Raw genomic sequence first — 144,179 nt, forward strand, 5'->3', positions numbered from 1 at the left:
TTATGTAGATGCACTGTGCAAAGCCTGTCTTGTCATATCCAGTGTGTGTGTTGCACAGCTGCAGCGCTTGATAGGTTAACGTTAATAAAATCATTGCCTGCATGTAGATGTATCAGTGTGTCATGTCATGTGGTGTGAGTGAAGGTATAAATAGGAGTGTTTTAGAGTGGGAAAAAGGTCTTCAATCTGTATTCAGTTGTTGTTCTATCTTTAGAGAGTTCTAACACAGAGCCACATGGAAGCACCTTCAGCTTCCTTGTGGTGAAGATGGAGGAGAAGGAGAGATATCCCATAGTGATTGAAATCTGAATGTGAGTGGAGTGGGCGCAAAATACAATAGAGAGAGCAGTCATAAGTAAATCTGTATAGAGACCCAGTGGAGAGGTACTAATTCAGACTAAAAGTTGTTCCTATATGGCCGTCCCATGCCAGGATCACCCTATAGAAGTACTCTACTAAGTCATACTTATGCATCTCCCATGTGGGGTGTTAATCCTTAAAGTGAATAATTGCTGCCAGAGTGTCTGTAGAGTGACCCTACCCCCTTTCCTCTCCGGAGTGCTCCCAGTCCAGAAGTGGTGCCTTACAGATAACGCAGACTGTAGGACCGGTTTCATCCTGTGTATCCTCCCTGACCTTTGATCTTCTTTTTACCTACACTGTGAAGAATTATACCTAAATCATTGTAAATAATTGTTTTTGCCAAAGCTATAATGAAGTAAAGTTTATACCGGGCCCTAACCGTTCCTGGGGACCTGAGGTACTACACACAAGTCTCAGTGTTTATTCTCCGACGTGTAGCATACCAGCGTGTGGTAATGGTGGCATCACAAGTGATAAGTACTACCCCCATCATCCCGTTTATTGGCATTCCCTATTCTAGGGGTGTCGAAGGTGGCCTGCAATCCAGCTCTGGCCTTGGCTGCGTGTCATCCCTCTGGGAAGAGAGCCTTGTAAGTGCCGCTGTGACAAGCCAACACTTAACCCTACTAGCTCTCCACAGTGGTCAAGTGTACAGGGTAACCCCTCTGGGGTGTTGCAGGACTATCCTTTTTCTTGCGTCACTTGGCACAGGATTGGAACTGCTGCGCCATTTTTGTGTAATGGACTGCCACTTAAGTTTTATTGGGGCCACCCAAGATGGCACCCAATTCACAATGCTCTTCTCTATAGCTCACTTCTACCAAGAAGCTCCCGCCAAAGCTGCTTGGTGCCAAAAAGACTACGCCCTGACCTGACGCAAAGTGGGGAGGGGGAACTACCCCTGCTGTTTGGACTTGTTGGAGCCCAAAATGGGAGGAGTTACCTGCAACAGCAGACTTCTGGGCTCAGAAGGTTTTTGGCCAGGCAGAATCTAGGCTGTCTCCAACAGCCAGAGCGAGCAGCCAAGTGGTCTGTGGGGTGTCGGCGGGCTACCCAGCACCTGAGCCTCAGTTCTTATTGGGGCGGAAAGCCAAAGCTTCTGGAGGAAATTACTCCAGTGCATTACTCCAGTGCTGCCACCAAAGAAAAGGCTGATCCATCTTGGAGTGCGTCAACCGGCTAGACCTCGGACACTGCCCAAACCTGTTGAAGAGGTTATGCTACTGCCAGCGATTCCTTCCGTGGACATACGGCGACCCAAGCGGGTACCGCGAGTGTGGCCACAGGGGAGGGAAGAGTCGCTATCCCCCTGGATAGTGGTCCACCGAGACAACCGGCTAGCCCAAGCACTTACACTTTCCGTGTTGCATTCCTTCTTGCGGAATTTTGAAGACCTGGGGGTAAAAGTGCATTTTAGTGCTCGGGAACACTTGCTGCTGTGGAGGGAGCTGAGGCCTCTGCTTACCGGCCCTTCAAAAATCAAAGAACTCAGCCTGCTGGCCACGCCGCTTAAGAGGATGGAAAGACGGCTCCAGAACCCGGACAGTCCTTCGTCTGTGGCATCACTGGGGATCTCCTCGTGGGAGAGTATGCTGTCCCAGTCGGGCTGGTCTATGGAGTCTGAGGAAGGAGAAATTTATGTTTCTTATTCTTTCAAAAAACAGAAGGAACAGTTCATCTTCTGAAAGACTCTTTGTGTAAGAGACAGTGTTTTTGTTCTTTAAGCTCCGTTATGCCCAAATCAGGATTTTAAAGTCATTTCCAGTTACTACTGTGTTTTTCATGTTGAAAAGTTTCATAACAAAGTTAATGCAACGTTCGTAACGTTTAAGTATGTGCTGGAGGAAGAACGCAAAGGTGTGTTTAAGTTCATATTTCACTCGCTCATGCTCTCTAAAGTAATTTTTTGCTTAAAGTCAGTCATTATCTAAATGTATATTCAAGTCTAGTTAAATGCAATCAATTAATGCTAATATGCTAATTCAGTACTAGTCTAGTAAAGTCACCCTGTGCTTGAAACTGTGTGCATGGTATGATTGTATATGTATTTGATTGGAGGTCTCTTGTGTACCCCCAAGTCCAGTCTGAGTGTTCAGCAGCTCATTCCAGCCTGTCACAGGGGGCGGGGCCTTTCATTCAAATCTTCTAAAATTACGGACAGTGGTATTGACTTAAGCTACTGACTGCTCTGATGATAATTTTTGCTCTTTTTCCAGCTAGTCACCCTTTCATATTTTTGTTTAGGGTGCAGCGTGTTTCCTTCTCTGTAAGAAATAGCGATGTTCATTCCACTGATCTTAAACTACTAGCCTTTGGAGTGAAGTAATGAAAGAAGCTCCATAGCAATACCTGTGCTCTTGGATTCTGTCCAGCCAAGTAGTTTTTCCTCAAATGTACTTGCAAGTCACAGTCCTTTACACACTGCCATAAATTAAATGCCACACATAGAAATGACACTTCTTTTAGTCACAGTACACTGGGAGTGGGTATATCCTCATATAGGTGACCTGGGGTAAGGGTAGAAGTTGTGTTTACAGGTTTTGCCCTGCACACTCCATGACAGCGCTGTGTTGTTCTTAAAGGGGATAAAAGTAAGAAACTCAAGATTGCCCGACTCCAGATGTATACACTCTGTTTTAGAGGCACCGGGGGCGGCTTATTCTTAAGTAGGGGGGAAACTGTAGTGGCCCAGTACACCATCCTGGTCCCCTCCATAAATGTCATTCATGTTTGTCTTATGTAGATGCATTGTGCAAAGCCAGTCTTGTCATATCCAGTGTGTGTGTTGTACAGCTGCGGCGCTTGATAGGTTAACGTTTATAAAATCATTGCCTGCATGTAAATGTATCAGTCTGTCATGTTATGTGGTTTGAGTGAAGGTATAAATAGGAGTACTTAAGAGAGGGGAAAAGGTCTTCAATCTGTGTTCAGTGGTTGTTCCATCTTTAGAGAGTTCTAACACAGAGCCACATGGAAGCACTTTCAGCTTCCTTGTGGTGAAGATGGAGGAGAAGGAGAGATATCCCATAGTGATTGGAATCTGAATGTGAGTGGAGTGGGCGCAAAATACAATAGAGAGAGCAGTCGTAAGTAAATCTGTATAGAGACCCAGTGGAGAGGTACTAATTCAGACTAAAAGTTGTTCCTATGTGGCCATCCCAAGCCAGGATCACCATATAGAAGTAATCTACTAAGTCACACCCAGGTGGGGTGTTAATTCTTAAAGTGAATAATTGCTGCCAGAGTGTCTGTAGAGTGACCCCTTCCTCCTCCGGAGCGCTCCCAGTCCAGGAGTGGTGCCTTACAGATAACGCAGACTGTAGGACCGGTTTCATCCTGTGTATCCTCCCTGACCTTTGATCTTCTTTTTACCTACACTGTGAAGAATTGTACCTGAATTACTGTAAATAATTGTTTTTGCCAAAGCTATAACGAAGTAAAGTTTATACCGGGCCCTAACCATTCCTGACCCGAGGTACTACACACAAGTCTCAGTGTTTATTCCCCACTGTGTAGAATACCAGTGTGTGGGAACGGTGGCGTCACGCGCGATAATTACTACCCCCATCATTCCGTTTATTGGCATTCCCTATCCTAGGAGTGTCGAAGCTGGCCTGCAATCCTGCTCTGGCCTTGGCTGCGTGTCATCCATCTGGGAAGAGAGCCTGGTAAGTGCCGCCGTGACAAGACAGCACTTATCCCTCCCAGCTCTTCACGTTAGTCAAGTGTACAGGGTAACCCCTCTGGGGTGTTGCACCAGCTAATCTCCATGATGACTTCTCCTCATGGCTGCAGAGTTTGCTGCTCAAATATCTTTGGCCTCTGGCTACTGCAGCCATCCCCTACCTGGATGGCAACACAAATTTAGACCACAGGCCAAACCCTAAAATTAATTTAGACCCTAGACCAGACCCCTGCCCCCACACCAATATTGGGTAGATATACGATCTCTGCTGTAAGTAATGAACAGCGACCATCATCTGCTCTGCCCTTCTTTCTTCCTGCAGAAAAGACAGTCATGGATACAGATGCAGCTTTGTAATACAATTGGGGATTCTAAGATTATAATGTACATTGTTATATAATGGAGGAATGCAGTATAATACGCTGGATTAGTATAAGACAAGAATGTACCATCATGTTGGACCTTACAGTGTTTTTTTTTATTTTTCTACACTAAAACCCCAATTTTTTAGATATGCTTTTGTATCTCTGCATTCCAGGAGCGATTTTTATTTTTCTATTGACTGAAGTCTACGTGGGCTTGTTTTTTGTGGGATGAGTTCTGGTCTTCATTTATGGCAGTTTTGGGAACATATAACATATTAATCAATTTTTTTATTACATTTTTTTCTCTTTAGAGGTAAAAAAAATCCTTTCAGAATTGCAGGTTGTTTATTTTTTGTTTCTAGTGTACTCTGTGTGGTATAAATAATATGTTCATTTAATTCTGTGAGTCAGTATGATTAGGTCTATACTGAATTTATATAGCTTTTCTTGTAATCGTTTCACAATTTTTTCTATCTCCGCATTCATAGACCCCTAACATTTTTCTTTTTTTATTAATGGTGCTATGTGAGGGGTTTTGTTTTTACGGGACAAGCTGTACTTTTTAATGGTATCATTTTCTGATCCATATGACTTTTTGATCGCTTTTAGGGATGAGCGAGTATACTCGCTAAAGCACTACTCGCTCGAGTAATGTGCCTTAGCCGAGTATCTCCCTGCTCGTCCCTGAAGATTCGGGAGCCGCCCCAGCTGACAGGTGAGTTGCGGCGGGGAGCAGGGGAGAGCGGGCGGGAGAGAGGGAGAGAAAGATCTCCCCTCCGTTCCTCCCCGCTCTCCCCCACCGCTGCCCCGCGCCAGCCCCCGAATCTTCAGGGACGAGCAGGGAGATACTCAGCTAAAGCACATTACTCGAACGAGTAGTGCTTTAGCGAGTATACTCGCTCATCCCTAATCGCTTTCTATTCCATTTTTTGTAAGGCAAGTGGACAAATTTAGCAATGTTCTCCATGGTTTTTTTTGTATTTTTTTCACAGCCCATTTTCAAGCCCCTGGGTGTCATAGCAACCAATTGGGTTCCCACAATCACATTGCACGGGTCCAATGGATGACATAGGTAGCCCCCTTCCCCTGTCAGCTCTTTACATGCTGCAGTTGCATTGAGGCCACATGTAAAGGGTTAAACAGTGGGGATCAGCGGTTTCTTCGGTTCCTGCTGTTAGAGCAAGTGCTTGGCTGTCATCCAATAGTCGGGGGCCCATGCCTGGCTTCGGATGCAGTGTCGTAAAAAGGCGTATGCATAAAAATAAGGCCACTTATTTACCACCATCAAAAGGCTAATGGGCAGTTGTTAATGGGTTAATGACCTGTGCGCCCCATTATCTTATTTCCAAAGACCAGCCACACAGTTTATCTTAAAGTAACTAGGGGTGAAACACATCACTTCTTACAATAAACTACTAGTACATATAGCAGCAATTGGATTACAGCTGCACACCTCGCCATCGACCGAAGGGTACAGCCAATCAGGATAAAAACTGAACCAAATTTGATTTCAAAATCAACATGTTTAGAGGGGTATTCCAAAGACTTAAAATTGCTTCACAGCCACTCTGTCCTTCCTGGTTGCTGATAACCAGGACATGTGACTGGTGCAACCAATCACTGGTTATAGAGAGTCACTGCTGTGGCTAGTGATTGGCTGCAGCAGTCACATGTCCTGGTCAGCAGCAACCAGGAAGGATAGAGTGGTTGTGAAGCAATTTTAAGTCTCTGGAATACCCTTTTAATATGTGCCCTCTTTGGACCTCTTCAAAGTAACAGTAGCCTCTTTGTGTCCTTAAAAAAGCAATAGTGCCCCCCGTGTCATTTAAAAGCAAAGGATAGGTCATCAATAGTAGATTGGAGGGGGTCTTCTGCATGGGACGCTGGACTTGTGTGCAAGAGGCAGACAGCTCTGTTGCCACTGCAGTGGTTAGGCTTGGTATTATATACAAAGTTCCATCTGAAGTGAAAGAAAACTTTGCATCTAATACCAAAGTTGGACTGCTGGTTATTGTGACTTGTCACTTGTCATCCATCCTACTTCTTGCAAAGCCTTTCTAAAATGTTTGGTAGTAACTATTCCATACTGTCATTAGGCTGCTCAATACCTATTAAATGTCTAAAATTTGGCTAACTTAACAGCTGAACACTTGAAGATGCAGCAATTGTTTTTACCAGATTTGTGTTTTTGAGAAATTAGCTGTAAACATTGTATGTACTTGTCATAAAGCCTGAAGATGGTTCATGGTGTTCATTTCTGCAGTAATCATCCCATATGATGCTCTGGAAAACATCTGTGATATAAGGGGTTGTCCAGTTCTAAACTTTTGCTGGGCTATAGTTCTTTTTGGGACTACATTCCTTAAAAATAAATTGGTTGCTTGAATGGAGAGTCCTCTCTAATACAGGACTAGGAAACCACAGCATAGAGTAACGCTGGCTTCATACGGACGTATTTGAGCGCAATATGCAGAGAATAGAACCCAATGATTTCAATGGGTTCGTTCACATGTGCGTACTTTGGAGTTTGCATTTCAGACAAGCAAAAAAAGAGAAAACATCTGGAACTCATTAGATGAATTTAGCATTTGAAGTCTCACTCCAAAAGTTGTGCTAAGATGTGTGTAATTGTGCTTACGCTCGTATGAAGCCGGCCTAAACCAGCGATGGTTCCCAGAATCTCTCAGCCTCTCTACTAGCTCACCACCATGTCCCTCAGTAGCTGCAATCAGTCTATGGTCGGGCTCATATGAATGGCTTAAACTCAGCTTGCAGATATCCGCAGTCGAAGACCTATAATTGATTGCGGAAACAAATTTGAATGGTCGCATATGTCTGCAGTTTTGTGCGTTCTGAATACCATATCGCCTGCTCTGAAGAAAATTCACAAGTATTAAAGGACATAGGAAAGTAGCGTTATACCGCCCAAGCGAAATATTCATTCAAAATTCCCCTTTTTCCTCTTCTCCAGATGGAATTCTGGCCTTTCAACGTGGTCTTCTAGCAAGTTGTGAGCGATTCCAATTACAATGCAACTAACAGTCACGCACAAGCTGTGGCTGTTGGCCTGAAGAGGAGGTGCATGTCTGCTTGCTGGGGTAGGGAGGGGGTGAGGCAAGATAAACCCGTGAGACTTTACCTACACCCCTGCTAACTTATAGTCACCTAGCACCCCTTCACATTGCAGAGGCAATCTGCTGACTTCTGGATGTGCTCTCTCTTCTATCACATACATGAAGTAGGTGCGCTCTGTACTATGTCACTACCAGGAACACTAATATCATTACACTAATTAAATTAACTTGTTAAAGTATAGTAAGAGGAAGTATTACATCAGGGCTGAGACAATGGAATGGGTGATCTCCACCCTGATGAAATACTTCCTCTTACTATATTTAATAAGCTAACTTTAATTCGAAGAATATTCAGTCATCCTGCAATCTTACTGCAAAGCCTTCTTTCTTAAGAAGAGATACATCTATGAGAAAAAGACATCAGCAAGAAGGAGTATGATCAACAGAAAGCATAACTCCACATGGGATATTCCATCACAACATGCGGTTTACAGCGCCATGGTTTATTTTATCACATTTGTTAAAAACAATCTAGCATTCTAATAATATACTGCCCTTCCTACATCAGATATACCATGTTTCCCCCAAAATAAGACCTACCCTGAAAATAAGCCCTACCATGAATTTTAAGGATTTTCAGAGAGGCTTAAAATATAAGCCCTACCCTGAAAATAAGCCCTAGCTGCATTACATAAAAAATAAAAAAAGGAATATATTACCTAGCAAGCTCGGTCCAGGTCCTTCCCGCTGCTCTCCAGAGCTCTGATGCAACAGAAGATCACTTCCTGGTTACTGGATTTATAAATCCCACCTCCAAGAAATGATGGCTCTGATTGGCTGAGCAGCACTTGAGAACCAGTCAGGGCAGTGCTCGATGAACCAATGTGATGGCTGTGATTGGTTCATCAAGTACTGCATTAATTGGCTAAGCAGCGGTCGAAGAACCGAACACAGCCATCATGTTGTGGAAGTGGGATTTATGTATTGGCCAATCAATGTCGGAGCTCTGGAGAGCAGCGGGAGCGACCCAGACCAAGCCTGCTAGGTAAACATAATAAGACCTCCTCGGAAAATAAGACCCTGTTTCTCTTTTGTGGCAAAAATTAATATAAGACAGGGTCTTATTTTCAGGGAAACACGGTATATACACATAATGCAATCACATTATTATGACCACCTCCTACTTTCGCCATTAGCAACATGTAGCCCATGAAGGAAGTAATGCGCATAAAAGCAGCTGGCCGAAATGTGCCCCATATGTGCTATCTCCTCTGGCCGTCTGATTTTACATGACAATAAATTGTCCATCTGAACCGATGAATTGGAATCCAATGCTTCAGATGGTTGCGATTTTTGGAGGGCATTTTATCGCGGCAAAGTAGCCGCAATAAAACAATTGCGTGAAAGAGGCCAAATAGAAGTCTTCAAACAGAGGTTGGACAGACATCTGTCCGAGATGATTTAGTGATCTTGCATGGAGCAGGGGGTTGTCACAGCTGTAGGTCCCTTCCAACTCTACGACTCTATGATATCACTAGTTGTCGTCGGGTGAAAGGGGCAATTTATCAGAGTTGAACAAAAGGATGATTATTGGCTTTTGGGCCAAGGGTGGCGGTATTTCTCAAACAGTGCAGTTTGTGAACTATTCGGATGTTGCTGTGATGAAAGTGTATGATGAGAGGACAATTGGCAGCAATGGGAATAACCAACCTAGGAACTGCGGAGCACCACGTGGCATTTATGTCAGATATGCTACAGTGAAGTGGCTCACCCTGAAAATGAACCAGGGGCTTCCAGACATGTATCAACAACAGCAGTTTATCGAACCCTACTGTGTTTTAGGCTGCTTTGACACGGCCAAGAAATTTGTGCGAGATTTGTGTGTTGAGGGACTTACAAATCCCGCACGAATATGAACCCCATTCTTTTGAATGGAGACATAAACATGAGCAACTTTTTGCCGCACCGCATAGTGGCATATCCTGTCTTTGCTTGTTCAGTGGAACTCATCAAGCACCGTTTTCAATGGGACAGTAGAACGCACCTCATGGCGTGCGATGTGAACGTGAGTATGATACGAAGTTTCCCATTGAAAATAATAGGAAACACTTTCTGATCTTCTGATATGGCTAAAAGCAACCGCACAGAAGTGATGGGTGGCGTTTTTGACGGAAAAATACCTCACATCTGCGGGTACATCGTACTACCGTACAAGGGCTCATTCATACTACCGTATTTGTAAACCGCTGTGGGTGCCCTGCAGCGTTTTACTGGTCTGTGTGATACCAACTCTGGCAGCAGAGACCGTGTAGGGCAGCGAGGAAACTGCGCATGTGTTTACACGTTAATATAAATGGATCAATGAAAATATGTTAACTTTCATTGACTTCATTTACCACGTGTCATGCGGCCATGCTTCGCAGCTGTACTACATGCTGACATCACAATTTTGTGAATGAGTCACATCCCCTGGCATGCAAATGTGTTTTCTTATAGATCCCACAGGAAATATTTGGCGATTCCTTACGAGGAGTTGCCCAAAAATAGGACTTCACTCACGTGATTAGATCCATTGAAAATAATGCGTTCCAAAGCTTGTGTGATTTTATCGCCCATGTAAATGAGCCCTTAGGGCAAAAACAGATGGCCGTATGCACAACTACGCTCGCCGCAATGGAGCGAAGGTGCACATGAGCGGTTTTTTTTCCCCTTCTCGGGCCGTTCAAGCTCCATGTCAAAGTGCAGAAGTTTGAAATAAACAGCGGGAAGATGGGTACTGCCTTATCTTTCTTGTACATAGTATTAACTACATGCGGGATATATAGGGCAAGTCCTATCTTTTCTCGCCAGTACTATTAACGGGCAAGAATACCGATAATAACAACGAAACCATTCAAATCAATTATTTCGTTTTGTCACGTTATGCGGCTGTGATTATCACATGGGCGTATTTACGGCTTTAAGGCGGTTTCAGACGAGCGTATGTGCAAATCCGTTCACCGCTATTGATCATATTCGCGCATGAACTAGGTTGGGAGATGGCAAGAAACAGACTGATAGGTGCATGCTAGCGAGCAGTACTGTAATTTTTACGATCAAAATGCCAGTTCACCTGCTCACGTGTTACACCCTTCTTGAATTAAACACCAAATTAGGGCAAGCTGTTTTTTTTTTCACGCAGGGTAACTCCATCCCTCCCTTTTTTAAGATATTTTCTGCATAACATGGACAAAGAGTGGCAAGTCCTATCTTTTCTCGTGCACAGATTTTGCATACCAGAAACAAGCTTATCTAAACAAATCCACTGAAATCAATGGCTTCGCTTCATCACGTTATATGGGTGATTTTTTTCATGTACGAAAATACGTTCGTCTTTTTAAGCCCTTAGGGCTTCTTCCTTTGGGCGTATTTTTCTCCCCTGATACGTCCGTAATAATCGCAACAGCATAACAGGACAAAATGAAAACACTGATTTCAGTGGTTTCATTTTCACTATTGGGATTTCTCGGCCATTAATATTATAGGCCAAGAAAAGTTAGTACCTGCCCCATCTTCCCTGCACGTAGAGAATACATTGTGCAGGAAAAATCGTGCGGCGCCTATCTTCCTGCATTTTTTTCAAACTCCTGCGCTCTGGCATGGAGTTTGAACGACCGGTGAAAGGGAAGAAATTTCTCTCATTCAGGGGCAACTACGCTCCACACCAGTGAGCGTAGTTGCACCTACAGTCGTCTGAATAGGACCTTAGGCCTCCTTCACACGGGCAACACGGCATCATCACGAGAAATTCACAGCAATATTGCATTGCTGGTCCGTGTAGCACCACATGCAAGAATTTTCGGGGCGGGGGATGATAATATGCCATAGGTACAGGGGAAAAAAAGTATGCATCACCTTAGAAGCGCTGTCCGGGACTCCACTGCAGCTTCTTCTCAGTCCATGGCACTCTTCTCCTTAATCTCTTCTGGCCGGGGATTGAAAAAACACACCTCCTGAAAGCGCTGGCTGTGATTAGCTGACGCTTAGCCAATTAGAGCCAGCGCTCGATGAATGGCTGTGATTGGCTAAGCGTCAGCTAATCAGAGGCAGCGCTTCCAGGAGGCGGGGATTTTTCAATGCCCGCCCAAGAGAGATGAAGAGAAATGGTGCCAGGACCAGGGAGAAGATGCGGCCGTCTGACAGCACTTCTAAGGTGATGTATACTGTTTTTTTTCCCTGCAGTTAGGGCTTAGGTTATAGCTTTGACAGTAGGATTTCTAACTGTCAAAGTTGCATCACACAGCACGAAAACCGCGCTTTATTGCAATGCGATGCAACAGAGAGGAAGGCTCCATACGGAAACATGGGCTACAAAACCTCATGGGTTGCGGGTATATCGCCAGACCCGCAAGGTTTTTATGTCGGGATGTCACATGTTGCAAAACATTGCATGTATGAATTAACCCATGGGAAAGCATGGGCTTCACATACATGCCACTTGTAGCATTGTTGCAACGTCACAAATTCGCGCGACTTTGTCGCACGTGTGAAGGAAGCCTTAGACTGACATATGTATCGGTAACAAAGAATTTGTGGATGCGTTTCTGCATAAATGGAAGGATATTTAATAGATGAGTCATATCTAAGTGGCCATGGATACAGACACCACTGTGCAAAGTGCCCTGAACATCATGTTCTGAGGACCAGAACAGTTCACATCTCAAACCCCCATTAATCCTGCTAATAGAGTACGTCCCCATCTTACGCACATACCTGGAGAAAGAGCTTGTCTTCATGCATACAGCAGAGGATTGTGCCACATGTCATACTGCACACGAGGAAATGGAGCGGATACCATGGAACGTGAATTTATTACAAAAAACTTTACTTCCTCTTTTTTTTACATATAAAATGTGTGAATTGTACAAAAAGCTTTCCCTCAATGCAAAAAAATATTCTCTATTTGCATTCCAGTTTCTGTCTTGCGTAAAAGAAACTTCACACACAGTAAGATATACACCTGTGTCTAGTGCATACAGGGCATTTACTGTATATGGTCGGTAATTAAATCCTGTTCTTGATCATTACCAAAAACCCAGTTTTCAACAATTCATGGACTCTGAACCCTCAAACTCCTGGGAGGCAATCATACAAACAGTTGTAAAGGGTTGGAAGAAAAGGCTGTTTTTTCCCCGGAAACAGCGCCATTCCTATCTATTATGGACTGTGTCTAGTAGTGCAGCCTAGACCCAGTCATTTGAATGGCAGTAGAGGAAGACTCTGGACTAGAATGGAGCTGTTTCTGGGACAACATGCAGATTTTTTCCACTATATATAAATGAGGTTATCCGAATCTGTACCAAAAGTCTGCAACAAATTTTTAGCTTTGGGAAGGGTCAGCTTGCTTGCCTGCCTGTTTCTAACCCTACGGGTGGATTCAGATCAGCGTGAACCTCTCCTCTTGTACAACCGTGATAATCATGGCCGTAAAACGGGACAGAACTAAACCAATGATCAATGGATTTCGTTTTCACTATCGGGATTACACTGTGCGGGGAAGATCAGAGGGCACCTATCTTCCTGCATTTTCTTTCAAACTCCTGCTCTCTGGCGCAGAGTTTGAAAAGCCAGTCAAGGTAGGGGATTCTACTCATTCAGTCACAACTGCACTCCATGCCGCCGAGCGTAGTTGCACCTACCATAATGGGAGTAAGCCCTACTGCTATACAGGGAAGCCTGTAGAAAGTGTAATGTAAGCATGAACAGAATGTCTTCACTTGGGGCTTAAACAGATGGGCGTGACATTATGAGGCCATGATAATGACAGCCGCATAATGGGATGAAACAAAACCATTGATTTCAATGGTTTTGTTTCCACTATTAGGATTCTCAGGTGTTGTCCCCTCTTTCTCGAACACAGTTAATACAACGCAGAACCTATCTTCACGCTTTTTTTCAAATTCGTGCGGAATAGCGCTGAGTTTGAAAGGTAAAAAAAAGAATTTTAACTTGTTTATGCACAACTATGCTCTGTTGCAGCGAGCTCAGTTACACATACGCCGGTGTGAAGAAGCCCTTAGGGTGCTATCGTTCAAAAAGATCATTTAACCGAGCAAATGTGAATGGCCTAAATGCAGCCAACAACTGAAGACAAACGATAATCGTTCGCTTTTCGCTCATCGTTCATTTCATGCAAGCATAAAAACCATCATTGGCTTGTCCACTTATCGTTTGGGGTAAACAGCACCCGTTCAGTCCTTCTCATTCACTTATACAGTGAATAAGAAAGACTAAACGATTCCGAACGATTTCCCAAGCCAACAATGTATCTGCCGGTATAAACAGAGTGCATGAGCGACCGATGACGTAAATATGGGCAGAAAAGGGCTCCAAAGAGAAAATAAATGAAAAATGGGCACCATGGGGTTACTGAAAAGGACACTATAGGAGCAATAAATAGCAAATAGATGTGGAATTCAGTGCCTCTTTGTTGCTACTTTGCTATTTATTGATTTTTAAGCCCTGTTCATAGCATATTAATGATCTACTCTTGGCGTGTACACCTAATAAAGCTCCTAATGTATATGCTAAGTATGTCCATAGGGCTCCATTTACCCAAGGGAAGCCAAACGATTGTCCTTGCTATACCATTTTTAATGTATGTAATAGTGCAGTGGACTTCAATATTTGATAGAAATCCATACTAATATTATAAATGTGAAGTAACTCTGCCTGTCTCTCTGTTTGTTACCTTTGCACGGCTAACACGCTGAAGCAATTTTGATGAAATTTGGCAGGGAGATAACTTACATCTTAAGGAAGGACATAGGTTACATTTTATCCCAAAAATGTATAGAGTTCTCTAGGGAGCGCGACAAGATAGATTTACTTGGTGATGTGCAGGCGGATCTCTGATCCGGCACCGCGCCCTGCGGCGAGCCAGAGGGGGAGAGGGTGCACATTGTAAGCTATGCCTACACAAATGGCTGGACACACGAGGGCAGATGTCGTTGCCACACTTCTATGATTATTAAGTGCGGTGGAACACAGAGCGGAAAGGGGTGCACATTATAAGCTAGGCCTCCCCTAACAGACAGACGCATGAGGTCAGACGTCGTTGCCGCATGTATGCCATTATTAAGTTAGCAGGGATACCCCGTGTTCCCCAGGATTAAAATGTGAACCAAATACTACATCTGTGTTGCCCATTCCAACCAATCACAGCGAAGCTTTAATTTTACCAGAGTAGTATAAGAAATACCAACCAATCACAGGGCTTATTTACACGAGCGTATATCGGGAGGCATTTTCACAGTTGCCCGATATACGCTTCCATCTGAGCAGCCCCCCCCCCCCCTTCCATCCCCCTCACGGGCTCTCTGCCTCTCTCCTCCCCTCCCAGAGGTTTGCTATAGGAGTGGGCGGGGCGGAGCTAAGCTCCCGCCCCCTCACCGCCACTTGTCCACAGTCAGCAATGGGAGTGGGTGGGACAGAGAGGAGCTTAGCTCCACCCTGCCCCCTCCCATTGCAAACGCTGGAGTGAAGAAGAGAGGCAGAGAGCCGGTGAGGAGAAGGGAAAGGGGGGACTGCTCAGATGGAAGCGTATATCTTCCTGCATTGAGAACGCCGGCTGATATACTGTTGTGTAAATAAGCCCTCATGCTCTATTTGTTATGAGCTTGGTTCTGGTGCAGTATGTATGTTATTGGGTTGACTCTGGAGTTGCTTTTATGTTATGCGGTTAGTTTTGGTGTTGTATTGATTTAGGGACTTGGTTTTGTTGCTGTATTTATTATCTGCATTGTTCTGGTGTGAGTAGGACATTGCTCATCAGTGCATTATATATATATATATATACATATATATATATATATATATATATATATATATATATATATATATATATATATATATATATATTCACACATACTTACAATGATTTATTTTTCTTATGATGTGAGGGGCACCAGAGGAAAAAATTCTGCACAAAATGCCATCTGACCTTAGACTCTTCCTGTTCGCACAGTTTCTCATAGGTAACACAGACATGATTGTCCCAGTGAGACCATCACAGAGACACTACAGTTATCTCAGCTGCTCTATGGTTGACTAATCACTAAATGATGCAGTACCTGTCTGTTTATGCAGTAAAAGCCACAAAGTCACAATCGAAGAGCAAGTTGGAGGAAGTCCTTTCATACTTCAGTACAAAGTTAACTCTTTCACTACCATGATCACAGGACCACAAAGGGTGCTATCATTGACACCCCCACAGCCCTAGATCACCAGGGATTAGAGATTAGCGAGCATACTCGCTAAGGCAAACTACTCGAGCGAGTAGTGCCTTATTCGAGTACCTGCCCGCTCGTCTCTAAAGATTCGGCTGCCAGCTGCCGGCGGGGGTCGGGGAGCAGCGGGGAAGAGCGGGGAGAAATGTGGGGAGATCTCTCTCTCACTCTCTCCCCCCCGCTCACTCCTGCAACTCATGGCTCTCCCCCGCCGGCACCCGAATCTTTAGAGACGAGCGGGCAGGTACTCACATAAGGCACTACTCGCTCGAGTAGTTTGCCTTAGCGAGTATGCTCGCTCATCTCTACCAGGGATCATTGCATGGGAAATTTATCCAGATGTTTTCAGTGAAATTAACCGCAAAGAATAGCAAGCAATCATAAGTATAAGGGTTTTTACCCACTAGCATTTTTTTTCACTGGGAATTCGCTGCATTTTTTTTTCCAAATGTCAATGGGATTTTCTAGTGTTAAAAACGCAATGCACAAAAATGCTCTGAGCTCCCGCCCCTTCTTTGCCTCCTCTCCACCCCCTCTCCGCCCCTCTGCACTATTTTCAATGAGAGGAGGCGGAACGGGAGCGAGGCAATGTTCCGGGAATTAGCTTCGCCCCCGTCCCGCCTCTCCTCATTGAAAGTAGTGCAGGGGGGTGGAGAGGAGGCAGAGAGGGGTGGGAGCTCAGTGCACTGCTCCTCTTCCAGCCTCCTCCCCCTGCAGAGAGAGACGCTGTATATCGTCTGGGCTTGAAAACCCAGCCGATATACGGTCGTGTGAATGCACCCTTAAAACTGGATACTGGAAGGATTAGAATGATTACTGCCCAGCTGCAGAAATTATTTAAATATATATTCCACAGCTGGCACAGAGGAATCTGTCAGTGTGTATTTGACAGCACTTTATGGGATCATAAAATCTGTAGCTTGTTATCTGCTCAATATGGAAATCATATACCATATATACCGGCGTATAAGGCGACGGGGCGTATAAGACGACCCCCCAACTGTCACCTTATACGCCGGTATACAGTGGAGAAAAAAAAATAAATTCATTACTCACCTCCCACGGCGTTCTGTCGCGCTCCGGCAGGATGTCGCTCGCTCCGGCAGGATGTCGCTCGCTCCTCGTCCCCGGCGCAGCATAGCTTTCTGAATGCGGGGCTTGAAATCCCCGCTTCCAGAAAGCTAATACACACGCCGGCAGCCATGACATCATTGAATGGCTGTGATTGGCTAAAGCACACGTGGCTTCAGCCAATCACACTATTCAATGACATCATTGAATGGGTGTGATTGCTAACACGTGCGCCTTCAGCCAATCACAGCCATTCAATGATGTCATTGAATAGTGTGATTGGCTGAAGCCACGTGTGCTTTAGCCAATCACAGCCATTTAATGCTGTCATGGCTGCCGGCGTGTGTATTAGCTTTCTGGAAGCGGGGATTTCAAGCCCCGCATTCAGAAAGCTATGCTGCGCCGGGGACGAGGAGCGAGCGACAGCCTGCCGGAGCGAGCGACGTCCTGCCGGAGCGCGACAGAACGCCGTGGGAGGTGAGTAATAAATTTTTTTTTTTTACACTTTTTTTTTTTTGTATTACCAGCGCATAAGACGACCCCCGACTGCAGAGCAGATTTTTCGGGGTTCAAAAGTCGTCTTATACACCGGTATATACGGTACCTTTACTTTGAATATCAGGCAATATAATGGTTGCTACCACTATCCCCCCTTTGCTTGCTTCTCAACTAAAAGTACTGTAAAAAAAAAACATCTAGACCCTAGAAGGCGTTGTTGCTTTGCTGAAAAACTTGGCATGCAGTTACATCTCAGGAAGAAATATTTTGTGGCAGGTATTGGTTTTCATTCACGGAGGTCTAGTTTATGCGAGTGCCGTTGTTGGATTTTCCCTTCAGTTTTCTCTAACACTGGTGGGAGTATCTCAGTCTTCATCTGATGGTTGTTTGAGTCAGAGCTGGATGGTTTCCTTTTTCCCCTGCTCATCTCAAGCTAAGTACTGTGGTTACTGGTGGTAATTGTATTCTTACTCAGTTGTTTACTTCTGTCCTAGGTAGGGACAGTGAGTGGCCGAGGAATGTGGATCGGGTGCATTCCTATGAGGACTGGACATCTGCTATAGGCAGGTACAGTATCTTATCCTGAATCATATAAGGAAAGTTCTCCTCTCTATCTGTTAGGGTGACTACCCACTAGCGTTTTTTTTCTGCTGCGAATTTGCTGCTATTTTTTCTTCCAATTGTGAATAGGACTTTCTAATGTTAAAAACGCAAAGTTGCGTTGCGGTTTTAACATTAGGAAGTCCCATTGACAATTGGAAGAAAAAATAGGAGCAAATTCGCAGCAGAAAGAAAAAACTCTAGTGGGTAGTCACCCTTATGCCACACTTTTCCTTTGGTGATTTATGTTCTTTGTTTCACTGTGTAAACATAGCCTAGGAACTATTCAGGGGACCGGTTTCGGTCGGTATATACTGGTCAGATGTGACAACATGTAAATGATTAGAGTTGTGGTATGATTAGATGAATAGTCTTGCCATCTGAGGCCCTTAAAGTGGTTCCACCCTTGGCCTATTAGAAGACTCTCAGAGGCTCCTTGTGTGCAGTGGACCTCAACAGACCACCAGTAGAGAGTATAGTCCGACAAGCACCAGCAGCTCCCACTGTTTTGTTGTCCACCATCCAGAGACAGATGGCGCCATTGTTACAGGTTTTTGTGTCTGTTGGAACCATTTCCATGCACTTGGTTGAAGGACATTTGGTCTCACAGCACCCATTACATGTACTGTCTTTGACACTCACTTTCGCCTCTGTTTTTGAAGGACTCTGTTTGCAGTAGGGTTGTGAATGACAAAACTGGACTGCTAGGGAGTGGAACTGGGTTGTCTTCAGCGACGACTCCAGGTTTAGGTTGGGCACTGACAACGGCCCTGTTTTTGTCTGGAAACTTAGGGGTGAGCACCTCTATCCTGCCTTTGCTGTGAAGTGGCACACTGCCCCCTGCTGGTGTGATGGTCTGGGGGGCTATCACACACAACAGTCAGTCACACCTAGTAATGGTACAAGGGAGAATGACAGCTCAGCGATATGTTCAGGACATCTTCCAGCAGGATAATGCTCGGCTGCACACTCAAGGGTTAGTTTGATCAAATGGAATAGGACCTGTAATGATGTCACTGTCATGTGATCAGGGTCGGAGCATATAATTCCCCCACTGGGGATAAAGGACCTTTGATGATGTCAACATCATGTGATCGGGGCCGGAGCATGTAAGTGACTCACAAACCCACTCACTGCTCACTCACTCACTCACGGACAAACAGATTGTCATTAGTATTTTGACAATCACACAAAGAAAGTTTCATTCCATCTGAAAACTTCTAGGGGAGGATGTTACTGACAATGAGAGTATTCTGTGCCACAGATGCTGAAATCACTACTGCTTAGTTTACTATTAACAACACAAGGCCAATTCTTGAATGGTGCTGTGAGGCATTATATAATCTAGGTATTCTCCGTACATTTTATGACTTGGGGTTTACTTTTTGAAAATAGCAAGAATAAAAAGGAAAATGTTGTAATTAAAATCAATAAAATCCAAGTAAAGATAAATAAAGTACAGAGACATCAAAATAAATCTTAATGCTGAATACTGTATATTTCTTGCAAAGCTTTAATTAATGGAGAAAGGACAGATACTGTAATATTGTCCATTTGCCTCAGCTATAATAACAAAAGAAAATACTTAATATAAGATGTAGGGAAATACAGCTCACCTCTCCCAGCTCCCCACTGTGTCCTGCGGTGCTGCTCTATCCTAAAGGCCCATTTACACGGAGCGATGATCGCTCCACAATTGATCAAACGACAGTTTGAGTGACAGTTTTGAACGATCATTTTGCATAAACTATTAAGTAGCTACTCAGCTATTTAATAGCTTATTAGCGTGCAAATGAAGCCTTTATCTGAATGCAGTTAATAGCTGGAGGGCTCTTATCTGCATTCAACTCCTTTGTTCTCTGAAGGGTTAAATAGCTGAAACAATGCTATCAGCACTACCCGCGGAGAACTCAACATGCGGTCCTGATAAGACCATAGGATGATTTTTAAGCAGGCTTGAATTCAATGAGCAGTGCACAAAAAGTGTACGATGGCCGCATGCTTGGATGCAACAATTATCGCTCAAAAGCTCGTTTTGAGCGATTTTTGAGGGATCATCGCTCAGTGTAAATTGGCCTTAACTCTTTTGTTTGTTTACAGTTTGCAGCCAGCCCCGGTTTATGAGACGTCACAGTTGCTGCAGCCAATAATAGACCTCAGCGATCAAGTGCTGAGCTGTCATTGGGGCAGCCTCAGTAAACGTGACTTGGATTGGACACAGCGAGGAGAGATGAATATACTCTGATCAGTTATGCTATAGTATAGGAAACAAGGTTTTACTGAAAAAATGCTACTCTGACAACCCCTTTAAGTGGCGAAAACAAGTGAGCCAGTAATTCACAATTGAAGGATGCATTGCACAGGTAATATAGCCTTGGCTTTGTCTCCAACTTTACATATAAATGAAACTTTCCATATGTGTGTGTAACCTATTGCTTTGTCCTTGATGTGATTTCACCTCGGTTTTCTATTGATTTATTCTCCTTTCTTTGTGCACCTGCCCCACTGATTTCTTTCTGGGCCCTGATATTGTTTGCATGTTGTATTGCCGGGTTCTCCGTCATTGCTATTAAAGGCATTTGGCAGAATGTGAGTTCTGTGACTCTAATGAATTTATTTGCAGGGCTGTGTAGACTATTTACAGGGTCTTTTATTTTTATGTCTTTATTTCATATTAGCTATACTGCATTCACACAGGAGGTGAGTGAGGAGACTTATAAAGCCATCCATGCTCCTCTGGGAAATAGGGAAATAAGGAAGATGGAACAATATCTCTACAGCACCACCTATTGGAAGGCAGCATTCCTGCAAGTCAATATCAGATTTTTTTAAACATGCTTTATAACAATAACTGGGAATTGTGAGGCACAGGCAGAATAATCATACACAGACAGCTGTTTTGGGGTGATTGCCCCTCTACAGTGTGCAGTAGGTTTCTGGCTTGGCTAGTGAAAGGCCTATAGATGTGGGTCAGGAAGGGTATCATTTCTCCTTAAGGAGAGCACCTAGAAGGTGTGTGAGGAGACTCATAAAGCCATGTGTGCTCCTCTGGGAAATATGCAAATGGTAAAAATGGAACAATACATCTGCAGCACCACCAATTGTCTGTGCATGGCTATTCTGGCTATGGCTCACAATTCTCAGTCATTGTTATAAGGCCTGTTTAAAAACACTGACATTGACTTGCAGGAATCCTGCCCGCCAATAGGTGGTGCTGCAGAAGTATTTTTCCATCTTCCCTTTTACATTCACACAGACACAGGCAGACCTTGATTTTGCCTGTATGCATCAACCACTACCATATAAAGGCCTACACACAAACATATCTCTGTATTATACATCTTGATTGGGACCACATAATCCATTTGAGGTTTATTTTTAATTGGTTATGCTCTTAGGTCTCATTTCTGGAGGGTCTAGATGACCATATTAAACTTTGCATTGCTGCACTTTAAGCACTCATGAACACATCTATGCCATTTGCATGTAATGTCCATATACTGTAGAACTGTGTTATGAACTCATAGGGACTCCATGTGACACCGTATGGTGCCACAATAATGCATTCAGGGGACAGTATTTCCATAATACAGCACGCGACAGAGAAAAAATGCCAGTAAAATCAGCAACTCACAGAGGTCTTATATGGGCCCATACAATTCTTTTTATTAAAGCTTGATTTGTTGATGCTAATGGAGTGATTCTTCCTAATCAGGAAATTAAATGAAGTGAATTAATAAATGACTTAACTAGGAAGTCATTACCTAATCCCTAATTGCTGAAATGATTTTCAGATACCTCTGTGGCTCCCCTCCTCGGAATAGACATGAGCAAGCTCTCAGCAATCTTATGTAGACTCCAAATTACAGTTCGGAAGTATTGGACATATTTAAAGGCCACCTTACTGTCCTAACTGTAAGGAAACATAGCATGCTAGGCTGAAAAATGACAAATGTCCATCCAGTTCAGCCTGTTTTCAGCCCCTTCCTTGTTGATCCAGAGGAAGGCAAAAGAAACAGTGGGCAGAAGCTAATTTACCTTCATTCTGCAGGAAAAAGATATTTCCCGCCTCCATAATGGCAGTCAGAATAAGCCCTGGATCACCATTCTGGCTATTTAATGTCTATATCCTCGGTGACGCCTCTGCCCCCTACAACTACTGGGTGTTGAAGCTGGACACGTGGCCTGAACTCGCGCTGTATGCCCTGGAGGTGCTTGCTTGTCCTGCGGCTAGCGTCTTGTCGGAGAGGGTGTTTAGTGCGGCTGGGGGAATCATCACGGATAAGCGTACCCACCTGTCAACCGACAGTGCCGACAGGCTTACACTCATCAAGATGAACAAAGCCTGGATTTCCCCAGACTTCTCTTCTCCACCAGCGGACAGCAGCGATACGTAAGCAATACGTAGGCTGCACCCGCGGATGGAAGCTACGTTCTCTCTCACCATCCAAAACGGGGACCTTTTTGCTTCATCAATCTGTGTATAATATTCATCCTCCTCCTCCTGCTCCTCCTCCTGAAACCTCACGTAATCACGCCGAACGGGCAATTTTTCTTAGGGCCACAAGGCTCACTCATATAATTTTTCTAAACAATTTTTATACGTTTCAATGCTCATTAAAGCGTTGAAACTTTCACCTCAACCAATTTTTATTTTAACTGGGCTGCCTCCAGGCCTAGTTACCAATTAAGCCACATAAACCAAAGCGATTAATGGGTTTCACCTGCCCTCTTGGTTGGGCATCGGCAATTTTTCTCAGGTACATTAGTACTGTTGGTACACCAATTTTTGTGTGCCCTCGCCTACAGTGTAATCCAATTAATTTTTTGCCCACCTGCATTACAGCTGACGTTACATCAGCTGTGATGGGCAATGCAATGGGATATATTTATGTACCGCTGGTGGGTTCCAGGGAGCCACCCATGCTGTGGGTCCACAGGGAGTTGTAAATGCATGTGTCCACTTCTAAAGAACCCCAGTCTGACTGGGGCATGCAGTGTGGGCCGAAGCCCACCTGCATTAAACATGACATATTACCTCAGCTGTGATGGGCAATGCAATGGGATATATTTATGTACCGCCGGTGGCTTCCTGGCACCCACCCATGCTGTGGGTCCACAGGAAATTGTAAATGCATCTGTGTCCACTTCTAAAGAACCCCAGTCTGACTGGGGCATGCAGTGTGGGCCGAAGCCCACCTGCATTAAACATGACATTATTACCTCAACTGTGATGGGCAATGCAATGGGATATTTTTATGTACCGCCGGTGGGTTCCAGGGAGCCACCCATGCTGTGGGTCCACAGGGAGTTGTAAATGCATCTGTGTCCACTTCTAAAGAACCCCAGTCTGACTGGGGCATGCAGTGTGGGCCGAAGCCCACCTGCATTAAACATGACATTATTACCTCAGCTGTGATGGGCAATGCAATGGGATATATTTATGTACCACCGGTGGCTTCCTGGCACCCACCCATGCTGTGGGTCCACACGGAGTTGTAAATGCATCTGTGTCCACTTCTAAAGAACCCCAGTCTGACTGGGGCATGCAGTGTGGGCCGAAGCCCACCTGCATTAAACATGACATTATTACCTCAGCTGTGATGGGCAATGCAATGGGATATTTTTATGTACCGCCGGTGGCTTCCTGGCACCCACCCATGCTGTGGGTCCACAGGGAGTTGTAAATGCATCTGTGTCCACTTCTAAAGAACCCCAGTCTGACTGGGGCATGCAGTGTGGGCCGAAGCCCACCTGCATTAAACATGACATTATTACCTCAGCTGTGATGGGCAATGCAATGGGATATTTTTATGTACCGCCGGTGGCTTCCTGGCACCCACCCATGCTGTGGGTCCACACGTAATTCCCATTGCGGAGTTGTATCTGCCTGTGACTATTTATAAAAACGCGGTCTGACTGGGGCATGCAGACACCTTGACAGAATGAATAGTGTGTGGCACATAGGTTCCCCATTGCTATGCCCACGTGTGCAGCTCCAGATGGAGGTGGCACAGGATTGGATTTCTCATTGCTTCTGTACAGCATTGTGGGCTATCGCCCCGCCCCTTTTAAAGAGGGTCGCTGCCTAGCCGTGCCAACCCTCTGCAGTGTGTGCCTGCGGTTCCTCTGGCAGACGCACTTATAAATAGACATGAGTGTGGCTTGGCATGAGGGCAGCTGAAGGCTGCGCAGGGACAATTTGGTGTGCGCTGTGGACACTGGGTCGTGCAGGGGGGGTTGGGCAGCATGTAACCCAGGAGAAGTGGCAGCGGAGTGTCATGCGGGCAGTGATTGTGCTTTGTTGGAGGTAGTGTGGTGCTTAGCTAAGGTATCCATTGCTAATGAGGGCTTTTCAGAAGTAAAAGTTGTTGGGGGGGGGCCGACTCTTGCCGCTATTGTGGCTTAATAGTGGGACCTGTGAACTTGAGATGCAGCCCAACATGTAGCCCCTCGCCTGCCCTATCCGTTGCTGTGTCGTTCCCATCACTTTCTTGAATTGCCCAGATTTTCACAAATGAAAACCTTAGCGAGCATCGGCGATATACAAAAATGCTCGGGTCGCCCATTGACTTCAATGGGGTTCGTTACTCGAAACGAACCCTCGAGCATCGCGAAAAGTTCGTCTCGAGTAACGAGCACCCGAGCATTTTGGTGCTCGCTCATCTCTACTCATCAGTCAAGCCCTGGTCTCTTGGGGAGAAGACAGTACTCCATCACTTTCTGGAGACTGTAACAGTCCATGAGATTTCTGTCAATTGAGTCTCAATCAGCTGCCATAAAGTGTAGACAGCCTGCTAAACAATCTATACAGACAATACAGAAAGGAACCGTATTTCTTCAATATGGCTGCCCCGGGGGGAAGGTTCTAAGAATAATTACAGAGTTTAAAATAAAGAAAGGCCACTTTTTTTGCTCTTCTACAGATTGATCGCTGATTAACGAAACAGAAATGAAGTGTATAGTGTGCATTTAGTACTCTGTTTAAACTGATGTTCAACTTTAGCTTTTCTTTGACATTTATATCCCTGTCTTTATACATTTACAGAATTGCTAATAACAAACACTGAAAATGTATTCCCTGCCTGGTGACCAATGTCCTACATATTGGCAAACTGCACGGTATAATGACATATTGATGTCGGTCTCTGCTCTACCGTCTTGTTGTGCAAGATGTGCCACATTATGGGAGACCATTTGACCCTCAGGTTACAAGGTAGATTTGGAAGGGTAAATAGTCAATTTCTGTTAAACAAAAACTAGTATAAAGTAAGATCCAATGTGAATATTTGTCAAACTTAAGAATAACACAAAAAGACTTGATTGCTCATGGGCCTATCTGACCTGATAAACTTTCATGGGAAGTAAAAAGCTAATACAAAATATTCTATACACTAACTTGAACTTTAAATGAAACCATTTGAACCTTCTCTTTTTTACTTGCCCAAATTAATGTAAAAATTATTTTCTTATTATTACACTTTTTTATCACTCTAATCTTCATAGTACATAGGGATTCATAGTCACGTAGTTGCTTAGGTTGAAAAAGACACATATCTATCAAGTTCAACCTTTTGTAGTCCTAAGAGCTTCAGGTAGGCAAAACACATTCTTTGGTCAGCAGTAGCTATCTTTCCTTGACTGCGGTTGGACAGTTATATATCATTATATATCATTCCTACAAAATTAATTAATACCCCCAATGCCATTTCTCGTCAGATAAGCATCTAGCCTATTATAATGTTAATATACATTATATCAGTCATTACTACTTCTTGGGATAAGGCGTTCTATAGTTTCGAACTACTACTCTAAGAACCCTTCCCTATGTTGAAGTCCCTTTTTTGTCCACTTGTATTGAATGTTTGCTCGTCCTTTGGATGAAGTAAATTACCATTATAATCTCATTTCTTTATTATACTTTACATATTTTTTGCACATTAAGATATTTTAACCTTACAAAAAACAATTTCTGAAAGGTTTGTGATTTGCTTTGACACAAATAGTACTTGTCAAATAATGCATACTGTTCAACACTTGAAGTTGCAAGAATAGTTTAATTTTTCACATTTTCTTTATTTTTTGCATTATTCCCAAATTCAGTAAACTATCGGGCTTTTGTTAAGGTGTTTCATTCTTCATTCCTCCAAGGTGAGAGTTTTCTTGTAATAATGGAACACATGCTGTAATGCATTTTCATATAAAAAGACTGTGATATATTAATCACGTCCCACGTTTGCTCTAAACTGGTTGCATTAAGCCTGCAGCATTAGAACTGAATGTTATCCACCAGGCTAATATCAATCCATTTAAGCTGTAGGACATTATTTGACTTGTACACATGAGTGCCATTAAGGTGCATGTGACTAGGCACTTTTTGCTAATATTCTTCCCTTGCAAGTCTATGAAATGGAACTCTGACCATGTATGGGAAGAGATCAAATACAACAAAGAAAGATATTGCTCCCTTGCATTGTGCACTGAATTCTTTCAACATTTTTAGCATTTGACATAGTTTAACCCCATAACACTCCAGGACATACAGTTACATCCTGGACGTGTGGGGTTTGTATGGAGGGAGATCGGGAGCCGATCATGTCCCATACAATGCAGGAGCCAGATGCTCCTTACAGCTGACACCCACCAGCATTATTCGTGATCAGTGCTCACACTGAACGGTTAATTTTTATTATAGGTACACAAAGTGTATGAGAGGAGGGCACCCAGAGAGGGACAAGGGAAAGCCTGCAGTGGTTGATGCATTGAGCGCACCTCAATGTTCTGCTTTATTTTGTAAGAGCAGACAAATATTTTAACACCATATATGATTTAGCAAATGGCCTACTTGATGGATGGGGTCTAAGGTGCCAGACAATCTGTGCCTATAGACACCTGAGATGTAGATTCAGAACTAGTTATTAAGACCTAAGTCAACCCCCTTTAAATTCACCAGTGTATTTACGTATATAGAAGTGAAGAACGGCGTCAGGTCCCGGATCACCACGGGACATCACGGAGGACAGGGGTGAGTACTCTCAGCTGCCCTGATGGATCCGATCCATGAGGGCAGCTGAATCTTTAACTTTTTAAAAAAATGTATTGACTTTATTGTGATTGGTGCTATCCATTGGATAGCACTGATTGCATTGCTGGGAGGGAAGCTCCCAGTGGCCCCCTATGACAGCTCCATGTTGTCAGCTACCTCTGGTAACTGACAGCATGTAGCTGTCATGTCCACAGCCTACATGGCTTTAATCCTCAGGGGATGCATGTTTTTACATCCCTGAGGATTAAAGCCCACTTAGCTAGGACATAAAAAGGCAATGGTCCCGTCACTAAGGGGTTAAAATGTAGACTATCATAATACTGATAAACAAAGATTTTGCTACTGGGAGTAAAACATTTTATTTACATGACTCAACCTAATACGTTGTTGGATAGGCTATCGGTTTGGTATCGGTTCATATGTGCAGACTATTTTGCTTGCTCTCACCCCTCCCCTACTTTGGTTTAAGGTGTCTGGCTGCATTTAAGGCTGCACTGAACAATTTGCTACCTTATTTTGCAATCTGGTACTCCGCATGCTATCAAGGAACATGATGATTGAGCCTCTCCTGCAACATATTAGGGGATGCATATTTGGCCTCCTTTTTCTGTGAGTTGTGTCTTTGTACATTTTTTCTCTCACCTGTGTGTAGGCTACCATAAGGGCTGTTGCTGCTGCTATTTTTTATTTTGGTTCCTGCTTGGGCTTTGGGTGGGGAGTGAATGCTGCCTTTTGTTAGCTTCAGCCTATAGTATCTACTATCCCTCATCTTCTGTCACTAGAGATGCTACTAGTGATATTAGTATCCTATTTTAAATCTAATAGGGTTACTCCTCAGCAGGTTTTTACTACCGCTGGGAATAATAGGTTCCTGATGAAACTAGCTAATTATAGCGGAAACGCGTTGAACCTGTAAATCTGATATAACTAGAGAACCTGTAAACTAGACAAAATTACAAATTGAGAGGAACGTGATTCCTGAATCAATCTTTATGTGTTGAGAATTGGTTCGAAAAAATTTTTTTAGATGCTCAAAGGGTCTAAACTTTACACTGGGATACTTTACCCTAATTATAGACCTATCACCTGATCCAATTGCATATGTTGGATCACAGGAACTATAAGATCTAAATTATAGGATCTAAGATCTAGGACCTGGGTCAGCTTTTTATTTGCTGACTTGTCAATTTTTCTGAGTCCAGTTATCATACTTCTGGACAATTGACACTAGAGGGTCCTGTTGCTACAATTAGGAGGTCAATCCTTCTTGTCCCCTTTCATCATGCTCCATATTTATTGATGGAACATTTGAAAAGGAGCAGTCTTGTGTTTAAAAACTGTCTGTGTGTGTATGTCAGGCTTTGTGTGAAGTCTTTTTAGATTGAAAATTTATTAAACGTTACGTTTTAGAGTTGAAAAAGAATCCTGACAGTGAAATACATTACCAAGCTGGGCTGCAATGGCAGCGGCCTATCACCGAGGGAATCACTAAAATATAACTTTTATTAGGTAAAGATGAAAATAAAAATGTATAAAAGGCGTGGACTCTTATTCCAGTTACACTCCTACTGGACAAGTAGATATTCTAACAGTAGTAAGTCCATATAAGTATATACCAGATGATGCGCTAAGTTCTAACTCCACAACCACAATGACCCAATCTATATTGTTGGTGCATGGGTCGAGATATATATTATGGTTGTGTACAGCTCCACGTGTATAAATGGCCACAAGGGCTAACAAAGCACAATGTAGGTTATATTTTTTGTATTTATACGTTGGAGCCGATAAATTGCTGCTCATTTTCACACAGCCGTTCAGGCTGTTCGGTTCTATAACCTAGATTCACCATCCTGATGATGCGGTCACTGCATTAAGGACCGTGGAAACGCGTAGATGGTGTTAGCCAGCCTAAGATAGCCTTATTGTTGTGCTTGACATGCCACAGATGTCCACATCATTGTATATCGGGCTATCTATGCTTAAATGGTGATAGTGAATGCAGCAGTTACTGACAAAGAGGGTTCATTATATATCTTATTGAACCCTCTTCAGTTCAGCTGCTCGTAGCTGCTGGTGATTATAAAATCTCACAAACAGCGGCATTCATCTTTAGTGAAGCAGTGATCAGCTGTTTTTATTAGCTGCACTCAGCAGTGTTCAGTCCATGTGACAGGGTCTTATGAGTTAATGACCCTGGTCTAAGACTCTCCGCTGTGTCTGTCCCTAATGGGAATGTGGTAAAATAAAAGGAACGTTTGGTGCTGTAATATGTCCTTGCACCATTTAACTCCTAGTTACAGACCACTCAGCGCTGCAGTCTATTTGCCAGCTTTTATATAAACTAGATAAACACGTTAAATGACGTCAGTCAAGCGAGTCACTATATAGATAAAATTAGTGACTGTGTTTACTATAGCTGGTTATCGCATCAGGGTATTATCCACCATAATAGGGGATATACCACATAGTATATACCTGATTGATGCTATATTTCCTGGGCATTAATATATGCCTCAATACTCAGCCAGACGGGGGTTACATTTATTATTCTGGCCTTTACCCATTTATCGGCTCCAACGTATAAATACAAAAAATATAACCTACATTGTGCTTTGTTAGCCCTTGTGGCCATTTATACACGTGGAGCTGTACACAACCATAATATATATCTCGACCCATGCACCAACAATATAGATGGGGTCATTGTGGTTGTGGAGTTAGAACTTAGCGCATCATCTGGTATATACTTATATGGACTTACTACTGTTAGAATATCTACTTGTCCAGTAGGAGTGTAACTGGAATAAGAGTCCACGCCTTTTATACATTTTTATTTTCATCTTTACCTAATAAAAGTTATATTTTAGTGATTCCCTCGGTGATAGGCTTGTTGACACACAGGGTTTTCCTTTCTGTCACGGTGACAAATGCAATGGCAGCGGGCCCAATCCTGCGTGGCAGTCCCCCGAATAGTCAACTATTCATGACGTATCCTGTGGATGGATCTGTAATTGTGAAGTCCTGGAACCCCCCTTTAAAAGGGACCCGTGAAAGGTAAATGCAATGCAAAGCATTGACAATAAGCAAGTGAATGTGTATTTGAATAAAACCTTCATTAATAAGGTATTATGTCGTTTTCTTGCTCCTATCAACCCCTTTCATAGAGTCCTTCCATTGTATCCCAACCTTGTTCCCTAGTAGAAATCTAATTTCCTCAGCTCTCTATTCCAATATTCATATTTTTCAACCTTGTTCATTTGTTTGGAGTCCGCATCGGTGACTGTCACACTATGAAATATCTTCAGAGATTATGCATTTCAGAGCGGAAAGTCTCAGCGTTTTGTAAATGCCTTTTCTCTAAATGACTGCATACACTCCAGGTAATGTCAAGGCTTATAGCAGCGCATCTAGCCAATAATCCTTTAAATATGCTTCCTTCTAATCTAATTGTGATTGCGGCGTTAGACGCTTACAAGGATGATCTATCACACCGCTAAGTGATAGTTTATGCCTAACGGAACTCTACTCTATTTACTTATGTTACACAGCTGCCTACGCACCAAGTTCTCAATTGTAAGTGATCTAGCATTGAGAATCCTTTCTCTACACCAGAGGTCGCCAACCTTGGGAGCCACATCTAATATTTCTTTTAATTAGTTTTTTACTAGCATTTTTCATGTCCTATAGAGAAGCCTATGCAAAAACGCCCCAAACCAATGGCCTTCTGAGATGACTAAAATGATGGCACTGACCCTAAAAATGCACAACAAGGGGAAATAAAAGCCACCAAAGATGCAATGTTCGTAGCTCAGTTAAAGGGCTTTCTGGCGTTTAGAAAAAAAAAGTGTCTGAGGGCTGGGGAGGGCACAAAATAAACTCAAGCTGCTTTCATACCTGCGTTAGGGTCAGTTCAGGGTTTCCATCTCTCTGCTCCGTTTTTGGAGGAAAGAAACTGATATAAAACAAAAAAGCCTGATCAGTTTTTTCCCAATTGATTTCAATGGAGTTCCAAAAAACGTAAAGGTTTCTGTTTGCTTCCGTTTTTTTTACGTAAAAATAGCGCAGTCTGCAGTGTTAGTTTTCCATCCAAAAAACAGAAACCTGATGGAATGGAAGCAAATTGAAGCCTTTCCGTTTTTTTTTAAACCCCATTGAAATCAATGGGCAAAAAAACCAGATCCATTTTTTTCAGCTTATCTCCTCCAAAAACAGAAGAGAGATGGAAACCCTGAACTAACCATAACGCCAGTGTGAAAGCAGCCTTAGGGTGACTACCCACTACAGGTCTTTTTCACTGCAAAATTTGCAGCGTTTTTTTTTCTCCAGGGGTCTATGGAACTTGTTAATGTTAAAATCGCATCACGCAAAATCGCGATTTTGCGGTAAATTGCGATTTTGCCGCGATGCGTTTTTTAACATTAGAAAGCCCCAGAGACGCCTGGGAAAAAAACGCAGGAAATTCGCAAACGCTAGTGGGTAGTCACCCTAAGGCTCCTTTCCACTTGCGATTGCGTTTTTTGTTAACGCAATTGTCAATGGGACTTTCTATTGTAAAAAACGCAACTGCGTTTTTGGTGCATTGCGTTGCGTTTTTAACATTAGAAAGTCCCATTGACAATCGCGTTAACAAAAAACGCAATCGCAAGTGGAAAGGAGCCCTTAGGCATACTCACCAGTCAGATATATCTCAGTTCATCGCAGCCATTCCAGTCCCTGCTGCTCCGAAAAGGAAAGTTCTTGCAGTAGTCAACTGCTACTCTTTGTGTACATGACCATTTAGCTAATCACAAGCTTATGTGGTCACATGTGGTTCGCTGGAATCACTGCTTAAGCCTGTGATTGGCTGAGCGGTCATGTGCACAACGAACAGCACGTAACTGCTACAGCAACGTGCTGGTTCCAGAGCAGCCGGGGTAGTGAGCGATGGACCCAGGGAGTATCTGACCAGTGATTATACCTTAGTTTTCAGTTCTCCCTAGCCTTCAGGCGCTTTTTTTTTCGTGCGCAAATACACCTGTGTGGAGGAGCCCTGAGGAGTTAGTCTTCAGAGAGCGAGATTTCCTCTGCCCTTTTACCTCCACCCGCTAGAGCAGCTAATTAACTGTCTATCATGTGATGGCCATTTTACACACAACAAGAACTGCACGATTCTCATTTGCCCAAGCAAACCAGCTGGTGAACTCATCACCATAGAACAGAATGGTAGAGTTGGAAGGGACCTCCAGGGTCATCGGGTCCAGCCCCCTGCTCAGTGCAGGATTCACTAAGTCATCCCAGAGAGATATCTGTCCTTTGATGGAGGACTCACCAGCTCCTGGGGCAACCTGTTCCGCTCCTTCATCACCCTCACTGTCTAATATCTAATTAGGTGCATTCACACATAGGGCCCCTGTTCTAGCAATCAGTGGGGGTCCCAGCGGTGTGACCCCCCACTGATCAGCTAGTTATGCCCCATCATGTGTGAGTTTTTACTTTGTGGAGCAAAAAAAGTTGGTGGACTGCGTCTTGCATGCAACTATAAAGAATTAAAGCACAATCTCAGTTAACAATCGGGATTCTTCATCTCTTATCTCCAATCTTTATTCCAGCTTCAAGGAACCCAGTACTCCTGCAGGTTAGGATTATTTCACACGAGCATATATCGGCTGCAGGGCTTCTGATGTGACATTACCGGCCTTCTATATGCCTGCAGTGCTGCCTTTGTGTCCTAACGGTGGTCAGGTGTGGACCAGGGCACATTGCTGAGCTGGAGGCGGAGCCAAGTAAAGACTTATAGGCATGGACCCAGAGGAGGGAGGCTTCATCACAGTCTGTCACTCACCTCCTCAGCCAATCTGCGTTGCACCTGACTCCCGCTGTGCTTGCTTTTCACCTGCAGCGCTGCACAATCCTTCTCTTTCAAGGACAGGCAGCGCCACAGCTGAATACTATTCAATTTCACCCCATTGCTTCCACTCTTTCCTTGTGCAGATAGGAATAGGGATGATCCTATTGCTGGCCAACAGATGGCTGTCTGCAATTCATGTCATGGCCATCTGATGGCAGTGTATGTACATGTGATAATGTAGAACTATTTACATCCAGTACTTGGAAGGCATTGATGAAGTGTCTTTAAACCTAATGGAAGTTTCCTTGCCTACCATCTTTTACTATTTTACTATGCTGTGGTAGATTAAGATTCTATCAAGGTGCATTCACACATAGGGCCCCTGTTCTAGCAATCAATGGGGGTCCCAGCGGTCTGACCCCCACTGATCAGCTAGTTATGCCCCATCATGTGTGAGTTTTTACTTTGTGGAGCAAAAAAAGTTGGCGACTGCGTCTTGCATGCAACTATAAAGAATTAAAGCACAATCTCAGTTAACAATCGGGATTCTTCATCTCTTATCTCCAATCTTTATTCCAGCTTCAGGGAACCCAGTGCTCCTGCAGGTTAGGATTCTTTCACACTAGCATATCTCGGCTGCCATTTTCACGGGTGGACGATATACGCTACGTTGGGAGCAGAGGCATAACTTGAAGCTCCTGGGCCCCAATACAAAACCTGTAACAGGGCCCCCAACTATACTGCTTTATTCATAGGACTGGGCTCCCTATATGGAGAAGAGAGGCCTTATGGGCCCCCTAATACTCCTTGGCCTGGGTGCAACCGCATCCCCTATAGTTACGCCCCTGGTTGGGAGAGATAAAACTGGTGAACGGGCGCACAACTCAAACGTTTATGCGCCCGTTCAGACGGCATGGGTCCCAGCGCATATACGCCGAGACTACCATGCCGTCGCTCCTTTCCCTCCCTCCCCATCACAGGCTCACCTCTCCTCCCCGCTTATTCTTTGCAATGGGAGGGGCGGGGCGGAGCTAAGCGCCGTCCCATCCCACCTCCTCCCATTGATGGCCATGGGCAAGGGGCGGTGAGAGGGTGGGTGCTTAGCTCCATCCACATCCCACCCCTTGTCCACAGCTAGCAATGGGAGGAGGCGGGACAGGCCAGTGCTTAGCTCCGCCCCCTCCCATTGCAAAGAACGAGCAGGGAGGAGAGCAGATATGAGCCTGCACAGGGGGAGGAGAGCAGAGGGAGGGAGTTTAGCAGGCACGCTGCTAATCTCCCTTCCACTTGCGGCCGCTGCCATTGGCTCCCATATGAGCCCATGCAGCGGCTGACGTATTCCGGCCCAAAAGATAGTTCCAGGACTATCTTTTGGGCTCGACGTAAAAACACTTGGCACTTTAGTGGCCAGCCAGGCACTTTTACATCTCAGGAATACGGCCATGTGATCTGATGTATTGGAATCCAATGCATCAGATCACAGTGTATATCAGCTGGCCGTGAAAACAGGTGGCTGATGTATGCTTGTAGGAAAGAAGCCTTAAATGAATGCTATTTATTCATCACCAGGAGGAGGCGTGGAAACAAAATTTAAGGGCTCCTTCACACGGACGTACTCGCGTACGTAAAATTTACACACACAATGCACAGAGAATAGAACTCATTGATTTCATCATTCATTTTTTCAACCCCTAAAAAACTAGGACCTGCTCTATTTTTGTGTGCAAAATTTGCACACCAAGGGTCCCCCATAGAAGTCTATGGGAGATGCGCAAATGCGTGTGCAATGTACAATGCTGTGAAAAAAAAAACATCTGGAACTCATTAGGTTAAATAGCCATTTAAATCAGGGAGTGTTCGTCTGCCACGCGCTAAAGCACATTCCCTGTGTGCGTATCATTACTCCTTAAGGACGAGACTTATAAGGCCATGCATGCTTCTCTGGGAAACATATGCAAATAAGGAAGTGGAACAATACTTCTGCAGCGCCACCTACTGAATGGCAGAATTCCTGCAAATCAGTGCTCAACCCTTTATATCGATGATTGGGAAATGAAAACCAAGCCAGAATCCATACATATGTGGATACGTGTGCAAAATGGCATTGTACATAGTGCAAATATGTTGGTGTGTGCAAAAGCAGATACGGCGTGTGAAGAAGGCCTAACACACAAGAGGGCAATCAGGAATACAAGTTCCTGCACCTTGGCCTATGTAATGGACTGGCTAATTTTCAGGAAGAGTGAAGAAGAATATAGTTTATGGTAGTTTGGGGTAATATCCTGATATTTGCTAAAGACACATCAAAATTTTCTCCTGCTCATCGCTACTAATCACAGCTTTTATTTCATATTCTGCTTTTGAAGAATGAAAGCTGTGCTGTGATTGGCTGCTAGGGAAAGAGACAAAGTTTTTCTTACATTTTCATAAATTGGCCCCACATTTCACATGTCTCTTATCTGGCTGGTAATTTTTTTATTTGCTTGACTGGAGAAATGAGTCTTTAAGTTCCAGGTTTCTATTAAGGATGAATATACACAAGCGTGCCCATGTGCAATCTCAGCCCAAGCTGCGCTGGGTTTAGTTGGGTGACTGCACCCTAGTCTGCACCGAACATTCAGCTTGCTCATGTTGCAATCTGTCCTGCATTTTACCAGGGTCTAATGGTGATGGAGCCTGCCCTGCAGCTTAGCGGATGGCACATTTTTGTCTTTTTTTTTCCTGTGACTTATGTCTTTGTACATTTTTTTTTGCTCTCACCTCTGTGATTTCATTCAAAAGAATGGCGTTCATATTTGTGTGAGATTTGTGCGTCTTGCAACGCGCAAGTCTCGCACAATTTTCTTATCCTTGTGAAAGCAGCCATATTAAATGACGATTGTCCACATTGTATGAGGCTTAGATCCGCATGCAATTGGGTCTGCTGCACATACTTGCAGATGATGACAAACAGGCTGCAGCCAGCTGGGCTCTGCTCCTTCGGTACCATTAAGCTGGCACCGCTGACACAGGTTCCTTCACGATCGTGAGACTGCTCCAGGGCTTCTGATGTGACATCACCGGCCTTCTATATGCCTGCAGCGCTGCCTTTGTATCCTGACGATGGTCAGGTGTGGGCCAGGGCACACTGCTGAGCTGGAGGCGGAGCCAAGTAAAGACTTATAGGCATGGACCCAGAGGAGGGAGGCTTCATCACAGTCTGTCACTCACCTCCTCAGCCAATCTGCGTTGCACCCGACTCCCGCTGTGCTTGCTTTTCACCTGCAGCGCTGCACAATCCTTCTTTCAAAGACAGGCAGCGCCACAGCTGAATACTATTCAGTGGTGGCACTGAAGAGTTTGCTCCCACCTTTCCCATAAAGCTGGCCCTACTAGCAGGCCATCTAAAATGAAGTGGTTGGCGGGATAAGGCTAGTGGGCCTTATGTTTGATGTGTGATGTACGATTTAGAACAGTGTTCCCGAACTCCAGTCCTCAGGGACCGCCAACAGGTCATGTTTTCAGGATTTCCTCAGTATTGCACAGGTGATGTAATTATAGTTAGTCCTCAGACATTGCCACAGGTGTTCTTACCAAAGGAGATCCTGAAAACATGAACTGTTGGTGGTCCCTGAGGACTGGAGTTGGGGACCCCTGATCTAGAAGGAACAGAACATTAAGTTACTGTGGTCTGCCAAGAAATTAAACCCCGACATGCCAGATGGGCACTGTTCTTTGTAGGACCCCCAGCGATCCTAAGAACTGCGCACCCTGTCTGACCTCTGGAACTCCCAGCAGTCCCAAGAATTATGCACCCCGAGTGCCACATCAGAATGCAGTGGTGATGAAAACCGCTGATTCATCTTTGAAACAGGTTGAGATCAATGCACTTAGCAATCTTCCCACAGAAATGAATGGAGTGGCTACACCCCCTCTTCCATTCACATGTGGTATTCGGAGTGCAAAGTTCTCTGAATTTCTGCGAGTCCTAGAGGTCAGACCACCACCAATCAGATATTCACCCCCTACTCAATAGATTGGGGATAAAGGCTTAAGTCAAAATCGCATTTAAAGACTACCCAAATCCTGTCTTAAATGCTTTGAGGTTCATGAAGCTTAAAGGTATGTCATGGCTTCCTTATCAAACCAGTTGTAATCTAGGTAAGCACAGAAAAAGACACAATGGAATTAAAATATAATTGCGCTAAAATTGCTACATTATAAGAACCCATTAGCAATTTCAATGTTTTTCCATTAGAAAAGTTACAATGGTCCATGTCACATTTTTAGTAAATTTTACAAGGTCATTTGCAATTTATGGCCCATTTACACACAAAGACAATCTTTCAAACAATAGAAAGATTGAGTTTTAGCAATCATTTTGCGTAAAGTGCTAATGGACACTAATGGCTATTAGCACTTTATAATCTGCATTTGCGTGTAAATGAGCTTCCGGGAGCTGTTTGCAGATCACAGCATATGGCCTGAGATCTGCACACAGCTCCTTTGTTCTCACACGAGCTGTTGGCTGAATACAATGTAATCTCTAACTCCTGTGCAGAACACAGCATGTGGTCCCTGTTATCTACTCTCAGGCTGAACAATGGATTTTAAGCTCACCTTAAAATTATTGTTCAACCGAAAAGTAAACAAATCTATCTCATATCTATCTATCTATCTATCTATCTCTCCCCTATCTATCTATCTCTCTATCTATCTATCTCTCCCCTATCTATCTATCTCTCTATCTATCTATCTCTCCCCTATCTATCTATCTATCTATCTATCTCTCTGGTATAAGTTATATACCGTATATACTGGCGTATAAGACGACTTTTGAACCCCGAAAAATCTGCTCTGAAGTCGGGGGTCGTCTTATACGCCGGTAATACAAAAAAAAGAAAGTGTCAAAAAAAAAAAATCATTACTCACCTCCCCCGGCGTTCTGCGGCGCTGCTGCAGGCTGTCGCTCCCTTCTGGTCCCTGGCAGAGCATTGCTTTCTGGACGCAGGGCTTGAAATCCCCGCCTCCAGAAAGCTAATACTGTGATTAGCTAACACACGCCGTCAGCCAATCACAGCCATTCAATAACATCATTGAATGGCTGTGATTGGCTGAAGGCACGTGTGTTTTCTGGAGGCGGGGATTTCAAGCCCTGCGTCCAGAAAGCAATGCTCTGCCGGGGACCAGGAGCGAGCGACATCCTGCAGCAGCGCCGCAGAACGCCGGGGGAGGTGAGTAATGATTTTTTTTTTTGCTCCGCTGTATTCCCGGCGTATAAGGTGAAAGTTGGGGGGTCGTCTTATACGCCCCATCGCCTTATACGCCGGTATATACGGTATCTCCCTGGATTTACTGTATTTATTTGCACCCTTTACACACAATTAAAAAAACGCATCAAAACCGCCTGCGGTTATTAATAGTGTCTGCAGCTCCTTTAGGGTGACCGCCCACTACAGTTTTTTTTCACGGCGAAGTTCACAGCGTTTTTTTTTCTGCAGGGGTCTATGGGACTTGTAATGTTAAAATAGCGATCGCGCAAAATCGCAATTCACCGTGAAATCGCGTTTTTGCACGATCGTGATTTTAACATTACAAGTCCCATAGACCCCTGCAGAAAAAAAAATGCTGGGAAATTCGCCGTGAAAAAAAACTCTAGTGGGCAGCCACCCTAATACCGTACGCGATCTTTAAATACCGCATGCAGGTTTTTTTATGTGTCTTAACCCCTTGAGTGGCACGCCCGGAAATTTTCCGGGACGAGCTCCACTGCTCATAGCAACATAGCCCGGAAGATTTCCGGGCTATGTATCACTATGGGAGCTGCAGAGCACAATGCCACAAGCTGTGACAGTGTGCTCTGCCTGCACAGACCCACACAGAGCAGTGCAAGGGCTTTGAAAAACCAGCAGAAGATATTGCCGACATGCCGGCAATCTCCTGCACTGGTTTGTTTACAGGTTGCCATAGAGACCATCGGCTTGTCAGAAGCAAGTCGATGGTCTCTGTGGCAGGGAGAGCTGGTTGTTAGCTGTCAGAGGACAGCTAGGTACTAGCTCTTACAGAAAACCTCCGATCTCTGCTGTGTTAACCCTTTACATGCTGCAGTCTATGTGACTGCAGCATGTAAAGGGCTGTCACTGCAGCATGTAAAGGGCTGTCACCATCGGACACCCGGAATGTGATCAGGGGTCCTGATGGGTCCCTGTGGAAGTCCCCTAAAGGGACAAAAGAAAAAAAAAATTAAAAAAAAAGAAAAAAATTATAAAAAAAATTATAAAAACACTTGTCTCCCTTTACTTTGTAAAAAATCAAAAATACAATCACACATGTGGTATCCATGCGTCGTAATGACCCAGAGAAGGAAGTTAATACATTATTTAACCCCTTAATGACATGGCCCCTTTTTTTCTTTTTTCCACATTTCTTTTTTTCCTCCCCCCTGTTTAAAAAATCATAACTTGTCCCGCAAAAAACAAGCCCTTATATGGCCATGTCAATGGAAAAATGAAAAAGTTATGGCTCTTGAGACGCAACTGCAAAATTAGTTGAAATTCAATGATTAGACCATTTTAAAAAACCTGCCCTGGTGGGCACGACAGGGTGGTAGGAAACCCGCCACTCAAGGGGTTAATTGTGGTTCTAAAGTTCAACATAAACATGACCCCCCTAAGGCCTCTCTCACACGTGTTCAGAAAACGCAGCTTGTAATCGTGGCATTTTTACCAGAATTTCGAGCAGCGTTTTTGAACACAGGTTACAGCGTGTGACAGCGCTTTTTAATGCACCCCATCATTGTGATGGGTGATGAGATGTGTTAAAAACCACGAAAATGCAAAAATAGAACAGACAGCTCTCGAAAATCACAGCGTTAAGAACACCGCGTTCCAGCGCAAATTTGAGTAACCTCATTAAAATCTATGGGAGTGTTGTACCGCGGTTAGTACGGCACTCGGGGCGCTGTGCTAATAGCGGTAAAAAGCAGTGTGTGTGAGAGCGGCCTGCGGGGCTACAAACAAATCTTCATGTTCAGGAAATGCGTCAGTTTGGAAATATTACGCCAAGGGGCGGATCATGTATGCAGCACGATATGGGTATGGGTACGGGAAAGTGTGGGGTGGAGGCCCAAGGGGGGGCCCCGAGCTGAACTTTTGCACCAGGGCCCCTGAGCCTTTAGGTACGCCCCTGAATATCAATAACCTGCATATAAGGAAGATATCCAAGGCCCCAAGTCACATTAAAGTTGGAACCAAACCCTAAAATATCACTTTTTCACTGTAGATTTTGAATTCGTATGTCATGTAAATATATTTGGTGCACAGTTTATTTGCCATTAGTCCATTTTAATCCCTTACTAAAGTAACAAATTTTAGCCTAAAGGGCTCATTCACACGAGAATACACAGCGTAATACACAGTAAATAGAGCCCATGGATGTCAATGGATTAATTCACACGTGTGTATTTTAAATGTGACTTTCAGTTTTGTTTAAAAAAAAGTGTTTCCTATCTTGGTGCGCATTACACGCAGAACTAGCCCATTAAAATCAATGGGTGTGTGTAAATGCGCAGTATATTTTTGCACAAGATCATTCATGCAGGTTTTTTAAGCACACAAAAAAGTGCAGATGAGTGGAAACACACAGGGAACGTGCTGAAATACTGCGAAATAGAACATACTGCATGCGTTACAAATGCTGTGCTAGCGCATGCGTCTGCAAGGCCCTATTGAAATGAATGGCGCTTTAGTACAGCGGTTAAACAGCGTGTAAAAGTGTGTGTTAAACGCTGTAAAAAAACGCTTGTGTGAGAGATGCGTAAGGGTGATAGGAACATGAACCCATGATACCCATTCCCAGCGGGGCAGGAGAATCACAGATGATCCTCTGCTCCCTGCTCGTCCCCTGCCACCTCCCCACCTCTGCTCTGCCCAGAAACTAAAGTGGCAGCAGTAAATTCAGTATTCCCAATCTCACTTCAAATCTCTGTAGCTCTAGTTCCATCACAGCTACAGACATGAATAAAGGCCAAGAATCGTGGCTTTAAAAGGAGCTAAAAAAAGTGTCTGTAGTTGCAAAAAAACCAGAGCTACAGCCATTTAAAGTAAAACAAACTCTGTTTGTCCAAAACTGTAAGGCCTTTTTCACTTCGGCAATAGCAATATCACAGATGTGTTCCTACGATTTCTGTATGATAATCGCTGCGTTTTCTCGCGTCGATACTACGATTTTGTCAGGATTTTCGAGGTCGCTTGTAATATAAACCCTACCCTGAAAATAAGCCCTAGGTACATTAAAAAAAACAATACATTACCTAACAGGCGCTATCCACTTCGCCCCACTTGTCCTTCCAAAGCTCCAGAACACTTGGCTGCAGTCTTCAGCCAGCGTTTCCTGGTTGCTGTGGTGCTCAAGAACCAATCAATGCAGCGCTCGATGAACCAATCACAGCCATCGCATTGAATCAGAGCCAGTGCTTCCTATAGGTGAAATTCATGAATCCCCTAAACAGGAAGTGGTTGCTAAAGACTGCAAACAAGTGTGCTGGAGCTTCAGGAGAAGTGCGGTGGAGTGGACAGCGCTTGTTAGGTGATGTACTGGTAATTATTAGGAAATTATAGTACAAGTGTTTCTGGTTTCATACACAGCTCTATTACATCAATCTTGATTCCCACACCTTACACACACAGCTTTGCTACATTGCACATTCATTACGATTCCCACACATCACACACAGCTCTACTACATGCATCCTGATTCCCACACATTACACACGCAGCTCTACTACATGCATGCTGACCGCACACATTACACAAACAGCTTTGCTACATGGAACATCCATTTACATCCATCCTGATTCCCACATATTACACACACAGCTTTACTACATGCATGCTGACCCAACACATCTCTCTCACACACGCAGCTCTGCTATTGTACATCCATCCTGACCCTACACATCACATGACACACACACACAGCTCTGCTACATGCATTATGATCCCCACACACCTCTACTACATCCATCCCGACCCACACATTACACACACACACACACAGCTCTACTGCATGCCACACATAGCTGTAGTACATCTGTCTTGATTCCCAAACATTACACACACAGCTCTGCTACATTGTACATTCATTATGATTGCCACACATCACACACACAGCTATACTACATCGATCCTGATTCCAAGAGATTACACACACAGCTCTACCACAACCATCCTGATTCCCCCACATTACACACACAGCTCTACTACATACATGCTGACCCCATACATTACACACACAATACATTACACACACACAGCTCTACTACATGCATGCTGACCCCACACACTACACACACAGCTCTGTTACAGTGTACATCCATCCTGACCCCACAGAACACATCACACACACAGCTCTACTACATCCATCTTGATTCCCACCCATTACACACACAGCTCGACTACATGCATGCTGACGCAACACATCACACACAGCTCTGCTACATTGTACATCCATCCAGATCCCACACATCACACACACAGCACATAACACACAGTTCTGCTACATCTTGATTCTCACACAGCTCTGCTATTCCACACCGCACCAGACTCCTGGATACAGTGATTACCCCAGTTCATGTAATTCCTGACTCCACCCACACAGGTGATCACATGACGGTGACCTCATCACAGGTCCTGCTAGTAGCTGCTGTCGGTTTATCCAGTATACAGCACTTTCTACCAAACTGCACAATTTCTCCTCCCACAACTTGAAAAAGAATCTGAGTTGAAACGTCATGTATGTTTTACGTTTGGAGGAATAAAAGAAGGATTTTATATTGTACCTTGCATACTGTCACATCTACTTTATTATCCTCCCACAACAGTGACGTCACCGCAGGTCCTTCAGCCCACTGGATCTCTTTTACCAAACTGCACAATGGCTCCTCCCACAGCAGTGATGTCACCACAGATCCTTTAGCCCACCGGATCTCTGTGGTGGTGGTAGGTTGGTGTTTTCTGTCCGGACCGCTGAGTTGTGTCTAAGATAATAATGGCTGAGTTGTATTCTCATTGTGTTATTTTCGTCCTCCTCTTTTCAAGAGCCCTAACTGTGTTGTTCTTCTGACGGTCAGACTCTGTGTTTTATATATGTTGTAGGACCTTAGATGACATCATCAGAAAGAGGGTGGGGGCAGAATGATGATGTCAACAGAGGTGGAGCATGAGAAGCACTCACATACTAACTGACAAGTGGTGGTTAGTAGTTTCATTGTTTTTAAATGTATCTAGTGGTTATTTTAGGAGAAACAGTAAGACTTCCTACTGTTCAAGTTGCATCGCGTCGCACAAAAACAGTGATTTTGTGTGATGAGATGCAACACAAAGGAAGGCTCAGTAGGGAAACATGTGCTGCAAAACGTGGCAATATTCAGCATGCCATGATTTTTTCTCTCTCGCAATGTAGCAGCCTATAAAACATTGCTAATGTGAAGGAACACATTAAAAAGCATGGGCTTCACATGCATGCGATTTGTAGCGCTGTCGCATCATGAGAAAAAAATCACGTGATTTTGAGTCCCGTGTGAAAGCGGCCTTAAAGGGGTTGTCTCACGCCGAAACAGGTTTTTTTTTTATTCAATAGGCCCCCCCGTTTGGCGCGAGACAAACCCAAGGGATGGGTTAAAAAAAAAAAAGTTTATTACTTACCCGAATCCCCGCGGTGCGGCAACTTCTTTCTTCCTTTACCAAGATAGCCGCCGGGATCTTCACCCACGATGCACCGCGGGTCTTCTCCCATGGTGCACCGTGGGCTCTGTGCGGTCCATTGCCGATTCCAGCCTCCTGATTGGCTGGAATCGGCACACGTGACGGGGCGGAGCTACGAGGACCAGCTCTCCGGCACGAGCGGCCCCATTCACCAGGGAGAAGACTGGACTGCGCAAGCGCGTCTAAAAACGCCAGAAGACAGCGAATGTAGATGGATCCATGGCGACGGGGGCGCTAGCAACGGAGCAGGTAAGTGAATAACTTCTGTATGGCTCATAATTAATGCACGATGTATATTACAAAGTGCATTAATATGGCCATACAGAAATGCTGAACCCCACTTGATTTCACGAGACAACCCCTTTAAGTGCATTTGCTGTTGAACGAACAGAGCTCGGAGGAATCAGCGTGTGTGGGGATGTTTAAATCTATCTAGTCTTTCCACACTTTCAGCCATTATCGAATCCTGTGGGTATCTGTTCCATAACTTTACGGTTCGCACAGCTTTAAAACTTTGTGATGAGAGTGCAACCCCTTGGCCCGGAAGCAATAATGACACTATGTTTTTCTGTTGTATCCGCCAACAAAGAGAAAAATATCTGATTATATTGGTTTCCCAGGAGTCGTTTACATATAATATCATTTCCACCGCTCAGCCTTTTCTTCTCTAGGGCAAATAAATTTAGTTTTGATAACTTATCTTCATTATTGAGGTCTTTCATGCCTCATATTAATTAGGCTGCTCTTCTTAAAGGGGTGTCTAGTTACCAGACAATGTTCCCCCTATAGTGCCCAGTATGCTAAAATAACAAAAGGGAAGTACTTCCCGATCTCTGCCGTCGCGATCCAGTGTTGCAGCCTTGCCGTGGTCCCGGTGCTTCTTGTGACAGATAATGTCACCAGTACTCACCTGACTGATGCAGCCAATCAGAGGCTGCAGTATCACTGCCCATTTTCCTGGCCATGGCCTGTGTGCCATGATGCCATGAGTTCAGAACGGTGACACTGCAGCCTCTGATTGGCTGTAGTGGTCAGGTAAATTCCACTGACGACATCTGCTACAAGAAACACCGTGACTACAGCACTGATTCACAGCAGCAGAGAACAGGTAACTACTGCTAATTTTGTTATTTTAGTACAGTAGACGCTATAGAAGCAATATTGTCCAGTAACCAGACCATCCCTTTAAAACATTAAATATTGCGCCTGTGCCAAACAATGAAGGGTTAAAGAGGTCACTTTTAGGTTCTGCACAGTCACATTGCACCTTTCAGACATAAAATATTTTATTCTCAGGCCCGGTGTTTTGACACTTTGCAAGGCTGTTTAGTGGATACAATAAGTTTACTAGTATAGTCGTATTAAAGCCTCAAACCGATATCCTAAGTGCAAAAGTTCTGTCAGAGTGATAGTTCTCTTTAACAAAAATCTTGCCACTTACTTTATTAGAGGGGTATTCTCATCCGGGCCCCAGAACTCATCCCACCCTGTCCCACCAGCCAGCGTACCCGGGCTCCAAAAGGTGTCCGAGTTCTTAAGGACCCAGACGACTCTCGGCTACACATGCTGTAAACAGTGTAGCACAATGAACTACAATGTTTCCTTGACTATTGATAAACAGAAACTGTAGTTTGCTGCGCTAGACTGTTTATGTAACTCCCATTCAAGTCTATAGAGCTACAGAAACGGCACAGGATGTTCAGTTGCTTCTGTACAACCCAGTCAACTCTCAGAGCCCGGATGGAGCGGCCAGCAAGATGTGGTGGGAGGTAGTCATGGGCCTCTCTTGTAGAGATAGCTGCAGGTCTCAGAGGTGGGAACCATATCTCTTAGACACTTCTGGCATATCTTGTGTCTGATATGGGAATACTATAAGAAGGTATGGTCCACCATAGTGCAACCAACGGATATATTCATTGTATTGCATATCATTACAGACGTTGTCCATTAGAGTATCATCAGAAAGGTATAAGGCAACAGTGCCAATGTAACAACCCACTACTCATACTACTTATGATTCAGGCATTGACAGTATTTTCACCTAGAGAGTTGAGCACTGCAGAAACCGCATGTTGTAGAAGTGACATGAAGTCATTAAGTGCGGTCTTGTTTTCCCCGTCCTCCTTCACCGTAGTTTTCAGTGACCATGAACCTGTACATAGCATTAGTTCAACAAGAAACACATTCTCTTTGCTGTCTTGTGCGTACAAATAGGATTTCCACGGCTCTGTCCCAGGTTTGCTTTTGGCAATAGTGTAAATGTTCAACATGTGAAGAGATGACTGTAGGAGATCCGGTTCCACATCCTTCTTCCACTCGATAGCCCAGCAATGGTCTGTGACTAGAGACACCCATTTTTCTTCAAACTGCTCGGGAGTCATTGAAATATTACTGACTAGTGTAATTACATGAGGAGGTTCTTTTTGAGATAATTCAGAATCCAACGACGTGTGAAGATCTATTGGGACACACAAAAAAACATGAATACTGAACAACTAGCCTCAGTCATAAGTAGAAGACTACTCTACTGGCGGGACGACATTTAGCTCTATAAGGCCGGCTTCACGCGGGCGATAAAATTGCACAAGATTTGTGTGTTGTGAGACGCACAAACATGAACCCCATTTTTTTGAATGGGGTCATACACATGAGCAATATTTTCATAAAACACAATGTGATGCTATGCAGGAAACAAATAGCGGCATGTTCTATCTTGTGCGTACTCTCACATCACAGCGCCAATTGTTTTCAATTGGGCCAGTGGCAACATCACTGGCCCCATTGAGAGCAATAGGAGAAACTCGGCAGCCCCGAAGTGATGTGAGGCTGTTTTGCCACGAAAACGCCTCGCATCCTCAGATTTCACATGGTGGGGAGCGCAATATGGGGGCGGGATTCACGGCCCTATATAGCGCTCACCTGCATGAAGTTAGACTTACTGCACTCCAACCCTGGCAGAACCAAATGTAAGAAGATACTCTTATCCAGGGCATGCCGCATTGTCTAGGTCAGGGGTCCCCAACCACCGGGCCGCGGACCGGGGCGGGGCCGTTGGGTGGTTAGCGCAGGTCCGCGGCACCGCCGGGAACTTTTGCTCTAAACACAAGGCCCGTGGCCCGAATCTGGCCCGCTGCCTTGTGCTATGTGGCCCGTGGCGTGCCAACGCCGCTGACCACTGAAGCGATTACCAGCGGGGGCGCTGCAGCTCCCCGCTGGTAATCGCGCTGTTCCCGGCTCACACACTTACGTCTGTGCAGCCAGATTCCCCTCCCCGAGTCCCCTGCTCATTAGTTCCGCAGGAGAGGACTCGGGGAGAAAGCGTTCCGGGCTGCATACTGATGTCCGGGCAAGCAGAGAGAGAGCGACAGCAGGGAGAAGGTAAGTATATGGGTTGGGGGGGCTGCCTATTACTGGGGAGGGGGGGCTGGTTATTACTGGGGGGTGGGAGCTAGTTATTACAGGGGAAAGGGCTGCCTATTACTGGGGGGGCTGGTTATTACTGGGGGGTGGGGGCTACTTATTACAGGGGAAGGGGCTGCCTATTACTGGGGGGGCTGGTTATTACTGGGGGGTGGGGGCTACTTATTACAGGGGAAGGGGCTGCCTATTACTGGGGGGGCTGGTTATTACGGGGGTGAGGCTGCCTATTACGGGGGGGGGGGGGCTGCCTATTATTGGGGTGGGGGGACCTGCTTATTACTAGGGGGGCTGCTTATTACTGGGGGGGGGCTGCTTATTACTGGGGGGGCTACTTATTACAGGGGAAGGGGCTGCTTATTACTGGGGGGGCTGGTTATCACTGGGGGTGGGGGCTACTTATTACAGGGGAAGGGGCTGCCTATTACTGGGGGGGCTGCCTATTACAGGGGGGGTCTGCTTATTACAGGGGAGGGGGGCTGGTTATTACTGGGGGGGGCTGCTTATTACTAGGGGGGCTGCTTATTACTGGGGGGGCTACTTATTACAGGGGAAGGGGCTGCCTATTACGGGGGGGGGGGGGCGCTGCCTATTACTGGGGGGGGCTGCTTATTACTGGGGGGGGGGGACCTGCTTATTACTGGGGGGGGACCTGCTTATTACTGGGGGGGGAACCTGCTTATTACAGGGGGAGAGGCTGCTAATTACTGAGGGATGGGGGCTGTCTATTACTGGGGGGGAGATAAATTATATGCTGCCCTATGTGTGTGCTGGGGGAGGGGGGATAGATTATATACTGCCCTATGTGTGTACTGCCAGGACATTCTAAATGTCATAATTAAATAAGAATGCACTAAACTCCAATCCCCTTCGTAACCCCGCCCCCTATAACCAAAGCCCCGGCCATGTCCCGCCCAACCCTGCCAGGCCTTGTAAAAAATGGTCTTGCTTGAAGCCGGTCCCTGGTGCCAAAAAGGTTGGGGACCACTGGTCTAGGTAATGAAAAAGGCTATCCTGAAAACACACACACTTACCTTCTGCAAGAGATCTGGTAGCTGGGTTCCTCGCAATGGGCAGCTCACATTTGCCTGAGTTGGCTGCAATTGACTCCCAAAGTTTCTTATCGTATAAAGGAGTCAATGTGTTAAAAAAGGTCACCCAGCTATTAATGGGTTGTTCTGTCCTGTCAGCTAGGACTCCCAATGAGGAGTCAGACTTTGGACCGCTGAGCACTTTCTTCACCTCATTAATTCCAGAGGATAAGAGTCTGTAGTAGAAGAGGCCTCGATCACGTACGGCCATGTTAGCTTCTTCTTCTGTGAAGACATAGTCATTTTAGTAATAGACACTGCAATTTAATTGGCAGTATTGTCTATGAACTATACACTAGCAGCCAGAGCAGCTGGACATCAAAAGGGTATTAACCCCACATGACCTCCCCCCCCCCCCCCACACACACACACCTCTCCATTTTCAGTTTTTTCCTCCCCATTTTAAAAAAAGCCATATTCATCCATCAACATGGCTGTCTGAGGGCATTTTTATTGCAGGACAAGTTGTATTTTTCAATGGTACTACGTAATATACCATATCATGTACTGAAAAACTATATATATATGTTTTATTAGGTGTAAAAAGCTAAAAAAGAAAAAAAGTTTTTTTCAAATTTATAGTCGCTCATTTTTAAAATTAGTATATTTATGATAAAATAAAGTACAGGAATGGGCTCCATATTTTGTTTTCATCAGTTTATATATAATTTGTATAGTCTCAGATCGCAGGGCAAATATGGCGATGAGAGATGAGCGAGCATACTCGCTAAGGGCAAATACTCGAGCGAGTACTGTCCTTAGCGAGTACCTGCCCGCTCGGAAGAAAAGATTCGGGTGCCGGCGGGGGTGAGCGGTGAGTTGCGGGAGTGAGCAGGAGGGAGGGGGGAAGAGAGAGAGAGAGAGATCTCCCCCCCCCCCCCTGCCCCGAATCGTTTCTCACGAGCGGGCAGGTACTCGCTAAGGACAATACGCTCGAGTACGCTCACTTATCTCTAATGGCGATGGTTTAGGTTGGCGTCAAGTCATTTTTTTGCATATATTTTTTTATTCTGTAGTTTCTTTTACTCACATTTAAAAAGAAAATCGTTTAAAAAATTTGTCCCCAATGATGTCATATATGACATCTGAGGGTCAGTCACATGGTCTTTTTATTTTTTTTAAATTTCACTCTTTTCCCCCATGGCTGGGGCATCCATAGCAGCATGATCCATAGAAGCAACATCCATAGGAGCCCCAGTTATAGGGAAAACCATCCCCCTGAAGTGACAATATTCACTGCCAGCGCTGATCTGGGTATCCTAAGACCCTGCAGCTTTGACTTGCTAAGGGGCACCCGGCAGTAAAGTAATCACCAGGTCAAATAGCAGAAGCAGCACTTCTGCTTTCTCCGTTCACTACATAGCGCTCATTGAGTGCCATATAGCCCACAAAAGAAAAGGCAGACATGCCTAAAATCACTACTGTCTTCTCCTCTGGGTCCTCAGCGGTGTCTGACAGCCAAGGACAGTGCACCACAATTTGAAGCTTTACTATGCCATAAAAGTGTTGTAAAGCCCTGATAAATTTCCCCTACAGTGTCCTAACATTTTGTTAATTCCTCAATATATGCCTAGACATGGAGGAAATAAAACGTACCATCGACTATGTACATATGCAGATTACTCGCTCTACAAAAATAAATAATACCTGCAGGTAGGTCTATGTGAGTACTTACCTATACAATAATGGATCAGACGTCCCAGTATGTCCTGACACTCCGCAGGCCGAGAAAGGAAGAGTCGAACAAGAGCAGCGAGGAGCTCCATCTTCACGGTTGGGGAGACCTCGGTTTTAACATTCTCAGCATAGTCCTCTAAGACGTAGGGTGCATTTGGAATAAACTCTCCGTGCATCCCAAGGAGCCAGATCAACGCCTGCTTCCCCTAAAGACAGTGAAGATAAGATCAATTATCCTAAATGTACACAGAAACAAAGTAGGCGCTTCACAGATTTGGGAATGACAAGGGTCCGAGTATTACTGTATGAAGATCACTCTCGCATTACAGAGGAGCTTGGGCTAATGACCTTACTAATGACTAAGAGCTCTTTCACACGGGCGTCATTTTCATGCATAATAGGCACGTGAAAAAAATCGCAACTAGCTTGGGCAAAAATCGCGTGAACGGAGTTGCTATGCAGAAGGCCTGAACTTCATTCGCGCATTAACAAGAGGGAATTGGCACGGCTAACAGCACAGTCTTATCCATATTTGCAAAAAGGTATTTTGGGTGGAAAATCTCAGGATAATAGGCCTTAGGCAAAAACACTAAATATAAATGTCTGCCGCAATTGAACTGCTATGCAATGAGATGCTTTACAGATAGTGGACGCCCATAGGGGCATAGCTGTGGGCATAATTAAACAAACTTAAGCGTTCTTGCGAAAGCGACATTTTGCGTGGGGAAAAGCGATATTTACAGATGCAAACAAACAGGGGAGCGTAGTAGGCAGCCGTCAAAACACCTGATGAATATAGAGCCAACACTATTGTCGCTGTGCGGCTTTCTGGCGAATAGAAACACCGCGCACACGCTTGCGTCTAACACCCTTCCCCATGGCTTGCATTGGCAATTAACTGACTAGTTAAGGCGAGGGTGGTTCCCAGCTAAACTCCCTTCCCCTCCCTTTTCGTCCAGCTCTCATAGTAGTCTATGGAAACTCCTGCGCAGCTCACACCAAAGGTAGGTCAGGTCCTATCTTTTCTCGCTCCACGGACCGTAGATGCGGGCAGTGCCATCACGCATGTCCTATCTTTGTTAGGTCTGAGCTTTTTGCACGTCTAAAATTCCTTCATCTGAACGTTTCTATAGAAAACCATTGGTTCTATTAGACGCAATTTGTTCATGCGCTCATTCTGCGCAAAAACGATGCCCTTATCAAAGAGCTATTGTTTGTACAAGCGAACGATGAGAGTTCCCTCGTGCAGCCTGTTTATACAGCCAAATAAATTGTTCAGTTGTTTACATTCACTGCACCAATATATGAACAACTAAACGATGGTTTTTTACATGGAGCCATGTGTAAACGAGCGAACTATGATTTTTATGCCTGCATAAAATGAATGGCAAATCAGAAGAGAACGAGTTCTCATTTGGCGTTCAGTCGTTGGCTGTGTTTACACTGAACAATTACGCAGGTTTTTTTAATGAAATAATCGTCCCTTATGTTCCCCTTTAACACAAGCTTCACACTCCTATCTCCAAGATTGTTTCCGAGCTGCACCAGTTCCCTGGAATGTGCTACTGCAGACAATTAGGTTAATTCCCAACACCCACAGTTTAAGGCCAACTTCACTGGGACCAGTGCGAGTGAATCACAGCCTGATATCGCGCTCGCCAACATGCAATATTCCCATGGATACGAAGCGGTTTTATCTCAAAACCGCCTAGCAATTCCTCTGGTGAAGTAGCAACGAGGGATCGCAGAGTTTCTTGAAAATGGTTTTCAATGGGGAAACCTTGCATCGCGTGCTCCTAGCATGTGGTGCGATGCCGCCACCGGCCCCATTGAAAACAATGTTAGATGCGAAGGCACGCCCAAAGATAGGACGTGCCACGATTTGTTTCCCACATCACGGTGCGATGGGGAAAAAAGAAATCGCTTATGTGTATGACTCTCACAAAGTACAAATCTCACGCGATTTTCTTGACCGTGTGAAAACGGCCTTAAGCATGCCCTAAAAACAAATCTTTTTAGGAAGGCCTACCACATTCCCTAATCTAACTCTACACCATTCAGCCCATTTCTATATTCCCCCCTGGAAATCTGACCATCCCACTGTATCCCAACACCCCATAAATCCCAATGCAATTCCCATCTCCATATACAGATACTGGCTGGTTCACACAGCTTTATGTAGAATTTCCCATTTACTTAAAAGCTGTGTAGAGCATTGTAGCACTGTTATCTGTTGTGTCACCCCTACTTCTGCTTGGTCTACGTTCTTGTGAGCAGGGCCCTCACTCCTACTATTAATACTGTCTATGGGGTTAATACTGTATATTAGGTCTCATTTACCCAATATTCTCTCTGGACTTGTAAAATGCTGTGAAATACGTTGGTGCTATTAATTCTTACCTCATTATCCTGGATGTTGTCTTCACAACCGGGAACGGCCTGGCATACCGACGCTGTGCATTGTGGGCAGAGCCAAACAAGATCACGAAAAGTTTGCATGACAGCTGGAAAGAACAACAAGTAATTGGAGGGTCAATGTTTTAGTGACATTATTTCTTTTACTACTTCTTAAATGCTTTCCAGTAGATTGGCGCATGATGTGAGATACGGTTAGAGATAAGGTACTATTTAGGGTTTTATCTCTTCTATGCAAAGTTTCCTCTGACTTCCCCTCTCAGTGGTAAGCTGCTAGCCCTTCTGATACGATGTCTGTAGCTATTTGTCAATAGAAAAACAAGCCTTTGAACTTTTGGATACATTTACAAGTGGCCTTCACTTGTGGCAAAGTTCTGCACAACAACTGTGTGACGAATATATGCCGTTTTGGTCAATTTGCCCTGAGAAAGGGATGTGGCTCTCATGAAAACAAGTCTGATATCATGCAGTCACAAGGCAACGTTCATCACTCAACGCCATGAAAGGACAAAAGGAGGCCACAAATTAAGTGCTCATTTTCTTTTGCCCCAGAAGTAAGCCTATAACTCGCACAAGCACCAAAATTGTGAATTTTTGAAGTCTTACGCCGGTCACAGTCATGTTTTCTAGTAGGGGCAGTGGCCCTTCATATTTATGCCAGAAACTGGCATAAATCATAGCTGGTGAAGGTTTTATTCTGGCTTGCGCTTCTTAATACATTTGTCGCCCTTATGCCAGAGCACAGTTTACTTGGACCAGCGTATGAAGCGCCCCACTGAGTATAAGGATCATGGAAATATACTTGAGGATTTTCGTGGACATCACACTAGACTGTATCATCGTCTGATGCACCAATAGGGGGCACTGATGCACATGAACACTCTTACTTCTATATAAACCACAATGCATATGGAATACAGTGTACTGTCTTGGGCATTAGTGTACAGAAGACATAGAAGAGTTTGAACAGGTCCAGTGGTGGGCAACAAGAGTAAGAAATGGAATGGCGACTGCAGAATTGGTTCAAACTGGTTTGGATGCCTTTCTTGATAGTGATAATATTACAAATGTCTTAAATCTAAAATAATTTATTTTCTTTTTTTTTTACACTGAGATGCCAAAAGTCATAGGATAGCAGTATGTAAACTGATTATGAAGTGGCGTTACCACAGGTGACAGCTTGGAAACGCTCACATGTGTATAAGTTGTGAGGTGTTATCTTGGAAGGTTGAACACTGGCCAGCATGCTTATAGCAAGGCAACATGAATTATTGGAGTTTGATGAGGCGTGATAGTTGGTGCTAGACTGATGGGACATTCCATTTCCAAAGGTGTGAAAGCATTTAACATTCCTCGATCTGCAGTATCAAGTGTGTTCTGGGAATATATCATTGAAGACATTGCCACCCACAGTGGACAGCACATTGGCCGCCCACAGGTGCTTAATGATCATGAGCGGCAGCATCTGGCTAGAATGGTCTATGTGAACAGACAAGTGACTCTGGCAGAAATTACATCTACATTCATTGTAGGAGGCCCCACACATATCCTGCAGGATAGTGCAGCTTCTATGGGATAGGAGAGCAGAAGACCCACCCAATCGCCTTTGTTAACATCCCGACACTGGATATAGCGCTTCATCTGGCTCATGAGGTTGCTAACTAGAGCCTGATACCAATTGTTTAGGCTGACGGTAGGGTTTGTGTGTGGCATAGACCCCATGAAGCCATGGACCTCGGTTGTCAACAAGGTACTGTGCAGACTGGTGGTGGTTCCATACTGGTAAGGGATTCATGGCAGGGGTTAAATTCACTGGTTCATCTAAACATGTCATTGACTGGTGCCAAGTAGGCTTCACTGTTTGGTGACCATTTACAGCCCTCATGGACTTCATGTCTGTGTACAATGATAGAATATTCCAGCAGGATAATGCACCATGCCATCAACGACCAAGTTGTCCAGAATTGGTTTGAGGAGAACTAAAGAGTTCCTAAAAATGGTGCGGCCTGCATATTCACCTGACAGGAGCCCAATCAAGCATTTATGGGATGTGGTGGAGAGGTCCATTCACACCCAAGATAGTACACTTAAATACCATGGATCTATGGTTGACTAGCCAGAAGGTACGACTGAACAGCCATCCAGACGTCTTCCTTCCACTTGTGGAATCGATGCCATGTTGAGTTGCTGCACCTTGCTCGGTTAGAGGGGATCCTACACAATATTAGTCCTGCCCCCGTGACTTTTGTCATTTCAGTGTAATTCAGTCTTTTTTAGTTTAGCTTTGGGATATTGTTCACATGGCAGATTTTGGCAGAGATTCTGAATGGGAATCAATGTCACCGTCTTCCAGGTGCAGATTCTTCAATCATGGATTTGAAATTTGTTTTGCAGAAGAAAAAAAAGGAGTGACATGCTATTACTTACCATGGGTCTGTGCGGCATCCACATCACAAACAGTGTGTGGATTCTGGCCCATTCACAAGGGCAAGATCCATGTGCGGATCCGCAGCAGAAATCCGAAACTTAGCCACAGATTTCTGCCGTGGTTTCAGAGGCAGAATCTGCGTCAGATTCCACCGTGTGCGCATAACCTTACTTAGTGTAAGTTTAACTTGATAGGTAGGCAAGTACCACAATCTACCTTACAAAGGTCCATTAGTGTGCCTTCACATGTGCCAAGATATTCCACATGGAAAATATCTGCACTAAAATCCTCATGTCTAACATATAGATTTTTATGTAAATTTGTGGCCGAATCACTGCAGGTTTGTAATGATTGCACCATTGTAAATCCGCAGTGATTATATGACAAATCCAAATTAGAAATGAGGATTTATGTGCGGATATGTTCCATGCGGAATATCCTGGCGCGTGTGAAAGCACAGTTATACAAGAATATAGAAACTTACCTGAAGTAATATGTTCTTGTTTGTAGTCAAGCAACCCAGCCAAGATCTTCACACATTTCTCACTGTAAGTTCTTGCAATGCGGCCTGAAAAGAGTCAAATATTATAGAAGCCCTTTGTACACAAACTTCTTCTAACAGCCATCTCCATTAAATGGAGGCGTTCTGTAGGCAACCCTCTCACCAACGGCCCTTTCGTTGGATTTTTCCCACTTAATGCTTTTCTGTCCAGAGAATACAAAGCATCACAATTCCATTAAAAACAAAAATATGTGAATCTCTTTTGGTTGGTAACTTTGGACAGAACGTAGACTGGTTCAGTGGCAGATGCAAGGGACACAACTGTGAGCAATGCACTGCGTGGCACCAGTAGACACCAGACTGCCTGGGCACTCCACAAGGGAACACCAGATGAGTGCTAAACATGTCTAGAAGTAAAGTTTTGTAATGCTAAAATCAGAAAAGAAGTCACTTCGTGGCACAAGGGAAACCCAAAAGGTACCTTTACACTGAGCAGGTCAAACAGGGCCCTTCAGAGCGCCGGACCAGAAGGTAAGCATGAAGGCTGCTTTATTTTCACAATTACAAGTACAAGCAAGGGTGATGCGTTTCGCTGCTGGGACTGGCAACTTTCTCTAACCATGACAAGATGTTCAAAAGCACATAACTTTATACATAATGGGCGGGCACTAGAAGCCATAGGACAGAGGGCAGTCCTCCTGCCAATATTACAGTAGTCTCCAATATATAAAACATACCCGTTAGGAAAACCACATCTATTACAAACATAATAAACATATTCCAAGTGTAATGAAGGAGGTTTTACACTTGGAATATATTTAACAGGTATATTTTAGAAATTAAGCAATGCTGTAATATTGGCAGGAGGACTGCCCTCTGACCTGTCGCTTCTAGTGCCCATCCATTATGTATCTTGTCATGGTCTGAGGAAGTCACCAGTCCAAGCGGCGAAACGCATCACCCTCAGAACGTTTTCACACGGCCAAGAAAATCGTCCAAGATTTGTGCGTTGCAAGACGCACAAATCTCATACGAACATGAACCTCATTCTTTTGAATGGGGTAATATACATGAGCAATTTTTTTCCCCGCTTTGTGGTGTGGGCAAAGATAAGAAAAAGAAATCACAGCATGTCCTATCTTTGGGCGTTCCCTCAGAGTGCCCAGCATTGCAGCTGGCACAACATGGCATGGTGTGTGAGGTGCTACTGAGTGCAATGTTATGTTTACCATTTAAAAACAATGGGAAAAACTCTGCTACTTCCCTGAGGGGATGTCGCTTTAACACAAAAACGCCTCGTATATGTGGGGACACTGCATGCTGGCGAGCGCAATATCCGGTCGAGCTTCACGATCAGATATCGCACTCGCTCGTCTGAGGTTAGGCTCACATGTACTTTTAATTGTGAAGATAAAGAAGATGTTATACTTCCTAACTGGTCCGGCGCTCTGAAGGGTCCTATTTCCCCTGTATCTGCATCCTCTGGGAGGGACCCTGGAACATAGCAGCCACCATATAAACGGTGTGCTATCCCAGCCTCATCAGGTGAGCAGCATTCATTATAACCTCATTATGTAGAATGTATCAAAAATCACGCGAGGCGCGTTTCTTCATTTTTCTGTAAGCATTCCTGCAATCTTTACACTGAGCGACTATTGTTCAAATAGTCTCTCTGAAAAAGTTGCTGAAGTCTGTAAACAGTGATTGACTGCCGATGCTCGATGAGCCAATCACAGTGCTCGCTTTGCTGGAGACAGTGTATTCAAAGCTCCGTCACCAGCAGAAGATCAGCTGTAAGACGAGGAGGACGCAGCACCGCCGCGGACACGATTGGGACGCCGCGAACCAGGTGAGTATAAGCCCCTCCCCCCGAAAATAAGACACTGTGCCCTTTTTGGGGCAAAAATTAATATGAGTGTCTTATTTTCGTGCAAACACTGTAGAGTAATTATTAGGAAATTATAGCACCATTGTTTCTGGTGACGCAATGCGCACACACACACCCACACAGCTCTGCTACATGCACGTGACACACACAGCTCTGCTACCTGTACGTGACACTACACAGCTCTGCTACCTGTACATGACACTACACAGCTCTGCTACATGCACGTGACACACACACAGCTCTGCTACCTGTACGTGACACTACACAGCTCTGCTACCTGTACGTGACACAAACACACAGCTCTGCTACCTGCACGTGACACACACAGTTCTGCTACCTGCACGTGACACACACAGCTCTGCTACCTGCACGTGACACAAACACACAGCTCTGCTACCTGCACGTGACACACACAGCTCTGCTACCTGCACGTGACACACACAGCTCTGCTACCTACACGTGACACACACAGCTCTGCTACCTACACGTGACACACACAGCTCTGCTACCTGTACGTGACACTACACAGCTCTGCTACATGCACGTGACACACACACAGCTCTGCTACCTGTACGTGACACTACACAGCTCTGCTACCTGTACGTGACACTACACAGCTCTGCTACCTGCACGTGACACAAACACACAGCTCTGCTACCTGCACGTGACACAAACACAGCTCTGCTACCTGCACGTGACACACACAGCTCTGCTACCTGCACGTGACACACACAGCTCTGCTACCTGCACGTGACACACACAGCTCTGCTACCTACACGTGACACACACACAATTCTGAAACATGCACATCACATACAGCTCTGCTACATACATTTTTCATCCAATACAACAGGGATCACAACCAGCACAGCAGAGTCCTGCATACACTGACCACCCGTTGATCATGTGGCCCTGGACTCCTCCCACACAGATGACTGATCACGACGGTGACCTCATCACAGGTGCTGTAAGCATACGGCTTCTGTCCAGCTCTGCAGGTTTTTAATAAAGTGAAGCACCTGTGATGGTGTCACCGTCATGTGATCAGGGACAGAGCATGTAACTTACTCACAGATACAGAGCTCAGGTGACTGATCCCATGATAGTGGCATCATCACATGTAACTCACAGAGTCACTCACAAAGAGATAGGTTGTAGTTAGTTTTCCATAGAAACTGAAGGCGCGGCGGTTTGTAGGGGATGTAGTCCGCCCATAATCTGCACAGGGATGAAGGACCTGTGATGACGTCACCATCATGTTATCAGGGACAGAGCATGTAACTCACTCACAGATACAGAGCTATCCTATAAGCACACGGCTGCTGTCAGGCTCTGCATGTTTTATGTTTTACCCCTTTTGATGACGTCACAGTCATGTGATCAGGGGTGGAGCATATAACTCACTCACGAACAGGTAGTATTTTGAATATCTCTCTAACTTGATCCGGAATTATAAAAATATGATATATTTCCCTATAAAAATGTAAAGAAAAAAAAATTCAAAAGATTAGACTTTCTAGAAAAGTTTAGAAACATTTTAAAGAATGACTAGATAATTCGGCTCAGTTCACATTAGGTCTGCAGTGGTTGTTTGCCTATGGACCAGGACACCTCCTGGTACATACCTTAATAGTATCTATAGACCCTCATTCACCCGATGGAGACTAAGGTCACGCTCACATGACCATATATAAAAACGCAGCGTTTTTTTACCTGCGTGCGGAGCTGCATTTTTGTGCACATTCGCATGGGTATTTTGGGGGCACTAAAACCGCAGACAAGCAAACCGACGGTGTCATTTTTTCCCCCTCCCAGTGGCATAGCAACCTGTGTAAAAAAAAGCACCCCATTCATTTTGATGGGTGATTTATGAGTAAAATACGTGCAAAAACGCTGAAAATAGGACATGCTGCACCTGATTTTGCGTGTATAAAAAAAGCGGCACAAAAACGCTAGTGTGAGGGGCCCCAAATATGGAGGTTTAGTGCTGAGTATTTTGAGGCAAAAAAATGCACATACGAGTGGCCAACAAGTGTCCCTGAGGCCTTGTCGGGCTGGCATACCTCACTATATCTTTTTGCTCAAGCATATGGAATAGCGCACTCTTTCATTGACTTGTTGCACTATAGGATTTTTACATTTATTTTACATGGAAGCCTATGGGTGACGTATGCTAGGAAATCTACAGATGCATGTTGTACCTCCATTGTATACTGCAAACAGTGTATTCAGCCTTATATTTTTACCATAATACAAAAAAAAAAAAAGGAAATAAAGGAAAAACAAGTACAATTCCCATGACGTATTGGTATCACTTATTGTTGTACTTTGATAGTATGTGAATTGTAACTGTCATATGGTAAAATGCTATGTATAAAACGTGTTTTACCAGCGCGTGGCGCTCCGTATCACCGTGTTTGTAATCGCATATGCCTGTGTATAACAGCGTATCTCACGCCCGCTGTCCTGCAACGGCTTTCTGGTTTCTTCTTTTTATCTTTCTTTGTATTTTAAGCAACAAGTGTATAAAATGGCGCACATACGCAATGTAATACTCAGTAAAATAGAACAAGCTCAAAAATATGCAACTTTTTATGCCAAAAACTTAAGCTTGTGCACAACAGTTTTACAAATGTGCCAGTATGTCTTATTGGTATGATTACCTATTGCGAAGACTGCAGTGTGGGCAAGCTGTGTGGATACATCCGTGCAGCAGACACGAAGCTCTTCTAATATGTTGTGCACATTCTCATCGTTGACCAGTTCACACAAGATGTCTATCTTCTGGTTTTTGATATAATGAGGATCATTGTAAGAACAGAAAAACTTTTTGTAATGGTTGCCAAAATGCCCTGGCAAGCTGCGGAGGATCTCTCTAACATGGCACAATGCGGCAAAGCACATCTCCCGACTCTCCGAAGTGCAGGCGGCGAGCAGCGGAGCTTTCAGCCGGATGAGGACATCTGACTGGACGTGAGGAAACGCTTTTGCTAAAACCAAGAAGAGTTTGGTGGCTCCCATGACCACGCTGACGTGAGTGCTCTTCAGATAATTGTCCACTATATTAAGTATATCGAATACCTCCTCTTCGCTCCGTGGTTTGTAGCGCAGAAGGAATGTTAAAACTTCACTTTGTCCCCATTGATCCAAATCAGCTATCCTAAAAAAAAAAAATGCTAATAGTAATTTTGCAATGAGTCAAAAGTACATAATAATATTAGTAACTGTGCAGTCAGGGTTTTATTAATGTAGCTTCCAAAAACTCTCCAGGCTCTCCATAAATAAGGGCCCTGTGCACTCAATGATAATCGTTCAGTGTAAATGCTGCCGCGACCCAACGACTACTGATATTCATTCATCGTTCAGTTTCTGCAGGCATAAAAATCACAGGACGATCGGATCGATCCGTGTAACCAGCAGTCGATCATCTATGAGCGACTGCCTGTCTACTGTAAATGGAGATGGGCGACTGAAGTAATCTCCGACCCGCTCTACCGCCATTCACTGAGCAGTGATTGCTCCTGTGTGACTGTACAAGAGCGGCTGTCGCTGGGACGGCTGTTGGGCACTTCGGCGCCCAATCGTACATAAAAGAGCCCTAAGGCTGTGTTCACGCAGGCCGCATCTTCTGATGTAGACCTCTGATGGAGGGCTTTGATATTATTCACTGTATAGGCATACACTGGTATATATCTTTTTACTATATATATATAGTTGAAAACCGTTTATGGTTACTGTTACTCTCTTCAGCAATGAGTCTCTCTGTCTCCATCTTTGCTGCTGTGATTTGCTTTTTATATAATTCATTTTTTCCTTATAGGTTTTTAGTGCTTCTTCGCTGCCTTCTTCTTTTAGTAGTTTAAACACCTTTTTGTTGCTTATCTCCCCCCTTACATCCTTATTGAGCCACATTGGGTTTTCTCCTATTCCTAACCCTTTTATTCCTGTCAGGTATGAGCCGCTCAGTCAGTATTTATGATGTTTTTGAACATTTCCAATTCACTGTCTGTACTCTTATTTCTGAGGACATTGTCCCAATCAATAAGGTGAAGGATAGCTCTATGCGGATTAAACTTTGCCTTCCTCAAGTTCAGTATTTTTGGGGGCCCGCAACAAAACACCTCAATGAAAGACAAGTTAAAATGTATCATATTATGGTCACTATTTTCTAGGTGCCTCTCGACCTGTATCCTGTCAGGTCTGTTGGTTACTATTCAGTCCATAATGACCGTCCCTCTAGTTGGGTCCTGACCAAGTTGGATAAGGTAATTATCTTTAGTCATTGATAGAAACTTATTACCTTTATGAGATCCGCAGGTTTCAGCTTCCCAGTTTATATCCGGATAGTTAAAGTCTCCTATAATAATTACCTCATTGTGATTTACTACTACATCTCCGTTATTCCCGCTATACATTTATCCCTACTAACTATTGTGCTAGTTCTAACTATACTAGCCCCTCCCACTGCTCCACCCCCATTTCCATTACTTAGTTCCAGATCTCTGTCTTCACGGCCCCCTCCCCCCCATCTCTCTGGTACCCCTCCCCCCAGTCTAAACACTCCTCCATCCTTCAAGCCATCTCCCCCCCCAGCACAGCTGCCCCCTCCCCATTGGGATGCAGCCCATCCCTATGGTAGAGCCTGTAGCCGACAGCAAAGTCAGCCCAGTTCTCCAGGAACCCAAACCCCTCCTTCCTACACCAACTCTGGATCCTGCTGCCTTTCAGAAGATACTGCTTTGGAGTTCCTTGCCTTAAGCCTAAATTCCTAGTTCACCTACCTCTAACTTTGTCATTGATGTCAATGTCCACCATGACCTCTGAATCATCAGCAGCCCCTCCCAGTAATCTGTCAACCCAAACAGCAATGTGCCGAATTCAAGCGCAAGTAAGACACACTGTTCCATGATCCTGGTCTTTGTGTCTGTCCCCTAATAATGGAGTCCCCCACTACCAGGACCTGTCTAGCCTGTCCTGCACCCTCGCACAGCTGTTCAAGGACTGCATGCATGGCACAAGATGTACGCTGGGCAGCATTGCCAAGCATGGAGGGCGTTATAATCTATCATACAGATAGATTAATTTTATGTAATCTATATGCATAAATTCAACTAGATAAGCAGTAATTAAATCCAAGTGACTTTTCTAGAGTCACTGAATCTAAAATTCACCAATCTCAAGTCACACACTTTAGAAACCAGGCCCCTTACAATATGGCTCGCACACGCACTTCTCTTTGCTTTATACAGCTCTTCGCTGTTATACTCTTTCTCCTCGTTTCTTTTTCCTTTCACACAGGCCAAGAATCAGCTGATGGGGACGAACAATCTAAATGACAATCATCCATCCCCAAAGGCTGGCTGTACAACTTCTTGTTCATACGGGAAAATGTACAGATGGTTAGCAAGTATTTTCATGTTCGCCGAAACTGAAAGATCAGCCAGCAAATGAGCGTCTGTCCTCCCCCTGTTTGTTGTGCAAACATGTTTGGAGGGACATTTGGGCCCCATAAGCAGCCAGTGTAAAAGGACATTAAAGGGAACCTTTCACTTCCCTACAGCACCCTAAACTGACTTCTGCAATCTCCAGCGACTTGTATGGGAGACCGCACGCATGGCAATTTCTATGTGCTGCGCGATCTTCAGAGGATGGCACTACAAGAACAAGGGGTCACGGGCAAGTAAAATAAAAATAAATCTTGTTATTTGTGTAGCGCCAATGTATTATGCAGCGTTTTCAGGTAATTTTATTTATTACCTCCCACCAAGCTGGGTACTCATTTTACAGATCTCGGAAGGATGGAAGGCTGAGTCAACCTTGAGCCGGCTACCTGAACCATGCCGGGATTGAACTTGCAACCTTCAAGTCATGAGTGAGAGCTTAGGATTGCATACTGTTGCCTTAACACTCTGCGCCATAAAAATACATCACCTGTGTCCCTGTCACCTCCACTAGCAGCACCATAACTTAGCTTATGGTGCTGTAGGAAAGTGGCAGGTTCCCTTTAAGTCTAGCAAGTGATTGGTAACCCCACCCTGCATAATACATTTAGGGAGACTGCAAAATGATAGAGATTCGTTACTAGAGCGTTAATAACTAAAGAATGCAATGTATAATGCAGCTGAACAGTAGGCAGCACTACACTTCAAAATCATCCAAAATCCCTACAAGCATTCATTAAAAAAGACAATCACTAATAAGTCTCTTGATTGCAGTAAGTCAATAAATTCATACAGGAAGTGAGTCGTCAGTGACTTTAAAGTAGTACAATATTAGTTCTAGCTGAAATTACAAGTCTGGTCAAACCGAATCACTTCTCTGTAATATCATTCATGCCATCCGTGCCAATTTTGTAGCCACCGGGTTGCTAGGTGTTCACCAGGGACGTTTTCAGTCTCCGATCTTTGAAGCAGTTTATTAAAGGTTACGTTTTACTTGTCTGCAAATTTCTGGTTGTCAGTAGTAAGAATCGAGATTTTCTATCAGTCACTGAAAACTGTAAGAAGAAGTACCTGTTGAGCAGATGGTGAGCGATGGGCTTGTTTATAACAACGCCACCTTCTTTTCTCAGGATTTCCTCCAGAGCCCGTAAACAGTTCACTAACACAATAGGGTCCGGGTCTCGCAGGAGGCTGTACAACTCATTTACTATGGCTCCATCTGAAAGAGGTTGGGCACGGTTTAGAATATACAAATGTGGAAACTTAAAGAAATGACTTTAAAGAGGATCTGTTATGTGTACAAACACTAGATCAGGAGCCCAGAGTCAGCACAGTTGTGGATACCAAACTATCCAGCCGCTCCGGCTGATATGACAGATCCTCTGTAATAAGGGTAATCGTCACTGCAGGCAGGAAAGACGCTCCCACTTATAGAGTCTGCCACCAGGTCCATATGAAGAATAACGCTTATGTATCCTCCTGCTGTTATGGACCAAACAATGCGTAGCTACGTGGTAATCATGGCATCTGGGGCCGTGTTTCTTCAGCATCATGTTGGTTGGACACAGTCGCTGCACCAATGGGCCACCACTGCCTTACAATATACATTACGCAGTCAAACTGCCAACTGGAGAGCATGCACAGACAAGGTCAAGTGACTACAGGTAACTCTAATATATTAGACTATGTAATACAGCACAATGCAGTTTAGCCACTAGGTGGCAGCAGGCCAATGGATACATATGTAATAAAATATATACATATCTCAGTTATGATTAAACTCCTGTCTGGAACCACTAAGTTTGGGGTGGGGCGGGGGAGATAAAATACAGTCCATTTAAACAAGGCACACTGAGCCAAAGTCCTGGAGCATACACAAAATAGCAGTGGCCCTTATTAGTTTCATCCGTGGGAGCCCCACGTGAGCACAAAGTGCTGAACTGACAGGTTGCTTACTAGTACATTAGCATTAAAAAAAAGAAGCAAGTTTGGAAATGCAAATAAAGCTCAAAATCATTATAATAACTTTTATTTCCATAGATTGAAATGTACTGGAAATACTATATATTCAGTTGCAAACCAAAACAATAACAAAACGCATCCAATTTGTGTTAGGCCCCCTGTCCATGGCTGAGGCGGAATATTGCCAGCATAATTCTGCTGCGGGAGAGGAGGGGGGAGAGCTGACAGGTCCCCTCCGTGAGCCTATCTGACAGATGGGCTCACCGCGAAGAACCACAGCAAATCGTGGCATGCCGCGATTTAAATCCCGCGAGCGGAAAATTGTTATGAACTTCCGTTCGTGGACTCCAGCGCTGCACTTTCCATAGCAACGCTATGGAAAGCTTCACACAGCGTGATCATCACCAGTGCACTGGCAGCCTTAATCCTTTACAAAAAGTAAAGAAAAAGGAATTTTTGGCAGTTTAAAAAATAGCAGTGTCAGCATTTTTCTATAAAAACTGAACTGTGTAAACTAAAAAAATGTTTACGTTTTCACTTTACTTTTAAGAACTAAACTAATATTTAGTGGCATCAGCATTGTTTCTGAGACTTGTCTGACCTCTGTGTTCCATGGAGTCCACCAACTTCTGGTACCTCTGAACATAGTCCTATATTTCACAGCTCTTCAGCATTTTTGGGTTTTGTCTCATAAACCACATTCTTTATGAGTCTTTGCCATTTTGGCTACTTTTCCATTTGAACAGCAGTTCTGCACTCCCTTCCGCGTCTTGCAGGTTTGGGTTGCCACTTCACGGCATTTGACATAATTTTAGCTGACTAGCCTATAATTTGCTGTTCTTCTCCATATGTTTTTCCCTCTCTAATCAACTTTTTAAATCAAAGACCGTCCTTCATCAGAAAGTTTTCTGCAACGGCTCATTTTCACCAGTATTTCAGAAGGAAAAGCACTGCAACATGTGCAATATTTACCAGCCTCCTGCCTTAGGCTTTATTCACACAAGCGTATATCGCCTGCGGTTTTCACAGCCGGCCGATATACGCTTCCATCTGATGCATTAGATTTCAATGCATTAGATCAGACGGGCGATTTTCCACCGCGTAAAAGCACCCGGCCAGCCAAGATAGCGCATTTCAGCCGTGTGCTTTTATGCTGGGGAGGAAAGACAGTCCTGGAACTATCTTCCTGTCCGGAATACATCTGCCGCTGCATAGACTCCTATGAGAGCCTATGGTAGCGGCCCGAGAAGGGAGGTGGTAGGGAGTTTAGCAGCGTGACTGCTAAACTTCCACCCCCTTCCCTCCTTCTCTCCGCCCCTTGCAGCTGTTTGCAATGGGAGGGGGCGGGACAGGGTGGGAGCTAGTTGCTAGAGCTCTCTGCTCCTTGTCAGCAGCTATCTTAGCACACTAGCTCCTGCCCAAGAGCCGGTGAGGGAGCGGAAAGGGGGAGGCAGTTTAGCAGAGCTAAACTGTCTTTGCCCGCCCGACGGCATTGCGGGCTCGGCATACATGCGTCGGACCCAGGCTGTCTGAACGGGCGTGCAAACGCCAGATTTGTGTGCCCATTCACACGGTTTTCGGACGCACAGGGGCCGTGACATGGCCAGCCGAAAAATGCTACACTCATGTGAAAGAGCCCTTAAATAAGAAGGGCCAAAATGAACACCAATTATTCTATAGAATTAATGACTTCACCAATTTAACGCTTCACTGCTATTATTTTGAAAACTCCCCTTTCAATTAATGATTCAATTACTGAGAATGAGAGTCATGTCCTAATTGTTGGGTCTGATTTTTTCTATTACTCTACTAGACTTACTAGTACATTACTTGTAGAAATATCACTTCTACCAAACCCAGTGATTTATGAGGTTAACGATGTTGGACTGCTATTTTTCGAACACTGCTGTAAATTACAGTTATAATAATAATAGTGTTAATTTTCAATTTTGACAAAAACCTTACCAATTTCCACATCCTGTTGCTTGTGCACTTTTGCACACCCCAGCACCGCCACTCTCCTTACATAGGATGCTTTGTCTCGCAGGCCATTCTGAACAGGCTGATGTATGTACTCCTGGAGGCCGGGCATTCTGAGAGACGACAAACATTATGGCAAATTCAGAAACAGAACCTTTCAAAATATTGCAAATAGCTCATGTTGCCGAGCAAGCCACAGCCAGCCAGACATTACAGCTACACAGAAAACCTAGAAAACACATTGGCAGACATTCATGGAGTTCAAAAATGGCTGGGGTCTTCCAGAATAGGAGCCAGTCCTAACCGACTCATGGAGCATATAGACGGGGTGGCTTGATGAGATAAACTCTTAACAAATTCTTTTTTGGTTTCTTGAAAGAATATTTCTGTAGAGGAAAGTACATTTTTGGATAGACTCTGGATCACTTGTATGCAAAGTGGACACTTATATTTGAGCTTCACAAACAGTTGTAAAAGTAAGCGTCCGATACTTTCAGCTGCTTCCTCCTTTACAGGAGTAGCCCATGTGGTGCCTCTTGGATGCCTCCTGCTCACATACCTTAGGCTGCATTCACACAGGTGGAAATCTTGCCCAAGTTTTGTGTGTTGGGAGACACATGAATATGAACTCCATTCTTTTGAATGGGCTAATGATAAAAGCTTAGTACCGTGTTAAGCAGTAGAGCAAAATGTGATTGTTCCCAGCAAGAGAAACTAAGTAATCTTGTAGATATGATACCTTTTAATGGCTAACAAAAATACATGAGGTTACAGCAAGCTTTCAAACCTCTCATGATTCTTCCTCAGGCATAAGAATTAGAGATGAGCGAGCGTACTTGCTAAGACAAACTGGTCGAGCGAGTAGTGCCTTATGCGAGTGCCTGCCCGCTCATCTCTAAAGATTCGGGTGCCGGCGGGGGAGAGTGGTGAGTTGCGGGAGTGAGCAGGGGGGAGGCAGGGGGAAGAGAGTGAGAGAGAGATCCCCCTCCCCCCTTTCCTCCCCGCTCTCCCCCGCCGGCACCCGAATCTTTTGAGACGAGTGGGCAGGTACTCGCATAAGGCACTACTCGCTCGAGCAGTTTGCCTTAGCGAGTACGCTCGCTCATCTCTAATAAGAATCCTTGAAGGTTTGATAGCTCACTATAACATCATGTATTTTTGTTAGCCATTAAAAGGTATCATATCTACAAGATTACTTGGTTTCTCTTGCTGGGAACAATCACATTTTGAATGGACGTATTCACATGAGTGTTTTTTCCCCCACTCACAGCCATGCTGCAAGATAGAAATCGCAGCATGTTCTATCTTTTGGTGTTCCCTCAGAATGCCTCGCCCATTGTTTTCAATGGGACCCTCAAAGACATTGCACGGCACTTGCATGCTAAGGCGATGTTTCCCATTGAAATTAATGGAAGAGACTCTTGCGATCTTCTGACGTGTGTGAAACACGCGCCTGAGACTCGCAATTCCTCAGAAACGATGCAAGGCATTTTTGAATACAAAATGTCTTGCATCAGCGTGAAAAACGCACGTTGAAAAGTGTGATATCAGGCCGCGTTTCTCGGCCCAATATCGCATTCGTCTGCATGAATGTGGCTTTATTAATAAATTGCTTGTCGCTCAGGAGGCATCCATGTGCTGAAGCAGCAAAAATTAATTTAACTCATTAATGCTCTCTAAAACTACTTTATTTATGGGGAAAATCTGCAAGTAGCCAGTCTGTAATTGATTCATGCACTTTTTACGTCAATTACTGACTTTTTTTCCCCACCATTTCCCTGCTGTCTGCTAATAATAATTTGACAATAGCTGTAATCAGGTCTGTGATGGGTTTAGTTAGGGTCCAGCAGCTCTATCACATGACTGTTGCAACGCTTCATCTACAGAGTGGAAAATAAAAATTCCTCCCAGTATATTCAAGCTCAAAGTATGTCTTTCAGTGTAAGCAATATGTTTAATTGACTTACTCTCCATAAAATACTGACCTCAGATTGCACATACTCCTCAGCGCCAATCCTCTCACCATCGGGTTGGGGTCCGAGCAGTCCTTACATAGGGTGTTGATCGTTAATAAAGCCAAATCTGGTTTTTGAGGGGCATACGTGCACATATATAAGTAAACCAGTTTCTTCTGCACGATATCTACAGTAGCACTGGCTTTAACCATCTCCATAAAAACACTGGATACGTCAACTCCATGAGTCATGTGCCTTGAAGAAAGAACACCATACAGTTTAACCTCAATATACAGTCATCATCATTACACTCATGTGACAGTTGTGTCACGATGAGGGCTGACACCCACTGGCGTTTGTTTCTCCATTGCACTGCGAGAGCAAGTGAAAACTCTCACCTCACAGTGCGAGAAAAAAAAAACGGGATGACGTCGGGATATAGCCAGTCTTGTCAATGGGGCCAGCGGCAGCAGTGCTAGCCCCATTGAAAAGATATGGAGAATACCGTGGACTTCTGCCACAGCTGTGGCAGAAGTGTAGCAAGCTATCCCATTGCTTTCAATGGGATCGGCGATGCTGCAGGCCCCATTGAAAGCAGTGGTTTTTGGCAAACCCTGCAGTATGATTTATATTTCAAGCCCTTCCCTGAAAATCATCAATAAGTGGTTAAAAAGGTAAAAAAAAAAAAAGTACTCAACTCTCCGCCGCTCAGACGCGTCCTCCGGCTGGCTTCCCGACAGTGCTAACTAGCACTTTCAGCAGGCGGGGATTTTAAAATCCCCGCCTGTTGAAAGTGCTGGATATAAGTGTTGGGGAGCCAGCTGGAGAACGCGTGTGAGCGGCGGAGAGGTGAGTACTTTTTTTTAAAACTTTTTTAATCACTTATTGATGATTTTCAGGGAAGGGCTTATATTTCAAGCCCTTTCCCGAAAATCATACTGCAGGGTTTGCCAAAAACCACTGCTTTCAATGGGACCGGCAGCAGGGCCGATCCCATTGAAAGCAATGGGATAGCATGCTGCACTTCTGCCACAGCTGTGACAGCTGTGGCAGAAGTCCATGGCATTCTCCATATCTTTTCAATGGGGCTAGCACTGCTGCCGCTGGCCCCATTGAAAAGACTGGCGATATTCCGGTCTCATTCCGGCGTCTTTCTTGCGCGGCGAGGCGAGTGTTTTCACTTGCTCTCGCAGCGCAAGATAGGAAATATCGCCAGTGGGTGTCCGCCCAGAGTCTCATAAGTCAGGATGGTTAATGTAAACTTCCATAGATTCTCACCACTGTTAGGTAAACTTCAACCCCCCGCCCCAGAGGTTTCGGATGAGCTCTGCTCATACATGAGCGACTGCCTGTTTACACTGGCCAATTGTCGTTTTATTTTTCTGCCTGCACAAACTGATCAATGAAAGATAAGCGAAGGAAATATGGATGGTTGTTCAGTCACTGGCAGCATTTACACTGAAGGATTATTGCTCAGATTCCTGTGGTCTGGTGAGAAGATGAACCATAATTGTTTCGTGTAAAACGGCCTTTACTCCATGTTGTGCATACCTCATCCCTACCTGCAGAATGGAATAGTACCTTGCAGCACGATGTATACAATGCTGGAAGAAAGATGTTTGGGAGGAATCCTATACTTGGGGGACCTTTCATTTTAAGGCTGCTTTCACATGGGCAAGAAAATTGCACGATATTTGTGCGTTGCGAGACGCACAAATCACGGACGGATATGAACCCTTTTTTTTAAAGCCCCATATCACGCTCACCTGTGTGAAATTAGCCTAAGAGGGAAATCACTTTAATATTTAGGGAATAAAGTTTTGGTTTTTTCCTAGGGCTTGCTGTGGAGGTGGAGTTAGTAGAAATGTACCGACTCCAACTCTGCCTTCAAAATAAAAATCAAGAGTCAAAGTGTGAAAAAATGAAGAAGTGCGCAGTTTGGTTTAGGGCCCTTCTACGCAGAACAACATCGTCCATGAAAGCGTTGGATCGTGCGAGTGTGAGCAGTAATTGTTCAGTGTAAACACGACCAATGATAAAGTGATGAACAAGAATTCGTTAGCTTCTCATTCGTTGTTCATGTTATGCAGGCATACAAATCACTGTTCGCTCGTCTACACATGGTTGCCTGTAAATGGCGATCGTTTAGTCGTTCACATTCTCCGGTACAGTGAATATGGACAACTGAATGATTTGCGAGCGAACGACTTTTTTGCATGTATAAACGGGTTGCACGAGCCAATTCTGTCATGCAAACAATAAATCGCTCAGTGTGAACGGACTCCGCAGCGTTGTGTTTAATTCCCAGTAATATGAACTGTGCGTTTACTCAGAATCCGTGTTTTCCTTTCCATATCTAATAATGACCGAAGCTACAACAGTGAAGAATTAGGTAGACTGAGACGCCGACTACCTACTCATGCATCTGCTACAACGTGGCTCGTCTCTTACCGGATCACCTTATGGATGACGGTCCTGTAGCGCAGTCGGTCTCCTTGGAGGTGAGGATTAGCGAGGGCCTTCTTCAGCTCCCACACAGCATCTTCAGACCCCAGGTACGGCATTGTGAGGACAGTCTAGAGGGCGGAGGAATGCATGCGACTTCTCAAGGCTGCAAGATTAAAATAACGAGAGTTTTGTAATCAATAGTAAAACTTCGCATAAATCCCAGATTTTAATTTTTTTTTTATTTCAAAACCATTCATTTGCTTCCTTTTTGAACCCCGTACAATATAAAAAGCCCAATAACACTGAGACAGGCGTTCAGCCTTCCATCACCGCAGACTGCCAAAGGGGTTTTCTAAAACTAAACAAATGATGAACGATCCTCAGGATAGAAGACTAACATCTGCATTTCCCATGGTGTTCAGGTGAGTGTTTCAGCCCCCTCACTGTACAACGTGCACAGCCCCATACATCTTGTAGTGGCGGTGCGTGGTATTGCATCTCTTATCTGCAGATAGGCCATAGACATGATGTCACAAGCTGCAGAGCTCACCATAGCCTTTTCAAATAGTTGATCGGCTGGGTGCCAGGAGTTGGCTCTTCATGATCTGATAGTGATTACTTATTCTGATAGGTTATCAATATCTTACACCCAGAAAATCTCTTTAAGAGCCCTTTTACATGGGGCGACCTGTTGGGTGCAGATGCCCAACAGTCGTCAAAGGGATAATGGTTCCTGTGCTTTTATACAGGAACGATCATTGCTCAGTGAATGGAGACGGAGCGGGCCGGGGATCGTTCCCACCCGCCTCCAGTCACAGTTAGCAGGCCGTCGTTCATAAGTGATAATTGTCTATTACACGGACGATCCATTGCTCGGTTTTCTGCTTGCAGAAACTGAATGACGGACAAGAAGTGAACGAATTCTCGTTGGCCGTTCAGTCGGGCGTGCCTTTACACGGAGCGGTAATCATTCAGCAAGAATGTGAATAATTTATCGGTCCGTGTAAAAGCCCCCCAACACCTCACTACCTTAGATCGTAAGCCGCGCGTGAATATTCCCTTCCACTACCATAGACCACCATGGAAGTCGGCATTTTACTGTCCATTACCCCAGACCACCAGGGCGCTGCAACACCTCCACCTTTTTATGGCACTCAGAAAGCTGGCATCAACTTTGCCCCTACTATAGTCTATTTTGTTTTTCCTCTCCTTGCTGTGAATACTTTGGTGCGTCCTACGCTCCAGTGATTTTCATCATCACATTGGAGGAGCCGTGACACGGCCGTATGAGGGCTTGTTTATTTGGGGGCGAGTTGTATATCTTAATGGTACCACTATGGGGTTCATATAATGTGTTGTAGAACTTCTATTACATTTTTTGGGGGAGGGAGATGGGGAAAAAAACATCCAGATATTCCACCAGCGCTTTAGGGTTTTGTTTTTACAGCGTTCACCATTCAGTACAAATACCCTGATCTCTTTCAGATCTGATAGGCACGATTACCACGATGCCAGGTTTATGAGGTTTTATTTTTTTTAGCACTTTTGCACAATAAAAACATGTTTTTTTTAAAATAAAAAACTATTGGCTCTGCACCGCTGCATCTAAAAGCCAGAAGATTGTTATTTCCGTCCGCAGAGCTCTGGGCGGCGCGTTTTTTGCGGGGAGCGTTGTAGTTTTTAGAGGCACCAGTTTGAGTTAGGCCGCCTGCACACGAACGGAAATCCCGCCGCGGGATTTCTGCCGCTGAAAGTCTGCATAGGAGTGCATTACAATACGCACTCCTATGCAGACGGCCGCGGTTTGGCCGCGCGAAATCTCGCGCGGCAAACAAACCGCGGCATGTTCTAATTTTCTGCGGGGCACGCACTCACCTGGCCGCCGGCTCCGGTCTGCGCGGCAGCCGGCACATCAAAGAGCCGGGGCCGCCAGGCGCGGGTGAGTACGCGCTCGTCCCTGCAGGCTCTGGGGTCGGATCGCGCGGCGAGATTTCTCGCTGCCGGATCCGACCCGCTCGTCTGCAGGCGGCCTTACGTGATTTCTGGATTGTTTTTTGAGGCGAACAGAAGAAACACAACAATTCCGCCGGTGCTTCTTTAAACTATTTTTACGATGTTCACTAAGCAAGATAAATAAAATATTTTCATGTCTGGGTTGTTGCGAATGCGGTAATACCGATTACATTTATTTTTTTGTATTTTATCCATTTAAAATGGGTTTTTGGAACCTGGAGCGGGCGTCCGCCTCCACAATCCGCAGAAAATACCCATAACATGCTATGGAAAAGCAGCTTTTCATCTACGTGAGCGGAAATCTATTGAGATTTTCTGCTCGCAGGGGGGGGGGGAATTGTGGACTGCTCTTTTTCTAGGCGGATTCCGTGTGTCTGGTTTCCATTGAAGTCAATGGAAGCCAGCCAACAGGCCCGCGGTCTGTGCGCAATCATCATCGCGGGATCCGCATCATCGCCTAGCCAGTCATATGCTTCCATCCAGCACTTGCTACTGGCATGTGAGGGGTTAACCTGCCCGGCTCTGCGTCCGCTCCGCTGCTGGCAGCCAGTAACCCCCTTGTAGGCATGTATGTGCAGGCTTACAGCCCACTAATGAGGAGCACTGCGGGGTCTAACGGGTTAACATCATCCCCCGCCGTCCGGCTCCATGGTTACCTTCCTGGATACCACTTCCTATCAGAACCCGTAGACTAGAAGCCGTCATTTAAAGAGTTAACCTTTTTGGCGGGAGCAGCAAGCTCCGCCTCGCCCCGCTCCCCTCACAGCCTGACAGGAAGGAAAACAAGAAACTACGCCAACGGTCTGCCGGCGCTTACCGCAAGCAGCGGCCTGGCGAGGAGAGCCGATCCACCGGCGCAGCCGCCGCACTTCCGGTCTCGTAAGACAGAAGCAGTCGAGCGCCGCAAGCATTGATGTGGAGCTGAACCGCGCATGCGTGGAGTGTTCGCCGAGCAGGTGATGAGTAGAGCTGTGTGCCAGTTGTGGCGCCCATAGTCCCCATGCAGGAAGTGCCTGGCAGGGCTGGGGCACTATGGCAGGTTACCTTGTATGGGGTCACATCTCTCGCAATAGTCTGAGGAATCTGTAGGGATCCACAGGATGAAGGCAGCACTGCTCCGTGCTGCCATCTGCTGTAGGGCACTTTTACATGGGGCGACCTGTCAGGCGCAGATGCCCAATAGTCATCCTAGCGATAATTGTCCCTGTGCGTTTACGTAGGCGCGACCATCACTAGTGAACGGGGAGGGGGTCATTCCGGTCCACCTCCAGTCACAATAGGCAGTACCAATCTGCCGCAGGCCGCCATGTTGCCGCTCACGTGACTTGCGCACTGATAAATCGCAGCATGTTCTTCCTTGGCGCATAGTATGTGCGGATACACGTCAAGATAGCACATGGCGATAGCGGCACGCAGCAACTACACTATGGCGTATGTGGCTGCGCTCATGTGTCCTGCCAGCATCTGCCCATGTGCCCGGCCATACCAAGATGGACCGTATCGCAGTAACGGCCCTTCTACACAGAACAACCATCACTAAGATTCTGTCGGGAGTCGGAGATGGTCGTTCAGTGCAGCGCTGCCTGATCCGAGTGACGGGTGATAAGTCCTTCATCGCAGGCAGTACAAAAAATAAATGGCCCCATGTGAACAGGCAGCGACTCCTCTACGAGCGACTGCCTGTTTACTGGGCGGCATGATATAATAACCATTTACCTAGCAGAGGAGCGATGATCGCTGCCCTGCAGCCCGTCCCTGATAATCGGAGGAATGCCCGACGGGTCCTCAAGGTCACGCCTGTGACACGATGGCAGTGCTGCAGGATTTCACCATAATCCCACTGTGAGTCCGTGGCAAACATCCCGTCCCGTCAGACTGTGGAGGGTTCCTACGGCACGAGGAACGAACGGCTGACTTTTGACTGGCATTTTCTTCAAACACACTAAGCACTGTGCCCGCTGCACGCGTGCGGGTCAGATTCCAGATGTGGGCTCCCACAGCACAGTCCGACCCTGTTCCCGACTGGCGTCTGCTTTCCCTACTGTGGATGCTCCGCACGGCTCGCCATCAGACATCTGCATTACACTTTGTTTTTTTCAAACCACTGCTTCTCCCGCGCCGTCGCTAGATGATGCGGGTACCCACAACCTTTCCGCAATGTCATGGCGCAAGGGCCGCGGGTCGGACGGCTTCCATTGAGTTCAGTGGAAGCCGTCCGGGCAGAATCTGCACAAAAATAGAGCATGCTGCGCCATTTCCTCCGCGAGCGGAAATTGGCAATTGATATCCGCTTGTGTGCAGGAAAAAGCTTTTCCATAGCATGCTATGGGTGGTATGTGCTGCGGAGTTCTGAGGTGGGCGCCCGCTCCAGATTACGCAATGCAAATCTGGCTGTGTGCAACCGGAATAAAATCCACGGAGCTCCATTCACCATTAACACTGAGAGTACGCTCATCTCAGGCACTTGCCCAGAAGAGGGTTATTTCCAAATGCTCCATTCTCCAGATATTCCAGCTATTGATTCCTCTGGTTGTTTACAGCCCGTTGCCAGGGAAACAGACCACCTCTTCTATGGCAGAGCACAGCAGTAGCTGGTGGCCAGGCCAAAAACTAGTGCACATGCGCTCCTGAGATCCCGGCCAGCAGACTTAGATGAAAGAAGTGCGCAGGTGTCGGCTGCCTCTATAGAAGAGGTCTGCCTGGCAAAAGCAGAGGAATCAATATCTGGAGAATTTTGGAAGTAAACCTCTTCATTGTCTTGTGACTTTTTAATGCAGTGAAATGGTATTTCCATCTCGGGAATTCTTTTTTTTGACTAAAGATGATAAATTTACGATGGTGCACCCTTGGCTCATTGCAGCAGCAACATAAATTTGTTAGCCACTCTGCCAGCCTCCACAGCGGGTACAACACCTCAAACAGGTTGTTGCTGACAAGTCTTGATGATGTCATCAGTGACAGCCAATCACAGCACTGACCAGAAAAGTTTGCATACTACAAACTTCCCTCCGGTCAGCGCTGCATCATCTCCCCCCTCCTCCGCTTTCTTGTCACTGTGAGATTGGATGAAAATCAGCAGACATTAACCCCTTCGGTTGCAATCATCTATACTAAAGGTGATTGTATAGTTTAGAAGCCTTTTTTAACTTATCTAGAAATAAATCTGTAAGGGCTCCTTCACACTGGCGAGGGCGATATCTGGCCGTGACTGGACTGGTGCCATCGGCCCCATTGACAACAATGGGAGAACATTCCTATCAGGCCTAATACCTCAACTTATCATTGTAACATATAGTCCATTCCATTCAGGGAGTGATCTCAGGGGTGTCTCATCCCAAAGAGGGCAGTCTACTCCCGCCTTCAGGGGAGCCAGGAGCTGAGAGTCTGGCAGGAATCCAAGTTTGTATTTCCTACCACACCCATACAGGTGTTCTCTCTCATCAGTCTAGCAGAATGACTGCTCTGGAGCCCTCTGCTGGTCTTTCTGCTAACTGTGCCCTCCCTGTCCATTTCGACCTCTCCAGGGTCGAAGCCCCATGCTTCAGAATCTCCATGTGTCTGGTTGTCCATGTCTTCTCTTACTACGTCTTCAGGGTCAATAGTGTCTTTGAGTTTTATGTTTTCACCAACTTCTGGCCCTTCACCTGAACTAGCAATAATATCTTGATATAAGCCGATCACTGGATCTACATTAATTGTCGCCCTCAACTCTTCAAAGCTCATGCTGGCTTCTTCAATAGCTCCTTCTCTTCTTCAATAGCTCCTTCTGGAGATTCAAGGCCGTAAAGAAGTTGTATTACTACTTCCAAATCTGAGGTTGCCACCCCTTCACACTCAGGGAGTGGCAACTCGAGGTCACAGCTGGTTAACTACTCTTCATATTGCACAATTTCCTTCCTGGGCAGAGTTCCTAAATGCTCAGATCAGAAGCTTCACTAGATCTCTTCCTCTCTATTGAAGTTTTCTGCATGAATTGCCTTAATGCCCATGTTATCTTGACTAGCTGGACCCTCTTCATCTTCGGTTACAGCTATGCTGTCTAGAGGGTCTTCAGTTCCCTGCATCTCTACATCATAAGCTAGAGCCATATCCTCTTCATAAATAAGTGGCTCATAAGAGCTTTCCACATACTTTGATGAGTTCATCTAAACCAGCGTCTGAGTAGCAGCAAACCGTTACTCTTTACAGCCTGAACCTCCTGTAGTTCTGCCTTCAGCGATGGGTTCTCTTCACCTGCAGCTTCTGAGGCCTCTCTTTCAGTCTCTGCTTCTTCAGCAGCCTCACCATCTGCCCTCTCTTTGGTCCCTTGAACTTCAGAGGATAGCTCATGCTCCATTTCAACAGCTTTAGGCCCTTCAGCCCCCGGTTCTTCGGAGTCTCCATTCCCCTCATCAGGTTTCTCCGCCGTGATGCAAGTCTGTTCCTGCTGTGCAGCTTGCACATCTGATTGCAGCATTGCTACCAAGTGTTCTTCCTGTTCTCTCTTCTCTGCACAAGTACGCCTATCTGTGCCTGGGAAACTTCCGTTTCCTTAGTTAACTCAAAGACTTTATCCTGCAGCGGTATCACTGGTGTATATGTATCTTCCAGCTGCTCCACAAGGTGAGCCTTCTCCATCTGTTGCTTAGCCCTCACCTGCACAATGTCTCTACTGAAGCGTTCTTCAAGCTCCTGTGATGCAGAACCTCTCTCTGCACTGAACTCATCTTATAGGAGTGCGATTTGTTCTAGAAGCATCTCTGGCACTTCTACGAACTGTTATCTCCTCCTGGAACTGCAGATGCTGCTTACTCTGTAGATAGAGCTTCCTGTTCTAGGATTTCTCTGATTTGCATGTCGTGTTCTTCTCCATTTTTTGTTTTGCCATATCTACAGCCATATTCTGAAAATCTGCTTTGACGGGGTTTTCTTGGTTTCTGCATCTTCCTCTACCTGCTTGAGGAACACATTTCTCTCATCTTGCATTGTCTTCAGGTGTGCGCTGAGACCAAGCCTCTGGCGCGTCTCTTCTTGCACCAGCCTCTGAGATTCCATTTCCACTTGCAGTCTGTTAGATTACAGACAGCTCTGTCTGAGAACACAATCACCTCCTGCGATCTTTACTGGTATCTTTGAAGCTGTGTCTCTACTGTGTTTCTCTTGCATTCAGAATCGGAAGGGGTATCATCACTCCTTAAGGAGAGCACCTTGCATTCAGAGTCATGCTTGTCTTCCAATAGGACCTTCACCTCATGGGTCAAACTAGTACACTCACTTTCCAAAGCCCGTATGGCCTTACAAGGTTTCTCTTACCTCTTTTAGTTTGCTCTAGCATGTAACACTCGCTCCGTTCCTGATCACATGACGGTGACATCATTGCAGGTCCTAAAGCATACAATGTGCAGAGCCTGACAGCAGCCATGTGCTGACAGGACCTGTGATGTCACAGTCATGTGATCAGTCAACGGCTCATAGCCCCTGATCACATGACTGTGACGTCATCACAGATCCTAAAACAACAGCTGTGTGTGTGACGCGCGCATGGAGCAGAGCTCTGTGTGTGTGACGCGCGCATGGAGCAGAGCTCTGTGTGTGTGACGCGCGCATGGAGCAGAGCTCTGTGTGTGTGACGCGCGCATGGAGCAGAGCTCTGTGTGTGTGACGCGCGCATGGAGCAGAGCTCTGTGTGTGTGACGCGCGCATGGAGCAGAGCTCTGTGTGTGTGACGCGCGCATGCAGCAGAGCTCTGTGTGTGTGACGCGCGCATGCAGCAGAGCTCTGTGTGTGACGCGCGCATGCAGCAGAGCTCTGTGTGTGTGACGCGCGCATGCAGCAGAGCTCTGTGTGTGTGACGCGCGCATGCAGCAGAGCTCTGTGTGACGCGCGCATGCAGCAGAGCTCTGTGTGACGCGCGCATGCAGCAGAGCTCTGTGTGTGACGCGCGCATGCAGCAGAGCTCTGTGTGTGACGCGCGCATGCAGCAGAGCTCTGTGTGTGTGACGCGCGCATGCAGCAGAGCTCTGTGTGTGACGCGCGCATGCAGCAGAGCTCTGTGTGTGACGCGCGCATGCAGCAGAGCTCTGTGTGTGACGCGCGCATGCAGCAGAGCTCTGTGTGTGTGACGCGCGCATGCAGCAGAGCTCTGTGTGTGTGACGCGCGCATGCAGCAGAGCTCTGTGTGTGTGACGCGCGCATGCAGCAGAGCTCTGTGTGTGTGACGCGCGCATGCAGCAGAGCTCTGTGTGTGTGACGCGCGCATGCAGCAGAGCTCTGTGTGTGTGACGCGCGCATGCAGCAGAGCTCTGTGTGTGTGACGCGCGCATGCAGCAGAGCTCTGTGTGTGTGACGCGCGCATGCAGCAGAGCTCTGTGTGTGTGACGCGCGCATGCAGCAGAGCTCTGTGTGTGTGACGCGCGCATGCAGCAGAGCTCTGTGTGTGTGACGCGCGCATGCAGCAGAGCTCTGTGTGTGTGACGCGCGCATGCAGCAGAGCTCTGTGTGTGTGATGCGCGCATGCAGCAGAGCTCTGTGTGTGTGATGCGCGCATGCAGCAGAGCTCTGTGTGTGACGCGCGCATGCAGCAGAGCTCTGTGTGTGACGCGCGCATGCAGCAGAGCTCTGTGTGTGACGCGCGCATGCAGCAGAGCTCTGTGTGTGACGCGCGCATCAGCAGAGCTCTGTGTGTGTGTGACGCGCGCATGGAGCAGAGCTCTGTGTGTGTGTGATGCGCGCATGGAGCAGAGCTCTGTGTGTGTGTGACGCGCGCATGGAGCAGAGCTCTGTGTGTGTGTGACGCGCGCATGGAGCAGAGCTCTGTGTGTGTGTGACGCGCGCATGGAGCAGAGCTCTGTGTGTGTGACGCGCGCATGCAGCAGAGCTCTGTGTGTGTGACGCGCGCATGCAGCAGAGCTCTGTGTGTGTGACGCGCGCATGCAGCAGAGCTCTGTGTGTGTGACGCGCGCATGCAGCAGAGCTCTGTGTGACGCGCGCATGCAGCAGAGCTCTGTGTGTGACGCGCGCATGCAGCAGAGCTCTGTGTGTGACGCGCGCATGCAGCAGAGCTCTGTGTGTGACGCGCGCATGCAGCAGAGCTCTGTGTGTGACGCGCGCATGCAGCAGAGCTCTGTGTGTGACGCGCGCATGCAGCAGAGCTCTGTGTGTGACGCGCGCATGCAGCAGAGCTCTGTGTGTGTGACGCGCGCATGCAGCAGAGCTGTATGCGCGCGGGTGAGCGAGCTGTGTGCGCAAGCTGTGTGCGTGCGGGGGACATGCGCATGTAAGCAATGGTGACATCATCACAGATCCTAAAACAGCAGCCGTGTGCTTTCAACTTCAATCCCTTTCACTATATCGGTCAGTGGCGCATTGTGTCACCAGAAACACTGGTACTATAGTTTCCTAATAATTACTAGTTGGGCTTTATATACTTCAGATTCCTGTTCACACTGAGCAGCTTTCGCTTCCAGACAATCTGCGATCCGCTTCATCTTTGGTTACATTTCTGAGGTTCTCCTTCTCTTTTCTGACAATCCCCATTTCCAACCTTGCAACTTCATGGATGGCAGCCTGCTTTTCAATCAGGGCCCTTCCCATTTCCTCTCCTACCAGTAGCCTTTGTCTCTTGGCCTCTCCTGTAATTAGCCACAAGCTGGCAGCTTCCTTTCCCAACTGCTCCTCATATCTGTTATTGGCAGCTTGACATGCTTCTTCTCTAAACACCTTGACCTTGCAAAGAATATCTCTGCAGGCTCGCTGCTCTACAAGTTCCTCTTATACTCTAAGTAGCTGTTCCCTTTCTTTCTCCTCTTGGATCTTCTAGGGTCCGCACGGACTACATCTAATATCGTCAGAGAAGCAGTCTCCTTCTGTCCCTCTGCAATGTGACTATCTGGAGTCCCGGGGGACAGTGGGCTGTTACTAGCAAATTAGAGATGAGCGAACGTGCTCGGCCCCGCCCCTTTTTCGCCCGAATACTGCGATTTTCGAGTACTTCCGTACTCGGGCGAAAAAATTCGGGGGTCGCCGTGGCGGCGCGGGGGGTTGCAGCGGGGAGTGGGGGGAGAGAGAGAGAGGGCTCCCCCCTGTTCCCCGCTGCTACCCCCCACGCCGCCACGCCTCTCCCCGCCCCCCGGCGCACCCGAGTACTTTTCACCCGAGTAGTGAAGTACTCGAAAATCGCGGTAGTCGGGCGAAAAAGGGGCGGGGCCGAGCACGTTCGCTCATCTCTATAGCAAATACATGAAATGCCCTCACTATTTCTATGCTCTACCACCAGGGGCACCGCTGGGCCAATTCCCGCATGGGCTGTACCTGAGCTTTTTGTATCTCCAAGTTCACATTTGGAAACCACCTGTGTAGACTGTGGAATACCTTCACATATCAGTGACATCTCATCACATAATGATAGTGGCAGCTTGAGCAGAAAACCTTTCAATCACGTTTTTATCAGCGCGCTCCCCAGACACGTCTCACCTAGACGCCACTGCGCAGTTTTCACCGCACCAACCTGCAAAGAAAACATCATGCATTTCCCATGACTTTGCCTCATCATTAACCCCTTGTCTCTTGGTGTTGGTTCCAGTATAAGCAGTTGCAGCTGACACCACCTGTAACATGCTTGCAACTTTGTCACAGTTTTTAAGTCCTGACTGCACCCCTTCACGAAACACAGGAATCCTCTCTGCACTCCCAAGGCTTGCTATGCAGCACTGCAGCTCCTCTGGACTTGGACACAGGTCCCGCTCAACCATTTCCAGGCTCTGCTGGTCTTCAGGCCAGAGGACGACCGGGTGTGCCTCCAGGCTGTAGCACCAACACGAAGAAAGTCCACTGACTTGTTTACAGCAGTCCTCCACTGCACGACACACCCGTTGCCCTTGGCAACTGCACTCTCTGGCCCTTTAAAATTCAACAGACTTCCCACAAAAGACCCTTTGCCCACGGCAACTGTACTCTCTGGCCTCCTGGAACATTTACTTGCTCCAGTCACCTGCAGGGTAGTATCTATATACCATCCTCTCTTCTTGCATGTAGTAACTGGTGGTGTCCCCATGTCCCTGTTACTAGAAAAGCCAAATGCCTAATGACAGGCAGTGGATTGCAAAAGTGCTGGAAAGGAGCCCCCTAGTGGCAGCCACTTCAAGCTTGATTTTTCAGTGGTAAAATGAAACAATTTTTAATGCAAGAATATTACAGATTGATGATACACGTAGGCTGCGAGATGAGCAGAAGTTGTGTGAAAAGTTCACTGTCCATTTAGGCCGCTCTCACACTCACTGCTTTTTATTGCGATTTCAATGGGGCCACACAGGCTAACAGTGTGATTTTTGGAGCGCTACCTGCATTTTAGCGATTTTAAACGCACCTCATCGCCCATCACAGTGATGGGGTGTGTTAAAAACCGCTGTAACATGCATGCAAAATCGCAGTAAAGTGCTTTTCTGAACATATGAGAGAGCAGCCTAAACCTTTAATATTGAATTAAACTTTAAATAAATTAATAAAATAAAGAATTACTAACAATTTGTAATTGAAGTTTTTTTTTGGTTAAATACTATCGATGATCTATTCTCTGAACAGGTCATCAATAATTTAGCATCGCGGACCCATCACTTAAGATCCTCAAATCAGCTGATCACCCAGCCCATTGTTGGTGCAGCAGGGTCGGGCACCATCGTCGGGCTTGGAAGGGGAGGCATCATAGAGAAATTCTCTTCCATCAAAATCGATGCTAGCTGAAGCCTCCTATAATGCCACTAAGACGCAGTAGTGAAATAGAAGGCAGCACTCCCATTGATTCATTGATTTGAGTGGTAGTGAAGCTTTCTGTGACTCCTTCACCTCATGTAATGTTACACAGAATCATAGAACGGTAGAGTTGGAAGGAACCTCCTGGGTCATCAGGTCCAACCCACTGCTCAGTGCAGGATTTACTAAATCATCCCAGACAGATGTCTGTCCAGCCTTTGTTTGAACACTTCCATTGAAGAACTCACCACCTCCTGGGCCAACCTGTTCCACTCATTGATCCTCCTTACTGTCTAATATCTAATCTGTGTCTACTCCCTTTCAGTTTCATCCCATTGCTTCTAGTCTTTCCTTGTGCAAATGAGAATAGGGCTGATCCCCCTGCACTGTGACGGCCCTTCAGATATTTGTAGACCGCTATTAAGTCTCCCCTCAGCCTTCTTTTTTCCAAGCTAAACATTCCCAGATCCTTTAACCGTTCCCCATAGGACATGATTTGCAGACTGCTCACCATCTTGGTAACAATTCTCTGAACTTGCTCCAGTTTGTCTATGTCCTTTTTAAAGTGGGGTACCCAGAACTGGACACAGTATTCCAGATGAGGCCTGACTAATGAAGAGTAGAGCGGGATAATGACCTCACGTGATCTAGACTCTATGCTTCATTGAGACTAGATCCTGTGACAGCAGACCAGGCAATCCGCTGATTGCTAGAGATCTCAGTAGCTGGTCCCAGGCAATTAACTATTAATGACCTATACTGGCCAGAAAACACCCTTTAAGGCCAACTTCACACTGGCAAGCGCGATATCAGGCCGTGAGTTCCCGCCTCCATATCGCGCTCCCTACCATGTGAATTCTCCACAGATGTGAGGCGTTTCCATGTCAAAACAGCCTTGCATCACTTCGGGGAAGAAGCAATCCTCTGCTGCGGCGGACAAGATCGCTGAGTTTCTGCCTTTGTTTTCAATGGGAGACCTTGTGCTGTCACCTGCCTCATTGGAGATAGAACATGCTTCAACTTTTTTCCCGCACCGTGGTGCCATGCAGGAAAACATCGTTCACGTGTATGTCCCTATTCAAAAGAATGTGGTGAGATTTTTTTTTTTCCCCTCACCTGCGTGAAGGCAGCCTAAATCTAGCAGGTAGCAGTGAAGCACAAACAGATGTGGAAAGGATGCAAAAAAACCCTTCACCAGCAGCAGTGCTAAGTAGATGACTAGTACAAGATTGGATCTTGGGTATTGCTAAATGTGGTGGGATTATCTGTGGGCTCGGCTGTGCTGCCTGCCAGCACTTATAAATCAGAGTTTTGCCCCCACGGATATGTTTTGCTGCATAGACCAGCATCATCAGGGGTTGGGGCATCTATCTCATCGCTCTCTCTGATGTCTTAATAGGGGCATATAGATGTGTTGTCCGGTTGGGATGTTTCTAACCCCTTATGGAAAATCTAAGACTGGCATAATTGTGTACATTATTGGGGAGAGCTATAGCAATCGCTCCAATCACTGCTTTCATTGTCCAAATGACTGTTTTCCTGAAATGAATCCTATTACTTGGACTCTTACTACGATGTTTATTTTGTCCTGTTTATCTATTCCAGACCTTAGATAATGAATGGGACGCTTCTTCCCAACACGCCCATCGCTGTGGATTTTTGGCAGATCCGAAAATGCAGTCACGTCCGGCTGTTTTTCCTCTCTCACATGCATAGTGACCATACTATGGGTTTGTCTTCCACGTGGAAAAATCCACTCTACTGCTCAGCAGTCACAGCCAGGATCCTCAAATATAAGCTACAGGTATTGGATGGCGCTGTCTACAATTAGCTGGACCTCACGGCCTTAAGGTGCTTTTACACGGAACAATTATCATTAAAAAAAAAAAAATCACTGGATCATTCAAATGTGAAAGATAATCATTCAGTGTGAACACGGCCAATGATTGAATAATAATTTGTTCGCTTTTGATCATGGTTCATTTCATGCAGACATAAAGATCATCATTGGCTCGTTCGCTCATCGTTCGGTACAAACACGGATCGTTCCGTCGTTCTCATTCACGGGGACAGAGAACTCAATGATCCGGTTTAAAAAATAAACAATTTATGTTTGTGTTTAAACTGTCCGTCCAATCGAACGATTTCTTGCTACGGGTAAAAGTACCCTTACTTCCACACAGCATCAGTCTGTTACAGTGTATCACTATAGCTACAATCTATCACTATCTATGGACTTCCAAGATCTATAATCTCAGGAAACATAAAGGCCCTTTTAGGCTACCTGCATATGGGCGAGCGCGATATCGGGCTGAGAAACTCGCCTCGATATTGCACTCGCCAACGTGTGTCTTCAACGTGTGACCTTGGGGCAAAACGTGATGCACTCCTTGCTCTCACTGTCTGACGTCCTCCTCCTTTCTGACTCTGATGACAACTGACTAATTGCTCTCTCTTCGTCTATTTATAACCTCTCTTTCCTTCTCGCACTTTCTCAACTCCTCCTCATGCATAGGGACTAATAGAGCTGCTTCCTTGCCCTTGGGCTCTGCACCAGTAAGATTAAACCTGACTGTCAGCCAATGAGGAGCCAGCTTACATCAGGGATGAGCTCATTGCTTAGAGCAGAAGGGGGGACACACAGGGTCTCTCACACAGACGGCACCTTCTGTATCCAGGAATGGCACACAGACAGGTAAGACAGGACTGTGTGCTGTGTGTGTTTTGTAGTGCCCGCTGGGGCACTACATCGCAACTTACATATCTTGTGCCAGTTTCTGGGCTGTGTGCAACCGGCCTTACATGGAACAATTATCATTTAAAAAAAAAATCATTCAAACGAGCGAACGACAAATGATAAATTGTTCACTTTTCATTTGTAGTTCATGTTACGCAGGCATAAAAATCATCGTTGGCTCATTCACTTATCGCTCAGTCGTTCTCAGTCACTTATACAGCGAACTGAACAATTTCTGGTCTGAACGAGGCAGCAATGTATCTGCTGTATAAACAGGCTGCACGAGATCCACGGACGAACTCTGACGTCGTTCTTTCAAATGATATATCGTTTGGTGTAAACGAGCCCCAACTGCTGCTTGTTGTCCTCGGGTTACATACTTCTCTCCTGGCAGAGGTAATATAAGCAGCGTCAAAAAGATGGCCGCAAAGGGTTCAATAAGTAGCAAACCCTTACAAAGTATTCACATTTTGCTGATTATTACAGATCTGCACCAACATCTGCAACAAGATTTCACTCTTCCATTTGAATTCAAATTGAAGGGTGAAACCTGCGGCAGATCTGCACCAAAATCTGCGAGATGTGAACGCACCCTTAGGGCTTATTCTGACGACCGTATATTGGCCAGGTCTCCCCTCATTGCAAATAGTGCAGAGGGGCGAAGAGGGGCCGGGAGCTCAGATCACTGCTCCCAGCTCTTCCAGCCTCCTCCCCCTGCAGAGAGGGACGCCGTATATCGGCCGGCGTGAATACCTGGCCGATATACGGTCGTCTGAATAAGCCCTTAGGGTGCTTTCACACCAGCGACAAAATTTTGTGTGATGCGAGAGTCAGTAAAAAAGTAGATTATGAAACCAATGAATTTCAATGGCGTCCTTGCCATCTGCGATGTTTTCACTGATGCGATGTTGAGAGAATTAAAAAATCGCGCCATGCCCTATCTTTCTGCAATGTGCAATTTGTATCTCCCATGTTTCCCTGTGGAGCCTCCTTTTTATCGCATCACGTGCAACATGCGTTGCGATGCAATTTTAACATTAGAAAGTCCTATTGGCTTTTTTGATAAAAATATCGCACGACTTTATCGCAGACGGCAGCAATTTGATAATCTTAAAAAAAGCATTGTTGACTCTCAAAAATCGCGGGAACAAAGATACGATTTTCTTGCGGCAAAATCGTGATCGCTCGTGTAAAACTAGCCTTATAGTTTATAGGAGACTCTGAAACGGTGAAAAGCTGACTACTCTGCTCCCGTATCTCCAGTAGCCGGTGAATACATGGACGCTTCTATGCAGAAATATCTTACATGGGAAAACCCTTTCAGGTGTAGAATTGCACTTCTATAAGATGAATTGCACTTGTGTGTTTGTAGCCTCACCATAATCTACATTCCTCTTAGGTGAAGAGCAAATGGGTCAATCCATTAGAAATCGGAGTTTGCCACTCGTTGCCTTTGGATGACTGTGGCGTTGAAACGGTAGCTGTGACGCTAATAGACGCCAACCACTGCCCGGGGTCGGTCATGTTCCTGTTTGAGGGATACTTTGGGACGGTCTTGTATACAGGTAAGTGCAGTCAGATGCTTTCTTTATCCCTAATTTCACATTTTTAGTCCTATAAAGTTACATTTTGAACCTGACTGAAAAGTTTTCTCACAAAGTGTAATACTCACTTCTTACTGTGCTGTTAAACCTTCTTCATGGAAGGAATATAGACACATCATAGCCCACATGTTCTTGAAGAGATTGTCCAGGACTACAAAGGTTTGCTTTTTCCCAGAACCTTCCCTCCTCTTGTCTATGGGATGTGGGTATTGCAGTTGAGCTTTATTGACTTGTATGGCTGGTCATCCACATACTAGACACAACGCATGGACAAGAGTGGCAAAGGTTCTGCAAAGAGCGAACCCATTCTACAAATGTCACTAAACCCGCAAGTGAGTAGAACAACATGTTCCCAACCAACTAATAGCCAGTGGAGCACATTATTATTATTACATGTGGAATTATTTTGTGTAAGGTCGGTCTCACATGACCGGATTTGAAGAAAGATCACATGTTTCTCTATGTTGCCGCAGAATCCGCGCAGACGACCTCCATCAAAGTCAATGACCCACAGTCCATACACAATTAACATTGCATATGGACTGTGTACCTGCGTTATCGTTAAGCAACGCGCATGAAATGCAAACAAATAAAAATAAAAAATTGTACTGCGCGTGACCGCCTGCGAGCCTACATGATCCGTAGTACAGTGATCCGTAGTACAGTTTAATGAGGTACGCAGGGTCACTGGGCTCACAGACAGAATCTGTTGCAGGCCTTCTGCATGCAGAATCCGATCCGTTTGTGTGAGCCCAACCTAAGGCTGCCTGTATGGTTGTTGCAGTACGGAGATATCCATAGACTGTGGTGGACATAACTGGATACACACAGTAGCACCTGAGTTTTCAGGTGTCTTTTACAGGATATTAATGGGGTTTTCCCACAATTGACATCTACCAACTATCCACACGATAGGTGATAAATATGTGGTTGCTGGGACTAGAATCTGGGTCACAAGTTTGGATGGAGCAGGGGTCAGACATGCTCTCTGCCGCTGCATTCGTGGCTGTACTTTACTGCTTTAGTCTACCTAGATTCCTGGGATGCGGGAAGTTTGGGTCAGGATATCCGTGGTCCGGCTGGGAGACTCTTAAAGACACACATGTTGCTGGAAAATGCTTGTGTGGCACCAGCCTAATAGACATTGAAAGAAACGACAGGGCACAACCACCATGCTCAACCACCTTCCTATGCAAACTCTTCCTTACTCTGGGGTGAGTACAAACTGGATCCAAAGACCCCAGTTCTAATGATCAGTGGGGTCCCCAGTGATCTTACACTTACCACTAATCCTATGGATAGTTGATCAATGTTAATGGTGGGAGAACGTCTTTAAATGACACATACAGAGACTAAGGGTGCACATACTCATTGTGGTTATGTAGCGAATTTGTGACGTGGGAATGCATCTTTAACTCTTTCCTTGCCTATGCGTCCTGGCAGGTAGGATAAGATTCTTCTATGCAATACAGCCCAAGGTGGTACAGCCATAAGTAGCAACTACAGCTTTGATCTTGGGATTTTTTTTTAAGTCAAGAAGCTGTCTCTGTCTGTATAGGCTCTATCTCAAGTTAGAGTGCAGCTCCGTCTGAGTTAGATGATGTTGAAGTGCGCCCCTTTCAGCATCCAATGTGAGAACACTTGATGGGCTGCAAGGAGAGTTCTAGATCCTCCTATCCGTTCCTCTATAACTATAAAGGTCTCCATGGGGAGAGGGAACACAGTCATCTGATCATGTATTACCCTCCTCATCAGTCAGAAAGTATACTCGCTCTCCAATTGTCACATATTTGGGTCCTTTTTATTTATTTTTTTTATTTTTTTCTCTTCCTTTAGAAAAGTCAGAAGATGATCACTTGCTCGTGTAATTGCCCCTCAGCATCTAATTAAGCTGTAGAGTCCAGCGTCTGGGTCACGGTTTCAAGTGGCACAAATGCACCACACACAAATCTGAATTCCGTTTGTATATTTTACACTGAGCCCATCCTATCTGTACATGAGCTTTAGTGTAAAATCTATGCTGACCACTTCAGCAGAATGTCTCCTACTGACAGACTGGAAAAGATTTCCATAGGTTAAAAAAAGAGAAAATACATCCACCGATTGTCACCTTAAATTATCCTTTTTTGGTAGTAAAAGAAAACCTGTATTTTCCCACTTTGTAATTGGTGTGAAACGAGTTTATATTGTTCCTGTATTTCAGAGACCATGTGAGACCCCCTGCGGTTCATTGACTCGGAGTCGTGGTGCTCTGTGTCTCCAGCTGAGGAACCGCAGGAGATTCAGGCGTTGTGTCCATAATATGGAAGTAAAGAGACACCCATTTAGCGCTTGTCTGAAATCCGTCTTAGTTAACGCATTGCATTGGAGTTCGGGCCTTACGAGGTTACACCTTGTGTAGGGGTATGGAAAATATATGCATGTATAACTTCCAAATTAATTTGCATGCAAAAATCAGTTGGCACATTCCTGCGGTTTGGGCGTTCCTGTAACGCGCACCTGCGAATGTAAATGTGTGGCTTGTCTAAAATCCTCACGTCTTAGTTTTTGCAGAGTACATCTTGTTTGCACAAGGGGTTTCGAGGACGCATTTTAAATAGCAAATTAGAATTTTTGCTTTAACCCCCTAACAGTCATATTATAATTTAGAAGGGCACTCCCAAAAATGTCATTTTGAGATGTGTATTCAAAATCTATAATGAAACAAACAAATACAGTTTACAAAAAGTATCTGTACACCCCTATCAGTAGAATGGTTCACATCGCATTATGTCACTTGTCCAAAACCCTGTAGAACCTTGGAGGTGTCCACCATAGTTTGTGATAAGAACTGTGGGTATACGGGTTATGCCACAGCACACAAGCTGTCCATCACGAAGCGCAATGTATTGGCCCGTCTACAATGGTGCAGGGAGTGTTATCATTGGACAGTTAAGTAATGAAAGGATGTCCTGTAGCGCGATTTATCACTCTATTCCGTCTTCACATTAGATACGGTACTTGGGTGTGCAGGATCCTGGGGAACACAATTTGCTGGAGAGCGTTGTGCCAACATTGAATTCCGGCAAAGGTTGCGTTATGATCTAGGGATGTTTTACTTGGCATGGTCTCAGTCCGTTGGTCGTAGTGACAAGAACCATGAACATGGAGGTTTACCCTGACATTCTAGACAATAATGTGCTGCCGACAATGTGTTAATACTCTGGGAATGGTCGGCAATACCTCCTACAAGACGACGTGCCTTGTCGAAAATCTAATGCTGCTTTATATTGGTTTGAGGATATGGATGTTCCACAATTGGACTGGCTGCACAGGGTCCCAGCCTGGACCCTACTGAACATCTCTGGGATTAATTGAAATGTTGGGTCAGGAAATATAAACCTCATTGAGAGAAATCTCCAGATATTTGTAGGATGACTGGAGGGAAAACAGCTGCAGTGTAATAGACCTCTAAGTTGTTAGTTTTTTTTAAAAAAAATTTGCAGCTTGGAAAGATCTGTTTAAAGGTAGTTCCACTACCCTCCCTTCCCCACCAAAGCGTAACCCCTTAGTGACCAGCCTATTTTGTGACTTAAGAACCAAGCCATGTACTGGGTTGAAACTGACAGAATTTTAGGTGTCTCAGTCCCTGGCTGTTAAAGCAGGAGCCTGTCTATCAGTCAAGGCACTGCCTTTAAAGGATGTATGTGCAGGTTTAAAGCCCGTTAGTGGGGTCTGTAAAAAGGTGTATTGGCTGTCACTAAGGGGTTAAGGACGATTCTAGGTTGTAATCTCTATTTTCTTGGTTTACCAAAATGAAAATTAAAGCACTATTTATTTATTTTTTACTTTTTTCTGTTACATAAGGGAATTGTATGCTCAGCTATTCCATAATATATGCTTGTTATAAGATTTGTCCCTCGGGTGCTAGGCGTGATCGCTCTTGTAAAAAGGACTCTTATGATATCCATATTCCTGAATATTAAGTATGCTGTGTACACCGTTCCCCCTAGTAAAAGAATTGGCGCACTGTCTGATGGCTCTGATAGGGGGAAGCATTAGCGATTTCAGATGTGGGCGCTACAGAAGCCTTAAACTTGTGTGATCTTCAGGAACTTCTAGAGGTTTGCAGAAGGCTGTAAACTGGCTTAATATAAAGTCTGTGTTTATACGGTGTTGTCTGGTAGTACGGTCTACCTTCAGATGTCCCTTTCTCTTTGACTGTAGGTGACTTTCGCTATGACCCCCGTATGCTTGCTTGTTCTCCACTAAGAAATCTAAAGATTGATGTTCTGTATCTGGACAACACAAACTGTGATCCTGAGCAGAGGCTGCCGTCTCGTGAAGAAGCCACTGAACAAATCAAGGAACTCATTAAGAAGCACCCGTGCCATGACGTAGTGATTGGTGAGTGGAGCGCTAAATGGGATAGTGGCGTTTAGCATTGTTGCTTGCAGAATGGGCTAATTATATTGGCCTAATTCTCTGTGAATCGCTCGTGCAAACCGCAGTCAATAGAACCCATTGATTTCAGTTGGTTACCTCACAATCTGAGTTTTTACTCTGTTTTCACGCACGTGAAAATATACACATCATACTCTATTTTTGTGTGCATTTGCGCACCTAAAGCACCATATGAACCTATGGGGGTGTGCAAATGCACATCCTGTCCGCACAAAATCGTGCACTGAACTCCAGTGTTAATCGAAAACACCGGGGATTAATTGGGCTGCACGGCCGGTTAAATCATGTTCCCAGCAAGAGAAACCACGTAATCTTGTAGATATGATACCTTTTAATGGCTAACAAAAATACATGATGTTATAGCGAGCTTTCAGGTCCTCTTAGAATCCTTCCTCAGGCATAATGGAATAGATACAAAGAATTATGTGTACGCGTGTGTGTATATATACATACACACGAAAAGACACAGACATGGTCTGATTAATTTGCACTTAAAACAATACCAGAACTGAATGATCAGAGGAGTAAATACTGAATTAGTCCACTGATAAGGATGTGAATGTTTTATGGTCTCTAAATTAGTGTTAGGGGGTCACCAGGCCAGTGTGTTATTTCTGCTATAGCTTTCTCATAATCCCCAGTCATGCATGAAACCACCTCCAATGTTTTAATTTTGCTCTGCTGGCTAACACGGTACTAAGCTTCTTTTTTTTTTCATTTTACTGCACAAGAATACACAGTAAAAACGCAGGCAAACGTGCATAAAAACTAGCTGTACATCAGTGTTTTTACATACAGTCATATGAAAATGACCTTAAAGGGGTTGTCCCGCGAAAGCAAGTGGGGGTATACACTTCTGTATGGCCATATTAATGCACTTTGTAATGTACATCGTGCATTAAATATGAGCCATACAGAAGTTATTCACTTACCTGCTCCGTTGCTGGCGTCCTCGTCTCCATGGTGCCGTCTAATTTTCATCGTCTAATCGCCCGATTAGACGCGCTTGCGCAGTCCGGTCTTCTTTTCTGAATGGGGCCGCTCGTGCCGGAGAGCGGCTCCTCGTAGCTCCGCCCCGTCACGTGCCGATTCCAGCCAATCAGGAGGCTGGAATCGGCAATGGACCGCACAGAAGACCTGCGGTCCACCGAGGGGGAAGATCCCGGCGGCCATCTTCACAAGGTAAGTAAGAAGTCACCGGAGCGCGGGGATTCAGGTAAGCACTGTCCGTTTTTGTTTTTTTTTAACCCCTGCATCGGGTTTGTCTCGCGCCGAACGGGGGTGGCTATTGAAAGAAAAAAAACCCGTTTCGGCGCGGGACAACCCCTTTAATTAATTTGGTGCATCTTTCTTCAACGTATTTTGGCTCCGTGCTGGCATAGGAAATGCTGGTTTAAGTAAATCTCCTCCGCTGAACTTTAGTATACCCAGCCAAAGTACAGGCTACCTACATGAAACTTTATGGGATGTGAAGAGATGTCTTACTTTATAGATGGAGAGGATAAGCAGACTATGGCTGCAGTGGTGGAGAGCGGCACCAGGCCAAAATGTCATACTACAGTACTGTGTGTTAAGCGTTAATATACAGAGTGAATACATATATGTAGGGAACACGCATCACAGGCCTATAAAAAGTTGACTGTTAAACTTGCTCACAACTTTTAGAGATGGGAGGATGCCACAATGGCCACATAAAGAGAGAACTTGGAGGAGCGCTTCTCTTTATGGTTGGGCAGAGCTTTTGATATACAGAAGAGCTCATGCCTCATCACTAGCTGCACTTTTTGCCTTCTCTTCACTTGTGATGCAGATAAGCGTCTCTGCTATAGACCTTTCATGCTGCTCGTTAACAGGTAAACATGATTTATGAGCTTGGACAGAATAGAATTGTAACACAACATGGCCAATAAGGAAGATAGAACAATACTTCTGCAGCACCGCCTATTGGATGGCAGTATTACTGCAAATCAATGCCATCCAATAGGTGGCGCTGCAGAGGTGTTCCATCTTCCTTATTTGCATATTACCCAGAGGCGCATGGATGGCCTTATAAGTCTCCTCACTCACCTTCTAGGTGCTTTCCTTAAGAAGTGATGATATCCCTCTCGACTCACATCATAGGTCTCTCACTATCTAAGCCAGAATCCTATTGCACACTGATTAGGGGCAAGTATCCCGAACAGCTGTCTGCGTATGGATTCTGGCTTGGTTTTCAATTCCCAATCATTGTTCCAAAGACCTGTATAAAGGATCGGACATTGATTTGCAGGAATGCTGCCATCCTATAGGTGGCACTGCAGAGGTATTGCTCCATCTTCCTTATTTGCATATATTTCCCAGAGGAGCATGCATGGCCTCATAAGTCTCCTCACTCTCCTCCTTGGTGCTCTCCTTAAGGAGTAATGACACCCCTCCCGACAACGTGGCCAACGCCCACCACAAAAGGCACTGTTCTCCTCGTGGCAATCCAGGCAGTAACTCTTCCTTGGGAATAAGTATTTACGTGAATTGGCTCTCCTCCAGCCTTCCTTCAGAGGGAGAGTTGTCTTGCATAGATTATAGTTAAGCAAATTCATTTTTTCGGACTGTGTAACTTTTCCACTTGTTCCAACTTACCAAGCTCTCTTATTGCAGGCCTGTACAGTATAGGAAAAGAATCTCTTTTGGTTGACTTGGCAAAAACTTTTCGGTGTTGGATTGTTGTGAGTCCCCAAAGACTGGAATTACTGACTCTTTTAGAACTGGAAGATGTTTTCTCCGTATCTAGCAGCGATGGAAGAATTCGTGTGGTGGAGCAGTTTGAAGTGAAATGCTCGAACATGATGAATTGGAATTCTATCCATCCAACCATAGCTATTCTTCCAACCAGTCGGAAAGTAAAGGTCTGGCACAAAGACATCCATGTGGTTCCCTATTCTGACCACTCTTCATATGATGAGCTTATTGAGTTTGTTTCTCGATTAAAACCTTCTTCCATTATTCCGGTGGTTAAAAGGAAACAATGTATTTCTCATTTCCAGCAATACATGAGTTCTCAGGAAGCGGCTCGCTGCATAGAAATACCAGATTCAGTTAGATCATATATGAGAAGTCGGAAGGCGTCCAGTAAAGCGAACACTCTCAAGCTCAAAGTTTCTCCTAGGCAGATCCCTCGAGGGGTTGAATACGAGTCCATCGAAACGAATTTAGAATGTATGGACCTTAATGAAACTGCTAACGACTCAGAGATGATTCAATTGAAAGAGGATTTCAACACTGATGGTTGTAACTCAAGTCTATCATGTGAAACCGCATCCGTACCGCCAACTGAGTCAACTGCTCTTGGCTCTGATACAAATGACAATCCATTTTCATCTCCAACTTCCACCATCTGTGAGGTCTCTAAGGATGTGTTTGAGATGCCATCAGCAATCTCATCCCCCATGAATGTGACAGTTATTTCAGACTCTTCTATTTCAGGTGAAGAAACAGGTCAGAATATTAGTCTCAGTTTGAGCGTCTCCTCGGACCGTACAAGGAACGACAGTCTTTCACTTGTGCCTTGGAAGAAGAGGAAAAAATTAGATTCAGGATACTTTCATCGTCAAGTAGAAAGATATTTCGAAAGGTCTCCTCTTTAAAGGATGCCAGGTATTTGATTTCCCTGAAGGGATTGTTTCTGGGAATATTTACAAGTTTGGAATTACAAGTTACATACTTGGTCTAGTTGTTTTCACATTCATTGGTACAGATGTTTGTATGGAGGAGGATTGCAGGTCGATCCTGCTCCATACAATGCGGCGGCTGGCTGCTTCTTACAGCCGACACCCGCCCGCAACTGCACCGATAAGCAGCCCTGATCAGAGCTGTTAGCCCTTTAAGTGCCGCTGTCATTTAAATGCACTGATCGATATTTGGAGGTATCTCACTGCCCACCGCAATGAGATTGTGGATTGTCATGTGGTTGCCATGGCAGCTGGGGGCCTTCTGAAAGGCCTAAGGGCTGTCATTGCAGAGTGCCTATCAAGGCATGCCTGTGGCTTGTCAGAATGCCTGTCAGATCGGGGTATAATGCAGTGCTATTGCATTCCATCGTACTGCAGGAGCAATCAAACTATTGCAAGTTCTTGTCCCCAATGGGGTCTAGAAAAACATTTTAAATTAGTTTAAAAATGTTTTGTTAATTACTTTAAAAAAAAAAAAAAGGAATAGAAGTGAAAAAAAAACAAACCCTTTTGCCATATTTATAATAAAAGAATCTAAATAATAAAACCCTAAAACATATTTGGTATTGCTGCATCCATAAAAGTCTGATCTATCAAAGTGTCGCATTATTTATCCTGCATGTTGATCGTCATCGAAAAAATAAACGCCAGAACTGCGCTTTTTATGGCCATCCCGTCTTCAAGAAAAAATGTAATAAAATGCGATTAAAAAGTCTTATGTACTCCAAAATTGTACCAATAGAAACTACAAGATGTCCCGCTAAAAAATGAGCCCTTGTACAAATAAAATTAAAGTTATGTCTGCCCGGAAGATGGCAACAGGGAATCCTTTTTAACAATTAAATTAACCATACTGACCCATAGAATAAAGTTTACATGTCATGTTTGTCGTAGAAACAAGACTCCACAAAGATCGCGTAAGTTCGCGTTGTTGTTGTTTTTTTGTTTTTTTTTTCTATATATGATATGGTACATTATATAGTACTATTAGAAAAATACATCTCGTCCCGCAAAAACCAAGTCCACAGACAATATATATGTGGATGGATAACTAAAAGAGTTATGATTAGAGATGAGCGAGCGTACTCGGAAAAGCACTACTCGCTCGAGTAATTTGCTTTATCCGAGTATCGCTGTGCTCGTCCCTGAAGATTCGGGTGCCGCTGCGGCTGACAGGTGAGTCGCAGCGGGGAGCGGGGCAGAGCGGGCGGGAGAGAAAGATCTCCCCTCCGTTCCTCCCCGCTCCGTGCCGGCACCCGAATCTTCAGACCCGAGCACAGCGATACTCGGATAAAGCAAATTACTCGAGCGAGTAGTGCTTTTCCGAGTACGCTCGCTCATCTCTAGTTATGATTTTTTTTGAAAGGGAGGAGGAAAAACTGAAAATGGGGGAGGTCTGCGTTTTTAAGGGGTTAATCTTTAATGTTCCGTGTATGCTGAGAGGTACAAACACTTGTTTGGCTGACAGCGGTTTCTTCCGACTCCATATACATTTATGCTTGTGCATCTCAGGGAGGAGAAGCTTATCTGCCGCCGTACTCCTGGACTGCTCCTCTACGGAGAACCTGATGGTGCCTGGGCTGCGGGCAGTACTGTGGGGGGAACTGTGAACACACAACTATTAATGAGCTGCCTCATCTCTGCGGCTTCCTGCAAACTTCTAAATGTAAGTTTTCCAAAACCAGTACCAGATCACGGAAATCTGCATCTGTCGCAATATTGTAGTCCCTGCAGCCCAGGCATCATTACCAACCCGACGGTTCTCTTAAATGGCACCAATGCAGTTAAAAAAACTTTTGCTGTACTTGTTATCATTATTGCAATGTTTGCCTGCATGCACAGGTGTAACCCTACCGACCTTCTGAGTGATGGCAAATATAGCGATAAACTTGAGGAAAGTGTGATGGTAAGAAAATACATTTGTATGGGAGACTCCTGGCGATGCTGCTTCGTTCCAAATATAATTGCAGTCATTTATTTTTTTAGCACCTGCACTTTAGAAACCATGTCTGACCCCTGCAGTCATCTGCGGTAGGATCCATGCTGGCCGCCATCATCAGGCTGAGAGAAGACTGGACAGTATTAACTAAAAGCTTCCAACAAAAGAACTATATACAGCTGTATGACCGGCCCCGGATACTGCAGATTACCAGTCCTTCTTCTATTTATCAAGAGATTATGTCTTTTTAACAAGATTTTTGCACATTTTTATATAAATCTATTCTTTTATCTATGTAGTTTGTGTATTCTATATATATTTTTCTACGTCAGTCTTTGACTCTGGTAACAATCATTACAGAAAGCAGGGTTATAAATACATTACAGCACTGAGTGGGAAAAGTCACTTGTTTTATGAGAACTGGTCTGAAGGCCCTTTTACACGGAATGATTGTCGTCCAAACTAGTGAAAGTGAGCGACAATTGTTCAGCGTAAACGCAGCCAACGAACGGACAATAAATCGTTCATTTCATGCAGGCATGAAATGTCACTTATACAGCGAATGTGAACGACTGAACGATCTCTTGTTTGTACAGGCAGATACATTGTTGGCTCGTTCAAACAATAGATCGCTTGGTGTGAACAGGCCCTAACTTCATTAATAAAGGTAATCTTCTTTCCATGGCTCATACTGTACTATACTGCCATTGTCTTATCATTAATGTTCTTTTATCTGACTCTGTACATGTGCACACGCATCTTAGTGTTTATCACATTTAAGTTACTATATATATAAAATAAAGATTTATAAGTCCCTGTTTCAGTTTTCTTCCATCACAGAGCTATATGTATCCATAGTACATTAGAACTGCGCACATTCGTATGTGAAACTGAGTAAATGGACGGCCGCTCCTGCGACCTGCCTGCATGTACGTAGGTGTATACTGTCCTGCATCCACTCCACATGTCTCTTCAGTGAGAGTTTCCTGTAACATTAGTCCTAGATATTATCTATATATAAAGGTGAAAGCCCTCACTGACTGACTTGCCACTAATTCTCTAATTTACCGGTGTCACACAAACATGAAATTTGGCAGGAGTATTCATTAAGTGCTAAATAGGAAAAGTAAAGGGGTCACAACTCGATTATTCAATGCTAAGTGCAAAAGTAAGCGCACTCCTATGTAATGTAACTTCCCGGTGTCGTACAAACATGAAATCTGGCACGACCATTCTTTAGGTCCTAAATAGGAAAAATACAGGGGTCACAACCTGATTATTCAATGCAAAGTGCAAAAACAAGTGTACCCCTATTTAATGTAACTTCCTGGTGTCGTACTTCAAATGTGCCGTGACCACTCTTTACATCCTAATAGGAAAAGTAAAAGGTTCCAATTTCAATATTTAATTCTAAACATGAAAAACTGTGACAAGCCACGATACCTGACAGTTATTTTCTCAGAAACCATAAAGCCTAGGGAAACGATTTGTATACTGAGGAGAATCTACCCCACATCTATGTGCTCATACTGAAGAGAATCTACCTCACCTCTATGTGTATATACTGAGGAGAATCTAACTGACCTCTGTGTGCGAATACTGAAAGGCTGTAAAGTACATAAGGAAGCAGCTGTGGATTGCAGGGATGGAGCATGCCTTTAAGGCTAAGAAGGGGCTGCAACCTCCAGTCCGGGGTTAAATTTGAATAAAAAGGGTTGTTACCTTTAAGAGTAAAAAGTGAGGAGAGTGGGAGGGGTGACACATTCTGCAGAGGGACATCGGTACATGCAGTCTGAGGAGAATCTAGTACTCCTCTATGTGTATACATATTTTATTCCTCTGAAGTAACCATGACTTCATAAAATTTTCATTGTGAACAACCGGTAAACACCTGTACCAAGTATATCAGCTAGTCAAGGATAAAGTTACGGCATGAGCCAAGTCGTACATGACAGTCCTTTTTACCAGTGTGTTTTTGTTTTGGGTTTTTAATTTAAGGGACATGCGGTTCACACATGCAAAATATGTGCTCGAATTGCGCAGAGTATGGAACCCATTGTTTTCAGTGGGCTCATTCTCAGAGTTCGCATTTTGCTCATGTGAAAAAACGCAACGTGCTCTAGTTTTGTGTACCTGAACTGCACGATGTCAGTGCAGTTAGACAACGATTATCGCTCAAAAGATGGCTTTAAACGATTTTTGAGCGAAAATCGTTGTCTAAAAGGGCCTTTAGGGGGCCCATAAGACCTCTCTTCTCCATATAGGGAGCCCAGTACTATGAATAAAGCATTATCGTTGGGGGCCCTCTTCCAGGTTTTGCATTGAGTTCAAGGAGCTTCAAGATACGCCTTGGGAGGCCCCAAGATAAACTTTTGCACCAAGGCCCATGAACCTTTTAGCTACGCCCCTGGTCTTAGTCATAAAGTTTTCAGCCAGGAAAAAAAAAATCTGACCGCTGACTTTATGATCTGGCAGCACGCAGCCCCATAATTGGGAGAACTCTGCAGCTGCACAGTCCTCTCTCTCCCTGCAGATCACTCCCTTCGGACAGATAATGCTGGAGGTCACATATGTCCCTGGGGTACACAGGGACAGACAATAGCAAAGGTCTTGCTGTAGGAGCAGGACCACAGATGATGTCATAACTATGTGACCAGGGGGAGCTAGAGGGGGTCATGTATTACTACACCGATATGCAGGTGTGTGTGTAGTAGAGATGCGTGTGCACCAGTGCTGTGTATGTGTATAATGTGAACTGATGTGCTTGCGCCATTGTTTGAGTGGATGCACTAGGTTGAATAGGAGCCGACTGTTCACTATTAACCCCCTTTGTTATACTAGAACACCAAAGTTAATGACTGGAGCCCCTCTACTTTCTTAGACCCGGCTTTTAGTTACTATGGGTTTGATCACATCAGCGTTGAAGGTTCTGTTTGGAACCTCCATTGCTGATTTTCATTAGAACATGGGATAACATAGTGCTGCAAACATCACTCTTTCTTCCTGTAAATTCCAGCACAATGCCAGACCGCTCGCCAGAAGTCGAACGGATCCCGATAGAGTAAATGAGGGCTGTTCGGTGAGGGGACGCCAATTTTCTGCTCCCCTAATGGAGCAGGGAAAAAATCCCCTAATGCTGATATAAACGAGCTCTATGAAATATTTGTTCTTATCTTCTGTTGTCTAAAACTGTGGCGCTTCTTATTGCCCGAAAAACACGGTACTTTGCCGTTTTTGTTTTTTTTTACCTAATCCATGGCGCTTTACCTTTTAGGCAGTTTTTATATTGTGGTTTTTTTTGGTTTTATGGAGCAAAAATACAAGATAGCAAATTAAAGTGAAACTTCAAGTTTTTGATAGTTTGGGGTGGGGCTACACAGCTGTAGGTTTTGCTAGTGATGACACGGCATTCTTTTTTTCCCTCCTTGTATTTATTCATATCTTTTAAATATGCAGGGATTCTCAAAAGTGTAGAAATGCCCATATAGAATGAAAGCGTTTGGCAGACGGCAATCCAATTTTACATAGTCACGGAGGAAAGGGGAAACCTGTTAGGCCTTGTGACCAAAATGACAGCCATTTTAAATGCCGCCATCTTGGATTCAACTGGAAAGGTAGGTGTGTGAGATATCAGACCGGCGGAGAATTTCACCATCAAAACAACGGTGTGCTTCATGTAAACACAACTTTATTAGTTCTCATGCTAACACAGATTGTTTTTTTGTGAAATCAGAAAATTGACCATAAACTCTACAGAATATATTGGAAAGGCTGCCCGCCACGTCTGAGGTTATCCCTATCATTTTCACCCATTCTCACCAATGCATCAGCCTGCTTGTTAGAAGCGTCAACAATTCTGTTTCAGATGAGCAACCTTCTGTATCTTCTCGGAGTAAACAAGGGCCTTGACACGACCCCACAAATAGAAATCCAAAGGGGTCAAATCAGAAGAACATGCAATTATACAGGTCAATATCGTAAACAGTCACTAGATGGCAGTGTTGACAACACATGACTGCTACATCTGTACATATCTAGCTCAAGCAGCATTTGCAGTATTTCTTCTAAAGCTACATTAATTTCAAGGTGCTGCCCCGAAAATGGTTTAATTATATAACAAGACAAAGAAGTACCATAAATGTGAGCTGAGCGAGAACCTTCAGCGGGGAGAGGATCTTACTCTTGAGGACTTAAACAATTCATAGTGATACAACCCGCACTTTTAATATAATGTACTGCGATGTGCAATCACCCTCGTGTTCTGGTTTTCAATCACCACTTGGTTATGATTTTGCTTCAGGTTCTTCTTGTTCTTTATCGGATTAGGGCCGTTTTCACACAGGTGAGAAAATCTTGCGAGATTTGTGCGTTGAGAGATACGCACATATGAACCCCATTCTTCTGAATGGCGTTATACACATGAGCGATTTTTTTTTTTGTTTTGTTTCTTTTTATTTAATCTTTCTCCACATTGCGGTGCACAAAAAAAATTGAGGCATGTCTTATCTTTGGGCGGAATACGTCACTTATTGTTTTCAATGTGGCTGGCACAGCATCACAAGGCGTGCGAGGTGCACATGAGTGCAATGCGAGGTTTACAATGGGAAACAGTCCGCGATCCTCCACATGGCTAAAAGCTGCGGTGGAGGATCGCTACTTCCCCGAAGTGATGCGAGGCAGTTTTAACACAAAAATGGGGACATCGCACGTTGGCAAGCGCAATATCACACTCACCCGTGTGAAATTAGTCTTGTTTAAATTTAAAGGGTGTTTGTAGAATAGGGGAAGAATGAAGTAAGAAAGGTGGTTTACTCTGTTTGGTCCACCCATACCTATGTCAAGTAGTAGGATATGGTCAAACGTAGGGAATTTTGATGCGGCTCCATGTCAGAATCAGCATGTGATACACGTAGAATTTGCCCCCTGAAATGAGCAAGTGAAATCCGCAATAAAAATCCGTGGCCTAGACTGACACACTGCAGGTTTAACATGTTGATGAGATGTATTAAAATGTCATCACATAGCCTATGTTGTAGATTCTGCTCTGAATAGCAGTTGGGCTATGTGTGAAGGGAACTTTTACATGGGCCAATAGTTGCCCAAATGATCGCTCCATAGAGTGACTATCGTCTCATGTAAACACGGGACCCAACATGGCAAGTGATTGATAATCATTGGGACAACAGTTGAGTGCTTAGGCACCCGACAGTCACCCCATGTAAAATCACCCTAAACAGGGATGTTTTGTATACTGACATGCTACACATCTAGTGACGGGTCATTAACAAGCCAGCTTCTTCATGTGAACAATAGGATCTGGAAACAGACAGGAAGCTGGAGCCGGTTCTTTGAACCATTATAAGGCGGAGAGGAGCAGTTGCCTTTCCACTGTTTTGCCCACATCTCGCCTCTGTAGTGTTAAATGAAGAGCCATTCAGGAGCTAACAGAGTCAAGGCACCGAAAAGGGCCAGACTTGCTGTCACTAACATTATCGTCGGTGCAGCCCATCATACAATGAATTCAGTACTACCAAGGTAGAATTAGCGTCTCAGGTGGGGTCTACTGTGATGGGAGTTGTTCATTTTCCCTTTTCTTTTTCATTCAGCCCAGACCGACATGCCGACTTCTCCTTGTCATGACTTGTCTGTGCAGAGTTTGCTGTGCACACACTTTTGGTTCTTCCCTTTACCAGTAGATCCTTACCCTCTATAGCAACGCAAATTCCTCAGTCTGATACTGCTTCCAATATTGTACCCCAAAGATGTGTAGTGAAGTCTCAGAAGATTGCCCATTTATCCAGACCAGATTTTCAGTTCCATCATATTGCAGACTTACTGAACCAAACCTCGAAAAAAATGACCATTTTTCTATGACATTTTGGGTGGTGGTCTCAAAGAGGTCTTACTTTATACTGAGCCCCAGATAGCAATATGTACACAGCAACTTCAGCACGGAGTGAAAGCTGAGGACAGCCATTGGTGAACACGCTCAGAGCCTACAAAGTGAATCCGACAAGTCCGGAGCTCTTCTATGCCAGCTGAGTCCTTTGAATAGTTCCTACTGTTCACTAAAGCTGAAATGCGGCAAACATAGAAAGCTGACCTATTTTATGGTCCTTTGTTTACACAAACTACTTCCATTCCATACGGTATAGTTGGCGGATGGTGTTTTGAAAGTAAGATAGCCTGCCTGTAAGGTGCATGTTTGGGCGAGTGTACAAGTCCTCTGAATGTGGTGAGGGGAGTAAGCTGCTACTACCGGACATCTCTAGGGGGCACTATCACCCTGAGAACAAAAGGATTGGGCAAGTTCAGATCTTAAATGCCTAATCCTTATCTCCCCGACATCTGAAGGGGGGGGGGGGGGAGTCGGGAAGCCCCCATACACAGATGATTGGTGGGTTTGGCCAATATACCTGTAATGTATATGGACATTTAAAGAGCGACAGCAGAGGCGTCTGTCCTTTTGTGCAGAGTTTACAGCCCGTGCTCACACACAGGGGGGCACATTTACTGGTGGAAATATGCCACAACTATCTTACATGGTTTGCACTACGCTTATTATGTGTTTTCAGACACTTTTTATAACTCGGCCAACAGAGGCATCACTTTTGGCCTAAGATAAGCCAAGTAATTGGTGTTATAAAGTTAGAGTAAATAGTCTAAAGATTCAACAGATTTCTTACTCAGCAGGGCTACTGTGATAAATCTGGTGCATTTTAAGACTGTCTAGTCCACGTTTTCACTCTTTAAGCGCTTATTCACACACTCGCACGAATATGAACTCTTTTGAATGGACTTACTCACATTCTACCTTATGGTGTTCCTCGGAACGCCTCGCCTATTGTTTTCAATGGGACCTTAAAAGACACAGCAGTGCACTTGCCTACCATGCGATGTGCATGCGAGTGCGATGTTTCCCATTGAAATCAATGGGAACCACTTGCGATCCTCTGACAGTGTGAAACACGTGGCTAAGAATTGCAATTTCACGGAAGTGATGCGAGGCGTTTTTGAATGAAATACGCCTTGCATCAGCGTGAGAAATGCAAGTTGGCAAGTGTGATATCGCACTCACTCATGTGAATGTAGCCTAACTATTAAGGCCCTTTCACACGGAACGACTATCTTTTAAAAAATCATTAATTGAGCGACAATGAACAATAATTGTCCAGTGTAAACGCAGCCAACGATTGAACAATATTTTTTTTTTTCGTCATTCATTTCATGCAGGCATAAAAATCATCGTTGTCTCGTTTGCTAATTGTTCGGTTAGGGATGAGCGAGTATACTCGCTAAGGCACTACTCGCTCGAGTAATGTGCCTTAGCCGAGTATCTCCCCGCTCGTCCCTAAAGATTCGGGGGCCGGCGCAGGGCGGGGAGAGCGGGGAGATCTCTCTCTCCCTCTCTCCCGCCTGCTCTCCCCTGCTCCCCGCCGCAACTCACCTGTCAGCTGCAGCGGCCCCCGAATCTTTAGGGACGAGCGGGGAGATACTCGGCTAAGGCACATTACTCGAGCGAGTAGTGCCTTAGTGAGTATACTCGCTCATCCCTAATACCGATCGTTCAGCTGTTCTCAGTCATTTATACAGCAAACTTGAACGACTGAATGATTTAGCGAGTGAACGAATAAATAATCTGCCGGTATAAACAAGCTGCACATACCAACTCTGACATCATTCACTTGTTGGAACAATTACTTGTTAGGTGTAGAAGCACCTTTAAGACAATGTTAGTAAATCTGCGACTCTGTCTCTAAATTAGGCTTTATTCGAGAGAAGGACAATAAGGTGGCCTCCAGTCCAGAAAAACCAAGGAGGCCCTTCACAGAATAGATTTCACCAATCACAACTGTGTGTGTGTTACCAAGTCACTAGGGCCCTTATTTTCACCTCTAAGGAGAAGCGGGTTGCGCGGCATCTTCTTTTCTCCGTGTGACACCATAACCTCTACCCTCCTACCAAATACACATAAAATCACATTATTTGGTCTTATATCTGGTATATCTAAAGTGATTATTATTCAGACACTTCCCGTATACTGCAAAACAGACATTGGAAATAGTTGGATGCCTCTTTCTTTGGGGCATTCATTGAGGACCTTAATGAGAAGAGGGGTGTTACCTAGTGATGAGTGATTAGTGGAATAATCAGTTCCCATTGAAGTGTATGGAGAACGTAGGATAACAAGAATTTGTGAAGGCCGATCAGGTAATATTTGCATTTTAGCTACACAGTGGACCCACAGATAGTGGAATAATCTGTTTGGGTCAGGATGGAGTCGATTTCAGGAAAATTATCGTGAATTGGGAAGTTGAACTACATGGGAACACAGCCACACATCTGGGGAACACTGTGCTTCTTCCAAAAATTCGCAAAAATAGTGTACAGTGGTGTAGGGGTTAATTCTAGCTCACCAGTGTCAATGAAAACAAAACAAGGCCCACATAGGGTCTCCTAGATCAAAAATGACACCACGTGAGACAGCCGGTGTTTGGCTTGTTTCAATAGCAATGTCATAAGGTTTGCAAAGGACAAATTGTACCAGGTGAACAGAACAGCTGGGTGTAAATGCCGAAAGTACGAACACCGTTTTCTGGCTTTTTTGCATAATTGTTTAGGAAACGCTGCACTACCAGGTTCATCGCATGGGCCAGGCAAGGTACATGTGTGAGATGTCCAAGGTAAAGAGCTGCCAGCAGATTGGCCCCATTGTTATACACAACCTTGTCTGGCTTCACATTGTGTGGTCAGCCATGTGTCAGCCTGGGCCTGCAGAGTCGTCAACAGCTCTTCGGCCCTGTGGCTGCGTTCCCCCAGACATATGAGCTTTAGGACAGAGTTTTGGCATTAACCACATGCAACGCTGTATGGAGGTCAGATTTTATCACATGCAGATATCAGTGCTGATGTGGAGGGTAATGAAAGGTGGTACAAAGAGGTGGAGGAAGAGGAGTAAGGTGAGGACAGACTAGGATGTCCAACAACTCTTTGGGGCTACCATGAAATGTGGACCACCACTTTTGGCTTCATGCCCCACCTGCAGGACATTGACCCAGTGTATTATTAAGAATATGTAATGTCCCTGGCCATGCTTGCTGGACCATGTGTTTGTAGTCAGGTGCAACTTGCCTCTAACAGTGTTCTTCAATGCCAGGAACATGTTATGTTATGGCACCTTTATTTCCACATCCCCCTGAGTACACATTCCCTGTGGAGGGCTGACTGTGCACTGATGCACCATCATCTTCCTCTTCCGAGGAAAAACATGGTTCGGCATCAGTGCAATCAATGTCTTGGTCTTCTCCCTTGGTTGGATAGGCTGTATTGATCTACGGTTTCTATCTAGAGACTTGAGCTTGAACTATTTCTATTTGAATGATATGTGCTGCCTGAACTATTAGTTTTGTTTCTTTCAAATCTATGTTTTCTATGAAAACTTCAATGAAATTAGACTTGGGCTCTTTTGGGGTACATGCACATGGCCGTGTTTTCCAGACGGAAGTAGACCCATTCACTTGATTGGTGTGTGTACATGGGCCCCCCCTCTCCCCCATTAAGTAGGTGCTCCCAGTAGGTATGTAATTTCCCCAGTTGATAAACACCCATACCTATAAAGCAGAAAAGTGAGGGGGGTTATTAATAATAGCACAGTAAACCCCTATGCGGCTTTATAGGTAAGTAACCCCGAAGGCCTGCTGCACCCAGTGTGTGTGCTGGATTAACAAATCATGGGGGTGTTGACTGTTCTCCGATGTGTTCAGTGTCTCCCGACTTACTGGGTCCTCCTCCCCCAATCAGGGACAAAAAGATAATGGCATCTGGCTTGTCAATAACAGCAGTGTGCTGCGGCTCCACTTCCATGATATGGTGTGCAGGAGGAACCGGGGCCTATTGTATCACAGAGAAGACAAGTAGGTTGGGGAAGACTCCGCTGTGGCATGCAGGGATTCTCGTCAAACTTAGAAGTCCTGCTACGGTGGTGCTGAATGTAAAAACCTACATGCAATGGACAATCCAAGCCACATAAAATGAGGTGGTGGGCCAGAATTAGGCTTTATGTTTGACATGTGAGATATAGTCGATCAAGGCCAATCAAAAGCCAGTGTCCTTGTAGTTGTACATCGCCATTGCATACATTTTAATTTTTAGAGTCTGCTACAAATTCCAGTTGAAAATGTTGAAAATGTCAGTCAACATTCAGTAGTGCATTAATCTGAAAATAACACATTAGACCCAATGGTAAGCCTTGCCCCTCTATTCCCTGATGATGCCATGTCGCAGGGGGCCAGATTCTTTAGGCTAATTTCACACGGGCGAGTGCTATATCGGGCTGTGAAAATCGATACAATATCACGCTCGGTAACGTGCGATTTTCCTGCGGATGTGATGCGTTTTTGTGTCAAGAAAGCCATGCATCACTTCAGAGAAATAGTGATCCTCAGGCGCGGTTTTCAGCTACGTCATGCAATGTTTTTTTTTTTGGCCCCATTGAAAACATTGGGCGAGGCGTTCCAAGGGAACTCCCAAAGATAGGACATTCTTGCATCGGAAAAATCGCTCATGTATATGAAAAGGGCTTCATATTCATGTGAGATTTGTGCGTCTCACAACCCACAAATCTCACAAGATTTTCTGGGCCGTGTGAAAGCGGCCTTATTTTATTAGCTATGTTCCTATACCAGCTTATACTTAAGGTATTCATCATTGTCTGCAGCAGTGGTGGTAGTTTCTATCTAGGCGACCTAATAGCTTATAATTCTGTTCTAGACCTGTACCAGGGGAGATGAAGAAGGTTGTGCTGGTTTAGGTCAGAAGTGGTTTTAAAGTGCCCTTAGTTGACTTTTAAAAAGTTTGGCTATGGAGCTTATGGAGGGCTCCTTTTTGCTATGTTGATTTTGTTTGATGTTGATTGGGTTGAACCTCCAGTAGTAGACATTGAGACTGCTGTTTCTAGACATACCATCCACAGAAATTTGTATGATAAGAGGTTGTATGCCTAGAGGCCAGCAATATACATGGAGACCCTGTTGACCCTGGCTTACAGAAAGATGTTTGGAGAAGGAAACCCTGGGGCTTCGTCCTGTTTACAGACAAGTCCACATTTAGTGGAGAATCTGAGAGTAGGTATTATATGCCCCTACACCCCCTGTGAAAACAGTCTGTATGGAGGGGGTGAAATGTTGTATAAGGGTAGGGTGTCATGTTGAGTTCATACTGACCCTTCCATCTCCATATGTTCAAATGAAAATCAGGTCAGGTATACAAAGATGTCATATTTCAACATTATGGACAGCATTGCAATGAGACCTCAAGGAGTTTCCCCTCTACTTAAAATTGCTCCACAATCACTCTGTCCTTCCTGGTTGCTGCTGAACAGGACATGTGACGGCTGCAGCCAATTACTGGCCACAGCAGTGACCTTCTATAGGCGGTGATTGGATGCAGCGGACACATGTCCTGGTCAGCAGCAACAAGGAAGGTCAGAGTAGCTGTGGAGCAATTTTAGGTTGTGGAAAAAGCCTTTAACCCCTGAAGGATATGGCTCTTTTTTTCTGTATGAGGGCTTGCTTTTGAGGGACGAGTTGTGTTTTCAATGATACAATTTAATGTACCATATAATGTACTGAAAAACTTTAAAAAATTCTAAGTGGAGTAAAATGAAAAAAAAAAAACACGAAATTCCGCCATCTGTGGGTGTGTCTTGTTTCTACGGCCCACAAAATAACATGATAACTTTATTCTATGGGTCAGTACGATTACTGCAATACCAAACTTATATAGTTTTTTTTTTCTGTACTACTTTTATTTTTTTTCAAAGATATTTAACTTAAATATCAATATATTTAACTCAAATTATTTTCTGCCGCCATCTTCTGACCCCAATACCTTGTTTCTTTTCCATCGACATAGTTGTGTGAGGGCTCATTTTTTGCGGGATATCTTGCGTTGGTACCATTTTGGAATACATATGACTTTTTGATCACTTTTTATTGCATTTTTTTCTTGGAGACAGGGTGACCAAAAAAACGCATTTCTGGGGTTCTTTATTTTTTTTTTCTGACGATGTTCACCATGCGGGGTAAATAATGTGTTACTTTGATAGATCAGACCTTTACAGACACTGAGATACCAAATATGGTTTTTATTATAAACTTTATTATAAATATGGCAAAAGGTTTTTTTAAACTTTTATTATTATTTTTATTATAATTATCTTATTTTTACTTTTTTTCTTAGTCCCCAGAGGGGACAACAACTATTTTGTGCGTAAATACGAAGCAAGTGCACAGGTTTCCTGCATATTTATTTACTCCCATTGATTTCAACAGGCTATTATGGTGCATAATATAAATCAAGATAGGAAATGCTGCGTTTTTTTTTCACACGATCGAAAGTTGCATGAAAAATACGCATCTACGGATGAACCCAGAACCCATTGACATCAATGGGTTTTATTCACTGTATATTAAACATGTAAAAAATATGCGCATAATACGCTGCTGTGAATGAACCCTTAGGGCTCCTGCACACTAGTGTTTTTCATTAGCGTTTTTTTTTTCACACGTTATCGCTGTGTTTTTTTAAGGCAAATGTCAATAGGGCCTTTCTAATGTTAAAAACGCATCGCAAAAAAAATTGTAATTTAAATTCAGTCTAACCTAAAAATCGTCCTTCAGCTTTAGGCTTCTTTCATACAAGCACATATTAACCAGCCTTTTTCATGGCTGACCAATATGCGTTGTGATCTGATACATTGGAGACGTAAAAGCACCCGGCCAAGCCAATATAGCATAGGGTGTTTTTACGTCGGCTCCAAAAGATAGTCCTGGAACTATCTTTTGGGCCAGAATACGTCTGCCGCTGCATGGGCTCCTATGAGAGCCCATAGCAGCGGCCATAGGTGGGAGCGAGTTTAGCAGCGTGGCTGCTTAACTCCCTTCTTCTGCTCTCCACCCCCCCTCCCCCATGCAGGCTCACCTCTTGTCTCCTCCCCGCTTGTTCTGTACAATGGAAGGGGGCAGAGCTAAGCGTCAGCCCATCCCCTCCCATTGATGGCTATCGACAAGGGGCGGGACATGAGCGCCCCTTGTCCATAGCCATCAATGGGAGGAGGCTGGGTGCCAATTACCTCCCCATTGCCCCTCCCATTGCAAAGAATAATTGGGGAGGAGACGAGAGGGGAGCCTGTGATGGGGAGGGAGGGGAAATAGGCGACGGCATGGTGAGCTCGGTGCATATACACCGAACCCCATGCTGTGTAAACGGGCACACAAACGTTGGATTTGTGCGCCTGTTCACGAGCTTCTATGCCCCAGATGGAAGCGTTTACTGGCCGGCCGTGAAAACGCCGGACAATATGCGATCGTGTGAAAGAAGCCTTATTAGCAGTTTTCCGCTGGGAGTGCTGATAGCATTGTTTCCCGCTGGAGAACAAAGAATCTGAATACAGATAAGAGCCCTCTGGCTATTAAAGCTGGGTTCTCATACACCGGAATCCCGGCGGAAATCTCCGTTTGGTCGCAGCGAAAAACCGTGAGATTTCCGCCGGGAAAGCGCTGCTTCGAAACCCGCAGCACTTAGCCACGGGTTTTGGATTGGCTTGGCCGCATGCTTTTCTGTTGCGGCTGGCGCTCCCATAGAGAAGAGCACGGCCGCAACAGAAAAAAAACCAATCAGCATGCTGCGGCTAGGGAATCTACTACACAACGCTGGCTTTGCAGTGACAGATTCGCCGTCCCGTGTGGATAAGATTTCTGAGAAATCTCGTCCACATGGCGGGCTAATCGCAGGATTAGTGCCCACAGGCGGATTTGCGGTGGCAAAATTCCTGACAGAATTTCCGCGGCAAATCTGCTGTGTGTGAACCCAGCCTTACTGCTTTCAGCTAAGGCTTCATTTGCACACTTAATTGCTCTTAAGTAGTTGAGTAGCTACTTAATAGTTTATGCAAAATAATCGCTCAAAGCTGTCACTCAAACTGTGGTTTGAGCGATCATCGGGCCGTGTAAATGGGCCTTTATTCTTCAGGGAAGCTACTTCTGCAACTGCTGTAGATCACATACTTAGGACCTTGAGAGCTGCCTCTGATTGGTCCTGGCGCTAACCCATTCATGAATGGGTAAGTGCTGCCTCTGATTGGCTGAGCGCAGGAACCAATCAAAGGCAGCTCTCAGGTGTCATTCAATAGCTGAGAGCTGTGTCTGATTGGTCACAGTGCTCAGCCAATCAGAGGCAGCCCATTCAGCAAGCGGGGATTTTAAATCCCCACCTGCTGAATACTCCTCAGAGCAGTGCAGAAGAGCCAGTTGGACTCGGCTGAGCCTCGGCAGGTGAAGGAAGGTGAGTATCTTTTTTATCACCATTTTTTCTTTTTTTTTCAGGGAAAGGCTAATATTTAAAGCCCTTCCCTGAAAAACAATTACAGGATGCTGGCAGTTGGATCCCCTACCGCAGCTGTCATCTGTGACAGCTGTGGTAGGGAATTCTTTATTCCCCGCAGGGATGAAGAATTCCTTTGCTGTATCTGTCACAGATGTGGCAGGTGCAGCAGGGAATTCTTTTTCCTTTCGGGGATGAAGGAAACATCTGCCGCATACAGCAGATGTGTTCTTCATCCCCACGGGGACACGGCAGCGGCGCACAGGTAAGTTGTTTTTTTTTACATTATATGTAAAGCCCTTCCCTGAAAAACAATTAAGGGGTGGTGGCAGACTATTGCCTTCAATGGAAGGCAATGAACAGGCCTTCATACACGTGTGTTTTTGCACGTACATACATGCGCACCTGTGTACACAACTATGTACGCACAAAAACACGCTTGTGTAAAGCCACCCTTAATGGTAGAATTTATGCTCCATGTAATGTATTAGAAAAGTTTTAACATTTTTTTCAGGGATTTATCCCAAAATCTAAAGTTATTTCTTATTCACAGGATCAGGGGAAATTATGTGATTGGTGGGTGAGACCTCCACCAGTTCGGAGAATAAGGGTCCTTTGTCCCTCTCTTCTCATCACTGCGGGGTCACATCTTCCCCCCACAGTCAGACTGAATGGAGGACTGGGAACGCATGTGCAGCTGCCACTGCATTTCTTTGGGGTTGACGAAAATTCCTGAGTACTTGTATTTGGCTATGTCCGTCAGTCCTACTGAAAGTGAATGGAGGGGCATCATGCATGCGCAGTCACTACTACTCTATTCAATCTCCTGGAAGGGAGGGTGCAGTAAGCCTGCAGTGAGGAGGAGGGACACTGGAGACAGCTGTTCTTGGGATCGGTGATAGTCTCACTGCTGAGATCCCCATCAATCATAAACTTATTCTTCATCCTTTGGATAGGGGATAACTTTAGATTTTGGGCTAACCACTTTAACTAGGGTGAAATGGGAAAAAACACAAATGTCAGTTTTTTCTGGTAGTTTTGCTGTTTCTGCATTCATGGTGAGATCAAAATGACATGTTACCTTCCTTCTCTGGGTCAGCACCATTATGACAATACTATGTTTAAAGAATTTTTAGTTTTACTACTTTAAGAAAAATGACAAGACCCTTTTATAAAATAGTTTTTTGCTGTCCTATTCACAGCCCATAAGTCTTTTATTTTTGTATTGATGGCGTGTGTTATGGTGTATTTTGTGCGGTGAGCTGGAGTTTTTATTGCTACCACTTTTGGGTACACATGACTTTTTGATCACTTTTTATTCACTTTTTATTGGGAGACGGGTGAGAAAAAAAAACACAAATCTGGTATTATGTATTTTTATTTTACAGCATTCCCCCGAGTGAAATCAATAATCTATATATATAAAATTGAATGTATGCGTGTCTGTGTGTCTGTCTGTGTGTCTGTCTCTGTTTGTGTGTGTTTGTCCTTTATGCGCTACTACACCATTCATCCGATCGCCATGAAACTTTGGGAAGTTGTTGAGTACACTCCTGGGAAGATTATAGGCATAGTACAACTATCCTATGATAAATGGCGCGCGTGTGAGCATCGTCGACAGTTACGCCCCCCCCCCCCCACGTAGATCGTTCGATTTCCATCACTGCCACTAATTCTCTCACTTTGCGATGTCATAGAAACTTGAAATTTGGCACGAGCATTGAGTATGTCATAAATAGGAAAAGGTAATGGGTCCCACCTCGATTATTCAATTCTATGCGCCAAAGAATTAGCGTCCAAATTTTACGTACGGAATCTAATTTTCTCACTTCCTGATATATATAAATGAATGTATGTCTGTCTGTCTGTCCTTTATGCATTACTACACCATTCATCCAATCGCCATGAGACTTTGGGAAGTTGCTGAGTACACTCCTGGGAAGATTATAGGCATAGTACAACTATCCTACGATAGGTGGCGCGCGTGCGAGCATCGTCGACAGTTATGCCCCCCAGACAAAGATCGTTTGATTTCCATCTCAAGCACGAAAGCAAAAGGCATTACGAGCAACGGGATGAGTGTTCAACCACAAAATGATGCATCCGCCGAACGTTTCGCAAGACAATTGCTGGATATTGAGAATCCTGAGGTAACATGAAAGCTGCGCTGTGATTGGTGGCTACTTCTCATACTACTGAGGTTGCATGAAAGCTGTGCTGCGATTCGTTGTTATATATTATACCACTGAGGTAACATGAAAGCTGCGCTGTGATTGGTTGCTATATATAATACCGCAGAGGTAACATGAAAGCTGTGCTGTGATTGGTTGCTATTTTTTATATTGCTGAGGCAGAATAAAAGTTGCGCTGTGATTGGTTGTTATTTCTCTTACTGCTGAGGTAACATGAAAGCTGCGCTGTGATTGGTTGTTATATTTTATACTGCTAAGGTAACATGAAAGCTGCACTGTGATTGGTTGTTATATATTATACCACTGAGATAACATGAAAGCTGCGCTGTGATTGGTTGTTATCTAGATATATAAAAACGAATGAATGTATGTCTGTCTGTCTTCGCAGCAACGCGCGACGGGTAAGCCAGTGACAAATAAATATATAACTAGATTAAGGCCAGCTTCACACGGCCGTGAGGTGCTCCGCTGCGGAGCCTGTCACGGCGCCCCCCCCCCCCCCCCCCCAGAGACCCCAATACTTAACTCGGATCCAGCGTCCTACGTCCCGCATGACGCGCCAGCAGCGTCATGTTATACTCTGGCCACGTCATATGACACGCCCACAGCGTCACATGACGCGCCGGCCGCGTCATATGACGCGGCTGGCGGTAGGCAGGGAAGCGTTTTCACGCTATCTTCTGCTGTGCTACAGCGGAACATAGTGTGACAGACGGCTTCTATTGACTGCAATGGAAGCCATCCGCGCGTACAAATAGAGCATGCCGCGGGTGAGGACGGGAGATTTCACGCTGTGGAATTCCACATCGTGAGCACTGGGCTATTAGGTTCAATAGAACCTAATAGCTGCGGGCAATGCAGCGGATTTCCGCCGCGTATTACGTGGCAGAAAACCGTCCGTGGGAAGGAACCCTAATAGTTCAGGCTTTTTCCAATGTGATAATACTTCTTATGTTGTTTTATATTGTTTAGATTATTTGGGAATTGAGAAAAATGGAAAAAGTCTTTTTTTTATTTTTAAAAATTGAAGTTGACTTTTTTTAAAGTGCCCTCAGGGGATTTGAACTTGTGATCTTTTGATTGTTTCTGCAATATACTGCAATTCTACAGTATTCGATTGCTTCTACAATATACTGCAATATGTTGTATTTTTAACCTTCATATTTTAAGCCTTACCTCAGGATGGCCTTGAGGTGGTTAAATACATGACAGCGCTCAAATCCTTCACTGGCAACCATAGGCACCCTGTGACCACATCATGAGTGGCGGGGCGAGGGTGAGTCGGAAAGGGAAGCTTTCCCGTCCGGTTAACAATTTACATGCCGTGGTGGGGATTGGGAGACTCACCAATCTTGCACATATATAAACTCCCTTCTTTTGAATGGAGTCCTATATATGAGCGATGAATGGCAGCATACTTTATCTCTGCATGTTCCTTGGAACGCGTCGCCCATTGTTTTCAATGGGGCAGTAAAACACATCAAACCACGTGCGATGTGCATGCAAGGCTTCCCGTTGAAAACAATAGGAAACACTTGACGATCATCTAACGCGCCTGAAAACCGTGAGGGGGATCACTATTTCACAGAAGTGATGGAATGTGTCTCTGCATGCGAGTGCCATGCAGTTTCTTTAATGGCGGCCTCACACGCGCATAAGTGCATATACGCGCCCTATCGCAAGGTGTTTATGCAGGTCGCACGTTTGCGGGCTATTATACCCTTATCGGCGTATTTTACTGTACTTTATTGCAGTGCCATTGAAATCAATAGGTTCTATTCTCTGAGTATTGCACACGCAGATACACTTGTGTGAAGGAGCCTTATTGCTTGTGTTACACAGGCGTATTTGTGTGCACAATACGTAGAGAATACATTTTAGTGGGTTTGTTCACATGCGCATATTTTGCGCGTTCATTTCGGTCATGCAAAAAAAATACGCAGCATGCTCTATTTTCCTGCGCATTTGTGCTGGGAAAGAGAACATTTTGAAGACATGAAACTACATGGGGGGAAATAAAAACGCTCGCTCCTGCAGATCGTATATGCGCAGCAAAGGAGTATGTTTCGGGCCAGTGCTTCCGTAATTACTAAGGCAGTTTTAACACGTCCGAGAAAATCGCACGAGATTTGTGAGGTGCAAGGTGCACAAATCTCACATAATTTTGAACCTTATTCTTTTGAATGGGCTCATATACATACGTGATTTTATCCCAGCATCGCGGTGCAGGACAGAAATCGCGGCACGTGCTATCTTTAGGCAATCCTTTGGAATGTGGCTGGAAAACACATCACATGGCGTATTTGCACAGACACCGCTCATTTACACAAGCGGGGGAATCACCTCCACCCTCATTTAAAAGGTTAATTGGACTTACAAGCTGCCGGTGTTTGCTGGTATGTGCATTATTTTGCGCATATCCGCACGTACATATGTGTACAGATTCCTATGGGCTCCTTTGGTGTGCAAATGCGCACAAAAATAAAGCATGTTGCGGTTTTTTTGCGCAAGCGAAATCAGTATGCAAAAAAGAACAATGAAAATGAACGCAGTGAAATCCATGGGTTCTCTTCGCTGCGGGTTGCGCCTGCAAAAATTGCCATTGCAAATACGAGCGCAAATATGTCCGTGTGCGGACGCTTTAGGCATTTCAATAGTTGAGAGCACCATTACATATTTTTTGTGTGCACTAATGTGTATAAAGTACAGTAAAAAACGCAGTTGCGAACGCAAATACGCAATGCCCATTCTGTAAAGGCATGGCGCAAATGTGTACGGGAGTACACATATCCTCATGTGAATCCGGCATGCTAGCAAGGGATTGGTGCTTAATAAGAATCATTTCCAGGAAGTAGAGTTTTACGAAACGCTGTCTAGTTAACGCTTCTAGCAGGTCTCATTCATTACGGTAACACCAGTGAGCTCTGCGCTACAAACAGCAGCTCGCCATTTTGAATGGAGCCTTTGTGCTGAACGCTCGTGTAATTCTCCCCGCAGCTGTGGCTCTCCGTCTCCTCTGCTCATTTGTACTAGAGATGCTGGTATTTTCATGCTAGTTGCGTATGGAGATTAGTCGCCTGCGTGCAGAAACGCTGATATTATGTCTTCGGCAGGATGTATCTTGACAAGTCGCCATCCGCAAGGTATACCCTCGTAGTTGTAACAGACTGCGCAAAACTACTGGAGAATTCCCTGCAGCACTCTCACATCCAACATCATGCTATGTGGAAAGGAGTTGGCCCTCCTTAAGGGTTTCTTCAAACGACCATATTGGCGAGTGTTTCTGTGCACGTAAAATATACGCGTGCAATGCATAGCGAACAGAATCATTGGTTGAATGGTCTTGTTCTCATGAATGTGTTTAACATGAACATTTTGTGCGCTTGCGCAGAAATAGGTCCTGCTCTATTCTCCTGAGTATCTGCACACTGAGAGCTCCATAGAAGTCTATGGGAGGTGCGCAAATGCACGCTCAATATACGCACAAATACGCAATACATGACGCAATTCCACAAGAAAAAGAACACATCTAGATGTCATTAGGCTAAATAGCCTTTTAAATCATGGAAGGGGTGTGTCGCTTGTGCGTGGGAACTGGCCCTCTGTGCGCAAAAAGTACAGTACTATGTGCCAACACACGCACAAATCTATCCTATCGAACCTTATTCGCAAATATGGGGGCCTCACACTGACATGTATGCGCGCACATTGATAATAGAGCCCATTGTTTTCAATGGGTTTAATACCCATGCCTGCGAAATGTGCACGCAGAAGAAAGGCACAACATGCACTATTTTGTGCGCATTTGTGCACCAAAGGCACCATAAGAGTCTATATGTACACGCAGGTATGCACAAAATACTGCACATACCCCAGATCCCTGTGCGATTGCACAATGAACTGCGCAATTTTGCGGGGAAAATGAAAACACCAGGGACCAGTTAGGCTGCACAGCCCTTAAAATGACGGTACTTAGCACACGTGAACGGTCCCCAGCAGTGCAAGAAGTATAGTAAAACGAGCAAAAACTTGCGCTATCATGAGCGTTTTTGCGCATTCAACCATGATTTACTCAACATTTGTTGAAACGACAGTGACCATTTTATTGCTTTACGGGTGAAGGTCTCACCTTCACTCCTCTGGAGCATGAGGATCTGGTGGCTTCTGTAAGCCACTTTTCAGCCCTTGCTTGCTCGGCTACTGCCCTCATTCTAAAGGCTTCAATGCGCACAAGTACACGGAGGGTGTAGAAGTCAGGAGCGACTGAACAGGAGTAAGTAGACTCTTGTTTCTCTGGCATGTGAGGACCCCAGCGGTGGGTGCTGCAGCGATCAGGTATTTATGACCTGCTAAAAAAGTCTAGATGGCAATAATCCTTTAATGCTTAAACAGGACCAAAAGTTTAAGGGGTCTTTTTTTTCTTAACAGATAAGGGTATTTTCTAGAATTTGCAGTGCCATAAACCAGTGGTTCTCAACCTTTTTCAGGCCAGCGCTCCCTTTAGGTATTGGGATGGTGGCCAGCGCTCCCCCAAGCCTTACTAGTTTAAACCCAGTCAAAGTTGACCTTGTGTACAAAGTTAATAGTAAATATTAGGCCTCCTGCAGACAGGCAGGTCGGACCCCACATGCGGGATTTCCGCAGCGGAGTTCGACCCAGTGCCTGGCCGGTGAACCCCGCTTACCGTCCGGCACTCCGTCACACATGCGCGTAGCTGCCGGCGCTGGGGGGTGATGCGTATCCCGCGCTACTTCCGCAGTGTTCACTGCAGAAGTGCCGCAGGATGGACGGCTTCCATTGACTTCAATGGATGCTGTCCGTGCATAACCTGCACAAAATAGCAGCATGCTGCAATTTAGTCTCCACGAGCTGAAAATCATAATCAATTTCCACTCGTGAGGATGAAATGGCGTTTTGCCATTGAATACTATGGGCTGTATTTGCTGAGAAGTCCGGAGGCGGACACCCACTGCAGACTCAAATGCAAATAAGCCTGTGTGCAGGAGGTCTTAAAATACAGAATATTTTTTTGGGAAAGTTTGATAGTGTTTAACAGATTAGCATTAATTATGAAAACATGTCTCTAAAAATTACCAAAGTAGTATTTTAGTCAGCTAAATTTAAGCTGCTAAAATGTAGGTGTTAAATATGTAAAAACAGGTTAATTGTGGATACAATAATAAATAGGTTTTATTGCAGAAGATAATTTTGGGGAGGACGCAAGCAATAATACCATCTCTAATTATCATTCAATAGAAACGTACAATGTATAAAGAAAATGCAAGATACACCTTAATCGTTACTGGTCAGAAGACTAATTAAAATGCAAAAACAATGAAATTCAACTAATAATGTTTGCCACGATCAATCTGTATCATCAATGGCTGCCTTGGGCCTGATGAGCGGATGCCAATTTTGCGATATCTGGTTCTGTCTTTGTCAACCGCAGTCTCAAGTCACCCCTTAAACATATCTGAAGTTTGTTTCTCGTTTTTGTCAGGAGCTGCTGAACTGCGCTAAAACCCCCTCTCCACTAAGTACGTAGATGGAAAGGCTAGCTTCCTGCCACAGGATAGGATAGGAATTCTTCACTTTTACCAAAAACAATTCATAGCCACATTGTTGGAAAAGTGCTTGGGCTTCGCTATCGTGTTTCATGTCGATCAACTGCTCTTGTAATCTGGGATGAAATTCTCCTGCGTCTGCTGAAAATGGATTCAGTACCCACCTTGGTATTTCAAGGGTACATAGATCATAACACCTAGTTTGCATGTCTTCTTTGGCTCGTTTGACGTTTGAGCAAAAAACGTCTGCATCTTGACGTTTTTCTTCGTCTTCGCGTGCAATTTCTTGAAGACACGGAAACTGACAGAGCTTGTGTTGACTCAGGCTATTGGTAGGAAGGTCCAGTTTGGCAATGAAGGAAAAGATTATAACTTTAGCCTCAATGAAATTAATTTTGTCTCCTTGTAGCTTTGTGTTGACTTCATTGAGTTTGTCAAATATGTCTGCGAGATAGGTGATGTTAATGCGTCGTTGTTCCATTGCATCACAATGGTTTGGGTCAATCAGCCAAAGAAACTCGACTACCGTGTCAAAACATTAGTAGAAGCATTGTAAGCACTTTGCTCTTGACAGCCACCTCACTTCGGTGTGTAGGAGTAGACATTCGAATTATTCATCATGGTCTTGACAGAGCTTGCGGAAAAGATGTTTGTTCAGAGTTATCTTGTTAACAGCATTAATTACATAGCGCAGAGAATCATGCAGTCTCTCACATAAATGTTTAGCAACAAGGTGCTGCCAATGGATCACACAGTGGACTGCCATTATACCAGTTATAACAGATTTTAAATGGGCTTTATATCTGCGATATCGATCAATCATGGATTTAGCTCTGTCGGTTGCACAAGCAAGTACATTTGTTAAATGGATGTTTTTTTCTTGGAAACATTCTTCCACTCTTTTTTATTTAGAGGAGCCTTTTGTGTCAGTGGTTAAATTTCTGGTAAACAACAGTTCCTCCACTACCAATTCATTCCAATCAATGAAACAAACGTAAGCTAGCCGCAATGCTTCATTGTCTCTAACCGTTGACTCGTCAATTTGCATTACATATTCTGTGTTCTTTAACATGTCCAAAGGTGTTTATTCCACATCAGCAGCCATCTTGTCAATTCTTCTTGAAACTCTGTCATTACTCAAAGGAATTGATTTCACCATGGCAGACGTGTCAGGTAGTACTGACAATCTCTTTAACTGTGGGTAAAATAAGTGTTTTTCCAATAGTATGTGATTTGTCATATTGCGCTATTAATAAAGACACTTTATAGGAAGCAAGGAGGCCTTTGTCAGCATTGAAAGCAGATTTTCCAAATAGCTTGCCCACAGTGCTGCGGTTCTCAAACTATGACTTTAAACCTTGGAAAAATGAAATAGGCTTACCCACTTTGTCTGAATGCATTTTTGCAAGGTGATCACTCAGTCTCAAAGGCTTCATAGCCTCATTCGAAAATGCCTTTTCACAAACGAGGCACAAGGGAAGCTGTCCATTTGTAGGAGAAGGTGTTACGTCCGCTTGGCACATGAAAACGCCATTCCACAGAAGGGAGGCAAGTGTGTCCATTTAAAACCTGCAAACACTCTCATCAAATACTAAATGGGAACACTTTCCCTAAATATGTAACGAACAAGGGAGAGGCCCTGCCTACCACGGCAGACTGATCGCGTCGATAGATGCGGGCCTGCACTCATTCCTGGGACCTAACTATCCCTGATTAGGGAGTTAGAGTCATGCACTAAACAGATACACAGGACATGACACTGTACTGATACACTGAACACAGAACAGGACTAGACATACTAAATATGTCTGGCAACCAGCACAGACATATCAAACACGTCGCTGTTCACCCCAAACATACAACATATAGTGCATATAACAGGAACCCCACCCAGAGCTCACATGCAAGCAGCTGAAATACCACAGGCAGGTCTCAGTGTCCTCATACCAGGGGATAGACAGTCAGCCACCGTGCCACCATAGCAAACTGTGTCACGCATCAACCATCTAATAGATAGACAAGAGCAGCAAACCGCGGTGCATAAAAGAGCTTCACATCCTCACATAGCAGGGGATGGCTTTATTTTCAATAATCATCTGACACACAAACGAGACATAAGACATCTGGAGGCCACACCTGTCAGGGGAAGGAAAGAGGGGGTCTGCATATGAAACAGACAAGGACTACAGGTGTCCAGACCATCTTTAGGGAAGCAAAGAGACACAGACAGACAAGCAGGCAAACACAGCTCTGAGTGGGCCCAAGATAGAGATATTCAAGCAGTAAAATGACCAGCATCAACTACTGAGAGATGCTGGTCTTTATATGCTGCAGAGTAAAGGGATTGGCTGGCGGAGATCACCACACCCAGCCAGCTCAATTAACCCCTACCTGTGAAGGTGTGCGCCAGGAAGCTTGTAGAACAACAGGTCCCAGATGCACAACCTAACAGAAGGGATGAATCCGTATTTCAAGTATTCATTTGAATATTAACTGCATTTCTTCTTCTCAGCCATTTTTATAAAGTGTGCTTCAAGAATGCACTGCCTATGTCACTCTATCATATAATTATCTATGACTTTTATAACTCCATGACTCCGCTACAGATCAATCACACTGGATAACCTAAAGAACAACCTAACCTGCTGTATTTCATAACGCCGCTCACTGGCTGGGACTTTCAATTGTGTGGGTTTCTGGAAGTTGTAGTTTTTATCAGTTTTCTAAAAGACACTTGGCGTCCACTAAGACTACAACTCCCAGAGACGTACTCAAGTGAAAGTTTAAAGTGGTTCCAGCCAATCAGCGGCATTATGCAATACAGTGGGTTAGGTTGTGCTGTAGGTTATCCAGTGTTATGAAGTGTGATTGATCTGTAGCGGAGTCATGGAGTAATAAGAGTCATACATCATTACATAGGCGTAGCGTGAGGGGGTGCTGGGGTCACCATGGCGACCCGGCCCCTGCGCTCAGGGGGCCCCGTGGCCGCCCTCCGCCATACCCACATGCACATTCAGTGCATATACCCGGCCCTTGAGCTGAGGGGGCCCAGGGGATCGGCGCTGTCGGCCGCATGATGGCTGAGGAGAGAGAAGAGAGACGGGAGGCAGCGCCGCAGGTCAGCAAGAGCAGAGGGGAGGGCTGTTACACGTGGAGCCGGCAGCTAATTACAGGCTGCAGACTCCCACGGCGCGGCCCTCCAACTGATAGACTGCAGCTGTGAGTGGTCACAGCTGCAGTCTATCAGTCTCTGCCGGCCAGCGATTACCAGGGGGAGGGGCTACTGCGGCTCTACTCACCTCCGGAGCGCTGTATGCACAGGACCTGGGTGAAGACCTGTGGCTGCAGATCACATGACCAGGCTCTGGTCATGTGATCAGCCTGGTCATGTGATCAAAAGACGGGGGACTTTCCATTACAGGCTGCCCAGAGACTGCTGCAGAGGTGAGTAGAGAAGGAATTATAATTATATATGTATAGCTGGTATAAGTTATACCAGCTGTATATATATATAATTATATACAGGGAATACACAGGTTACACCAGCATGGGACATGCCACTATATACAGGGGGATACACATCCTGTATATAGTGATATAGACCATGCTGGTGTAACCTGTGTATCTACTGTATATAATTATATATGTGCAGCTGCTATAACATATACCTCTCCTGTATATATATATAATTATATACAGGAGATACACAGGTTACACCAGCATGGGACATACCACTATATACAGGGGGATACACATCCTGTATATAGCTATATGTACCATGCTGGTGTAACCTGTGTATCTCCTGTATATAATTATATATGTGCAGCTGGTATAGGTTATACCTCTCCTGTATATAAATATATGTACGGCTGGTATAGGTTATACCTCTCCTGTATATAATTATATATGTATAGCTGGTATAACCTGGATATATACTGTATATAATTATATATGTACAGCTGGTATAGGTTATACCTCTCCTGTATATAATTATATATGTATAGCTGGTATAACTTGGGCACGCCATGCTTTTTCTTCCGTGAGTGGAAAACCGCAATTGCTTTCCGCTCGTGTAGAGAAAAAAAGGCTTTTCCATAACATGCTATGTATGGGCAGTACATGCTGCGGAATCCGTAGGCGGACGCCCGCTCCATATTCCGCAATGCAAATCCAGCCGTGTGCAGCCGGCCTTAGGCTAATTTCACACGAGTGAGTCTGATATCAGGCCGTGAAACTCTGCCCCCTATCACACTCACCAACGTGTGTCGTCCCCGCGGATGTGAGCGGTTGTTGTGTTAAAACCAGCTAGCATCACATCATCATATTCTCGTGCGATGCAGAGAAAAACAAAAAAACATCGCTCCTGTGTATGATTGTATTCAAAACAATGGGGTTCATATTCATGTGCGATTTGTACATCTTGCAACGCACAAATCTCACGCAATTTGTGCGGCCGTGTGAAAGCAGCCTAAGACATTACCAACAGGTTTTTTGTAGTCAAGGAAAGGAGTCATAATGAGAAGGCTTACACCAAGGGGCTAGATCATGTTTGTAAATTAGCACGGTTTAGGTATAGGTACGGGTACAGATGGAGGGGGGCCCAGCTGAACTTTTGCACCCGGGCCCCTTAGGCTTTAGGTACGCCCCTGCATCATTATATGATAGAGCGACATAAGCAGTGCATTCTTGAAGCATACATTATATGATAGAGGCACGTTGGCTTCACACAACTCCCATTACATGTAAGTGATTCATATGGAAATAATTGCCTTGATTTTCGTCGGTTTCGGATTTCAGGGATTGTTTTTGGACAGATTTTAAAAGAAAACAAAGGTATCACTGCTAATTTTTAGAAAAATGTAGTTACTAGACAAAAATAAAAAAAAAAACAAAGCAAACATAGAACGCCCCCCTACATCCCCCTTTATGTTCCACCACCTCCTACCGCCCCTTTTCGTTTCATCGCCCCCTTTAGAAGTAAAAACGCCCCTCATGGGGCAATAAAGCCTACATTGAGAACCACTGCCATAAACCTTAGACTCCGTGGGCCAAATGCTCATTCAGCCAACAACTATTCTTCCTGATCCCAACAGGCCCGCGTACTTTGGCCAAGTATGCATGTGTTCTCAATGGGATGGGATGAATCCGTATTTCATGTATTCATTTAAATATTGACGGCATTTCAAACCGCTACCAGACGCCTCCCAAGGCAGATTATTTTCCTGAGAAGGAAGGATCAGGCATGTTGAAAACCAGGTGTGAAAAGTCACAAATTATAGTGCAAATATAGCATGTGCCATCATTTTTGCCTTTTGTCATAAAAGTAAGGGCCATAACTAGGCCTGCAAGGCGTGGCTGAAGGTCAGGCATGACAAGGTTAATATAGAGTGAAGGGAGGGAAAGGGTTAATGAAGATGGAAGGAAGAGCAGGAAAAGTGCGGAAAGAGTGGTTAATGACGTTACTGAAGAAGAGTAGAACGAGCAGAGAAGAAGAAAGTCTCACCCTTCCACCCTCTTTTATGGGGATCGTGGGGGTTCGAGGAGGAAGAAGATGGGTTGTTTAGAAGTTGACTATTCTTATGGCAGCTGCGGGAGGGGGGGGGGGGTCCTTGGAGTTGGTCACAAAATTGACCTCAGTTTATTGTTGGTTTATATTGGGTCTTTCGCCTCCGGGCTATAGCAGCTGGTAGTCCCTGCGGAGATGGTGGTGTGGTCTAGCCTGGGAAATGGCTAGTGGGTCTCCAAGCCGCTTTGAATGCGACTTGAGGCATTTTTGGTGAATATACATATATATTTATGTATATCTATTGATATACTTGTAATGGGCTCCAAGGACCTCCCCTCATATTGGAAGGAAAAATTAAGGATTTATGGTTATTATTATTGAGTTAATAATGATAAATGTTGTTTGCAATAAAATGGCTGTTGTGGCCAAAATTATCCAAACAAAGAAGTGTTTTGTTGTTAATGAAGTGGGGACAGAAGGGATGAAGTTATACACTTAGCTGCAGCAGAGAAAGAATCTGTTATACCCGGGTCAAGTGAAGTAAAGCCTTCGATAAGTTCATAAGGCTTATGTTCTTCATAACGACATTCTGAAATTTACAAGAGTTACAAATTCAACTACCAAAATACATGATGTATTAGCGAGCTTGCGAACCTCTCAGGGTCTTTGTCAGGCTAAAAATGGAATAGATCTGAAGAGGCAGGAATATTTATACACATTTGTAACATACATACGTATCTATGACAAGGCACAGACATGGACGTGATTGGTTTGCACTTTAAAGGAATTCTGCAACAGAAAACAAACTTTTTTGTCTAGGCACTGATAACGGAGTGAAAGTTTTATGGTCCCTGAATTACTGTTGGGGGGTGGGGGGTGAGGTCAGGCCAGGAATGCTACAAGAGGTACACAGACATTTTTAACTAGACACTGATAAGGGATTATAAATTTATGGTCCCTGAATTACTGTTGATGGGGGTTTTCACCAGGCCAGCAGTCTTATCTGTGCAATAAATGTCTCACATCTCCCATTCACGCATAAATCCTGGGGAATAATTGAACCCAATATTCAGCGTGTCAAAAGTTGTTATCAATTTATATTCCCAAATTCTTCTATGGTTTTGTGACTTGAAACCACCCTTCAATATCAAAACTCTCATATCTCCTATGTCATGTCCATGGTTAGAAAAGTGCTCGGCCACAGGTAATTCTCTCTTTTTGTGTTTAGTCGTGTGGCGATGAGACCTCATCCTCGCTTTCAGTCTTTGCCCTGTTTCTCCGACATAAAGGCCCCCAACAGGACATTGGTATTAGCGACTGGCAGCGGTAAGCGCGGGAGCGCCACTGAGCGAGCAGGGAGGCTGCGGGGTCGGCTGCCACGGAGCTGACAGGCAGCTGCTGGGAAACAGGGCTCCAGCGTAGGGAAGCCGGCTCTCCCAGGTGCCAGAGCACAAGCACCGCCTGCGTTACCATTGCGATTGGTGACCGGGGGAGTGGACGTCAGGGACCACAGAGTTGCGGCGCCCGACACAACGTTCAGAGCCGGGGATGTCTCTTTGGGTAACAGAAATGGATGCAGCCTGTGCAGTGATGTGTGTCAGCGGTGCTGCCTTAGGGTGAGGGTGTGTGGTCTTCTTAGGCATACATTATTACATGTTAATGCTGCCATGCTACTGCGGTAACACGGCAGCATTTACATCTCATAATCTATGCCTAAGAAGACCAGAAAGCCTCAGGGTGCACTGCTGGCACACATCAATGCAAACTGTCCTGCTAACACCTTCCAGTCTTGACCCAATTGGGAGCTGGGTGTGTGACAGGGGCATTCACCCTGTCAAACCCCTAGCTAACGGTGGCATCAAGATACACTAATACCCAGGACATTTACTGCACATGATCAGGTACACAACATTGAACGTGGAACATGTGAATGTCCCAGGGATCTTATAGTCCTGCTGTGAGTTGGGGATCCGTATCCTGTCCGCAGTCAGTACATGTGAGCAGGTCTTACAGCTCCTTACATTACAGGGATAAGTTCCTTTTTGTGTGTCAGAGTGTAATGCACTCCTGATTATAAAGTTCCTCAAGTTAGGAGGTTGCCACATGATTAAACACAGAAAGAGAGAATTACCAGTGGCTGAGCACTTTTCTAACCATGGACATGACATAGGAGATATGAAGCTCGCTAATACATCATGTATTTTTGTTAGCCATTAAAAGGTATCATATCTACAAGATTATGTGGTTTCTCTTGCTGGGAACAATCACATTTTGCTCTACTGGCTAACATCGTACCAAACCTTTGTTTTCATTAAATTCAACTACTAAACTGTATTGTGAAGATGCTTTCTGTGTCTAGACATAATTTAAGATATATATGAATGAAGTTTACTAAAGTTAATTCAACCCCACCTGCAGACGCCTTTGAGACCTTTCACATGGAGCGGAATAGGCCGCACAACGCACCGCAAGCAGCAATAAATTCTATAGGCTACCTGCGGATTTTGATGCGAAATTGAAAATGGCTTAAAGCTTACCTAAAATTCCACATCAAAATCCGCTGTTAGAGCCGTGGATTTTGGTGTGGAATTCCTAGCTGCTGATTTGGCTGCGTCTTGTGGCGTAACTCCGACCTGTGTGAAAGATCTCTTTATCACTCTGAGACATAGGAAGGACGGAGCCGGAGTTACATAACTCACCAACCACACAGATGTAATCAGTGACACAGAAGTCTGTTAACTTTGGCAGGAGCATGTCGGAGATATCAGTAAGTCAGGTATGTTCAGTTCTTTGGTAGCTGAAATCATTTTTTTGCTACAATTATAAAGAAAAAGTCTAGGCAAAGTGGATTTCATTGTGCCATGCCAAGTGCAAGGCACAAGGGGGGGTGCATGACAGGAATTCTCCTTCGGGTATTTTCTTGACAGGGATTCTTTTATTCCTTCAACCCCAGTTAGAATTATAAATAAGTGGGTATAAAACAAGGGGTGTTCTGCAACGTGTTTGAGGGGGTTAGGACTACGCCAACCCCCTTTTTCAGGCAGTAACTACAATGTCCCAGACTATTGGACTGGATTGGTCAGCTGCAACTGCCGCTCTCTATGTTGAATGTCCACATTGGATGAGGACCCTCCATCACCCATTAAGGTGATATACAGAAGGCCATCCAGGCTGTCAGGTGTTGTGGTGCTCCTTGCTGCTGCAGGGGTGACTCCACTTCGCCAGGTGAGTCTGTTCCTGCACTTGTTTTTTTCTCATTTGGTGGCGGTGTTCTTTTTATACATCTATTTGTGTACCTTCCGTAATAAGGTACTGAGCAGCCAATGTCTGTTGGGCATATAGCACCGATGCCCTTTAAGGGCCAGGCCGCAACTGCAGACAGCCCATCTGCGTCCTTACATATTGGCTGCTCATCTCATTCTGGTCCCTGGGCGCATACTGACCAGAGAACTCAGAATGAACCAAGGGAGGAACGTCCATACACCACAGTCTCCTCCATGCCTCCAGTTCCCATACACTGATCCTAAATCCAGAGTACAACTTATCATAGCAGCACAAGCACAATCCTTGAACGTTACCCCCTTACAAATGCACAATCTTAAAGGGGTTGTTGCACTTGGGCAACTACATTTCAGAATTAAGCTGCCTTGGCTTTACAGATGGTCTTATTTTTTCAAACCCCCATGAGTTAGCTGTAATGCAAACTGTAACAGCTTTTTCAGATATTTTCCATCGTCATAAAAAATAACCAAATCATAAAAATTATTTACATTAATCCAGAGTTCTTCTTTAATCCACATTGATTAGAATTCCTGACTGAATAGGTCATGATATAAGTATCTTGTATTGTCAGTAGTTACTTTTCAGATCAGACATCCTGCTCTTTTGGTTGAACAAGGTGTTAAATAAACTCTATTGTTAGAAGACCAAATATCTTTCCTTTTGCGAATAGGATGAAGATAAATGAGAAATCTCTCCCTCCGTTTTGCAACACTAAATAGAAATACAATTAAGGGGGTTGTCCAAGTTATAAGACTCCTTCTGCATGCACTAAAATAACAAGTAATGATATTCTCCCCCCCCCCCCCCCCCGCTCCCGCTCCACTGCTCGGTCCTCCGTCGTACCTGTGTTTGTTTACAGGCTGCAGTGCCACCAGTTTACGGAAAGTCACAGGTGCTGCAGCAAAAAACAGGGCTCGGCTGGAGCACCTGTGACACCTCGAAAATAGGCTGAGGCAGCCTGTAAACATGACGTCAGAATGAAGTCTTAGAGCAGCACTGCCGGCCACACCGGGAGCGGGGAGAGGTGAGTATATGACTGTTATTTAGTGCATGCAGAAGGAGTTTTACAGATAAGCTATAACTCAGACAAGCCCTTTAAATAACAAAGTACTTGTGCAGTTCAAAAATAAGTAGTAATCTTGGTTTAACATTGGGTTTGGTTACTTGATAAGGTCTTATGATCTATGGTTCCTAGAATGGACACCAGGAGTGAACACTGGATTGCCTCAAAAAGTTTTTTGCATTTCATTTTGATTTTATAATACTAAACAAAAATCTTCCCTAGTATAAACGTTGTTACGTCACACTGGGACGTGTACATCTTGTTACGTCCTCCACACCCACGAACTGGCGAACTTAGACGGAACCACAGAACTGCGAAACAGAGTTTATATTCACCACTAACCGAACTCAGACAGAACTGCAAAACTGCGGAACTGACTTCATACTCGCCGACAGGTGAACTTAGATAGAACTGCAAACTGGACTTCATACTTGCGGACAGACATAAACCAATGACAGACTAGCACTCAAAAGACTAACCTGCATGCCTGCACCTAAAGCCAGATGGAATAACTATAGACTGCACGAGGTACTAGTTTGTATTATGGCCAAGATACTTAGGCCTGCTAGCCCACTTCAAGGATCCTCATTGTCTCGCAGGTCACTACTCTAACGAGACAACTAAGCCCAGGAAACCTGCCTGCATGCAGGGCGATCATCCCACCAGGGACGACCCATGCTAAAACCTAGGGACCTACCTCAACCTAGATAAGAAACCATCCGCAGCAACACACAGTTCACACCACACATACGGCAACCTGCACAGAAACGCATGAACAGAAAGGGGAAAGGCCAGCAGCCTCTAGCAGAAGAGCTGGTATACATGAGCAGCAGACCTGGGTGATTGGCTGGCTGGAGCAATCCACACCCAGCCAGCTAGATCAGCCCCCAGCTGTAGAGCTGCGCCGCTGGAAACCCATGTAGTACAACAGATCCCAGCAGCGCACCCTAACAAACTTATTTGGCAGTGCTTTACAATCGGGGATGTACAGCTGCAGCATAGAGACGATAATGATGATTGACATTAGGTACAGTATACCATGTGGTCATTGGTGTCTGTGAGTCGTACTCTCTGCGCCTAGACGGGGGTCTGGGAATAGGAGTGTGTCACAGTCAGTCAGGAGTTGCGGTCCTGCCTTTTCAACATCCCATCCTATCATCTTGCAGCTTCTTGCTGTTCAGCAGTCTGTGCGTTTTCCCTGCCCAACTAGTCACAGCCTAGTGGCGGAATTAGGCTAGGACCACACAGCAAATTTAGCTATGACACAGATCTCACTGCCAACGAACACAGTGTAGCGCCATGACATTGCAAAGCAATGGAACTTAATGCGGTCGCATTGCAATTTGCAAGTTACTATGACCCAACAATTACAAAAAATTCAGTAGATTTAGATTACTTGCAAGTTTTGAGCCACAACATGACTGCATTGACTTACATTGCTTCACAATGCCTCAGCTACACTGCAATCTTTAGTCTCGTGAGCCGTGTCTACGGCCAACATCTTATAGCTCTAGCTACATGTCCCTCAGAGCTGAGAAACAGACCTGCAAAGGCCAGCTAGGTAGCCTGCATTGATCAAAAAGTGTGTCCCCTCCAGCTCCACTCCACAGAACTAGCTAAATACAAATACAATTGCAAATAAATTACTGTCATTTCCTCCATGGGGAACTATAACTCCTAGCATACCATGAAAGCTGTAGACCTTCAGGACCTGCTCGGAGTTTTCGTTTCTCCAACAGATTAAAGGAGTATTCACATTTACAGTATATGCCATAATGCCACCTATGGGATCCTCCTCTATCAAGCAAACAGGATTCCATTGACCCTAATCCATCAATTCCTGGCCTCTACAATCTTCCCTATCTTCAGCGAAGGTGTGACCTCACATAGGCATAACCACTTTTCCATTGAAGTATATCTAGAAGATAAGGATCACATAAATGAAACCTGCACTCATCAGGCATATCTATCTATCTATCTATCTATCTATCTATCTATCTATCTATCTATCTATCTATCTATCTATCTATCTATCTATCTCTCTCTCTCTCTCTCTCTCTCTCTCTCTATCTATCTATCTATCTATCTATCTATCTATCTATCTATCCATCCATCCATCCATCCATCCATCCCATAAATGCTTTAACAACTACCAGTAGGGTGAAGGAGCAGGTGGAAGGATTGCTGTGCATGCAAAAACTGTGAAAACCCAAACCTCCTTCATTCTCAGGATTGTTGGTTAGGAATATGCGATGACATTATGAGATGGGAAAACCACCCTTTTATATATGCAAACTCTATGCTGAACTGTAGCTGGGGGCATTGCATCCTTTATGGAAAACTAAAAAGTAGAGCTTTGTATGTGATGAATATCTCTATATATGCTGAGTATTTCTGCCCTTCCCACTTCTACTTTAGCTTGCTAATAAGCTTTAATAAGCAATTTATTCCTAAGGGCAGGATTGGGCCAGTAATTTAGAACAATGCTGAAAGACGCACCCACTGTCCTAAAGCCAAGAGCTGGGAACGGCAAGATTTTATCAGTTTATTGCTTTACAACAGAGTTCCATAAAAGAGACCTAAAATGAGAATATTTGCATGGTCAACAAGTTTGTTGACAAATCAGTTTTTTGGATGGTGGCTGCTGTAGCTTTAGGAATCTACAATGGAGGGGTTTCTAAGGGTCATTCACACTAGCGTTCTACACAACAATGGAAGTGCCAGATCTAGCACATGGCGAGCCTGAGCGGTGGCAGACGGAACTCCTTAACTGTAATGGGTTCTGTCCAGCTGCCATTATGCACTCTGGCATTTTCCTAGAATTCTACTTTGTCCTGGATTTTCATGGAAACCTGCAATGGAGGCTCCAAACGATGGACCCTCAGACACGGATGTGAACATAACTTTAGCTGCGTAATCAGAGATTATGCTAGAAAAATAACTTGGCCAAGTCTTTAGACTAAGGCCTCCTACATACGGGCGAGGGTGATATCGGGCTGAGAAACTCATACTGATATTTTTCTGTGTATTTCTGCACCAAAGGTCCCCATAGAATAAATGGGAGGTATGCAAATGCAAGGAGATGAGTGTAACACTGCGTAATTCCACTGGGAAAAGAATACACCTGAACTATTAAGACTAATTAGCCATTTCAATCAGTGCGTTTTTTGTTTGCCGCGTGAAAATAAAACATGACAATGTACAAAAAGTACAGTAAAATACACCGATGCACGCGCAAAAAAGCATAGTGTATTCCACCAAAAAGCTACAATCATGCGTGCACAAATACGTCTCGGCTCATGTGATTGGGGCCTTAGAGCACACAGTACAGCTCACATCACCCCAGTAGCCCATCCATTCAGCAGCTATGGGAATGCAAATACACAAGCAAGTATGCCTGTTCGCAGCTGGCCTAAGGCTAGTTTCACATGAGCGTTTTATCGTGTCGATTTTGCCGCGATAAAACACCGGCCGAAAATCGCAACCATCTGAAGCATTGGATTCCAATGCATTTGTTCAGATGGGTGATTTTCTGGCGCATAAAAGCGGCTGGCCGGGAAAGATAGCGCATACGGTGCGCATTCCCAATGGATACCTTTATGCACAGCCGGAAAAGATAGGATCCGTCCTATCTAGTGCAAGAACATATAGACCGTTCCCATAGACTCTGAATGGGCGACAAGTTGGGAGATGCAGCCGTGAAAATTGCAGTGCCCATGTGAAAGAGCCCTCAAGGTCCTTTTACAGAGAACGACTTATTGTTCAAAAAAGAATTCTCGCAGTGGGACTCGACCCGAGCCCCTGCAGGGACCAGTGCGGTGCTCACCTCTCCCGCGACACCAGCTCTTTGATGTGCCGGCTGCCGGCCACCCAGGGCATGCGGAGAGCGGAGCCAGCGGCTGGGGAGTCACATTTCTGTGCGGGCCTCTGCGAGACCCGCACAGAAATAGAACATGCCGCGATTTGTTTTCCGTGTGTAATTTCACGCGGACAAATCGCGGCCGTCTGCATAGGATTGTGTATTGAAATGCAATCCTATGCAGGCGGGCAGGGGTAAAAATTCTGCGGGAAATCCCGCCGCAGAATTTCCGCCCATGTGCAGGGGGCCTAAGGTGCCTTTACACGGGATGACTTTACAAGGGACTCTCTCTCTCCATGCACAGTAATAGGCAGGCAGCAGTCAATCAGTGGCTGGACGGCGTAGGTGTAGCTAGTCTGCAGCTCATGAATATCCAGGACTACTTTAAAGTAGGCCTCCATGCTTGTACTGCTACTGATAAAATGCAAGTTTCTCCAAAACTATAGCACAGATCCAGAGGCGTAACTTGAAGATTCGGGGCCCCAATGCAAAATCTGTAACAGGGCCCCCAACTATAATGCTTTATTAATACTACTAGGCTCCCTATATGGAAAAGACAGGCATTATGGGCCCCCTAAGGCTCCTGGGCCCGGGTGCAACCGCATCCCCGACATCCTCTATAGTTACGCCCCTGCACAGATCAGCACAGCAGACATATCACTCTAATCAGTGTGACAGGCACTACCTTATGCCACTCTCAGAGAAGGGTGCAAAAACATGGTGACAGAGTGTCTATATAAGGTGACCAGAAGTCCTGATTTAGGTGGGACCCCAGCGGGACAGCCATTTGTCCCACTTCCTGGTGATGTCTGGTCCCCATTACAGTGATTACCAGCTGGGGTGCTGCAACTCCCCACTGGTAATCACTTTGTAGCGATTACTATGGGGCGTCACTATTGTTGCTGGGGCTACTGGGGGGGGGGGGGGGGGTCACTCTCATTGCTGGGGCTACTGTGGGGGTCACTATTAGAATCATAGAATGGTAGAATTGGAAGGGACCTCCAGGGTCATCTGGTCCAACCCCCTGCTGTGTGCAGGATGCACTAAAGCATCCCAGACAGATATTTGTCCAGCCTTTGTTTGCACTCTTCCATTGAAGGAGAACTCACCACCTCCTGTGGTAACCTGTTCCACTCATTGATCACCCTCACTGTCAGAAAGTTTTTTCTCATATCTAATTTGTGTCTCATCCCTTTCAGTTTCATCCCATTGCTTCTAGTCTTTCCTTGTACAGATGAGAATAGGGCTGATCCGCTATTACGTCTCCTCTCAGCCTTCTTTTATGCAAGCTAAACATTCCCAGATCTTTTAACCCACAGGTGTCAAACACAAGGCCCGCTGCCTCATTTTATGTGGCCCACGGCGTGCTGACGGCCGCTCACCACTGAAGTGATTACCAGCTGGGGTGCCGCAGCTCCCCACTGGTAATCATGCTGTTAGCGCTGATCCCGGCGCACACTCTGACATCAGTGTGCAGCCGGGATCCTCCTTCCATGAGTCCCCTGCTCCTCAGTTCTGCAGGAGAGGACTCAGGGAGGAAGCGTGCCGGGCGCATACACTGACGTCAGTGTGCATCTGGGCTCAGTGAGAGCAGAAGAGGTGCGGCGCTGACAGCAAGGAGAAGGTAAGTATATTGGTTGGGGGGGAACTATTATTACTGAGGAGGGGTTAATATTACTGAGGAGGGGTTAATATTACTGAGGTGGGGTTAATATTACTATTGGGGGTTGTTAATATTACTATTGGGGGTTAATATTACTGAAGGTTGGTTAATATTACTGAAGGGGGTTAATATTACTGTGGAGGGTTAATATTACTGAGGGGGGTTAATATTGCTATGGGGTTAATATTACTGACTGGGATAATATTATTACTGAGGGGGTTTAATGTTACTGAGGGGGGGTTAATATTACTGAGGGGGGTAATATTACTCGGAGGGTTAATATTACTGAAGGGGGTCACTATTCCTACTGGGGTCACTGTGGGGGTCGCTATTACTACTGGGGCCACTGTGGGGGTCGTTATTACTACTGGGGCAACTGTGGGGGTCGTTATTACTAATTGGGCCACTGTAGGGGTTGCTATTATTAATTGGCCCACTGTGGGGGTCCATACTATTACTGGGGCCACTACGAGAGTCACTATTTTTACTGGGGCCACTATAAGAGTCACTATGACTTATGCGACCACTATAGGGGTCACTATGACTACTGCGACCACTATAGGGGTCGCTATTAGGGCTCATTCACACGGGCGTAATCGTATTTCGGTCGCACAAATACGCTGCGTATTTGCGTAATTGAAAAGTGCTTATGCCTGCATATTTAGGCACTCAAAAAAGAACGCAGATGGGCCCACTGAAATGGTGCGCAAATATGCAGTGAATACATAGGTTTCCTGCGCATTCACCACGGATTTGCGTGGCCCATTCACTTCAATGGCCTATTGGGGTGCGTAGTATGTAACAAAATAAGTCATGCTGTGTGAAAATATACATCATGTGAATGAACTCATTCAAATCAATGGCTTCCATTCACTGCATATTATGTACGCAAATACGCTTGTGTGAACAGGCCCTTACTATAACGTCTTACAATCGGCCCTTTGAAGGTCACCATAAGCCTGATTTGGCCCTCGGTGAAAATGAGTTTGATACCCCTGCTTTAACCGTTCCTAATAGGACATGATTTGCAGACCGCTCAGCATCCTGGTAACTGTTCTCTGAACTTGCTCCAATTTGTCTATGTCTTTTTTAAAGTGGGGTGCCCAGAACTGGACACAGTATTCCAGATGAGTCCCACGAGTGATGTGCAGCCATTTATGACCACTGTTTAAGTATGATCAATCAGCCAGTTGTGAATCCACCTAACAGTTGTCTTGTCAATCCCATATTGGTCATTTTTTCAATAAGTATGGTATGCGATACTTTGTCAAATTCTTTACTAAAGTCAAGATATACTATATCCACCGCATTTCCCTGATCAACCCAGTCAGTGATTCTGTCATAGAAGGAAATTAGATTCGTCTGGCATGACTTGTTTGTTACAAACCCATGCTGGCTCTGGTTAATTACTCCATTTTCATCCAAGTACTTGCATACATGCTGTTTAATAATTTGTTCAAAGATATTTCCCGATATAAAAGTCAGGCTCACAGGCCTGTAGTTTCCTGTATCCACCTTCTTCCCTTTTTTGAAGATTGGGACAATATTTGCCCTTTTCCAATCTTCTGGGACTTCTCCTGTTCTCCAGGAATTTTCAAAGATTATGGCGAGTGGTTCAGCAATTACCTCTGTTGCTTCCTTTAGTATCCTAGGATGTAATTCATCTGGACCTTGAGACTTGAATTCATTTACGTTAGCTATGTGTTCCCTCACCATCTCTCCTCTTATATATAATCTAAATTTATTTATTCCCCCCCCCCCCCCCCCCATAGCACAGGGAAGATAAGAGTTGATGTTCCATCTACTTTCTTAGAGAAAACAGATACAAAATAGGAATTTAAAAGTTCATCATTTGTAAGTATCCAATAGCATCTTTGACTTTACTTTTGTTTTTGACATACCCCCCCCCAACACACACACACACACACACACCACACACCACCAAATCCTTTTTTAATCCTTTTGGCCTTTGTTGCAAGGCTCAATTCATTATTAGCTTTAGCTTTTCTGACACTTGCCCTACGGTTTCTGTAGACTGCATTACCTGTATATTTTTCTTCAGACATTACCCCCTCTTTCCATTTGATAAACATATTTTTCTTCCTTTTTAACACGTGTGCACGTTCCGTGTTCATCCATCCTGGTCTCTTTAAATGCTTTCCATTCATCCTTCTTTTAGGGATTACTAACAGATTGTGCTTTGAGAATCCCATTTTGCAATATTTCCCAACCTTCTTGGACATTTCTGTCCTTAAGAACATCCAGCCATTGGGTTCTTCCCACCCTCTTTCTGAGTTACTGCTGGGGCTACTGTGGGGGTCACTATAATTGCTTGGGCTACTGTGAGGGTCACTATTATTGCTGGGGCTACTGTGGGGTAGGGGTCATTACTATTGCTGGGGCTGGTATAGGGGACACTATTACTACTGAGGCCACTGTGGGAGGTCACTATTACTACTAAGGCCACTCTGCAGGTGGCAGTGCACCTGAAGTGTGATTATATGTGGCAAAAATGCTGCGGAATGTCCGCAGTAGAAATTTTCACAGCAATTTCCGCATCTAAAAAACCTTCAAAATCTGTACCATTGGTGCAGATTTTGACTGGAAATCAGCTGTGAATCCTCAGCTGATTTCATACTATGCAGTGCTCCCCCTCACCTCCATCAAGGGCTTCCCGCTGTCAGTGCTCCCCGGTTTTTGGTTCCCAGCAGCCTGGTCAGGTGCGGAACCACCAGTCAGGTGATGCTGGTCAGGTGAGGCCACTACAGATCACTGGGAACTGGAAACTGGGGATCACTGACAGTGGGAAGCCTACAGAGGAGGGGGAGCAACACATAGTATAAAATCAGCTGCAGATAAGCACCTGATTTTCAGTCAAAATCCACAACAATAGTACAGATTTTGACTTTTTTTGGATGCAGAAATGCTGCGGAATTTGCTCCCTGCCTTTTTCTGAACTGGCGCTGTACTTTTTATAACGACGGAGGTAAAATCATATATCGTGATAAGCCCCGCCCTTGATCACACCCCTTTCTCCCGCTTTGACCATGGGAAAATCTGGTCACCTTACTCTATAGGAAAATCTGAAAAGGTAATTAATTCCCAAAGCTTTTTCGGCTGACCTGCTCAACAACACAATCTCTCAACAATGCTCTCCCTAATTCTTTGGAAGTAAATTGCCATTTTATAATGAAGCTTTGTATTGTTTGTAGAAAATAGACAATAGTGAAAAGATGATCACCATGAAAGGGAGTTTTTATTTTCAATTATTAGTCCCACTTCTCTGCTGCCACGAAGACTATTATTTAGAGCCAGTATTTTAGGAGGGAACATTTAGTGTTTGATGTTTACTTCTCTTCAATTGATGTGTAACAGTACACTGTCATTGAAACAGTAACAATGACCTTTAAGCCTGGGACACACTAACGTATTTCCGACATCAGGGTCGGACATGGAAGTGTTAAAGGAGGCAGCACTACCTTTAATCCTGCTGCACTGACCGGGCAAAAAAACTGTGCAAAATTTGTGCGACATTATTTTGAATGGGGTTATAAACATGAGTAATGTTTTTCCCACATGGCACAGCGATGCAGGAAACAAGTTGTGACATTTTCTATTATGCTGCGTGCTCTCAGATCACAGTGCCCATTGTTTTCAATTGGATAGGCGGCAACATTGCATCACATGCTTGATGCATGCGATGTGATGCGAAATCTCCCATTGAAAACAATGGGAGAAACTCTGCGATCCCCCACCGCAGCTATCATGTGAAAACGCCTCGCATCCTCAGGGATTTCACATGGATGGCAAGTGGGATATGGTGCTGTGATTCACGGCTCCATATCGCGCCTGCCCATGTGACGTTAAGGCCCATTTACACTGGACGAGTGTCGGGGAAACGATGCCCGACACTTGTCCCCGCATACACTCGCTCCCATGCTGTTACACAGGAGCGAGTATCGCTAGCTCACTCATAGTGCGGCCAGCTGGAGGTGGGGCGGCTGGAGGAGAGTTCTCTCCCCGCTCTCCCCCTGCCCCTCTCCATTCACTGTAAGTAGCTTAAAGGGGTTGTCCCGCGCCGAAACGTTTTTTTTTTTTTTTCAACCCCCCCCCGTTCGGCGCGAGACAACCCCGATGCAGGGGTTAAAAAAGAAAACCGGACAGCGCTTACCTGAATCCCCGCGCTCCGGTGACTTCTTACTTACCTGCTGAAGATGGCCGCCGGGATCTTCTCTCTCGGTGGACCGCAGGGCTTCTGTGCGGTCCATTGCCGATTCCAGCCTCCTGATTGGCTGGAATCGGCACGTGACGGGGCGGAGCTACAAGGAGCCGTTCTCCGGCACGAGCGGTCCCATTCAGAAAAGAAGAAGACCCGGACTGCGCAAGCGCGTCTAATCTGGCTATTAGACGCTGAAAATTAGACGGCTCCATGGAAACGAGGACGCTAGCAATGGAACAGGTAAGTGAATAATTTCTTATAACTTCTGTATGGCTCATAATTAATGCACAATGTACATTACAAAGTGCATTAATATGGCCATACAGAAGTGTATAGACCCACTTGCTTTTGCGGGACAACCCCTTTAAAATCCTGAACGATGATCATTCAGTGTAAACAGCAGCCATTCAGTACTGAACGGCTGCTGCTTACAGGGAATGGAGGCTGGTGTGGGAAGAGAGAGGAGAGAAATCTCCTCCAGTCGCCTCGCCTCCTGCTGGTTGTGCTATGAGCGATCCAGCGATACTCACTCCTGTGTAACACTCGTCCAGTGTAAATGGGCCTTTACTGTTAATGACCTGAGGATAGGTCATCAATATAATTTGTCCAGGAAACCCTTTAAACTACCTAATATAAGACACTGTCTTATTTTCGGGGAAACAGGGTATTAATGACAGTAGTGAGCACGGCCCTATGATAGCCCCCTGTTGTCTGTACTGATCCTTGTGCTTCAGAAGTTAAATATCAGGGAGTTTTCTACATATTTTGTGTACGTTTTATTATTTTTCTTACATTTGAAAGAGACATCAGAACAGCATCAGTGGAGGCCCAAGCACTAAGACTCCCACCACTCTGTGGAGCTTTGGGAAAAGATGAGTGCTTAAATCTGTGAAAATCTTGATAATCTTATTTCTATTTAGATGCCACAAAAGGATAATAGATGTCATAGTAACATAGTATATAAGGCTTCAAAAAGACACGTCCATACGGCTCAGCCTATTTCCCCACAATGTTGATCCAGAGGAAGGCAAAAAAGCCTAATAAGGTTTTCCCTCTTTAAGACAAAAAAATGTCTTCCTGATTCCAATCTGGCAATCAGAATAATCCCTGGATCACCGACACTTCTGAAATAATCAGTGATATAACATGTAATATTGTATGGCCCAAGAAAGACATCCAGGCCCCTCTTGCTTTAATTGAATTCACCATCACTGCTCTTACAGTAAATAATCCCCTTCTATGTCGATGTAGAAACCTTTTTTCTTTTCCTGGGTATAATAGATAATGAGAGAGATCTTTGTATTGTCCCCTGATATACTTATATATAGTTATTAGAGCGCCCCCTTGTTATAGTCCTGGGTTTAAACAGATGATGTGAGAGATCTCTGTATTGTCCCCTGATATATCTATACATAGTTATTAGAGAGCTCCCTTGTTACAGTCCTGGGTATAAATAGATGATGGGAGAGATCTCTGTATTGTCACCCGATATATTTATACATAGTTATTAGAGCGCCCCCTTGTTACAGTCCTGGGTATAAATAGATGATGGAAGAGATCTTTGTATTGTCACCTGAAATCTCTATACATATTTATTAGAGGGCCCCCTTGTTACAGTCCTGGGTATAAATAGATGAGGAAAAAGATCTCTGTACTGTCACCTGATATATCTATACATAGTTATTAGAGCGCCCCCTTGTTACAGTCCTGGGTATAAATAGATGATGGGAGAGATCTCTGTATTGTCACCTGATATATTTATGCATAGTTATTAGAGGGCCCCATTCGTACAGTCCTTGGTATAAATAGATGATGGAAGAGATCTCTGTATTGTCACCTGAAATCTCTATACATAGTTATTAGAGGGCCCCCTTGTTACAGTCTTGGGTATAAATAAATGAGGGAAGAGATCTCTGTATTGTCACCTGATACATCTATACATAGTTATTAGAGCGCCCCCTTGTTACAGTCCTGGGTACAAATAGATGATGGAAGAGATCTCTGTATTGTCACCTGAAATCTCTACACATAGTTATTAGAGGGCCCCCTTGTTACAGTCCTGGGTATAAATAGATGAGGGAGGAGATCTCTGTATTGTCACCTAATAAATCTATACATAGTTATTAGAGCACCCCCTTGTTACAGTCCTGGGTATAAATAGATGATGTAAGAGATCTCTGTATTGTCACCTGATATATCTGTACATAGGTATTAGAGCGCCCCCTTGTTACTGTCCTGGGTTTGAACAGATGATGTGAGAGATCTCTGTATTGTCCCCTGATATATCTGTACATAGTTATTAGAGAGCTCCCTTGTTACAGTCCTGGGTATAAATAGATGATGGGAGAGATCTCTGTATTGTCACCCGATATATTTATACATAGTTATTAGAGCGCCCCCTTGTTACAGTCCTGGGTATAAATAGATGATGGAAGAGATCTTTGTATTGTCACCTGAAATCTCTATACATAGTTATTAGAGGACCCCCTTGTTACAGTCCTGGGTATAAATAGATGAGGAAAAAGATCTCTGTACTGTCACCTGATATATCTATACATAGTTATTAGAGCGCCCCCTTGTTACAGTCCTGGGTATAAATAGATGATGGAAGAGATCTCTGTATTGTCACCTGAAATCTCTACACATAGTTATTAGAGGGCCCCCTTGTTACAGTCCTGGGTATAAATAGATGAGGGAGGAGATCTCTGTATTGTCACCTAATATATCTATACATAGTTATTAGAGCACCCCCTTTTTACAGTCCTGGGTATAAATAGATGATGTAAGAGATCTCTGTATTGTCACCTGATATATTTATGCATAGTTATTAGAGGGCCCCATTCGTACAGTCCTGGGTATAAATAGATGATGGAAGAGATCTCTGTATTGTCACCTGAAATCTCTATACATAGTTATTAGAGGGCCCCCTTGTTACAGTCCTGTGTATAAATAGATGATGGGAGAGATCTCTGTATTGTCACCTGATATATTTATACATAGTTATTAGAGCGCCCCCTTGCTACAGTCCTAGGTATAAATAGATGATGGAAGAGATCTCTGTATTGTCACCTGAAATGTCTACACATAGTTATTAGAGGGCCCCCTTGTTACAGTCCTGGGTATAAATAGATGAGGGAAGAGATCTCTGTATTGTCACCTAATATATCTATCTATACATAGTTATTAGAGCGCCCTTTTGTTACAATCCTGGGTATAAATAGATGATGTAAGAGATCTCTGTATTGTCACCTGATATATCTATACATAGGTATTAGAGCGCCCCCTTGTTACAGTCCTGGGTTTGAACAGATGATGTGAGAGATCTCTGTATTGTCCCCTGATATATCTATACATAGTTATTAGAGAGCTCCCTTGTTACAGTCCTGGGTATAAATAGATGATGGGAGAGATCTCTGTATTGTCACCCGATATATTTATACATAGTTATTAGAGCGCCCCTTTGTTACAGTCCTGGGTATAAATAGATGATGGAAGAGATCTTTGTATTGTCACCTGAAATCTCTATACATAGTTATTAGAGGGCCCCCTTGTTACAGTCCTGTGTATAAACAGATGAGGGAAGAGATCTCTGTATTGTCACCTGATATATCTATACATAGTTATTAGAGCACCCCCTTGTTACAGTCCTGGGTATAAATAGATGATGTAAGAGATCTCTGTATTGTCACCTGATATATCTATACATAGTTATTAGAGAGCTCCCTTGTTACAGTCCTGGGTATAAATAGATGATGGGAGAGATCTCTGTATTGTCACCCGATATATTTATACATAGTTATTGAGCGCCCCTTTGTTACAGTCCTGGGTATAAATATATGATGGAAGAGATCTTTGTATTGTCACCTGAAATCTCTATACATAGTTATTAGAGGGCCCCCTTGTTACAGTCCTGTGTATAAACAGATGAGGGAAGAGATCTCTGTATTGTCACCTGATATATCTATACATAGTTATTAGAGCGCCCCCTTGTTACAGTCCTGGGTATAAATAGATTATGGGAGAGATCTCTGTATTCTCACCTGATATATTCATACATAGTTATTAGAGCGCCCCCTTGTTACAGTCCTGGCTATAAATAGATGAGGGAAGAGATCTCTGTATTGTCACCTAATATATCTATCTATACATAGTTATTAGAGCGCCCCTTTGTTACAATCCTGGGTATAAATAAATGATGTAAGAGATCTCTGTATTGTCACCCGATATATTTATACATAGTTATTGAGCGCCCCTTTGTTACAGTCCTGGGTATAAATAGATGATGGAAGAGATCTCTGTATTGTCACCTAATATATCTATACATAGTTATTAGAGCACCCCCTTGTTACAGTCCTGGGTATAAATAGATGATGTAAGAGATCTCTATATTGTCACCTGATATATCTATACATAGTTATTAGAGCGCCCCCTTGTTACAGTCCTGGGTATAAATAGATGATGTAAGAGATCTCTGTATTGTCACCTGATATATCTATACATAGGTATTAGAGCGCCCCCGTGTTACAGTCCTGGGTATAAATAGATGATGTAAGAGATCTCTGTATTGTCACCTGATATATCTATACATAGGTATTAGAGCTCCCCCTTGTTACAGTCCTGGGTTTGAACAGATGATGTGAGAGATCTCTGTATTGTCCCCTGATATATCTATACATAGTTATTAGAGAGCTCCCTTGTTACAGTCCTGAGTATAAATAGATGATGGGAGAGATCTCTGTATTGTCACCCGATATATTTATACATAGTTATTAGAGCGCCCCCTTGTTACAGTCCTGGGTATAAATAGATGATGGGAGAGATCTCTGTATTGTCACCTGATATATTTATGCATAGTTATTAGAGGGCCCCATTCGTACAGTCCTGGGTATAAATAGATGATGGAAGAGATCTCTGTATTGTCACCTGATATATTTATACATAGTTATTAGAGCGCCCCCTTGTTACAGTCCTGGGTATCAATAGATGATGGAAGAGATCTCTGTATTGTCACCTGAAATTTTTACACATGGTTATTAGAGGGCCCTCTTGTTACAGTCCTGGGTATAAATAGATGAGGGAAGAGATCTCTGTATTGTCACCTAATATATCTATACATAGTTATTAGAGCGCCCCCTTGTTACAGTCCTGGGTATAAATAGATGATGTAAGAGATCTCTGTATTGTCACCTGATATATCTATACATAGTTATTAGAGCGCCCCCTTGTTACAGTCATAGTCCTAGGTCTATCATCTGGTTTCACTACGAGAAGCTCTGTTCACATACAGTAGCAAAAGCCTCCTTCACTTCACCATTTCTGACAACAATAATAGTGCAGTTTGCACCCCTGTGCTTTTTAAACACTGGAACCCCGATGGACCCCCGTTAAGTCAATGAGATCTGTTTGCTGTTGGGATCTGTCAGAAAACGAAAGCAGTGCAACGTGAACAATGCCCTAAATTGTCATATTGCACATATAATTTTTTGGACTTCTGCTGCCCATACACGTTATGTTGGTGGACCTGACCAAGATCTGTGA

At 44.7% G+C, this 144,179-nt stretch overlaps 2 protein-coding genes across 3 annotated transcripts; one reads left to right on the forward strand and one right to left on the reverse strand.

Moving 5' to 3' along the window:
• Positions 1–44,809: 44,809 nt before the first annotated feature.
• On the reverse strand, positions 44,810–73,667 carry AP4B1 (adaptor related protein complex 4 subunit beta 1). Its single transcript, XM_066600075.1, has 11 exons — positions 73,576–73,667; positions 70,749–70,908; positions 68,328–68,552; positions 66,328–66,455; positions 63,472–63,619; positions 59,623–60,119; positions 55,054–55,137; positions 52,127–52,230; positions 49,725–49,932; positions 47,993–48,274; positions 44,810–45,999 (listed from the first exon to the last, which is right to left on the reverse strand). The coding sequence occupies exons 2-11, from the start codon at positions 70,859–70,861 to the stop codon at positions 45,560–45,562; spliced, it is 2,229 nt and encodes a 742-aa protein (XP_066456172.1). The 5' UTR covers positions 70,862–70,908; positions 73,576–73,667; the 3' UTR covers positions 44,810–45,559.
• On the forward strand, positions 73,422–97,731 carry DCLRE1B (DNA cross-link repair 1B). Of its 2 annotated transcripts, none has more exons than XM_066600076.1 (6): positions 73,422–73,714; positions 84,090–84,288; positions 86,621–86,786; positions 91,032–91,211; positions 93,903–94,898; positions 96,959–97,731. In XM_066600076.1, exons 2-5 carry the CDS (start codon positions 84,100–84,102, stop codon positions 94,886–94,888), a joined length of 1,521 nt encoding a protein of 506 aa, XP_066456173.1. In that variant the 5' UTR covers positions 73,422–73,714; positions 84,090–84,099; the 3' UTR covers positions 94,889–94,898; positions 96,959–97,731. The 2 variants fall into 2 exon arrangements, with proteins under 2 accessions (XP_066456173.1, XP_066456174.1); XM_066600077.1 differs by lacking the exon at positions 73,422–73,714 and adding an exon at positions 77,160–77,360.
• Positions 97,732–144,179: the final 46,448 nt, after the last annotated feature.

Source organism: Eleutherodactylus coqui, chromosome 4 (genome assembly GCF_035609145.1).
Source record: "Eleutherodactylus coqui strain aEleCoq1 chromosome 4, aEleCoq1.hap1, whole genome shotgun sequence".
In the NCBI taxonomy this organism is placed as follows: Eukaryota; Metazoa; Chordata; class Amphibia; order Anura; family Eleutherodactylidae; genus Eleutherodactylus; species Eleutherodactylus coqui.

Excerpts from the sequence above, each read along its gene's own strand:
- AP4B1 (XM_066600075.1), bottom strand. The coding sequence starts at position 70,861 with ATGCCGTACCTGGGGTCTGAAGATGCTGTGTGGGAGCTGAAGAAGGCC. Across the intron at positions 60,120-63,471 it reads GCTCACCATCTGCTCAACAG|GATAGCTGATTTGGATCAAT; the intron begins GTACTTCTTCTT and ends TTTTTTTTTTAG. Across the intron at positions 55,138-59,622 it reads CACTGCAGTCTTCGCAATAG|GCCGCATTGCAAGAACTTAC; the intron begins GTAATCATACCA and ends GACTCTTTTCAG.
- DCLRE1B (XM_066600076.1), top strand. The coding sequence starts at position 84,100 with ATGAATGGGACGCTTCTTCCCAACACGCCCATCGCTGTGGATTTTTGG. Across the intron at positions 84,289-86,620 it reads TCCTCAAATATAAGCTACAG|GTGAAGAGCAAATGGGTCAA; the intron begins GTATTGGATGGC and ends CATTCCTCTTAG. Across the intron at positions 91,212-93,902 it reads GTGCCATGACGTAGTGATTG|GCCTGTACAGTATAGGAAAA; the intron begins GTGAGTGGAGCG and ends CTCTTATTGCAG.